At 46.2% G+C, this 144,179-nt stretch overlaps 1 protein-coding gene across 1 annotated transcript; it reads right to left on the reverse strand.

The window, feature by feature from the left end:
- Window positions 1-1,169: 1,169 nt before the first annotated feature.
- Pik3ap1 (phosphoinositide-3-kinase adaptor protein 1) lies at window positions 1,170-117,692 on the reverse strand. Its single transcript, XM_075974081.1, has 17 exons — window positions 117,534-117,692; window positions 107,770-108,189; window positions 64,457-64,593; window positions 59,657-59,801; window positions 58,641-58,783; window positions 58,392-58,524; window positions 55,987-56,183; window positions 53,136-53,325; window positions 36,494-36,589; window positions 30,945-31,139; window positions 26,593-26,658; window positions 24,925-25,130; window positions 22,583-22,655; window positions 16,348-16,503; window positions 11,371-11,441; window positions 10,216-10,334; window positions 1,170-3,723 (listed from the first exon to the last, which is right to left on the reverse strand). Exons 1-17 carry the CDS (start codon window positions 117,544-117,546, stop codon window positions 3,666-3,668), a joined length of 2,418 nt encoding a protein of 805 aa, XP_075830196.1. The 5' UTR covers window positions 117,547-117,692; the 3' UTR covers window positions 1,170-3,665.
- Window positions 117,693-144,179: the final 26,487 nt, after the last annotated feature.

A 144,179-nucleotide genomic window follows, 5' to 3' on the forward strand; every position in this document is an offset into this window, starting at 1 on the left:
TACTGCATGCCCAGGTCTCTGCTTCAGAGGTGATGCAACACAGAGCTGCGAAGCCATGACGTGAGCTCCTCCAGCGGGTAGCTGACTAAAATAAAAGCCAGGCTTCCTGCCTGCCAAATGAAGATTTGCATCCTTAGACCACGCCGACTCCCATGGTGTAGAAAGATAAAGCTGTCTTCTATTCTGTGGACTAAATGAGCTTTGGCAGGCTAGCCCAGGAACCTTTCTTTTTCTGTGAGAAAATGAATTCCAAGTTGTGCCTGAGAATTGTAAACCCATCGTACACCCTCTTACTCATCTTCTCCCCACCCTGGGAAGCCTGGTGTCTGGCCAGCAGGAATGAATGAAGACCATTTCATGTTCTCAATAACTTGCTTGGAAACCAAAAAAACCAATTTACAAATATTTTACAGGCAGAGTCCTTCAATTTTGGATTTAATTTCTCAGAAACAAATCTGTTACTATTACTTCTTCCACCAAGGAGGTGGAACTTGCACACTATTGCCTGAAGGAGGCGCTCAGAATGCCCACTTGCTTCCCTGGTGCACATAGAAGAGTAATCTGAAACCCCCAGCTATTGGGGAGTACTGGGCTGACTAGGGTAGCCTTTGTGTTTGTTTGGGGTGTTTTGGTTGCTTTTTGTTTGTTTGCTTGTTTGTTTCTTTTATTTCCTCTTTTGTGTTTTGCTTTGGTTTGTTTTTTTGAGACAGGGTTTATCTGTGTAACAGTCCTGGCTGTCCTAGAACTTGCTTTGTAGACCAGGCCGGCCTCAGTCTCACTGAGGTCTACCTGCCTCTGCTTCCCAAGTGCTGGCATTAAGGGTGTGTGCCACCACCACCCGGCTCCATGTTTTTTATTATACATAATGTATTCCTAAACATGTGGGTAAATGTGTTGTGCATGTAAAGGATGAATAAACATAAATAAATAAAGGGTGATGTATGATTCTAAGTAATAAGAATTCATTCTCACTATTAGGAACGTTCTTTGATAACAGCATCCAGGTATTTCATCTGGATTCTTCCTCCTTCCTCTTTTACACACAACTACCCAGCCTGATGGTTCAGTGACAGTCTCCTCAGGACTTGAGACTGACCACCGCTGACTCTGATCAGGTCCCTCCCGAGCGTGCCGCAGTCACAGAGCCAGGTTCCTCAGAAAGCACTCTCGGGTTTGTTTCCTATTTATTTTAAGAATTTAAGAATAAAATGCAATTATATATACAAACATTGCACAAACAGTGCTGTGTACACAAGATGCTAATGCCATGGTTTGGCCTTGCCATGTTATTATCAAACCTGGTCACCAGAATATATGCACGAACCTAAGTTTGGTATCCAAAAGGTGGCTTAGGATAAAACGATTTATATCAAAATCCTCAAGACGGAGGCGATAAACAACAGGAGGACAACCACATCAATGTTTTCATTTTTGTTCTTTTATGTGATAGTCTCTGATTTCTCCCAAATAAATGACAGGAGGGTTGAGGGACCACTGAAGGCCCATTTGCAGACTGGCCACCATGTTCCAGGTTCTCTGTGAGATACTTTGTGAAAATATTCTCACAGGGTGGACTTGATCAATGATGTGTTTTATACACAACAACTCAAGAGTCCACCCGAAGTTAAACTCAGGGAGTGTTGGATGGAATGAGGTTGAAGGAGAACCTTTAAGTATGAGAAAATGACCCAATGAGAATACACTGGAACAGATAAATAATAATCATAATAATATCTCTATGTGGGATTGGACAATGATTTCATGAGAAACAACCATATTGTCTGTACTTAAAAAAATACTTCTCGAGCCGGGTGATGGTGGCACACGCCTTTAATCCCAGCACTCGGGAGGCAGAGGCAGGCGGATCTCTGTGAGTTCGAGACCAGCCTGGTCTACAGAGCTAGTTCCAGGACAGGTTCCAAAGCCACAGAGAAACCCTGTCTCAAAAAACAAAAACAAAAAAACAACAAAAAAAACCTTCTCATAATTTTTTTGTATGTATAGGTGAGATTAAGGATCTGTAATTTGAAGGCAAATTTATATAACAGGATCTCAAAATTCATAGTATGGTTACAGTTCTCTATATAGATTTACAAAGCCTGATGATAACTGTATAAAGTAACAGTAGTAAGTCTGGTAGAAAATAGTTTAGCTTCTTTCTCCCACCACTTCAGGCTCCTCAAGAGAGGAAAAAGTCAAGTCCTTCTCTTTCTTTATGGCCAGAACTATAAAGGCCACATATTTATAAGTGGGCTACCTCATACTTCAGGCTTCTGGTTCTGGCTGTTTTCAGTGTTTTCCTGGCAATATGGCTAGTTTGACAACATACTGAGGTATAAATGGCCAAACTGAAAGCAGTAGCGGGTAGTCCCCTGCCTGGGTGATATGTAAGAGGTAAACACTTTTGGAAGGCCAATGGTCAGGTATGGTTATACTTTTATATTGGGGGGAGGGGGTAAAAGAAAAGAGGATTGGCTCCTTAGAGACAGAAAATGCAGTGATGGGGACTGGGGAGACGGGCCAGTAGATAAAGTGCTTGGTGTTCAAGCATGAGGACCTGAGTTCAGAATCCCAACATCCACACAGATGTCAAGGGGGCACAGCAACCTGCCTGTAATTTCAGCACCAGGAGAATAGAGACAGAGGATTCCTGGAGCAAGCTGGACTAACTATATCAGTAATCTCTAGGCTCAGTTAAGAGACTCTGCCTCGGTGAAGAGATGGAGAGTGAATGCTGCAGACTTCCGACATTGCCCCTAGTCTCCACAGACATACACAGATACACATGCACACCGCACACACACACATGCACACCGCACACACACACATGCACACCACACACATACACATGCACACCGCACACATACACATGCACACACACACATGCACACCGCACACACACACATGCGCACTGCACACATACACATGCACACCGCACTCATACACATGCACACCGCACACATACACATGCACACATACACATGCACACCGCACTCATACACATGCACACTGCACACACACACATGCACACCACACACATACACATGCACACTGCACACATACACATGCACACCACACACATACACATGCACACCGCACTCATACACATGCACACCACACACATACACATGCACACCGCACACACACACATGCACACCGCACACATACACATGTAAGCGAGGAAGTCATTGGCAGCGTTTTGTATGTGACCAGCCCCAGCACACACATAGAAATGTAGAACTGCTTCAAAGTTAGGCCACTTCTTCTGCTGGAAACTCTACCACCACTTCTAGAAACTAGCAGGTGTGTATGGACGAATCCATGTTTACTGCAGGACACTCGCTTGTTAAGTACTTTTCCATCAACCCTGTTTGGCTCCTGCTATAGGATACAAGAGGTAAGTATTTTGATAGAGTCTTCATCCTTTTGGCAACCAAGAATGTGACCCAATACACTCGGCGATGTGGAACAAGGTCCTTAGTCTCAGATTCCACCACGCCTTAATGTCTTTGAGGGACACCCAAAGCAGCGGGGCTGCAACATCAGCAGTGATGGTGAATCTCAAGGTCCGCAGTCATGCAGAATAGTCAATGTGAAGACTTCGGCAACAGGCGGCAAACTGCAAGTCTTAAAAGTCTGTAGTAGCCTTGATTCAGGAGAGGGAATCAGCGACCTCTGGGGGGAACTGGTGGAGGAGGATGGAAAGGCTCCCGGGTTAGAGGCCTGTAACGAAAAATAAAGCAACTCTTAAAAATTAACCAAATCAAAGCATTCTCGAGTATCCACAATCTGCGGCTACTTTGAAGAGCTATTAAAAAAAGACATCTCCTTTAGTTAAGGAGTCAGGACACACTACAAATGTCTGAAGGCCATAGATGTCATGGTTTCTAACCCCTGAACGTGAGAATCACCAGCGGAGCTACTGACAAATGCCAGTTCCCAAGCCCCAGCCCTGTTCATCACAATCTCTTGAGCTCACGGTGTATGTTAGTTAACTAAGCCTTTTATTTTCTGTTGCTTTGTCCGCTTTGGGTCTTGCTGACCCTGGAGGGACCGCATTTCTCTCAGCTAACTAATACCCCCATCGCCTCCTTAGGACCACTATCAATGTGCCCTTATCATTCCAGGGTCAGTCTCAGACAAACAGAGATAGTCCCACTGCCTCGGCACCTCTTACAGTTATCCACACTAGTGATTCCGGGTCAATTTGACCCTGTCCTACTCACTGTTTCTCGTGGGAACCACAATGAAAAGCTCATGCCCATGTCTGACCTTTGTCCCCTCTGCCTCCTGACCATGTGTGCCAGTATGAACCCCAGTGGTGTGGTGCCCTCCCCTCCCCCTGCTCCAGAGAACCATGCATCCAGGAAACTATCTTCTGGAGAGCAGCTGTCTCCTGTTCTGTTGACCTTGGTGTACCTAAGTATCAATAGAGCCTAGATGGTAAAATGCCAGTAATTCCAATAGGCTGCCCGGGTAGAGACTCACCATCACAGTGAAGCTATCTGAAGGAGGGACAGAGAATTCCAGTGCCTGCTTCTCGCTTCCTCATCGGATCGCTAAGTGTTGTCCCATTGGTGCGTGTGCCCACCTAAAAGCCCCTCTTCATGTTCTTCTGTTTGGACTTCTGTAAAGTCCTAAGTGACACTCCAGGTAGACCAGGGTGGGTCTATTTACAGATCGGTTCAGTGATTACAGATGGCATTTCTACATGTGTGCTGTAAAACCAATATTTAATCTCCAAGAAGCAAATCAATACACGCAGAAAGAGAGCTTTGTTGGGCGCTGTAATTGAACTGTGTAACCCTGGAGCTGCACGGTCCATGATTGAATGAATCTGTGAGTAAATATTTGCTAAATGCCTCCTGAGCACTGCTTCTGATCAGGTCAAGGAAACGGCAAGAGCTGGGGATGGCGGGGCTGTCTCAGGAACAAGGGAGGGAGTCAGACAGAGCACAGACTAACCACAGACGTCCACAGGAGGCCCTGCTCTGGTCCCAGGAGTAGAGGGCTTTGTGCCTTTGCTACTGGACTGCTGGGATCTATGCAGTGAAAACAGCAGCATTGTGTCTATCTGCCTCCCAGTCTCCTGCCCTACAAACTATGGGTCAGAGGTCATACCTCTTAAGCAAGTTTAGGCCATTCCTTCCTTTCTACAAACATTTGCCACGATTCACACTGTGTGTGGCAAACAGGTAAAATGAGCACGGATCTGGCTATCAAGACACTGGGTATGTGTGTATGAGACAGACAATGGGCAACGTCAGGAGACTGGACTGTCTGATAGGCACAGCTCAAACCTTAAGGAAGATCTAAGCATGGATATTTGCATACACAACTCTCTCTCTCCACCCCCCTATCGTGTGTGTGCGCGCGTGCGTGTGTGTGTGTACGTGTGTGTGTACGTGTGTGTGTGTTTGTGTACACGAAAATTACAACTTGGACGACCCTGTTTTCTCATCTGCCCAGTCAAGGTATGTGGGCACTTAGAGATGACATGGAAATTAGTCAGCAGCTTTATGTCCGGCCTAGAGGAGATGCTTAGAAAGCCAGAAATCTCACTGTAAGGACGAACGGTCTTAGACACTTCCCCATCAATTTAGTTTCCCTCTGATGGGCAGCTCCAGCACAGGATCAGAAGCCCTGGTTCGGGATTTATGAAAACAGGCAGAACAGAACAGAGAAGTGGGAGGATATTGTATCCAAATCAGGAGTGGTCTGTGCAGACTGCTGTCTTAGACACCAAGAAGCCAAAACTGGAGACATCTGCACACTCTTACTCCAGGGTGAGTTTTCACTGGCGATGAACTGACTCAAGAACCCAGCAACCCTGATGATGGCAGTGTTCTTTGAAAGCCAGGCTTAGCTGGAATGTCTTTGTGTGCCCTGTACATACCATCTAATGTAACCTTCAGGTCCCTAGAAGCTGACTGGTTTTTTTGTTTGGTTTAGTCTTGAAACAGCCTCTTATTATATAGACCAGGCCAACTTCAAAATCCTGGCAATCCTCCTGCCTCAGACACCATACCTGGCTTGATGGCTAATTGTGCAAGGGCTTAAGAAGTCCAATCCAAGCAATACCAAAATACCCAATGTGTCTGTTAATATACCAGACATAGAAAAGAACAGAAAAAATATCCACTCAGAAGTAACTTCTGTGTTTGGGGAGCTAACCAATTGATTCAGCACGTGCTGTGCAAGTGCGAGGATCTGAGCTGAATCCCACATAAAAATCTGGGCACACCATGGTGGAGTGCTTGCAATCAAAGTGACTGGGAGGCAGAGACAGAGGAACCACTGTGGCTTACTGGACAGTCAGCCTAGCCTACTCTGCAGGCTCTAGGCCAAAGAGAGACCCTGTCTAAAACATAAAAAGGAACAAGAACAAACAAGATCCCCTGAGGTCATTCTCAGATGAGCACACACCACCTCTACTCTCACAGAGTTCACTATCCACTTGAGGAGAGAAACATAAGCAATGTTTGTGATGTGGGGATATAACAGACTAGAGAACCCACACTAGAGGAGTCACTCAGTGCGGGTCCATCAGCGAAGGATCCCTAGTGGAAGGATGCTTGGACTAAAGGATGCACAGAAAACGGAGGGGAATAGAAAGAGAACTTTCCAAGGAAAGTGTTTCTCCAGTACATTCCTGAGAACATCTAAGTAGCGGAACATGGATGAGAACAGGAGAACAAAGTGACATACAGCTGGACAGGGACAGAGCCAGGGCACACTAAAATACCCAGAATCCAATTCTGAGGTTCTTACAGGAAATGGACCATCAGCTGCTTCCGTTCTAGAAAGTGAACCTGACTGCAGTGAGGAAAAGAGACCCCTGGGGCAGGGAGGTAAGTGTGGGCCTCAAGGATGAACCGAAGACTACCAGAGGGAAGGGGGAGCACGTCTGATCGCTGAAAGGGCGGCAGAATGGACGGTGCCTGGAGAGCCACTGGATGTGAGAGCTGTGAGGGAGGTGGGATAGATAGAGTCCCAGGGTTGGGACTGGGGGAAGGGAAGAATGGTGTCTCTGCTCCAGGCTTGGAAACTCATGAGGAAGTGACTTGGGGTGGCTTGATGAATCCAGTGCTTTATAGGCTGTGTGAGACACCCATGGGGCATGTGAGTTCAGGTCCCCAGTCAACAGCAGGAAGGAGAAGGTAGAGATGGAGGCACCAGGCTGTCTGCTGGCAGCATCTGAGGCTCTGTGAACAGCAAGTGAAACCAGCAGAGGAATTAGCCAAAGCTCAGGCCGTGTGGACTGAGGTAGCACCAGGGAGAGCAGAAAGTTGAGAACATGGGATTATAGGTTCCCAGAGCAGAGCTGGGGCATGTAGCCAGACTCCCTTGTGTCTCTCAGCCTGGCAACCACTCACAATGGTCAGAGACAGCCTCACTCTGTCCACAGACTGTCTCATTTCTACCCTGAAACCTGCACGCATACTTAGAACGCAAGCACATACTTGCAGATCCTACTCAAACCAGAAATGCACACAAGTCTTGAGTTCTGTTAATTACAGGCTCCACACCATCTGCCTGGGAAAGTGTCTCCGTCCTCTGCTCATCCTGTCTTTACCACCACACTTTTGCCAGCTCCCCAAACAATTCCTCTCGCGTCTCTTCTCGCGCAGTTAGACATGTCCCAAATTCTATCTTTGCATTCCTGGAAGTCGTTTTCCTGACTCCTCTTCTTTCCTTGTCTATTAATGATAGTGACAGCAATGTCCACAACAGCAACAAAATCCTGCATAAGCCGACGGATGCAGTTTCAAGCTTGCCCCCTCCTCTCTTGAGCTTCAAGGTCTCAACCTTCAGGGATTAAAAAGTCTTGGATCTCCTCCTGCCTGACACCTTGATTTTCCTGGCCAGGTGTAACATAATGACTAGAAAACCAAACCTGTCAATCCCAGCATCTCTCCATTTCCCCTGCCTCTACACCTGCAAGATGTGATAATTCCCAAACAGGCTTTGGAGAGCATTAAGTAACGCACTTAATGTGTTTGACATAAACACTGCCACAGAGTAAGCTGTCATTAAATAATAACATTTATCGCCATAATCGTACTTGCATCACTCCTGCAAAGCATCCCCGCCCCCACATGCACACACCAAATACAGAGCAGCTTTCAAACAGCGTGATACAAAGGCCTGGGTTATCACATGCACTCCTTCTGGGAGTAGGAATACCCGAATGTGTATCTCTCAGGCTGTGCCGGAGAGCCATGTCTGCGATTGCAGCACAGCTCGAGGCTGCCAGATGTTCGTGTGTCACTATAGGAATGTCACTGGGAGCAGCTGGAAAGGCAGTAAATAGCAGAGGCCAAAATGGAGCGAGAGATGGCGAGGCACAGGACACCAGACAGAGGCCTTTATGTTGCACTTTCTCGCACATCCCACAGACGAACTTTTTTATATTTAAATAGGCAAAAAATGGCCTCTTTCCTCATGCTTTGTATTTCAACCATCAAAGCCTGGGTTTCACATCCAAGCCCTCCTTTCTGGGGAGCCCGGGGAGATGGTTCATTTGTTAAAGGCTTGCAATGCAAACACTGGGACCTGAGTTTGAATCCCAAGTACCCATATAAAAACCTAGGCATGGCCACGAGCCAGCCTTTCTGCATGGCAGCCCTACCTTGTTTTCTGTTATCCCACTGACCATACAGAATGTTCCTCGCAGGGCCCCCGTGTCCACTGAAGTCACTGAAGTCAGTCATAAGTAAGAGCGCAGTAAGCGAATCACACTTGTCTGGGTTCACTGTCAAAGCCCCAGATGTCTGCTCCTCTCCTGTATGATAAATCCTCATATTCTTCATGTCTCACCAACTCAACCCTTACAACCCCACGAGGAAGTTCAATTAGTAACTGTTTTATAGACAAGACTATGGAGACACACAAAAGTTAAATGACTCACCTAAGCTCACGTGTGATAGCAGAACACTGAGCCCCATGTGAGTGGCCCAGAGCCTTGCTCACCCCCAGACAAGACTATTTTTTGCTCTCATTTTCACTTCTAATATTATGTTCTGTTCCTGAGAAGCCCAGAACCCACAATAAAGCCAAGGGAATTCAATACTATGAACTGAATTCTAGACAGACAGATATGAATTACTAAAGAGCCTGGGGAGATTGATCATTTGTTAAAGTGCTAGCAATGCAAACATTAGGACCTGAGTTTGAATCCCAAGCACCCATATAAAAACCTAGGCATGGCCACATGCATCTGTAATCCTAGCGGGGGTGCAAACAGAAGGATCCTGAGTACTTACTAACCCGCCAGTATAGCCAATGCTGAGCTCCAGGTTCAGTGAAAAAGACATTCACACACAAATATATACATATGCACACACATGTGAATAAAAAATTCAAATTTGTTTTAGGAGCTGAAGAGATAGCTAAGCAGCTGAGAATACTTGCTTCTCTTCTAGAGGTCCCACTTGAGTGGCTCACAACCACCTGCAGCTCCAGCTCCAGGGGAACAATGTCATCTTCTGGCTTCCATGAGCACCTGTACACACATGGTGCTTCACATAGACACACATGCATACACAGAAAATGAAAAAAATAAAACCAGAAATAGAAAAGAATTATTTTAAAGGCTGATAGTTATATCCATGCCCTTCACGTATGAACTTAAATGTTATTTAAAGGATGAGCAACTAAACTGGGCAGGGTGGTTGAAGCCTGTAATCTTAACTTCCAGGAGCCTCAGGCAGGAGGATTGAGAGTTGGAGGCTAGCCTGGGTTACATAGTGAGACCTTATCTCAAAAGAAGAAGAAGAAGAATCAAGAGCAGAGGCTGGAGAGATGACTCAGCAGATAAGAGTGGCTGCTCATCCAGAGGATCTGTGCTTGGTTCACAGCACCCCTACAGGGTGGTTCACAACTCTTGTATCTCCAGCTCCAGGGGATCCAGTGTCTTTGGCCTCTGCAGAGTCCATGTGCACATACCCACAAGCAGAAACACATACCTACACACGATTTAAAGCTATATAAATAAGTCCCGCTTTAAATCAAGGATAAAAGAAGCAAACCAAACATTATGATGTATCAATATTGGCAGTAGAATAAAGTATCACTTTTTACTGAAGACAGCACGCTGAAATGTGTTTCCACAGCTCTGTCCTCATTCTTTGGTGGTCTTAGATGCTCCCAAATCCTCTCCTCCTTCACAGTTAAGAGAGTGAGAAGAAACGTTCACATCTACTTCAACATTACCTCTGTGAAGCGGCTCGAGGAGGCACCCTGGGGGGTCTCTCAAGGGTCACAACTGGTGCTCCGTCCACTTGGGTAGGACCTGGGCTACGACTTCGAGTAATTTCAGGGACTTCATTATCCTATAGCATGCAAGATGAGAAACAAAGGTGACTATTACACAAGACGCATGAACATACATAGCTAGGCACCATGAGATAGCCCTCACCATTGTTAGGTTGTTCCCAAACAGGAGCCAGCCTAGTGCCAATGACAGTTTTCCACATCCTTCTGGTGTAGTCTAGGAACACCGTTTTACCCAGGTTATCACGAATTGCCTAAACTCAAAGTTCTAGCTTCTCCAAATATGAGAGCTGTCTTATACTCGGTCTGCTAAAACCACCTGCAAGTTTACAGGAGTGCTGTCCCTAAGACCCATTCTCCTGAGTCTTCAGGGTGAGTGGTGACTCACATGACCCCTTCGGTTCAAACCAGGTCAGAACAGACTCTGACACCAATGGACCAACTTGAAATGTGGCCTCCCCGAGAGCAGCTGAACCTCTCAGCTCAGGAGAAGGCCTGTCTGTCCGGAGACCATGCCACCACCCATGTGAAAATGCAGGAGAGGCCGGGGTACAGAGAGAGGGATGAAATTGGAGACAGATACCCTGGACTCTGGGACATAAGGACTGTCCCATGGCTCCATACAGCACAACACAGGCTCCTGATCTAGGCACAGCACGATGCTGCCCCTGGAACCCTCAATTCAGACAACTCCTTCCTGCAGACACCCCACTTCCGGCTAAAGTAGTTTGGGTAGATTTGTCTATCTCTATCTATGCTCCCCATTACCCTTTTCTTCCTTTATACTGAGGCAAAATTCATAGAGCCACGAGGTCAACCATTACAAAACAAGATGACCTTGGCGCATTTGTAGCTTTAAGGAGCCACCACCTTCTATCTAATTTCAAACCATTTTCCTCAGCTGCAAAGAAAACCCCAAAGTCATCAAACAGTTCTTCCTGTGCCCCTCACCCTCCGGCTCTGCCAGCCACCAACCCTCACGCCATCTCTCTGGATCTGCCCAATCTGCATTGTTTCAGATAACGTGTGACCTTTCGTGTGTGGCTTCCCTCCCCATGGGAGCTTTCTCTTGTGATAAAACGGCCCCCATCTCACCTCATTGTCGCCCTCCATGCCACTGCTCACGCTGAGGAGACTCCGTGTACTCGATCGGTTACTCGCGCTGCCTAAAGGGCAGAAACAGCGTCAACGGGACTGTGGATTCTCCCAGGAGGAAACCAAAGGCGGAACTCTGGCCCTACGTTACTTATAGCAATAGAAACAGTACATAAACCGCGAAGACAAGAGTCTTCAGAGTGTAATCACCTTAAGCCGTTTCATTAGAGTTCAGTTTTTCTGTCAGCATCACGCAAAATGGTCTGCTTTCTGATGGCCACTTTGGGCTTAATAGCTACCATTTACCCAGGATTTACTGCACACGGAGTGCTTTCGAAAGCATGATTGCCATTTAATCCCTCTGAAAATCCTATTTGATATTAGCACTTTGATCTGACAGGCATGGCAGCAGAGGCATTCGGGGTCTCCGTTGCTCAAAATCTGCAAGCTGGTTTTGTTCCCATGGTCTTGCTGCTTAATTAGAAATCACAGGGCAGGGGTGTGTTGTAGGACACAGATGCACCTTCGAATAAGAGATTACATGCCAACACCAAACAAAAGCCATAGCTGTGGATGTACAAGGTCCTGGGTCCAATCCCCAGAACTCCAAAACAGAAATATACAGTACAGACTCAAAAGTATAATGCATGCTCGTAGTAGGAATTCTGTGTGAAAACCTTTTCGGTTAGAACTTTATTACCTGCATCATTAAAACAGCACTAGTCCATAGGACTTTCTAGAAATGTGTGTTATCCAATGTGATAGCTAGTGTGAACTCAGGTAGAACTAAGAAGATGAATTTTAAAATTTGTGTCTTGAGGTAGAATCTCATTACCTAGCCATGGCTGGTCTGAAGCTTGCTATGTATGTAGACCAGGTTGGCCCTGAACTTGTGGCCATCCTCCTGTTTCGGTTTCCCAAATATTGAGCTTACGAGTGTGTGTTATTGGAGGCAGACTTTTTAAAAAATATTTATTTTTATTTTATGAGTGTGTTTGTCTGCTTGCATGTCTGTGTACCATGTGCATGCCTGGTGTCCACAGAGGCCAGAGGAGGGTGCCAGGTCCCCTAAAAATGAAGTTAGAGATGGTTGTGAACCGTCGCATGGGTGCTAGGAACTGAGCCTGGATCCTCTACAAGAGTACTGAGTGCTATTAATTGAAGAACCATCTTTCCTGCCGCAGATTGAAAAACATTTTAGATTAGATTTATTCATTTTATTTTATGTGTGTTTCATCTGCATTATATGTGTATGTGTGCCTGGTGCTCTAAAGGTCAGAAGAGGGTGGAACTGGAGTTATAGATGGTTAGGAACCACCATGCGGGTGCTGGGAATTGAACACTGGTCCTCAGGAAGAGCATCAAGTACTCAACATCACCGAGCCACCTCTCTAGACCTCAAGGCAGATTTTTAAATCTGGCAAGATAGTTCTCTAACCCAGGGCATTTGGTTTGTTCACTGGGAAAACATGGCCCAGCCTCTCTCTATTCGATTTACATTCATAACCCAACTTACCCACCAAAATATCATTTCTTCCTCTCCTTCAGCCAGCAGCTGCCCCAAGGTTCACACCTCCTCAGAACTCATGCTTGGAATAAGCGCTACCAAAACTCTCCAGATTTCCCTACCAAAGCAATCTCTGAGCTCCTGGGTCGCCATGCCTGTGTCTGGGTGTCCACATGTCAGTGATTATGTCTCTCACCGTCCCACAGAGAACCTCACAGTGCCCTGCACATTCTCCTTCAGCAAGAAGTGAAAGATGTCCCAGGCACTGGCTCCATGACTGGAAATTCACACCCATCAACTCCACTACCCTTGGCATTCCTAAACCTGTAACCACAATGTCTGGCCCTAAACCTTAGCTCCCTGGTATTATTTCCCCTCTTGGCTCATGACTGACCCATAGTTCCCTGGGCTACACAGTTGGTAGCATTCTCTGGTCTTGGCCCCATACTCTGCTCTCATGTCATGGGGAGGGAGACAGTGCCACATCTTGGTCACCAGGGAAGAAGGCTCAGACTAGTATCTACCTTGTGCTAGTTGTGGGCTTTCCTCTATTACAAGTCCATAAAGATACAATCTGGTTCTTTCCATCTTTTTGTCTCCGGTGAATGCACAAGTGGGAGGGGAAAAAATGGCCATACGACCCTTGGGCCAGATAATCTACAAGAATGCTGTTGAGTGTTCCACAATCAAGCTTTTGTTCCTTTAAATATAGCACTAATTACTGGGGCTTAATTACTTAGTTATAACTAGGTTTAACCTGTAACTGTCTTTCTGTAGATTCCAAGAGATAACAGCTGTGCCATCATAAAAATAATGATGCTCGCAGGGTGTGACTCCAGGGCAAAGGGCTCTAGTATGGTTTGCCCCACTCTCCCTCCCTGCCAACAAACTAGCTCTACCGGAAGGTGATGCTTCCCTGGGTACTAGCACGGTTAGTTCTGGATATGATTTCTGGACTCTCTGCTCAGTTAGTTGCCAAAAGACTCAAGGCACGTTTTCCAGCCCCTAGTTGTTACCTAGAAACTACAAGCCTTACTTACTGTCTTGGATGAACGAAGTCACAGAGGGATATACTTATCAGGGGGTTGACAAAGAGCAACTGTCTGGTAGAAGTTGGTGTCCTCATCATCTTTAATTTTAAGGCACTATACTAGTCTTTAGTGACAGCCATCACCCCCACGAGCACTCATGCCTCTGTGTGCACTCCAGACTCAGCCATCCAACTTGCTTTAGAATCAACATCAGCACATATGACAAAACCCAAAGCTCTCAAAGGCTCTTGCAGTCCTCTTGTCCTCCCTTCCCAAATTCCCTCGCCAAGTAAAAGGTTCAGGCTGTTCGGTTAAAGGCCATGTGGAGGAAGGTCTCGGAGAACACGAGGCCATCCTGGATGCCCCAGCCGAGTGCAGTCATCTGAGTGACCCTTGCTCACTAAACATGGGGAAGACACAAGTCACACCTTCGAGCTGTACCCACGTTGTGAGATCGGGTGTAAATCAATGGTTGTATTCCAAGCAACTAGGTTTTGTCATGGTTTGTGACATAGCAGAAACTAGAACAAGAACCAGCCCTGATCTGCAACCGCAATGAAGAGCGTAAGGCCTTGGTCTGGCATTAAATAGCATTTCCTAGCCACACGAGCTAGCAATTTCTAGGCAACAATTTACTTGGTCCACCTGGTCCACACTGTAGGCTACCCCAAAGTAAAACACACAGAGAACAACTTTCCAATTACAACACTTCACACCAGGCACACCGCCCCCCCCCAAAACCCCAAAAACCCAACAGACAAAACAAACACTTTATATTTGTCTTTACAATTTTCCAACTATGGTTCCCTTTCCTATGGGAAGCAGAGGCCCCACCAGAGAAGGTTCTGGCACATCCTCCCCTCTCTCATGTGCTCGAGAAAAGTGCCACATGCCTCTAGTTTCTTCTGCAGCCTGTGATCCCTGGGGAGCTCTCTCCTGCCTCTGATAGCAGAATTCTCAGAATGCTCAAGTTGCCTTTGGCAGAGGCAATCTTTGGGTATACATTCCTGCCCCCATTATGTGTGGGGAGATTTTCTTCTTGTTCAGCCTACATTCCCAAGTCATCACATGATAAGCTTTGGAGGTGTTTCCGCAGGTGTGAGGAATATTAAGGAAAGAGGACAAGCTGACTTCTCCTGTCACCTGGCTGTTTAACCTTAAGCAAAAGAATTCCCTGTCTGGGAAAAATCTATACAGTAAGGAGTCTTGCTTGACCTGTGTCCTTGGTGAGCAAAATCGTGCATGTGTGCATGCGTAATAAGTATTTGTGGATGTGTGTGCATGTGTGTGATCTGTATGTGGAGGGGTACAGACAGATAAGTTTGGGAAACAGACCCAGAATACACAGTAAATTCTCAAGGAGGCTGTGCTGTAAAAAAGACCACAAGAGGTTTGGGTAGTCTGTTATCCTGCATTCATCGGTAGATGCTCTGCCTGGCTTCCAAGGAGACCCGAGTCATAAGTATACTTCTGCCTCTCTCATCATCTTTGCAGTTGTTTGGATACAGGGAAGCCAACATGTCAGCAAATGCTGCCCAAGATGCAGAAACAGTGTCCCCAGCCGGAAGCCTGCACACCAGGCCTCGTCTGCCACAATCAGACTCCCATCCATGCTTCTTCACCAAAACAAAGATGTGTCCTAATTGGAACCTAAACCACCCACGCAGAAGTTGGACTTCTCAAATTTGAGTCCATTGTTGTCCACAGCGCTGATGAGATGCCCTTAGCCGCCCCTTAGCACAGCTGGGGAGGAAGCAGGAGCCGCGGTGAGGAGTCCTGGCTTGGCTCCAGACGGAGTTCAAACCCCAGCCCTGCTCAGCTTTATTAGATACAACCTGGGAAAAGGCCCTAAGCCTGAACACTTCCTCCTCGGCAAGAAGAGGCCATGAATCTACATCATAGAGGTTCTGTGGTCATGAAATGATCAATGAAGACAATTTACTTTTGGTAAATGCCCAATCAATATCAAGAATCATTATAAAGCAAGAGAGAAAAGCGGAAAATGAAGGGTTGTGAGAAGCAGCGTGGGCTGCATCTCCCCACCATCACTAGGTTCCGCTATTTATAGAAAGAAAGCACTCTCTAAGAATTATCACACCATTGGGCAAATGCCGCAGGCCAACTAGTCTCCACACTCCACACCTCTCAAAACCAAATCAGGTCTCCGTTGAGATCTCGGGCTCCTAAGAGTGTTTGCCAAGCCGGGCTGTGGTGGCGCACACCTTTAATCCTAGTGATCAGGAGGCAGAGGCGGGTGGATCTCTGTGAGTTCGAGGCCAGCCTGGTCTACAAAGCGAGTTCCAGGACAGCCAGGGCTACACAGAGAAATCCTGTCTTGGAAAACCAAAACCAAGCAACCAAACGAACAAAGCGTGTTTGCCAGAGCCTGCCGTGCCAGTGAGCAGGGTGGGACTGAGGCGCCTCTGGCGTGCCGCTTACTTGCTGTGCTCGATGTGCTGCCGGTTTTCCAGTCTCCGCGTCTCAGCTCCGTCCTCGGGGGAAACACGCTCTTCCTGGGGCCGCTCTCGTACACGCCAAACTCCACTTTTCCAGGCAGGTGCTGTGAATGCCGGATTGGGACTGTGATCTCCAGATCTGGAGTCGGAAGGAAGAAAGAGCTTCAGGCAGGCTGCACTGCTACATGTCTTTCATGGCCACCTGTCTCCTGGGCCTGAGCCTGGGCCTGGGCCTGGGCCTGGAGGAGCGTACGAGAGAGACCCTGGAGTCTTGTCCCACGTCAGCACTGAAAAGCCACAGAATCCAGTGTGGCCCAGAAGAAGGAAAGGATGGCAGAGAGTGAGAAATAGGCAGAAGAGCTCTTCCACCTCTGAGAGTAGAAAGAGGAAACACTTAGGAAAGGCTTGGGCTCCTAGCCCCACCGTTTAGCTGTACACAGCCACCCTCTCTGAACAAGAGCCCTGTCGAAGGAGGGGATCACGAACTCCACTGATGGCAGGAAGTCACCCTGTGCACCAGCTCAAAGAGTTCCCACAGTCGTAGTTGATGGAATCCTCATAAAACCCAAGAACCTAGCACCACTGTTATCGTTCCTAGAAGAAATGAAGGCACAGAAGAGGGAAGCTGCACCCTCAGTACACGGATGGAAGGCCCAAACTGGGATGTGAACCCTGGCTCTGGAGTCCAGTGGCCTCTTGCTCCCTGAATTTGTTATGGATGACAGGTGAGAGGGTATGGGACGGCCAACCGACCCGACCCTGACAACAGTGGCCCAAGGAGTGTGGGACCAAAGTCCTCCACGCAGAGAAAGACTGACTTCTGAGACTGACTCATGGTGAAGGCACAGTCTGTACCCAGCTCAGGGCCGACCCTGGGCTCTGCTACTGGTTTGTCTTTAACCCTGCTGAGATTTCCACCCCAGGGTCCTGGGAGCATAAATAACTCAGGCCAGTGAGCAGCGTGAAACGCCTGGAGTATCAACAGCTTCCACCCCAGGGGGTGTGAGGCAGGGTGGGAGGGAAGCCACGGGAGCCAGGGAGGAAGAGGAACACGCTTTGGGACCTGTGCTCTCCTCCAGGTACAGCTTAAGTTCACTCCTCTGTTCTTCCATGGGACAAGCGTCTAGGAAATTCAGAGGTGACTCCTCGTGCCAAAGGCAGAGACCCGCCACCGAGAAAGCTGAGGAATAAGCTAGAACAGTATGAAGGGCAGTGTGAGGGAAGGGTGGACGGGACACAGTGGACAGCCTGTGAGAACATCGTTAGTGTAGATTGCTGGTCTCCACAGGCCCTGGTCTTTCTCATGCTAGAGAAACTGGATCTAGGGGTAAACCAGGGGTCTAGTAACAGCCAGCTCCTTTGTGGAATGGGGAGGGTTTCCAGTCCCAGCCTCCCTGGTTGCACCACAAAGGAAGCCCTGCCCATGCTCACTGCCCTGGGCGCCGAGCACTGCCAAGGCCTGTGTTCACGGGGTGAACCGTGAGTCTCGGAGCCCGCGTAGATATATCATGCTTTCCTTTCCTCCTCAGCTTTTATTTACAGGAAAAAAAATCACTTTAAGACTTCTTAAGGGTTCCAGTCTGACTATTTAACTTTAAGGTGGTAATTTTCCACCCCCACAGTTCTGTAAGAAGGAAAGTAAGGCACACAGAAAGAAAAAAAAAATCAGAGATCAAAGGTTCAAAAACTCAGGCCAGGCTAGAAGTTTCTAGAACACCTGCACTCTTTGCCTGAAGGTACAAAGTCAGGAAGAGTCTTCACGATTATTGCTAGCTTTCTGAAGCACATTCGCCTGCATTATTACTTCCTTTGTGCGTTGGGACTTTTCCGTTCAGTAGGCGGTTATAATCCTGTGAGGAAACTGAGTCACACTGGGTAAAGCAATGGCCCTACATACAGAAGTGATTCAGCAATAGCACAAGGAGCAGAACCCAGTTTCCGGGGTCTCAGCTGGCTCTGCCTCCCAGGACACACCCAGATCACAAATATTGACTGCTTTTCTGCGGGGCCACAGCATCTGACAAGCTGCGTGTTTAGAGCTGATTTCCTGTGCCATCAACTCCGTGTGCTACAAAGGGCAGAGCTGCTCCCTGGGGCTGAAGATATGAATGCAGGGTCTGTTTTCAAGGATCCTTGGTCCTTGGTGTTCCAACCCCAATTAAGGAAAAATGATAGCTATTTTCTAAAGTAACTGGAGTTTCCAAATCTGAGTTACATTCTTAGAAAAGGTCTTGCAGACGGAAGTGCCACTCATCCGCCTAGAACTAGTTACAGCCTGTACTGGAGTTAAGAATAATGGTGAGCTATCAGGCAGGTTCCGGAAACCACCTGGTCCCAGGCAAGAACAGCAAGTGTTCTTGACCCTTGATCCACCTCTCCAGCCCTGCTATTTATATTCCACTGCAATAAAAATTAAAAGCAAGGATACTCTTGGACAGCTAGGCCATACATCCTCCCCAGAAGGACTCCCTGCCACCCTGAGCCGTTCTTCCGCGTCTGTTTGGATTGGACCTGGAATGTCCCCTAAAGGCCCTCGTACTAAGGGACTGGTCCCACAATGGTGCTACTGTGAGGTGGTGGAAGCTTTCAAAGGCAGAGCCAGGGAGAGGTCTTTAGATTATTGGAGGCTGCCCTTGAAGGGGAAATGAGACCCCAGCCTTATCCCTTTTCTGTTTCTTTTCCCAGCTGGGAGACAATTTTGTTTTGCCGTGCTCTTTTAAAAAAATAGATTTTGCTGAGCAGTGGTGGTACATGCCTTTGGGGGACAGAGGCAAACAGATCTCTGAATTTGAGACTAGCCTGGTCTACAGAGAGAGTTCTAGGACAGCCAGGGCTACACAGAGAAACCCTGTCTCGAAAGCCATTTTTTTTTTAAATTTATTTATGAGGGGCAGAGGGTGGATGCGTGTGCCATGCCAGTGAAGTTAAGATGACAATCTGAGAGACTTAGTTCTCTCCTCCCGTTATGTGGGTCCCGAGGATCAAACTTAGGTCACCAGACTTAGCAATAAGTGCCTTTTAGCCACTGAGTCATCTCAATGGCTCTAGGCCTTTTTTTTATTTATAACTTGATTATCTCAGTTATAATATAGGAACGTTAGCTAACACAGTTTCCAAAAATAACATGGTTTAATCTTTTCATAGTAATGGCACTAATTATAGTCACTGACAGAGAAATAGTGAAAATTATTAGCCCTCCCCAAGAAAAATTCCATGAATTTTGATCCGGAAAGGGGGAATCTGGCCATGCTTCTTCACACATTGATCATTCTGGTTTAGATTATAGGTAGCAGTGGGCGGAAGCCATTATTTAGAAGCCTAATTGGCCTTGGGTGAACTTTGTGGGGCCCTGGAATGTAGCCCAGGCTGGTCTAGAACTGTGATCTTCCTGATTAAACCTTCCAAGTGCTGGGATTACAGGTGTGTGCCACTGTGCTCAGACTGAACTCAGGAAAATATTTAAAAACGTATGACCTTTGGGCTGGACAAGTCCCAGCCCGGAGCACTTACTTGGGAGGGCTTGGTTCCAGAGGACATGGGTCCCTATGTGTGGCCTCTGTGGACTCCCAGGCCTGTGCTGGGCACAGGCTGCACCCATACTTCTTGCCCATTGCAACAACCCTGTTAACTTCCCGCTTTCCAGGCTAAGACTATGGCTCAGGGAGGAAAAATATTTTGCCTGTAATCTCAAAGCACTATGCAGAATTCCAACTCCAAACTTGTCCAATCCCCAGTGACACCAGATGGAGCCAGGGGGAAGAAAGCTATAAGGAGACCCAGAAGTCTCGGTTCTTGAGCTGATCCACTGACCCCTGAGCACATGTGAGCCCCACCACTGTACCCTCCCGGCCTTTGGACACTGGGGCCACCGACCAATCGCAGGCCAGTATGGCTTGTGTTTAAAAGCTTAACAAGTTTCACTTCCTCGGTGCACCCGTCTTTGGACACACATGCTCTACTTTTCAGAAGCACTTCAGTCCTTTGCCACCTAGAGTCCTATTTTCTGAGCCCGGGCGACTGCAGATCCCAAGCCTGACTTTCCACCCTTTCAGCTCTGTTCTTCTCTGCAGCAGGAGGGCGGACGTGAGCCTGGGATGGAGGTGGGGGATACAGTAAAAATCCAAACTTTCAAATAGAAGTGCTCGGATAAGCTCCCTGACCCCTCTTTCTGACATGGTCAAAATTGTGAATATTCTCTAAGCCAACTGCTTTGGGAAAAACACTGTGCTAGGCATCATGGGAAAACTACGCCTGCATAAGTAAAAAGACAACTAGCTCACAAATTAGCCAATCACACACGGTAGATGGTGGGTTTCTTCTCGAGCTGGGTGCTGATTCCTGGTGGCTGTGTGGAATGGCTGGTGTTAGCAGACGTTTGGCTGAACCTCTCATCCCAGCACAGACGTCCTGAGCTCCATCAGGACTGTGCTGCAGATTGACACGCATGTTCCTGCCATCGTGGAGTTTATGGTAAGAGCAGGGATAGATGTTGGTCCAGGACCAGAACAGAAGACTAAGGAAATCCCGGTCCATGCTACAGGGGCAGAGGGAAAACGAAAAAGCAAAAAGCAAGGTGTAGGGTTCATCTGAAAAAATGGCAGAGGAGCCTCTTTGCTGGATGAACGGAGGCAGCAGTCAGAGACGAGGACAGCAGCAAGCATCAGGTGCAAAGGCCTAGGGAAGACCTGTGCTTGTCTGGTAGAGCAACACGAGGGGGTTATGAATGCTCAGGCTGGGGCCCTCGGTGGGGGGTCTGGAGCTTGTGGAGAAAGAGTACAGAGGTTACATAATATGGGGCCTTGGAGGCCACAACAGAGAGTCTGCTTTTCCTCTAAGTGGGACAGAAACCCCTGGAGTGCTTAAAGCAGAGGGGAGGGCATCCTCTGACATTTTATTTTTGGCATTATTACTGCTATTTTAAATTATGTGTCTTTGTGAGGGTAATGTGTACATGAGTACAGTTCCCCATAGCGGCCAGAAGAGGGCAACAGATCCCTTCGAGTTGGAGTTACAGGTGGTTGTGAACCATTCAATATGGATGCTAGAGACCAAACTTAGATCTTCTAAAAAAGCAACACAAACTTAACCGCTGGGCCATCCTTCTAGCCCTTAGTGATTTATTGTTTTAAAAAATAATAATTAATTAGTCTTTTGTGATAGGATGTCACTGTATAGACAAACTGGTCTCAAACTCACAGAGATCTGTCTGTCTCTGTTCCATAAAACACCAGGATCAAAGTTATTTGCCATTGCGCCCAGCCATATGATCCTCTATTTATAGAAGGCACTGGCTCTAGATGGGAGGATGAACTGTAGAGGGGTGAGCGTGGACAAGGGTGGAGACAAGTGGAGAAGCTACGGCACCAGCTCCAAGAGATGGCGGTGGCTTGGCTACAGCCATGGCATAGGGAAAATTGCCAAATTTAGACTGCACCTTGGAGCCAGAATCCTAGGAATGAATAAATAAAGTAGCAGCAGTTAGGACAGAAAAGAGACATACCAGGGACAACAGGCTCTCCAGATGTACTGAGTGAGGACACAATACAAAAGCCTACAGTGGCCCAGAGCCTTCTAGGAGAAGGGGCTGCTGGGAGGAGACCCCCAGTCCAGTTATGACAACGCAGGTGCAGAGGAAGAGGCCCGAGCAAGGAAACTGTAGTCCAGCCTCATGAGAGGCCAACTGATGACAGCTAACACGCAAGTAGGGCTGATTTTGCTTAGTTATGCTCATAAGGGGCTCCTACAGGAACCTTTCTTCCCTGCTCCTCTTGACAAAAGATTGGCTAGAGTAGAGCATAGAGGCCCAACCTGCAGAAGGCAGGTCCTTGCTCAGGGTGCTTGGTGACACATGGCTGGTGTCATGGGGTTTAGAAGGGGACAGAAGAGCCCATCCACAGCACACGCAATAGCACGCATGCCCTATCATTGCATATTGTCCTCAGACACTCGTGGTAGAGGTTGCCCACTCTCAGGGGAGTGCAGTTTCTCACTCTGTTGGCTCCTATGCTTTCCTAATTGCCAAGCTTGGAGCCAAGGTAGAAATGATGACCGTCCTCTTCGGGTGGGAGGGGGCTCTAACCATCCATTCCCTCCTGGGCAAGCGGTCTGTCTACTCGGGCCACAGAAGAAGGGATAGTCAAGGACAGCAGCAACGGCCACCCCCAGTAATGCTGCGCATCCGGAACCCCCAGTGATGCAGGCACTGGGGAGCCACCTACCTGAATGCTTTCCCATTTTCTGCTTCTCTCTCTGTCTTCGGGTGATGCTGTCTCTTAGTCTTTTAAGATTTTCCTGGAAAATAGTTTATTTGTTGTTTAAGTATCCAGCAGAGTAGTGCCTTTTGAACATTAGAATTCCGTTCTTATATTATGTCCTATGCAGGGGCTAGCACGCAGCAGTCACATTTCAAGATGGCCCCCGGAAAAACTCAAGTCTTTGTGCCTGTAATGTGCCTTTTTTTCCTCCATCAGAGTGTGCTTTCAGAGGCCCAGTTCCACTCTCAGCCTTAGCGAGCACCGCCCTCCTTCACCTACACCTCACAGCCAACCCCGCCCAACGTCCTCACAGACTTGAACTCATCCCCGCCTCTGACTGTGCTCTCTCCTCAGTCCTTGAGGGGCCCTAATTTCTATAACTCTGTCCCAGGCCTGGGCCAAGGCTTCCCCAGGTGGCCCCAGGCTCTAGTCCTGTCCAGATCAATCATGTGGCACTTGGGATGCACTGCCTTGCATATAACATATGTATATGCGTACAATATGTACCCTGTCTCTTCGGGGACACTGGACTTTCCAAAGACCAGGTCTTGTAACTTTCTATAATTCAATCATTTGGGCTGCTGTAGTGGTTCAAGAAATGTTGACTGGATACACAAAGGTCAAGATTTGTTTCTATTTTAAGTTGGCCCCCAGCAACAGTGCCTGGGCATTCCAGAGAAATTAGGAATCTGAGCATACAGTAGTACCCTGGGGAAATGTCTAAACATTTTGACTGGAGCAGCAGGTGGATAGGACGGATCCACAGGAAGCCAGACTGGGAGGGCTGGTTGGTCTGCAACTGTGGGCTAAAGACACTGAACCTTGTCCAGGAAGCATGAGGGGGACAGAGGAAGCTGTAAGATGACCATCGCAATGAAGTTCTGATGATCTAGAGGTGGAGGCAAGGAGAGCCATCTACGGACCAGGTAGCTGGCCTGAGGCAGGCAACAGGGCCAACAGAGGAACATGGCTAGGGGAATGGAAAGACACCTTGGGAGAACATGCCAAGCTGATGGTTGCAATTAGAACCAGAGGCAGACTCAAGTGTTGTCTGTACAAAGAAAGAGCTAGAGAGAACCTGGGCAGTGTCCCCACTCACAAGGACAGGGATGAAGGAGACAGAGGAACAGACAGAAGCAAAGGGAAATAAAGTTGAGTGCCCCAGGAGCAGCCAACTCAACCCAAACAGAGGAGGTTACATGGACTTCCATTGGCTGGGGCTTTCTACCCTTGTGAACATGACAGGGAGAAGGCTGGCATTTACTCTGCACCAGGCATGTGAAGGGCTTGCCCTGCTTACACTCTCCCCATTTCCCTTCGCATTTCAGAGGTGGGAAAATGGAGGCACAGCAGGCTCCTGTCATCCAGATGCGAGTGATAGAACAGGAATGTATCCTGGGCACCATCTCCCAAGAGAGCTTGTGTCTGCTTTGACACATGGTCATAGGACTTAGAGAGGAGGTAAAAAACAAACAAACAAACGAAAAACAAAACCTATTGGGCCAGGGTAGCCTTTGCTCAGGGCGGCAGTGGTTCTAAGGTCCCTGAATGAAAGGGCCTGGAGTCCTGGGTTCAGCACTGAAGGATGCAGCCGAGACTATATAGTGAAACCTTGTCTCAAAACAACAGCAATCTTCAAGCCATAGCGATAAACCAAGAGTCTGCTGTGCACCCCAGTCTTCTCATATGAGCTCCCCCCTTGAGGGTTGTCCCTGAGACAGGGTATTTGGCATTTTACAGATCTGTGCCTTTGTATTTACAGGGTATCTAGAGAAATGCAGACTGTGGGTTGGGGAGGGGGAGACAGACAGACAGAGAGACAGAGAGACAGACAGACAAATTGGTTTTAACTCAGGAGGTTTAGACTCTGACGCTTGCGGTGTTCATTTCATCATATTTCTTGGGATCTTTCCAAGTTTTCTTCGTGTCCTAAAGAGTGACGATCAACTATGAGGGAGGAAAAACGGGACCCTGAAGAGCAGAGAGAGCAAGCAGAGGTGAAGGCCACGTGCAGACAGCAGCCATGCAGAGGCAGAATTGGGGTGTGTAGGGACATTTGTTCCTGAACTCAGGCCCTGGAAAGCTTTTAGCCAGGAGTTCCAGACAAGGACTCATAAGCACAGCCCCGACAAGAATACTCGAACAATGTTCACAGATCCAGCCATCCAGTGACGGTGACATACGTGGCAGCTGCAGCTGTCTCTTCCGCTGAACTCTGTGTGTGTGTGTGTGTGTGTGTGTGTGTGTGTGTGTGTGTGTGTGTGTGTGTGTGTGTAAAACAACCCCACAGTGACAGAACTGGCTACCTGCTGGAAGCGGAAGGACTCGGATCGTTTCTTCTGGTTGAGCTGCCACTCTTTAAAGTGCAGTACGGCCTCATCCACATTGACGATGCCTAGCTTCACCTGCTCCTGCAGGGTGATGAGCTGCCGCTGGCCTGGTGTTTTCATCCCAGCAAATGGGTCGTAGATGCTCGACGGGGGCCTGTCCCTCCATGGCCTCACAGGTGGCTCTGAAAAGAACGGCAGAAGTCGGCGTGAAAACTCCCAGCTGGGAAAAGCAGACCTGAGAGGTGACGGGAATGATGGTGGGCACAGGCTCCAAGGAACAGTCTGCCACAGCCAGAAGAAACAATGACATGTGGAACCAAGATGGGGGTGGGGGGACATGGAATGAGGAAGGGGAAGCTGCTAATAATTTCAAAGCTATTGGAGTAAAGCAGACAGAGCCATAACACGAGAGGGAGGGGCAAAGTCTGCCGACCACACTGAACTTTGACTGTGAAGGAGTCTAATCCAGCATTTCTCCGCCCAGAGACTGCTGATATTTTGGGGTAAACAACTCTTCACTGTGAAGGCCTGTTCTGTGCATTAGAGAGCAATGAGCAGCATCTCTGGCCACCGCCTACTGGGTGACTTTCCTTGGATTTGGAGATGCAAAATGTCCCCAAATATTGCTAAATGTCTTCTATGGAAGGGAGGGCAAAATGCTCTCTATTGAGAATTAGAGCTTTAGACATAAATCCATTCCCAGAACAGATCAGTATACAGAAAGGGTCCAGGCAGGGAACTCCTCCCAGCCCTGTCTCTGAACAATGGTTGAGGACTGACGGACACAAATGTTAATGGAACTGCCACCCAGGTCCAGGGGCACTGGTAAAAATTAGGAGCTCAGTCCCAGCAGGCTGTCCTTGGGTTGTTCCGTGCCAACCTCTATTTCATTATGACCGAAGGGCAGTAGTCCACTTCCGAGGGCGGAAGCCAGCCAGCCCCTCTCTAGGCTGCGACTCCACAGTTCCTTGGGGGAATGAACTACTTGCAGAGACGATGGGGGCACTGGGATATGGGAGGACAGCGTGACATCTTATGTCTCAGTTCATGTAGTGTGCTCCAGATCTCCCGCGTGACTACTGTCTTTCGGGAATGCCGCTGAGTGCTTAGACACTGCTGGGGCCGCTCTTCTAAAGATTCTTACGCAGGGTGGTACCGAATGCCTATGCCCAGCAGGAGACGGCTCAAGGGTTACGGGGACTTCTCGGCTCCTTTCAAACTTCCTTAAAAGGTCTTTGAGAAAACTGAATGTCCTGGTTGTCATCCAACAACAAGAAAGTAACTTTAATGAGAGTTGAGTCAAAGCACAGTGGGACTAGTAAAAGACAAGAGGGCTGAGCCACAGGTGAAGGCTTGGTGCTGGGCCCACTGCCAGGCTCTTCGCATCAGCCTCAATTCTCCGGTTCTACACGGGCATTTGTGTATTGGTGCCCTCTGTGGGGTCAGTTTGTACAATAATCTAGGGTACCGCTGTCTCTCCCCCTTCTCCTTGGCCTCCAGTAAGAGATACTCATGCAGTATTCCTGAGCTACCGGTGAGATCTCTCGACGTGACTGCCACTGCCACACACGGCCAGCCTTGTTACAGGAATATTCCTGCAAGTTCAGTTCCTATGTGGGACGTTCAGGAAAAGCTCTGGTTTACCTTCTCTGATGTTCTCCGAAGAAACATAGAAATTCCCAGGTCGCTCCTGACTTTTTTCTGCAAAAACTGTGAAAGAAAGAATATTCTAAGTGAAGGTAAAATGTCTCTTTCTCAGGGGCTCTGTCACACATTTATGAAACTGTGTGCATTTATGAAAAATAACCTTGTGCAAAAAAGTCTTAAACATTTAGTCATGGCCATTGTACACATATTTCTGGAAGAAAAGAGTGAGAGAGAGCAGAGACTGTCAAAAAGACAGGGCAGACACACAGGTTCTCCAGATTAAAGACAAAGCCAGCCAGAGGGCAACAGCACTGTGTCTCAGATTCTTAAAGAAAAGGGTAAGACATGTGGTAGTGTACACACCTTTAATCCCAGCACTTGGGAGCCAGAGGCAGGCAGATCTCTGAGTTCGAAACCTGTGTGGTCTACATAGTGAGTTCCAGGACACAGCCAGAGCTACACAGAGAAACCCTGTCTCAAAAAAAAAAGAAGAAGAAGAAGAAGAAGGAGGAGGAGGAGGAGGAGGAAGGTCTGGAGAAATGCTAAAGTTAGTAGAGTATTTGCTTTCCAAGCCTGAGGTCCCCAGCACCACACACCTGCTAGGAATGGTACCCCACATCTACAATCCCAGCACTGGAGAGGTGGAGACAGCAGATTCCTGGAGCTTGCTGGCCAATAGCTGAATTGGTGAGCCCCAAGCTCAGTGAGAGATGCTCTCTCACAAAAATATGGTGGAACAACTGAGGAGTGCTACCCAGCATCAAACTCGGGCCTCCGGCCAAAGGCAGCGGCACAAACACATGCACCAGCATAAACTACACACAAGGAAGGGAAGAAGAAAGGGGAGGGAGGGAAAATGCTATGGGTGGGGGGCAGGGAGGATGTGTGCCAGGAATCCAAGCAGAAGCATCTGCCAAGACCTGCCGCTAGAGAACAGAAGGAAGCGCCTACCACCGAGCAGGCCCATCTATGATAAGGCAGAACTCTATCTGGTAGAACAAGTAAAATGTGTCCTTCCAGGGGAAGCAAGATGAAGCCACTCACGAGGAACAGGCACAGGACAACAGAGGAGACTGAAAAGTGAAACCCTTCGTAAGTGGTAGGATGACAAGGTCATCTCATAGCTCCCTGGGATCTGAAGGAGGCTTCCCCAGCTGAAATCCCTGCTCTGCCACTCATGTGTCACGTGATCTTGGATGAGAAGCTTGACTTTCTCCATCTTCTGTTTCTTAAATGCAGAATGAAGACCAGAAACAACACCTCCATGGGGTTGCCATGGGAACCGAGGGCTAGCGCATAGAAAGCGCTTAAACATCGTCGGGCACACACGATCATGCACCCTTGGCTTTAAGTGCTTCCTAATGCAGTGTTTCATCTGACCCTCATAACCACTGTAGCAGGGTACCGTCACTTCTCATGACCATTTCTAGGTAAGGAAACCGAAGCCAAAATGGGTAAAGTGACATATCCCGTGTCCTATGATATGCAACCAGAAGTTAGAGGTGAACCTACTCCAAGCCACTGCCCCTATTGTCACCTTGTGGCCTACGGTCCCAGCTCCACTGCCTCTCCGCAATAAGTTGCCACCTTTTTCTCGCACTTAGGAATTACCACAGTACATCTGGGGGCTCGGAAGCTGTCCCTGAGACGAGGATTTGACAGCTAACACTCTGTCTGGGAAGTATGATCGTTACCCTTCACTGTCCACCTGGCTAGATTTAGAGTCACCATGGAAACACACCTCTAGGTGTGTCCATGAGGGCATTTCCAGAATCCCACATCAGCAGAGGTGGGAAGATCCACCATAAACGTGGGCAGCACCATCCCACGGGCTGGTGTCCCATACTGAATAAGAAGAGAAAACAGAGCCGAGCTGGTAGACCATGTCTCTCTGCTCCCTGACCGCAGACTCCATATGACCAGCTACTTCCCATGCCTGCCGCTGCAGCTAGCGCCGTGAGCAAATAGCAGCCTCTTCTTGTTAGATATTTTGTCACTGCAATGAGAAGGCAACTATGATAGGAGGTGACCGACGTGAGAGAGGAAGCGGGTGAAACAGTACATGGTGGGCTAGCAAGCAAGGTACCACAGCCGGGTGGATGAACAATGTGCAGTTCAGAGTCCCACAAGACGGCAAGCACACTGGGTCATTCAAGCCTTGAGCGGTGGCCATCTATAATAATTCCCCAGGGTTTTCAGCCTACCCTGAAAGACAGCAATGGAGGGCCACATGCTGGAGAACGCCCTCAGGAAAAGACACAGCAGTGTGGGGGGAGCCAGGCAGTGGGTAATATCCAGTGGATATGCTAAAGGAGATGTGCCCAAGGACACAGCAAATCTTAGTGACACAGAACGTCCACAGTTGTGGTGCAACTAACTTAGGGTTGCTAGACTGAGTGAAAGTTAAAGCCAAAGAAGGGAACTACTTGGGACATAGATACATTAAGAAATGTATTCGCAGGGATGGAGATGGTTCAGTGGTTGGTTAAGAGCACTGACGGCTCTTCCAGAGGACCCGGGTTCAATTCCCAGCACCCACGAGGCAGCTCACAACTGTCTGTAACCCCAGTTCCAGAGGACCTGACACCCTCACACAGACACACATACATGCAGGCAAAACGCTAATTTACATGAAATAAAAATAAGTAAATTTTAACAATGTATTTGCTGCTTGTTTGCAATTCAGAGTGAACCGGGCATCCTGCATTTTATCTGGCTGTCCCAAGCCAAGTTACCCAGGGCTCTGCAGGGAGTTCCCTGGCCTCTTTAAGACCTCCCCCTGTCTCATCTTCCACAATATGTGCTATTAAAAATGGATGAGAGGTCAAGAGCAAGCACAGAGCTTGCAGTTTTGCTCACACGGAACGTAAAAGCATGTTAATATAATCAAGTCCCGAAGTGCAGCCGCAAAGCCTTCCGTATCTCACTGATGAACAATACTGAAGAAGTCACACTAAATTCTTTCCACCTTTTACTAACATCAATAAGCAGTTAGCCTGAGATAGTAGCTCAGCATCCACTGTGGAGTCAGGGTCCCCGGGCCCAAGCCCTGGCACTGTTGTGTGGTGCCTGACCTCTTGTGCCTGCATTTCCCATCCATAAAATGGGGATCAGGGCCCTTACCTAATAGGTTATTTTAAAGATTAAATGCAAAGAATGTCCCTAATAGATTTCAACAAGTGCCAGCCATTAAAATGATTAATAGCGATTATAGAACAAGTTATGAGATAACAATGTACTAGTTTCTCATGTGCCTCTGTCCTTACAATTGCACACGAATGCTTCCAGGATGGCAGCACTGAACTGCCCCTGGCCTAACGCCAGAGTTTGTCCTGACCTATGACCTATGACCCTGGCTGGAGACCATCCAGAAGACAAGACCAGGGAACCAGGAAGTTCCTACTGAGCACTATCCCTCGCCACACTTGTCGGGAACCTTGCTTTGACAGGTATACCACTTAGCAGGGTAGGGCATGGGGATTAGAAAAATAAGTAAAGAGTACAAAGACACGAGTAAAAAAAAATAAAACAGAAATATAGGATAGTACCGGGAGGGAGTCCAGTGAATACTGAAATTTTGCCCGTGTTTAATTTCCATATACTTTTACACCCCAATACAAAAAGGAGAGGAAGAGGGGGCTGGAGAGTTGGTTCAATGGTTAAGAGGACTGGTTGCTCTTCCAGAGGACCTGAGTTCAATTCCCAGCAACCATATGATGGCTCACAACCATTTGTAATGAGATCTGGTGCCCTCTTCTGGCCTGCAGGGATACACGGAGGCAGAATACTGTATACATAATAAATAAATAAAATCTTAAAAAAAAAGGAGAGGAAGACAAAAGACTGTCTTAACACGATACAGAAGACTTCTAGACTCTGTGAGTTCGAGACCAGCCTGGTCTACAGAGCTAGTTCCAGGACAGGCTCCAAAGCCACAGAGAAACCCTGTCTCAAAAAACCAAAAAAAAAAAAAAAAAAAAAGAAGACTTCTAGAACAGTTACTTGCTTCAATACTTTAGACATCAAGTCATTAATTCATAAGAAAAGCATTCTGTTGTTTCTGCAGTGAACCTACCCTAGATCAACTATCCCGAAGGCAGCCACTCCCTAGGTCAAATCTCCTAATTTAAAAGAGGGAACAGAAGTATGTTTGAATTCTCTGACCTTCAGTCAGGGTAAAATGGATCTACCTGTATGGATCTTCTTAATATCCAAAACATCAAGTAACCACACCCTAGGACATAGTATATAGCCACACTATTGTTAACGACTTTGAACAACCTCAAACTCTCTGACCTTCAGACAAGGGGGAAATAGGCTCACAGTTTTGGGCCCCCACACACACTTGCCTTTAGAAATGTATGGCTTGTTGTCGGGCAGTGGGTGAGGGCTAGGAGCACTGGCCTCTGGCCTGGGCACGGGGACGGGAGGCCTGTTGGCCAGGTCCACAGAAAAGGTCTCATCTTCATCCACAGTGTGATAAATATCCTCCGGGTGGGCAGGGTACTGCTCTCTCACCAAACTGGCTGGTTTCACGCTGTTACCTACAACACAGAGAGAGGTGATTCGATACAGTGGTCCGGGAAATTGCAGGACTGCAGGTCTAAGACCAAGTGAGTGTTCTTGTTACCAAAGTAACATCCTGTGGCAGAGGCTTCCCTTGAGACGTCTCCTGCACCATTTGCTCAGAACCCATGAAAGCAATGAGGAGGGCACCAAGGTCTCCTTCAACTGCCACCCACTCAGTCCAGGACAGCAGCATGGGCTCGGCTGCTTTACTTCCACAACTACGATCCTGTTGTTCACCTTAGTCTAACTAAGGGAGAGAAAGCACCCCCACTCCCAGGCCTGAGCACTCCCAGACCACATCCTGGTGATGGGGCAACAGTGAGAATGCCCTGGCTCCTCACCGCTGACCACTCCCTTGTGCTCCCCACAACGACTATCAAATGTGGTTCCTCCTTGCTGAGCACGGTTCTGGGTGCATTTCCTGAGTGATGACTGCATCTGGTTTACAAAAACGCTGTGGAGTTGCTGCTACCAGTAACCACAGTTTGCATATGATAAAAAAAAACTGAACCTTTGAGTACTTAAATAACTTGTCCAAAGAGCCCAGAAGCCAGCCTGGTACCTGGGGATGCTATCCCTGGAGCGACCCTTCTTTCCACTGTTTCTCTCACAACTGCACACTGTTCCCCACTAAGCAAAACCACTGAGGTCAGATGATTGCCTCCCCCTTCCTGACCACCAGCACCCTACAACCCCACATTCTCTGTAAAGATCTGCCCTTCCTGCCCACTAGCACCCCACAATCCCATGTTCTCTATAAAGTTTTGCTTCTTTGATTGACACCACTCAATCAAAGCAAATCCTTCTCAAATGCCTGCTTGAGATATAAAACTGGAGTTTGGGTCTCCTTCCTGTGGGGGTCACAATGCGGTGATTTATTGGGACTTCTGTGTTTCCATTACATCTTTGCTGAGCTTCAGAGAGGTCGCCTTTGTTTCTTGGTGTCCTGCGTCCAGGGGACTGGCCAGGTTGGTCCCAACTAATTAGAAAACACGAATTCAAAAAAAAAAGAGGAAAAAGAAAAAGAAAAGACAAGTTCCTAGGCTCTGGCCTCAAGAAAAAGGTTTCTATGTGCCTGCTTATCTTAGCCTTTTGCACAAGGGGAGGACAGAACTCTGGGAAGGGCTGCAACCAAGGGAAGTATCCTGGGAGAGCTGCCAACCACCCCGCAGGGCAACAGTGGCTCTCAGAACACGTGTCTTCCACTGACTCTAAACAGTTGGCTTTGCCTCAGTTTTTTATCCTGCTTTGGGAAGGCAGTTTCCTCTGCTCAGAATCTCCTTCATGCTACCTTGTGCCAGGCCAGGCTGGCACAGTCTCAGCCACACTGTGACCTTCCTAGAGAGGCCCCATTGACCTCCCAGTTTAAGCTGAACTGCTATTTATGCTCTCTCTGTGTTTCATTCCTTAGCTCTAGGGCCCTGCTGTGATGGGAACTTATTATATTGGTGGGTTGGGCTCCCTACCTTTCTCCCTCCCTAGTCTGTCTGCTGCAAAGGGGAGGCCCCAACCCTGGCCCCCCATATTGTCCTAGAAGCAAACACCGGCTTTCCACACTGTATGTGTTCAGTCACACCCTTAGAACAGAGCGATGGATGAACTCTGGGTAAATGTGGGCCAAGCAGAGAGCCATGTCTCAGATTTGAGCCTCCCTGTGGTGAGTCTGCCTTCCCTCCCAGTAGTCTGGGCTGGGCAGACTCTGGGGAACCCCAGTGAAAGCTCAGAGCTGCTACATTATCAGAACAAGAGGCAGTCCTGTCTTCTGCAGAAGAAGAAAGCTTCGTGGCTTCAGGCGGCGAGAGAGGGCAGACTTGTGCAGAAGTGGTATAAAAAGAATTCCTCCCTTAGCAACATCTGTCCACAGGCGGGCATTTGTGAGGAAGGCGTTGTTGGAAAGCTGTGCATTGTTAGGGTTTTGTAACCTCCTCCCCGATCTGACAGCGTCTCCAGGTAATCATAACCAATCTCTTGGCTCCTGCTGCCCAAATAGATATGATTTTCAGGGAAAATATGCTGTCCTACCCAAGCTTCCAGGTTCCCTAGAAACAAAATATACTAGAGAAGCCAAAGAGAGCCAGTTGACAGGATACGTGCTTCCACAGCCAAAGGACACCTCAGAAGACCTCGGTCTGTGCTGTTGGGTCCCTGAGAGGATGAATTCTGTCCCGTATCTCAGCCTCTCCCATCATGATCCGATTGTGCCATTTAATGTCATTAACTAATGATTTAAACAGACAGCTGACATGTGCCAGACATCGCCCTGTGGCAGGCTCCACATTTCACTGGGGGCAGAGAGTTAATCCTGCCTAGGCTGGAGGCCACACGAGTGGCATGAAGGACAGGCCTTCAGAGCTGGGCCTGGGCCACTTGTCCTTACCCTCACACCCACACCTCCCTTCTGTGTCTCACATGCGTCAGTCTGTGGCCCCCACCCCTAATTCCTCAGAGCTGCAGAAGGCTAAGAAATGCTTCCAGAATCACACCGGGTAGAAATGAGAGGCTGAGTAGAGGGACTGAGAATGAGTCCAGTTTTATCTGCGGTGTATGTGAATATCTGTGCAATATTTTGCATGAAAACAGTATTCTGGACCCATTCATAACTCCTGGAACCCATGTGAGCGCAGACCATTGAGTCACATGACACTACCAAGATCGTAAGACCTACTCCCTGAGACCCAGGGATTCTGTTCTGGCGCTTCAGGGTATGTGTGCTCCCAAACATGTGCAGAGATGTTACATGCAACAAAGGCATTCCCTGCACCGAGGCTCACGAAAGCACAGAGCTGAACACTGGCTAACATAAGCGGATGTCCCGGTGCCTGCGGAAAAGTTAGTGTTGTGCTGGCATGACATAAACTAAACATGAAAGAAGACACGGGTATCCAATATTAATATATCCAGAGAAACTCAGAGACTCTAGGGTGAGAGAGAGCGACTTTCTCATTGCTTTAACTTTTAGGGCCAGATGTGGTGACTCACACCTGCAGGTGGGAGACAAAGGCAGGAGAACTGCCATCCACTTAAGGATAGCCTGGATTACATTGTGAATGCCAGACCAGACAGGCCTACATAGTCTTGTCTATTTGTGCATGTGTGTATATGTATGTGTGTATGTGTGTGCATGCTTTTTGTGTCATTTGAATTCTTATTATCTTTATGTATCACTTTTACAATAGTAAGCAACTATAGCACAGCAACAGGTGGGCACAGCAGGGAATGAAAGGGGGTCCTGCTGTTAAAGATTTCAAAAACAAAAATTAGAAAGAGCTGTTTTGCAGCCAAGGCTCTCACAGTGACTCGATGGCCAAGCAGTAGCAGAGTCACCTGGAACTGGAAAGAAAGAGGACTCCTGAGTCCCATTGAGACCTCCTGAACCCCTAGACCCGCTGATTCCCACACTGGTGAGCCTGTGCCTTCGAAAGCATGCCAGGTGGATGTGGGGCACACTGAGATGTGGGAACCACTGTCAGGGAGGGGGGACGGCAAGCTCAACTCCACCGGCACGCACTAAACACCTGTGTGTGTCAGGAAGCGAGAGACAATGTCCTCATCCCATTATCCTGGAGTCTTGAGCAAGTTACAGAGAGCGGCCTAACTTGAGGGTAATTTGCCCTAATCTGACCAGGACCAGTCTGCCTATGTGGATTCTCTTGATCCCTTAAGCAGCACAGTGTTCCCCTGCATTCCCACGGCACCCAGCACATTTTTATATACGCTGAACTATGCTTTTCTTCCTAAAGGAGAACCTACGTGGGGTGTGTGTTTACCTCCTCTGCAGGGCAGGACTGAGTCTGTATTTGCACAAACTTAAGGTTTGATGAGGGACTGCTGGGAAATGATTATTTCAATCTAGCATCACATGACATCGGGACGGCAGGAGGCTGCCATCGGCTCCTCACTTACATGCTATTCCTTTCATAAGGTGACGTGCAACCAGGGGTCGAAGGAGGCACCCCAAGCCAGGAGGGCTTGAACTGGAGTCCCCACACTCTGCCTACTGCCTCTAGGAACTTGGAAACTCACTCTGTCTGTTCCTTTGTTACTTCTCCCGCTGAATGAAAGCAGCAGTACCTAATTTACAAGGTTGCAAGAATCATGCAATGGGTGTTGTGCATGAAGCCCTTAAGCTAGGCCTGGGCACTGATGAAGACAGCAGGGCAAGCCCGAGGCCAAATAATGAAGTCGGTCAGGAAAGCATCTCTGATCTCATCCACGGCCCTCTCAGTGCCGGGTGCTAGCTGAGGAACGTGACCAAACAGCTGATCCTCGACCCCCCAGACCTCTCTCTCAGGTAGAGAGAGTGTTAAGAGTGGGAGTCAGCAGATAATAAATGTGCCGGGCCCTGCCGCACAACACCCAGTGCAACCCCCTGACCCCACCCAAGCCTACACTAGGAGTGTACAAGCAGCCATGAATAACAGCAAGTGAATGGGCATGGTGAACACTGATCAAACTGTTGCAGGGCTGGGCAGGTGCCCAGGCTGTGATTTGCCTACAGTGCCCAAACCATTTGACCTCCGAGTCTCACGCCCACAGCACTCTGCTTCTATAGCAACTTGACTGGCAGGCCAGCCGTAATCATAGACGACTGGGCAGAGAGACGCAATCGCTCACAGTGTAACGCCATACGACTCTGAAAGCGCCTATAATAATAACAGCAATGATTAGGATGCTTTGTCAACTGCTTCTTCTGTGCCGGGTCTTAGGTGAACAGTATTTTCACTGAAACTTCCTTGATTCTCACCACAACCTGCCTGCTCAGTGCACCAGGCAGAACTGTCTCATGGCTGATCTGACCGCATCCATCTTGTTCTATAGCTGAGGAAATAAACACCTTGCCCGGGGCCTTCCAGATAACTGGGAGGAAAGGGAACACAGATGGGGCCACAGTCTTAACTACTGCCATGCTGCCTCTGCTTGGCAAAGAGGGTGTATGTACCCATCCTTTACTAGAAAGCAAGGCTTCCGTGGAATCATATCTTATTTTGTTTTGGGTTCCCAGTCCCAATATCCAGAACAGTCCTTTCTGCACATAGTAGGTGATTATTATTTTTTTTTGTCAGATAAAAACAGACATGTAGTTTAAATGAAGTCTTCTTGGAAGTAAGTAGTTTAGTGTAATGAAAGGGTCCAGTCATGGACCTCTGGCCTCTCTCTAACAGGTGGATGGGGAAGATCGGCGTAGGCGTGGAGGGAGGCAGAGAGCCGTTAGCTGTCATATGCCACGTATGTGCCAACCCTTGAGACTGAAGCTTCATATGGAATCAGGCAACACTTTCTGCTTGTTTCCTATCAGCTCTCTGCTTTCCTGCTCACAGCTACAACTTACCTTCTAGGAACTTGCGGATCATTGAGTCCTTGGTGGGCCGAGAGAGGCTTTCTCTAGAGCCTGGGTTACCTGCACTGGCCTGAAGCATTTCAACATCTGGAAGGAAAATGAGACAGAGTCAATGTGCTGTTTGTTCTTCCACACAGGCGAGGAAACTCGGGTGGATTTGGAAGGTTATCCAAGGTTTACCCTTCTCCCATTCCCCACTTCCCCCTCCTTCTCTCGCTCCCTCTCTTCCTCTCACCCACCCACCCATCCATCCGTCCATCTATCCACCCATCCTTCCTTCCTAGTAAGTGTTGAGCATTAGGGAAAGTGATAAGCACAACACCCAAGCCTTTTCTTGGATCACAGGCCTCCAAAGACAGACACACTCATGTGTGTTTGAAAGACTAGGTTTAATTTAAAAAAATACACACTGCAGTATTGCTTATTACAGTAAAAAAAAGGGGGGGGACCGAAACAATGAAGAACAGACAGACCATGGTTTGTTCAAATGACAGAAGATTATGTAGCAGTTAAAAAAAATAAGAATGTCTTATAGCCACTTCTACCAACAAAAATATAGCTCAAAATATAGCAGGTGATGATGTTAGATGCAGATGATTACAGTACATATAATTGAGTTGGGATTCCTTTCTGTATGCTGTGAATATGTTTTATTACCATTGGTTAATAATGAAGCTGTTTTGGCCTATGGCAGGACAGAATATAGGTAGGCGGGAAAACTAAACTGAATACAGGGAGAAAGAAAGCAGAGCCAGGGAGAAACCATGTAGCTGCCAAAGGAAGAAGAAGCCAGAACCTTACTGGTAAGTCACAGTCTTGTGATGATATAGAGATTAATAAAAATGGGTTAATTTAAAATATAAGAGCTGGTTAGGAATGTGCCTGACCCATTGGACAGACAGAGTAGTAATTAATTGTTTCTGTGTGGTTATTTGGGTCTGGGCAGCTGGGAAATGAAAGAGCAGTCTCTGTCTACATACAATATAGTATGACAAAGCATGCATGCAGTACAGTATGACAGCTACACAGACTCTGAAGACCTACAACACAGTGATGCAAACTGCATATAAACTAGGAAATGTACAGCTAACACAGAAGTGCTGGGCATGGGGTTGAATTCCTGACAGTGGCTACCTCTGATGAAGGCATGAAGGTGGTCAGACTCTGGAGACCTAACAGAGGATTGCATCCAGGATCACAACATTTAATGTTTTTAAACCTCATACATACTATTGGAGATTCTGATATACCAAAGAAAAAATAAGAACTCCAATCCCAGCAGAGCTCTGTGAATTCAGGTTAGCCTGGTCTATGTAATAAGTTCCAGGACAGCCAGAGCTACATAGAGAGACCCTGTCTCAAAACAAACAAACAAATAAACAAAGAATCTAAATCTTCAGAATGACATTTTAGATAATTAATATGTTCTCATTAAGGAGGCAACATAAAATTTTATTTTTATGTTTGCACAAATATGTATAAATTTTGTATAAACACACACACAGAGGCACACCCCCTGTTGTAAGGGGATATAAGCAGTTAAGACTCAGTGGTTTCCTGGGACCTGAGGATATAGAGATAAACAAGGAGAAATTATCCCCTGATCCCTTGCTATATTTTAAGGCCTTCTTTCACCTATTCAAAAAAATAAACGAATGTTTCAACACTATTTATGTTAACGTATTATCACTCAAATAATAACTATTTCATAAACCAAATCTTATCAGAAAAGACAGTGTCACATTCAAATCGAAAGTTTACAAGCAATCAACAGGTCCTCTTCAAGAGTACTGAGACTAAGAGAGCCTGAAAACCGTCCCAAACTGGAAGGGATGGAGAAACAGTCTGTGCCTTGCACATCATAGCTGAGTGCTCACCGCTAAGCTGAGTGCTCACCGCTAAGCAGAGTGCTCACCACTAAGCTGGAACACCAACTCTCAAATAAAATTCTTTCTGAGGAGAGGAATGAATGAGCAGAGGAGTAACCAGCAGAAAAGCAAGGACTCATGACGCACCAGGAGGCCACTTTCTGTCCCCTCTGCCATCAAGTAAGTTCCTTCGGAGGACAGGCTCATGTGGGTAGAATGACGGCGGTAGGACTAAACAAACGACCCATGAGAATCCAGTTTCCTTTACTTTAAAGTCATGTTTTCACTGATCCTGAGGAGTCTGACTTCAGAAGTAGGAAAAGCAGGCTTTGCCAAAGGTCAGCCTTCTTGGCCTCCCTGACAGAGTTGAGCCGGCAGTTACATACAAGGTTGGGTATCAGATCACAATACACATCCCTGTCTTATTTCCTCTACTTCTTCCCTTGTTTGTGCTTGTATGGCATCACACCTACCAGCCTGGTGCCAACAAGTCTCTTACGGTGGCTCTCATCCTGTGGGTCCTGACCCCTTTGGGGGGCTGCATATTGGATATCCTGCATATCAGATATTTACATTATAATTCAGAACAGTAGCAGAATCACAGTTTTAAAGTAGAAGCAAAATAATTTTCTGGTTGGGGGTCACCACAACATGAGGAACTGACTGTATTAAAGGGTCGCAGCGTTAGGAAGGTTGAGAACCTCCTGTCTAGTAGAGCATTTGCACCCACATGGTAATCTTGCTAAGCCCAGGTCAGCATCACAGTGGCAAAGAAACATGTCTTAACTCAGCAATCACGGCCTTAGGATGCCATAACTACAGCAGGCAAGGGTAGGAGCCACCGTGGGGGGCTACCCTATACCCCTAGACTCCAGAAGTGCAGCTTCCGGGGTCCCCACAAAAGGTGCCAGAGTTATTGCCTCCAGAGACTCAGAACACAGGTCCCTCACTGGTATTCGCAGTTAGGTACAGCACCTCCCACATCCAGATCTGCGACCAATCAGGAGTCATTCTCGTCCTAGGTAATGTTGCCTAGAAACACAGTTGACATTTGGCTCTTATCGGGTTACCAGGGTAACAAAGCTAGGAAGTCAAACAAAGGTCAAATTCTCATGCAGAAAAGGAAATGAAAAGTGTTTTTATTAACTTTGGCCATCATTATCCCGGATCCACTCATTTCAATCTATTCAGCTTCCCTTTTCTTGTCTGTAAAACGATGGTAACAGCACAGCTCTCAAAGGTTTGTGGTGTCACCCGAGAAGCCTGCCAAGAGCCTGGCACAGTGCCCAGCATGTAAGAATGCTCTCTGACTACTATTTTTGTTATTAAATCCTATATCCAGGCTACAGCCCTAAGCAAAGAACAATTCAAAACAGAAGGCTCAATTTACATGTTAAGAATTCCTCAGGGCTTGGGACATAGCTCTCTAGCAAAGAGCCTGCCTAGCATGTGTAAAACTGTGGGTCTGGTCCTCAGAACCACAAAAATGATTCTCACGGCATTAAGGATTGAACTTAAGAAAAAAAATTAATTGACACCATGCTTTATATATCTTTACGGTGTATACGTAATAATTTGGTTTTTTAAAACTTGTTTTTATTATCTTAGTTGTGAGCCTTAGGCTTTAACAGCAGAGCTGTCTCTCCATTCTATTTCTATTTGTTAAGGCTTATTTTTAAGATTTATTTTTAATTATTATCATATTACTATTATTACTACTATTGCTACCACTACTTCTCTCTCTCTCTCTCTCTCTCTCTCTCTCTCTCTCTCTCTCTCTCTCTCTCTCTGTGCGTGTGTGTGTGTGTGTGTGTGTGTGTGTGTGTGTGTGTGTGTGCCATGTATGGTGGGTACCAGAGAGGCCAGAAGAGGGCATCAGATTTCCTGGAACTGGAGTTACAGGTGACTGTGGCTGCTTGACATGGGTACTGAGAACAGAACTCAGGACCTCTGGGAGAACAACAAGAACTACTAACAGCTGAGCCACCTTGCTTCCTATTTAGTTGTTCTTGTTTTAGGGTTTCACGTAGCGTGGGCTGGCCTTGAACCTATTATATAGCAGAGTATATCTTTGAATTTCTGGTCCTCCTGCTTTCTCTCCCAAGTGCTGGAATCACACGACCCTCAGATCACACAGTGATAATCTGATATATACACGGTACACATTACAGTGAAAGCCAGGTTAATTAGAAATTCCATCTCTTCAAATAATTATCATTTCTTTGTCTTGAGAATCTCTGAACTTCTTTTAGTTCTTTATAAAATATGCAATAGAGTTTTATAAACTGTAGGCACCTTACTGGACAGAACAGCGGAATTTGTGCCCCTGTAACTGCATTTTTGGTGCCCATGATCTCCTTACTGCCGTCTGTTTCATTTAGTATAATGTCCTTCATTCCCAATCATGTAGACACAAGGGACGAGTTTCTATTTTAAGGGTAAACATGACTCTCCACCGCATACATGTACCGTGGTTTCCTTATCCACTCATGCAACGATGGGCATCTCAGTCGACTCTAGACCGCGATCATTGTCAAAAGAGTTGCAATAAAAATGGGGCATCTCCTCGACAGACTGCTTCACTTCCATGGGAGATGTCGACCCAGAAGTGGGGTGGCCGGATCACGTTTAGCTTAGCCTTCCACACCACTTTCCATAATGACTGTCCTAACGAATCTAAGATTCTGCTTCTCGGAATCCTTGCTAACATATTTTGTCGATGCCTTTTTTTTGCCAACCATAGCCACTCTAGCTGGACTGAAATAGTACCCCATTGTGGTTTTAATTTGCATTTCCCTGGTGAGTCACGGTTGAGTATTTTCATACATTTGCCAGAAATTTGCATATGTTTTAAAAGGAAAGTCTATATAGATAAATTTCTTACTAGTTTGGGTTTTTTTCTGCTGAGTTGAGTTCATCATATGTTTTGGACACTAATTTTTTATTTTGATACAGGGTCTCTCCATGTACCCCTGGCTGTCCTGGAACTATATAGACCACTGGGCTGGCCCTGAACTCACAGAGATCCACCTGCCTCTTCCTCCCAAATGCCTAGATTAAACATATCCAACACCATACCTAGACCTATTCTTTACAAAGATTTTATTTTTATTTATGTGCATGTGTGTCTTAGGGGTGCACATGTGTGCAGATACCAGAAGAGGTGATTGAATCCCTCCAGAGCTGGAACCACAGAAGGTTGTGAACTACCTGTGAGTGTTAAGAATCAAACTCACGTCCCCTGAAGGAGCACAAACATCTCCCCCCACCAGACCCTAATCTTTTATCAGAATTTCACTCCCGTTCTTCAGGTTTTCGCTTCACTCTTGATTTTCTTTGCTAATTCATACATTCCTCAATTTGATATAATTTTATCTGTTTATCCTTTCCTTCTTTTTTTCTGAGAGGCATGGAATTGAACCTAGGGCCTCCCTGTCAGTCAAGCACTGTACCACTGAGTACTTCCTACCCCTATTTTTGTCTTTTTTTTTTAAAGAGTAAGTTTGTTTTAATTCATGTCTTATAACTGCAAAATGAGTATGAGAATGTTTATCACAGTATTTAAATTTTCACCCATAATCTCAAACGTCTCAAACCATGTTCTAAATGTCCTTGTTGAGACACACAGTATCCTCATAGTTAAGTATACTTAGAGCATGAGTAAAATCTAAACACAACAAATGCCGAACCTTAGAATAAAATCACCTGTGGAAATCTAACTTGGCTTGCCAGAAGTTTTTTTTGTTTGTTTGGTTTGGTTTGGTTTTGGTTTTTTGTTTTGTTTTTTAGGCCCCAAAACACCCAAATGCCTTGCTTCCTTTGCCAAAGGCCCAGGACCACTTGTGTTCTGCAGAACCCCTTCCATAGTACTAGTGGGCAGAGTAATGGCCACTAGGTGGCGCTCTGGAGACCATGCTAGCCCCATCCAGTGCATCTAGGACCATAGGTATGGGCATCCTTAGGTACAAAGACTGAAGGCAGGGGATACGAGGAAGAGTGACCAGCCAACTAGATGGAGCAAGGGTTTAGGAATGAGATGAAGGAAGCACAGAGTCAGGAGAAGGCAGGAAGGCCCTGACGAAGGCAGGAGCCAGGCAAATAGTCTGTACTGAGGGAGAAAGCTAGGCTGGAGAAGGGCAGCAGCTGAAAGCCAGCAAGCAACAGAGCTCAGCAGACTGGCTGCTAGGCACCAAGACAGGCTGGCACTGTGGAGTGGCCTCTGGTATCCTGAAGACTTATGTTCAAACCCTGCCTCTGACTCTTACTAGGCTCCATGTTCTTGGGCAGGTCACTTGCCATCTGCAGTCTCCAGTGTCCCACCTGCCAAGTGGGGACAAACCACAGGGCCGGCATCATAGGATGGCTGTGTGAGGTGATAAAGACGAGGTTTATGAATGGAGAGAAGCAGTGCAAGACACCAGACTCACAAATATCATAGTTACCCTGAGGCTGCTGAACACACTTCCACTAGCATGACATTGATGCATTGTCCTACCGTTCTGTGGTTCAGAAGCCAGAGTGGATCCTACTGGCCAAAACCAAGGTTTTATGTGAATCGCAATCCTTTATGAAAGCTCTAGAGTAGGATTAATTGCCTTTCCTTCCCCAGGGCCCAGGGGTTATCTACGTGCCTTGGCATAGCCCCCCTCCCTCTATCTTCAAAACCAGTAATGCCAGGCAGAAAACTTGGCTGAACCAAGCCCTTCTCAACAGGCCATTCACCTTGTCTGTCCTCTGGTTCCCTCTTTTACTCTTAAGGACATCTGTAGTGTTGGAGGCTGTGGGAGTATACAGCAGGTGACAACAAGTTCAGTTGTTGACAACAAGTCAACCTAGCAGAGGAAAGACTCTCTGATGGAGAAGAATCACATTCAGGAAAGGCCTGCAGGACCACGGACTCTGGGAACTGTTGCTCCTGTCTGTAATTTCACACGTGCAAAAGCAGCTATGGGGTCTCCCCAATACCTGCATTGTAGTGTATAATCTCATCTCATAGGATGGATATATTTAATCTCATGGTTGCATCTCAATCTTAAGGGCACATATATCTGTGGATGATAAGGAAGATGAGTTCTCATTAATCCGTATAATTCTGATATATAGAAAATAGAACTAGGATCCATGGGGACTATAAGACACTTAAAAGCCTGCTCTGTCCCTTTGACTCAGACTAATACAAGAAAACAATTTCTCTCCAGTCTAAAAAAGCTACACAAAATTAGCTCATTTTTACCTCAGAGCAAGTTCAAACTAGACTGAATGTTTCTGTAAATGGATCATAAGTCAAAAACTTTAGAGATATGCACAAGAAAAAAGTCACAGATGTCTAACCAAGGTTATTAACACAAAGCTTCATAAATTACTATGCCAGTTTCTCCAACTAAACTTGGCTGGTAACACAGGCCAGCAGCCACTCCCTACTAAATTCCTTAGCAATTAATACTCTACACAAACTTCTAATCTTAGTTTATGATATAAAACTCAAGATTCAGCTAACTGACTGTTTATTGTTTAGGTCTCAAAAAACAATCAACTAACCAAGTCAAAAGAAAATTAGTCTTACGTCCAGCTACTGGTAAAGTTTCACAATTAGCCAGGGCTGAAAAGGATGGTCTGGCCTTACAAAGTTACAAGGTTCCCTTCTTTTTTGTGTGTTCTGGGATTACAAACAGGATAAGAGAATATAGTTTTGGGTTGGTACATTTTCAATGCCACTGCTTGGGAAGGTGCCAAGCAAATACATGGCCATAGTAAATGGCTCTGCTCCTTATCGCTACCCAAAGAATGTGCTTTGATCAGCAGGGACTTTTTTATTATTATTATTTTCTGGCTCCAGCCTCCTGTAAAATGTATATTTAAGCTACGTGAAAAAAAGAAGCAAAAGAACTGGAACTAAAGAGAATTAGAGCAAGGGAATTAGAATGCAGAGCAATAAAGAAAATGACCCTCAGATCATTTGTAAGGTTATTAGAGAAATCTTTCAGTCTTCACCCCTGAGAAGTCTTTTCTGAGTTACCTTGGGTAGTGGCTTGGGAACTGGACTTTCAGGCCTCTAAGCGTCGTTATAATAAAGTCACACAGAGAAGCTGGGTTCTTACTTCAAGGGCAGCAGGCTAGCAAGCTTAATTCTGCCTGTAACCCCGATTCCCCCTGCACAAACTCTGCAGAAGCTTTCCCCCTGCTGCCCATATGGTAATCAGACTTGTGCTAGGAGCTTCGCTGTAGGACCCTGCTGCCGCATACAAGAGCCTTATGATAGGTGCATGCTGTTTAATGCAAACTAGGTCATATCCAGCCTTTATGTCTCCCTTCACTCTGGAATAAGGCTGTAACACTGAAGCAATCTCCCAGAAGGCTATTTTCGTTGTGCCACAGGATAGTCAAGACCCCTCTTGCCACTTCTGCCCATTTTGCCCTCATGTCCTGGTGGCCAACAGACCATGGGGAAGGAAAACCACAGCTGGTGCCCAGCGTGGCTTCTGGACCCAGCAGAGTCTGTGAGTACCCCCTAGAGTACCAGCACTCTCCTTTTATTTCCGCTGGCGACTTAGCAAGGGTCCAGAGAGGGTTCAGGGACAACTGAAGTTTCTTGGCCAGGGCAACTCTCTGGCATTGACTGAAGGTCTTTCTATCCTCTTTCCAGACCAAGACAGCCTGATCAATTGTGGGCAATATGAAAAAACCTGGTAATGCAGCAACCAGTTAAAGAGTTCTAGGTCTCTTAAACCTGCAGACAGGCTTGTGTTTGCTAGGGCATTTCAATCCCCCAGTGGGAAAATTACCCTGGGAGCACTGGATGTCGCGGCAGCACGACTTCTCTTTTCCTATAATGGAAAAGTCAACATTGTCCCAGGGGGATCTCCAAAACTGTTTTCTTAGAGCCTTACTAACGTCAAGAGGACTTAAAATACCCCAAAAGGAAGGCTTAGAATTCTGGAAAGAGGTGCTTCAATTCATACCCTGGGCCCTGATGTTTGGACCGGGTAGCCTACCTGGCTCATGAAAAAGAAATGAAGAAAGGTTGTCTTTTGTCCCTCTCCTTCCTCCCTGTGATGGCCACAAGCAGGCAATGTCTACAAAGAAAACCCCAAATCCAAGAATGCCCCTTTAAAAGAAAAGGACAGGGAGACAACGGGGAAGGCCCAAAGGAGAATACCTCATTGGAAAGAAAGGGATAACAGGAAAAGGGGGAAGACTCCGAAGAGGAGAGCTCTGAAGATTGCCCTGTGAATGATTTAACCACCCTGGAAAAGGCAATTGACCTAATAAGGCAGAAATTACCCCCCAAGCCACAATATTCCTCCTCCCTTTATCTTCTTTTCCCTGACGAGCCTTCATTGGCCCCAAATGACAAAGACCCAATGTCCACATTCCCCAAAGGTGGGAAGGGTGGTTTTTGATCATTTAGTGGGTTATGAATGATTGTCACCATTTAGGGGGTTGGTTACAAATTGTTACTGGTCATGGTCAGGGAGAAAGCTAAACAAAGGAGATTAGATTCAGGAATCTCTTCTGAAGGGAAAAGGGGATATAATGCAGAAATGATGGGATGAAAGAGTGGACTGTTGAGTCTACTTCTGAACAACCAGTAGTCTCACATATTTTACATTGGTGTGGGTTTTTATATACTGATAGAAATTTAAGGTTATTTTTGTTATTATGTATATATATTTATATTCTTGTTTATACCCAAATGCCAGCATTAGCACTCTTAGATGAGTTTGTCTGCTTCCCTTTCCATCAGACAGACCCATGTCTTAAGGGTGTAGATACTTATGGAGGATGCCACTGCACACTTACCGGCTAGCAGAGGAGTTTACTCGGGGTCATTTTGATCAACAAAAGAGAAAATCAATAAAAATAAATAAATAAAAATAAATTAATTAAATAAAAGGTCAGGTGGTGGTGGCGCACGCCTTTAATCCCAGCACTCAGGAGGCAGAGGCAGGTGGATCTCTGTGAGTTTGAGGCCAGCTTGGTCTACAAGAGCTAGTTCCAGGACAAGCTTCAAAGCTATAGAGAAACCCTGTCTCGAAAAACCAAAATAAAAAAAGGAAAATCCATTTTTCTAACTGATAATGACAGTGGGGGTATTGCCACACCCACATTTGTGTGATACACATTTTGGACCTGGGCATGACCACTGTCGGACAGGGGTGACGGTGGGCAAGTACTATCAAGGTGGCCTCCCCTTTTCTAGATACCTGTTGTTGACATTCACATTTCTCAAAGCTCTTACCTGCATCTAAGCCTGTCTTAACACACTATAACATTGTTCTACAGGACAAACAAATGGGAGGAAGAAATAAAGTCAGCAGTGTTCTCAAGAGTGTCCTGGAACTGATGCATTCAATGCGTGGCTGATTTCCTCCCATCCGCCACACATCCAGATGCCTCTCACTGCTTCTTTGACACCTCTAGCACCCACCCCTTATTCTCTGTAGTACCTACAGATACCTGGGTGATACCTCAGGAGAGTTGACACCTGCCCAGACCTTCATGACGTTCCCCTCTTTGACCACTCTCCTAAGCCCACCCCAACAGATCACTGGTGCGCTGTCAGTCAAACTGTTACTGGCTTAGGCTGCACACCACTGCCTTCTGTTCTGATTATTCCACAGGTCTGTCTATATGAAGAGGAGGAGATAGCACTGTTGCTAGGAACCAGACAAAGACGGGAGTTATTTCTCCCTTTACTGGTAGGAACGGGACTTGCCATCTCCCTCCAATCTGCCAGGGCTGCAACAACTGCCATTGTCCAGACGCATCAACTGGCCTGAGAAATTAGAGACAAGCTCGATCAGGCCATGACATCCATGACTGGCAGCCTTGAATCCCTCCAGCAACAGATAACCTCTCTTGCTGGGGTCGTGCTCCAAAACAGAAGAGCACTGGATCTAATAACTGCAGAACATGGAGGACTTGCTTGGTACTGGGGAAAGAATGCTGCTTCTATGTAAAGGAATCAAATGTTGTCGAAACAAATGTCAATACCCTCCAACAACTTCACAAAGACCTGCTTTGAGCACTTCACCAGCTCATTAACCCCTTGTCTTCCTGGCTCCAACCCTTTAGCTCCACTGATTATGCTACATTGTATTTTGACGCTGGCCCCCTGCCTTATTCAGTTCTGGCAACAGATCACCACCATTGCTGAAAATGCTTTCCCCCTGTTGCCCATATGGTAACCAGACATCATACTAGGAGCTTCGCAGCAGGACCCTGCAGCCATAAATGGAGTCTTATGATAGGATCAGCATGCTGTTTATGCAAATTAGGTGATGCCCAGCCATGGTCCCCAGCCTTTCTATCTCTCCTCACTCTGAAGCTGAGCTGTAACACTGAAGCAATCACTCAGAAGGCTATTTCTGCCACACACAGGCTGCACAAGGCCTCACTTGCCCCTTCTGCTCCCTTTGCCCTTATGGTCGGGTGGCTCATGGACAGAGGGGAAGGAAGGGACCCACAGTGACCAGCCAACACTAGTGTACATTGTTTATAAGACTTGATTTGCTGTGCCTACATTAGCAATAAGGCCGGGCAGGTGACAGGTACTATATTTGTAATCGTTAAAGGTACCTAGATGTTTGGCAATCACAAGTGGTAAGACCCCAAGTGTAAATCTGAAAACTTTGTATCCAGAAGCCAGGTGGGCTACTGAAGTGACCAAAACACAGAGAATTCTTTGGTCAAAGGGACTCTGCAGACAATGGGGATTTTGTGAAGCACAAGAACAAAACAGGCCTGCATTCCTGGCTGTTCAAGGCTTGTAATTCAGACTCTGAGCACTTAACCTTCACCACCTGCCAGTTAAAAATAAACTGAAATGTTTGGAAAGGAAAAGTGCAAAGTTCTTTCATCTCAGCAGAAGAAAAACAAAAGAAAGCAGCACTGGATCACAGTCTCCTTCTGGAAGCGCGGCTGTAGGCTCACAACATATGCTATGGAGCCAAGCTTCAAGGATATATTTCTAGAATGTAAGCTTGCACTAAAGATGGCAAAACATCCCAGCAGTCACTTAATCAGGGAACGAACCAACAGCAGGCACAAATTCCCAAAGAAATGCGTGTGATGTTCCCTTTAGAACAGAACTTTAGTCTAGGTCACTTAGCTCCAGGGGACACTCATTCCATCCAGGTTAGACGCTAATGCAAATGCAACATAAAGCCCAGAAAACACCAGCTACCGAAAGACTATTCTAGAAAGGCTCTCCAACCCTAAAGGCCAACAAGACCCCACCTCTACACGCAGCAAGTACCTTTGGGGACCAAACACAGAGTCTCGGAGCAAGAAGCATATGATAAGACCTGAAGATAACCTGAAATCAAGCTGGTCCCATCTGGACCTAGCTAGGATGGAGGGGTTTGACTAGTCCCATCTGTGGCTTTATGCAGGGTGAACAACATAGGTGGAGTTTTCCATCTAGACTGCCTATTAGCTCTGTCCCACCAGCTGCTCTCCAAACAACCACACAGAGACTTGATATTAATTATAAATGCTTGGCTGATAGTTCAGTCTTGTTTTTAGCTAGCTCTTATGACTTAAATGAACACATTTCTATTAATTTATGTGCTGCCCCAAGGCTCATTCACCTCATGTACAGACTTCCCATCCTGCCTCCTCTGTGTCTCATGATGTCTCCTGACTCTGCCCTTCTTCCCAGCATCCTCTGGGTCTGGCTGTCCTGCCTATACTTCCTACCTAGCTTATGGCTATTTAGCTTTTTATTAAACCAATAAGAAGGCACCTCAGCAAAGACACATCTTCCACTGTGTACAAAAAGATTATTCTACAATAGATCAAAGCAGCCCTGTCATATGGGAGCAGAGCCATAGAATGTGCTTGTGGTGGGGTCTGTGGCATGTAGACTCTGGAAAGCAGGGATCATGACAATTCAACTGGCACCAGGTCACTTATACACCGGACAGATTTGGTAAGAATGTGTTGAATGGGTGAGTAGGTGAAAAATGCATGAATAAAAAGAAATAAGTATGTGATGTGATTGATGTGATGGAGCCTGGCCTTTGTGAAGGAGTCTAGGCATCGCCGCAGCAGAGAAAAAGGTATGCAGTTTAGGCAGAAGAGCTAGTATAATGTATGTCGACATGAAATAAAAGGCAGCCTGAAGCAGCCAGGGAGTTATGACCCCCTGGAGGTCTCACACTCAGCAGCAACCTGATCGATATCTCACTACATCTGTCAAGACAAAAGACAAAAACCAAGGACACAGCATTGGGATGTGGACAAACTAAACTACATTTGAACTGCCCCAAAGTCCAGGCTCACATCTTATTTTCCAGGCTCTCTACTGGCTGAGCGCCGGGTGCTGGGAATGACACAAAGCAGTAAGTCACTCTTCCTATCAAAGCCAGGGCCTCATAACCAGAGAGACATAATCAATGAGGGCTCGTGGTGATCGGTGTGTAGCGCCCCAGGGGAAACATAGTCTGTAAACTGTGTGGGTCTGAAGGAGAGCAAAGCCAACTGCCGATGGGAGAGAATTTTATCTTATTAACCTTAAAACGTTTGACCCGGTGCTTTCCCCCCAAGCACTAGGAGATCAAGAAGAGCAGAGAGTCCTGACCTGACCCCTAGGTAGTACACATCTGACCTTGTACCCAGAACTAATGTCCCTGTAGTAGTTCCAGGGTCTGCTCCCCAGAATCGTCTCAAACAGGTCAGCAAGGGAAAGACAAGAGCTTCTGCAGCTGCAGGAGACTCCTGAGAGGAGACAGTGCTGGTGGAGTGTGAGGCATGTCTCAGAAGCCCACCAATAACTTGGCAGTTTTGTTTAGAGCAAGACCTGCAGGTCTGGGTGCAGGGTCCTTCTCAGAGCCCAGCTATGTCCCCAGATCAGAAGGAACCTGACTCTTAGAAGGGATGGTAAACTCAAAAAACTCATGTAAAAGAAATCACAGACTGGAGATGATTTGCCACAAGATCCCAGTTACTAGGGAGTTGCTCCAGCAAGATAGTTGGGGCCAAACCAGGGGTGCACTGCCATATGCAAACCTCGACTGGGGCAGATCCCAGAAAGGTCAGAAGTTAAAAGTTATTCTAAGGCAACAGGGGGTTCTCTAGGATTTCATCACCTCCTGTGAGTCTGTGGTTCCTAGCAGTGTAATGTACTTTACTCCATTCTCTTGTGGGAAAGCTGAGTCTCTGCAATATGTAATAAACAAAGCTATAAGCAGCGGGTTACCCTGGAAACAGACTGGATGAGGGCTTCCAGGCACCAGCTCACCAGGTCTCCAGACCAGAGACTGGGTGAAGCTGAAAACAAGAAAGACTGACTCCCATCAAAGCACCATGAGAACCGTAATTCAGCCTCAAAGGCAAGGATGGAGGCACAAGAACCAAGCAAGAGAATTAGGGGGTAGTGAAAACACATAACACGAGGGTGCCTTGATTTTATCCTGTGATGCATCTTGCTTATCCTTAACAAAGGGATAGAAAAGGGTGCAAGTTAAGTTGATGGTTTAAGACTCCAGTTAAAAAGAAGAAAAACTGAAGGCCTGTAAACAGAGATGTGAAGTTACCACCTGGTGGCAGCATATCTAAACTGAAGACTGTGTGTGTGTGTGTGTGTGTGTGTGTGTGTGTGTGTGTGTGTGTGTGTGTGTGTGTGTGTCTGGGAAAGAAGGGAGTGGAACAGAGCCGTAATCTCCAGGTCAGACCCCTGGCACTTCCTCCCACCTCCCCTTGATTAAACACTGGGTACTGCCCCGTGGTTATTTGGGGTTCCCTTTGGTGGAGAGGTATTCATTCATCCTTTCCCAAAGCTAAGCAATTAAAGGGGCAGATTTGTCCCAACCACACTCATGGGCTCTCCACGGTAACTGGCCTAAAGCCTTGTACTCTGTGGTACCGTCCTGGGAGCCAGTGAAATGCCTAAGTAGTGAGTGAATTCCCCAAATATTGCTTTTCAGCATTTAAGACTTACCATTACAAATGACAGTGAAGGTAAGCCCTGGTAAACCCTGCATTTAGACATACAGAAGCAGTTCCTGAGGAGAGTCCACCCCAAGGACAGTAAGTGCAACCCGGGCAGACAGACTTTGCTCTAGGAACCAGAAGACTTGGATTCCTGAACCGGTTTTCCCTTGATGGACTTAAGAATGTTACCAACTCTCAGAGCCTTTGGTTCCCTCCCTATACAGTAGAGACGGTTCTATCCATCCCGGCGGAGGATGAGTGGGTAGGACAACAGAGATAAACCGCTGGTCTACATGTAGGGAGGGCGAATCCATGGCCGTCACCATGCTAGTGCTGCCCCAGCATCTGAGATGGACCTGCTTGCCCTCTATCCTGCTTCTTTGGGGACCGAACTGCTCTCTCACCCGGGCAGTCACTGTCGGTAAAATGATTCTTCCCAGGCCCGAGTTGCTGCATCTTGTGAACCAGCAGGGAAGAGATCATTCTCGGGTTAAACCGGACAACCACAGAGAAAAACAAACCTAATCATGGCCACAGTCCAAAACCTCAGAGATTATATGATCTGGCAAATTAAAACTCTGATCAATTCATTCCCCACCCAAATAGCAGTCACATCTTACACCCTGCCTCCCTCCTGGTAGCCTCCCTGGGTCTGTGACATCCAGAACTTCCTGACCCCAAGGGACTTTACAAGCTGCCATCGCCTTGGCTCATCTGTGAAGAGTCTGCAGGCATACTTCTCCCCAAAGGTGCTCGGAGGGGACTTCACACCACCTCTGCTCCCAGTCAGCCTGGGCCTCCTACCCTAAGGACACCTCATGGTGCCTTTTCCATAAGCTCATGCATGGGAAAGCCAGGCTTTCTCCCTTGCAGGTCCGGAAAGGGTAGCTTAGCCCTCCCAGAAATCCCGCCAACCAGGAAGCCAATGTGTTGGTGGATATTTAACTTGTCTTCCTTGAATCTATTAAGGATACCCGGAGGGCAAGAGCGCTAAGTCCTGAGCAGATTTCAGAGTGCTTAGTGCTCCATAGTACATGACAGTAAGGCCTCAAGAAGTCTCGGTGGCTGTGCAGCTGTGCCCACCTCCTCCCCACCAGCCTCGGCGCTGAAATCCAATCTCATTTAGATCAGTGACTCTGAAGGGTGGCACACCGTCCCCTAAAGGCTGTTCTGAAGACCCTTGGCGGTGGCTCTGAGTGTGGCTACCTGCACAGGGAGGGCTATTTCATATGTCTTTACATGCAGGCATGCCTAAGCAAGTCTTTTCTATGTCTTTACATGCAGGCATGCCTAAGCGTGTCTTTTCTATGTCTTTATAGGGAGACATGCCTAAGCGTGTCTTTTCTATGTCTTTATAGGGAGACATGCCTAAGCGTGTCTTTTCTATGTCTTTATAGGGAGACATGCCTAAGCGTGTCTTTTCCACCCACTCCTCTTTTACAACTCAATTAGGACAGTGTAACAAAGCCGGAGAGCTTCATGTGTGAGCAGGTCATGTTATACATGAATTGCATGTCAGATAGGAAAGTGGGAGGGGCACTGTAAAATGCTTGTTATAAAAAGGGCCCATCCAGACCAATGGGGCTGAGAGCTTCTTGATCAGAAGACCATGTTGTCAAAACTAGTGACTTCCAGGCAAGCGGTAGAGGAAGCTGGGAGAAGGGCTCTGCTGGTTATGAAACATGACTGCGGCCCTGATGCTGTTGCAACACGGGATCTTCACGGTGGTAGTTGCAGAGGTAATCAGGGGCTTTCCCCCTTCGGACTAGAAAGAAGAAAGCCGTTTCTGAGCAACAGGATGAGAAGCAGAACTAGGCTGAGCTACTTACAGAGGTCTTCTGTGGCTGCTGGGGCAAAGGCAGCCATGGACTCATACAGCTCCTCGTCACAGCCAGGGTTGAGGGAACATTTCATGAGCAGGTCTGTGGACAGGTGGGCCATGGACTCGTACACGTCGTCAGCCTCCTCGCCATGCATCAGCTCCTCTTTAATGTGACTCTTCAGCATGTCCACTGTCTCCTGCAAGGGAAGATGGGCTCGGTGCACACGACATTCCCGGATAGTCAGGAAGACTCAGGCCCCCAGTGGGCTTGAGGTGGGCGAAGGGAGTAATCATGGGTAAGGGTTACAACTGCTTGTGGGTGTCGGCATTCCCCACCTGACAGGGAGCTCTGTGGAGCCAGGCAGCAGGCCCTCTTCTCCTATTTGCCTAACCCTTCTTGTTCTGATCTCTGTATCTTCCTCAGACGCTAATCACAGAGTTAAGAACTTACATCCTGGTTCGGGAGGACATACACACATAAACACTGCTCCCTCATGAGTATCTAGTAAGAATCAGACTCAACAGTGGGCACAGATCTGTACCCGCTGTCGCTTGGAAGGCACGCTACTCTCCCTTGTTCACAGATGAAAAAAAAAAACAAAGCTCAGAAAACCTGGTCTTCCCTGCAAGTTATAAGTTATTACACCTTGTAACACCTGTAAAGTATTACAATCTCCATTTTGATCCTTTTACCATATCCCTGTGAGGGCTCAGCGGGAAACAAATGACACCCAGAGCCACACAGACGCACAGTGGTTTGGTAGGGCTAAGCTGAGATGTTCCCAGACTTGTGCAGCCAGGGGTCCCAGGGGGATGTCCCCATCTCTGTCCTTCGGGAAGGTTTATCCAAGTGTCTGACAACTTCTAGGGTTTCCTCCCCCAGTTTCAACATTCGAGATGTCCCCAAAGACAGCTGCCCTCACATAAAGGGCGCTGACATCAGAAAGGCTTCCCCGTCCCTCTGCCTCCAGAGGGTTTGAGGCTGACTTCCCTGCAACCTCTGAACAACTGTTCCTGGCCAGACATGGTAGTGAGTCACAACCCTTACCTCAGCCTCAAACCACAGAAACCCTCCTCATCAGCACCAACTGACAGAGGTCACTTTTGGCTGATAGTGTGTTATTCTCCTGGTGAGAACCCAATGAACTAAGACACAGGTTCTTAGTGGTGGGGACTCTAGGGATAGCATATGGCAAATAAATAAACAAACAAGCAAACAAACAAACAAAACCTGACACTCCATGAGCATCATGAAGGGGCAGCCTTTGGTGTCGAGGCGAAAGATGCATTGGTGGAAGGTGACTCCGCTAGGAGCCAAGATGACACAAGAAATGCGAGTCAGAGCAGGATAAGAAGCCCCGACTACAGCACTGCACTAGGTTCAAATCTTACCTCTACCTTTTCCAGTGTGAGCCTCTAGGCACATTCACCTTGGCTTTCTCCATCCTCGTTTATAAGATGAAGGTCTTAGTCCCTTCAACTTGAAGGGAGCGGGGCGAAAGTTACATGAGACAGGGCATTTGCTGATGAAATGAGCCCAGTAACTTGGTTACTACCCTGAACACAGAGTGGCCTTGCCAAAAATGATGAACACAAAAAATGGCATACTGTGTTCAGCACATTTGAGAGTCTGAAGTAAAGTCTTAAAGAAGGTTATGAGTGTCTTTGTGCCCATTTATGCCAATGAAGACCCAAACAAAGACTTAAACTATTCTGATTGCTTGAAACACCTACAAATCCCCCAAAACATTGGAAGCCCCTATATGTTCCTTGGCATCACTGCCTTGTAGATTTTCTATCAAATAGAAATAGAGTTAAGTGTCTGAAGTGATGTCAGACTCACTTGTGTCTGGAGGTAGCAAGCAAGACCACATTAGTCTGGCTGCTTATTTTGGTGTTCACAGCCAGATGAGATAGTCTTGGGTGCCCCTGGTAAGTTGGAAAAGAAGGAGGAACACCCGAAGGTAGTGGAGTGAAGAACTGTTTCCTCCAAGACAATGGAGGCAATCATGGACAAAATAACACCAGGCATGGCAGGATTGAACTCAGAGCTGGACTCGGAAGTCAGCAACCAAGGGTGAGTTGCCAAGAAGTCTGGTGTATCCAACTGCCTTAAGTTCAGATCCAAGCAGAGGCTCAGAGAGAAACTGGATGCTATCAGGAGATGAGGTCTCAAAGTTGGCTACTTGGAACCTTATTATGGGCTTCACCAAGGAAGGAATCAATTCTAACACAGTTTACCTGGGCCCAAAGGTGGGCAAGGCAGCTAGGGACATCCACCACAGAGCCTGAAGACAGGTGGAGAGAGGGCTCAGCATCAGCCTTGAATAGACATGAAAGTTCCCGTCGATATTTTGGAAATGGCCTCATTGTTTTGCATATGCTAGTTCCTTTTAGTCTAAAACAACTCTATGAACAGACCTCTTAGGATCTTTTCTTCCGCATATTAAGAAATGGGAGAAGGGGGCTGGAAAGATGACTCAATGGTTATGAGCACTTGCTGCTCCTGCAGAGGACCTGCATGGCAGCCATAACAAGAAACAACTCCAGTTGCAGGGCATCTGATGTGCTCTTCTGGGGACACCAGGCATGCATACAGTATGTATAGATACACACAGTAGAAACACTCGTAAACAAAAATAAGACTAAATTAGAGAGGAAAGAGAGAGAATTTGTGATATGCCCCAAGTCTCACATGACTACCAAGTAGGTACAGGAATTTGAACTCAGGCCCATAAAAACTGCCCACGGCCAGAAAGACACACAAGGACGTGTTAGAGACAAAGACCCATCAGTGTCTTTGATGAAAAGACACCAGTACATGACCTATCGCAGGGCCTTTCTCCCCTTGACCTTACCACATACTCGTCGATGAACTGGCGCAGGTCCCTGAAGCCGTGTTTCTCGGCAATGGTGTTGGGATAGTGGCCATGCCTGTTGGCCACACTATATGCCTGGAGAGCCCCTGGACAGGTGAGCAACAGGGCGGTGAGGTTCTTCAATCCATACTTTGCAGCAAAATGCAACAGGGTGGGCAGCTCTTCATCCCTCTGATCTAAAGAAAGGCATCAGGGAGACTTTAACTGAAGGGTAAGAGGGAAGGCATAGGACACCTTTGTTCCCAGAGGCTGCTCTCCCAGAAGGCCCCAGGCTTGATTCCTGGAACCCACATGGTGGCTCATAACTATCTCTAACTCCAGTCCCAGATGATCCAGCACCCTGTTCTGGCCTCTGAGAGCACTGCACACACATGGTGCACAGACATACATGCAGGCAAAACAACCCATACACACAAAATAAAAATAAAGGGAAAAATGTTCAAATAAAAAATGTCTATCCGCTTATCTCTTATTACCAATTTTGCAAATATGCCAAGGAAACAAGTAGGCTCATGCTGGGGACTTAGGAGATAAAATTTATTTTTTCCTTTTCATAAAAGTTGATTTCTAGGCTCTGTCACTTTATGTGTTTATTTATTTTCTCTTCTTTTCATATATGTGTGTGAGGTATAGTGCATGTGTGTATGTGTATTTGCAAGTATGTAAGCTTCTCTAGGGGGAATGCGCAAGTGGAGGCCTAGGATGATGTCGAGAATCTTCCACTGTCACTCTTGCACCTTATTCTTTGAGGCAGGGTCTCTCACTGAAACCCAACACAGCTAGCCTGCTTGCTCCAGATCATCTGTTTTGGCCTTCTCAGACTGGGATTACAAATGGGATTGTCATGCCCACTTGGCATTTAAGGGATTCTGAAGATCTAAACTCCTATTCTGAAGATCTAAACTCCTGTACTCTTGCTCGTGTGGACAGTGATTTAACCACTGAGCCACCTCTCCTGTCCTTTTAAAAATTATAAATTCAGTTTCCTGTTCACTGAAGGTCTGAAAACGCCCCCAGGTCCCCATGTTGTCAGGCTATGATACTCTCTCCTGGGCCTCATAAGAAGAGAGTAGACTCATTTATAGCAATGAGACAAGAACATTCCATAGGAAGAGAATGAGGAGAGGCAGCAGGAAAGAGAATAGCCCCTGGAAAAGGCCTGGCAAGTAATTCTCTTCCTACTGTTACCACACTGGAGGCAAGTGGAACTCAGTCCAAAGGTACCAGAGACTTGTGTACCACTGTAAAGTGCCACTGTGATGGGAAGGAACAGACACCCTGTGTAGCACTCCAGGTAATGTCCCCAGGCATGCGGTGTGACTGTCCTGGCTCCTATTGCTACCACAGTGTACGTACATAGGGCCTGCTCCTCACTCAAGTTACAAATGTCTGCCTAAAGACCACAAAGAGCCAGCCCCTGAGGACCGACCCCTCACTGAGATGCCAGCCTAGTGAAAAGGCCATTACAGCAGGTAAGCTGTAGGTCAGAAGGCCCAACATGCTAGAGGAGCACGCAGCAGGGAGTGGTAGAGACTCCTCGGGGATTGGAAAAGGCCTTCCTTCCAGAGAAAATGCTTCCCGAGAAGGTGAAGAGAAAGCCACCAGGAGATCGGCAACCAAGGCAGAGACAGAGAAATGGTGTTTCCGTGAGTGGGATGGCAAGACACATATGTGAGAAGTGTATTTATCCCACGTGGGAACAGAGAACCACTAAGGGGGATGCAGAGAGAGGGATGCAGAAAAAGGAATGCAGAGAGAGAGAGAGTTGCATGGAGAAGAATGCAGAAGAGGAATGCAGAGAGAGGGTTGCAGAGAGGGATGCAGAGAGAGTGTGGCATAGAGAGGCAAGGACGGAAGCAAGCAGCCACCCTTTGTGCTTGTTATCAGGCAAAGGAGTTTGAATGCCGCCCAGAAGGTAAATGAGAAGCATGCGCATTTTGAGAAGGGAATGTATGCTGTGTCATGACATTCCTGACACTTCCGTCTTCCCAGGTTAGAACAAAGCTGACAAGCTCCTATCCCTATCCATGCTGCAGCTCTCACTCGCTGGTGACAGTGCTGGTGTGAGTGACCCCATTGGGCTGGCTGCCAGTCGTATAAAAGTATGACACACACAATTAAGTACAGCACACCATACTTGATGACGGTACGTGATTATGTCACGGGCTTCTTACTCTCCATATTTTCTATCGTTATTTTAGGCTATATTGCTAATTATTGAAAACATGCCGTGTGAGGGCATGCTGGGCCAGGCTAGACTTCATCCCCTGTCTTTTTGTTCACCTTGGTGCTAGCAGGCAATAAGCTAACTGCCCTTCCCATGTCACACTGCCCAGGCGTGTAGCAGGCCACACCATCAACAACTGAAATGGCTGTTCACCTACTTGTCATCATATCTTCTTCTTCCAGTTGGTTGATTCCGAAGAGATGCAGTCCACTAGCAGGGATGTTGTTCTTCAGGGACTCTGTGAGCAGTTTATCAAGAGTCTCTGTGTTGTAGGGTACAATTTTAAAGGCCTGCCATAAAACAGCGAAGATGGTCAGATTTCAGATTCCATCTAGGCGCTGCCCGTCAAGGTTATAGACAGAATCCCTGTGTCCAGAAAGCTCAGGTTTCCTCCCAGCAGCCTTACCTGACACATGAACTCCACAGGGTTTGCAGCACTGGACAGTAAGTTCCCAATTTCCTCCATGTCAGTATAATAGCTGATGGTGGTTTCACATACCACCAAGTCCCCAGAATAGACCTTCAGACAAACATTGCCGGAGGAGAGGTCTAAACAGAACAAAAGATACTGATAAAATGCCAGGAAGAACAGGGTCATGGGCAGCCGTGGGACGTGTGAGTGGGAAGGCAGCTCACAGGGGCTGCAAGGAAGTGTCTGAGCTGAGCTGCAAGGGAAGTGAAGGGGGGATGAGCAGGCCAGCATGTGGGATCTTAAACAGAAGCATCCTTATCAGGTTGTCAATTGCATTTTTAAAGGGTTTTCATCTGTTTTGCATAATTATCAGTAGTGTATGTGTGCACGCATGTGTGCATGCATGCATGGCTGCAGATGCCTATGTAGACCAGGGCATAGGATCCTCCTGGAGACTGAGCTATTGGCAGTTGTGAAGGGTTCAATGGGATACTTGGAACTGAACCACCAAGCCAGTTCTCCAGCCTGTTTTACTGAATTCCTCAGGCTTTGATAAACAAGAGCAACAAAAAAAGTTAGGGTCTAAGGTGCTTTTTATGAATGCCCATTGTCACCAAGGGCATCCTGGAAGCTAGAGGATAACTCTTTATTCCTGCCACCATGGACCAGTGGAATCAGCTGACTTGCTCTGTGGCTGTCTGCACTACGTGCTCTTCCTGGAGTAGGAGTCTATACCACCGGAAGAGGTTCTGAGGGGGAAGAAAAGAATTAAAAATACACCAACCACAAAGATTCGATTCACCAAAGAGGAAATGTGACGAGTCGTGGATGTGGAAAATTATTAAATCTCACTGGCAATCCAGGACGTGCAATTAAAACAACGCACACGCTGCTTTTTGAAAAGCCAGCAATGCCTGGGGCTGGAGATGGTTCAGCAGGTGAGCTTGAGAAGAGCAGTGTTTCAGAAGGCAGCAGAGCGCACACTCTTGTGTCAGCGCGGGGCCACTCACCTGGAGCCTTCACCGAAACCGTGTACTCATTCTCCAGCGTGCCCTCCACCCGGACGGAGGGCGAGTCCTCAGGGGAAAACTCTGCCTCTGTCGACACCTTCTCATCCAGCTTGCATCTCACGATGACGTACACGGTGGTTTCTGCCTGCAGCGGGAGACAGGTTCTGGTGACTCTCCCTGCTCTATCCCTTAGGGAGCCGAGTCAAGAGGGTCCCAGCTCCTGGAGACCCAGATCACTCTCTAGTGTAGATGATTCTGGCCAGTAGGTTTGGGCAGACCAGTGCTGGACAAGAACCACAGGCTACCAACCTAGTGAAGCAACTTAGAGAAAACAGACTAGACATTTATAAACTTCTACAGCAATTGGAGAGAAACTCTGTCTATTCATTACACACAACTCTTCTAAACTTAGGATTTATAGATGCTCATTTCATTTATAACATTTAAAAATGCTTTTAAAACGTACACATCTATAAAAGCAACTTAAATGGACTTACCATATAATGGGTAAAACAATGCCTCAACTAGATATCATTTGCTACCAAGTAAAAGCCCTGTACCAGAAATAGGTGACGTCTTTTTGAGTTTTTGGCTGATGTGATCCCACAGATCACCCCCTAAAAACCATTGCTGGCTATTGCCGATGCTATTGGTTACCCTCCACAACCTGACGCTAAGACCCTATTGCTGAAGACACCGTGCACGTATGTCATCAAACACTGAGATATCTGGCTGCTGCACAACTAGAAGCTTCACCTCCACTGACTAGCATTCACAGTGATGGAAGGTGCTCTATTCACTACTAGAGGAGAAATGTAATCGGCAACCAGTATCACCCAGTTACAGACACTGCAGTCGACAACAGTGGCCTGCAAGACATACCGGTGAGACAGTGGCATAAATGTGAAAGGAGTAACCAAAAACTTTGTTTAAAAAATGGGTTTTAAGGCCCACTCCATGAGATAGAATCCATGGCTGATGCTGTGAATGAGGTCAAGAACTGAAAACTACAGAGGTCATTGGTACTAAGAAAAAACTCACTATTATTCTGCTAAATGAGCATAGCAATTAAATGGCTCTTAATAACATATTGCTATGCCTATATTTTTGCAATACCAGTATATTGCTCAACCTTATCTATAGAAGCTTCTTGCAGTGATGATAACTAACACAGAGACCCACATCTGAACATGAAGAGGGTGAGCAAGGCATTGAAGCACTCATCCCTAAATGGGATGTCTTTATCACGCCCCTCCCTTCAAGGTTCGGGGATCTATGTAAAAGAGGAGGCAGAATGATTGTAAGAACCAGCAGCGGACAGCGCCAAGGAAACAGTGTTTTCCAGAGACAGGGATAATGCTCATATGAACTCAGAGACCATGGCAGCACGCACAAGATCTGCAGACATTCAAGTCAGATCTCCCAATGTGGAGAAACACAAGTGAACACAAAGTCCTACCATCAGCAAAAAGCTATTTACAATGATACTTGCCGTGGAATATTCCTTTACACTGTGTGAGTATATGCTGCTATGATTAGTTTAATAAACAAGCTGACTGACCAATAGCTGAACAGGATCAAGTTAGGTGGGAAAGCCAAAAGGAAAATGATGGGAGAAAGAGAGGCAGAGTCAGGGGTCACCAGGCAGACGCAGAGGGAGCAGGAGATGAATGTGCCTTGCTAATAAAGGTCCTGCCACATGGAAGAGTGTAAATGAGAGCTAGTTAGTAATAAACCTGAGCTATCTATCTATCAGCTTAGCACTTATAAGTAATATAAGCCTCTGTGTGGTAATTTGGAAGTGGCTTCTGTGAGAACTTCTGTCTACAGATAGATACCTGCTGGGAAAGGGAAAATCAGTTTTCTCCAACCAAATATAAGGAGGTATACCAACCACACTCCAGGACAGGCCTCATGCTCAGTAGTTGGCCAATACAAAATTGACTCCATGGTTTTATGTGCTTGTTTGTTTGGATAGTTTCAATGGGATTTTTTTTTCTTTTCTTTTCGAGAGAAAGTATATGAAGTTTGATGGAAGAATCTGGGAAGTGTTGAGGGAGGGGAAAGAATATGAACAAAATATATTTATGGAAAGTTTCAAAAAATTTAAGCAGAAAAAAATGTTTTTACAAAATCTCTATAGCATCAAATAATTGGATTTTTATCTTTTGAGACAGTGTCTCATCATGTAGCCCTGGTTGTCCTGAACTTGCAATGTAGGCCAGACTGGCCTTGAATTTAGGGGTACATCTTCCTCTGCTTCCCAAATACTGAAATTAACAGCATATGCCACCATGCCTGGGAAGCTTTTGTTTATTTTTTAAGTCCTTCCCCCAGATATGAGAAACTCTTCTCTAGACAAGCTTTGCTATTGCATGTGACCAAGTTAGCAACACCATTGCCACCCTTGGAGCAAGTTAGTCAGGCAAATTATGAGGTCCTTCCTGCCACTGAATCAGGGTCTGCACTTAAAACAATTTAGAAGCGGGATCTCATGTAACTTAGGCTAGCCTCATAAGCAGGATTTCTTGTAGCTTACACTAGCCTCATAAGCAGGATTTCATGTAGCTTAGGTTAGCCTCATACTTGCTATGCAGATGGTGACCTTGAACACCGGACTCCCCATATCCACCTCCCAATTACTAGTCTGATTGATTGGCATGTTCCACGATGCCCAGTTTTTCATGTGGTGCTGGGAATCAAACCCAGGGCTTCACGCCTGCTAGGCAAGTACTCTACCACCTGTGCCACATCCCTGGTCCCAGAGTCTACATTTCGACCAGACGCCCAGCACCGAGCCTCACAAAGTAGCCCTCTTCCAAACTCCCAAATCCAAATATGTTCTGACCTGACACCACAAGGGGAAAGTTCCACACTTGGTTAACATGTCCAAAACCCAAATGCAAGGGCAATAACATGTTGTATAAAACTCTTGTCAGGCTATGTATAACATGTATATGAAACGAAAATACACTTTGTTCTAAAACATATCCTGTTATACATATGCAAATAATCCAGCATCTCTATAACCCCCCAAATTCAAAATCTGAGACACTTCATGTCCTTAGCCTTTTGAGTAGGGGTTACTCAACTTGTCCCTGGACTTGGCAATGGCCACTTTAGACAAAACCAGTAGGGCTGGGCCCCGCCCGAAACCAGAACTGTGAGAAGAGATTTCTGGTCAGAGTTAGTCTTTAATCTTTCATTCCAGGACTATGATATAGTTGTCATGACAACCCTTTTACAAGGGCTGCAGAAGGGTGTTCCAGGCTTGGGCTTTGTAACAAGGGAAGGTGTGTGGTCCAGATTGCTAAGGCTGCTATAACCAAGCACACACTCTGGCTGTCAGCATTCCGGCTACACACCTGGCCCTGCACCTTGTCTCAGTCAGATGAGGAGCCTAAAAGAATACATGTCAGTCCCGTTGGCAGTCCGGTCCCACCCCCAGCCCAGGCACCCCTGGCTCATAGACCTAGAGGAGGCAATGAGGCTGATCCTGGGTGAGAGGGCAGCTGAGGGAAGCAGGAAGAAGAGCGAGCGGGATGAAGCACGCAGAGGCCCCACACAGCCTTACCACTGCACCTGCCATCTGACCACACAATCGTGGGAAACATGGGAGAGTGAGCCTGAAATGTCCACAGAGCCTAGCACAAAGGGGAAGAGTGCAGCCCTCTGAGTTTAAAGAACAGGGAGTGGCCAGACATGGTCCTGACACTGGGAGAACGAGACAAGAGGATCGATCACAAGTTAAGGTCAACCTGGGCTAGGTAGAAAAACTGTCGCAAAGTCTCCCAAATAAAAATAAAAAATGAAGATTAGAGAATGGTGGGGACCAGGCTAGAGGATGAATGTCCCATGCATTAAAAAAAAAATAGGGCACAGAGCCCCACCACCAGATATCGCAAGCCTAAAACCACAGTTTCTGACTCACAAGAAGCTAAGGAACACCAATTTTTATGCCTAATTTTTAAAAACACTCTGAAGTTCAAACCAAACATGTCTAAGGGTCAAACCCAGTCTGCAAAATGTTGGCAACTCCTGTGCAGGAACCCCTTGTACGGCATCTGTGGCCTCAGCTACAGAGACCTCACACTTCTTATTGCCAAAGTTCTTGTGCCCTGTAGTCCTGGGAAGCCACAGAGGCAAGTGCAGCAAACAGCACGCGTCCATGAAGAAAGCTTTGCTGCTTTAACCTATTCAAAATGCCCCACATTTTAAATCAGGGAAGGAAAGAATGCTGAAAATGACCAAATCTTATAATAGAATTTAAAGGATTATCATGAAGTCTCACATACAGCTCACTTGTGAATATATGACCACCCTAACATGCTAGCCACATAGGACTTCGATATTTGGCCAATCTTTTTAGCAAGCAATACTGGCCAGCCAGTGTCAGCCATTAAACCTTAAAGCCCTCCCAGAGGCCAGGATAGTGACCAGCTAATGAAGAAACAGGTTGCCAGAATATCCCACTTCTTCCCAGTGCCAGGCCAGCAGGAAGAGATCAGGCCTCTAACTCTGGAGCCTCTAGCAATGTCCGTGCCTGCTGGTGTCCTGTCTGCCCTATGTTACACATTCATGAGCCATAATTCTTGCGTTGATGATACATATACTCCCAGGTGTAATCTCTGACTTAACGGAGTTATCCACGTCCAAGGCCCTGGTGATGTGGGCCTCAAGGGACAGTTTCGGTTATAATAAGATGCATCACGATATCCCCAGAACCTTTACTGCAACAAAGGCACCGACTTGCAAAGTCAGCGCTCTGATGGGAATCTACAAGGATCCCAGGATACCTACCCCACAGCGAATGCGGTCCGGCTGCACCACCATCAGGTTCCCAGGCGACGTCTCCAGAGGCAGGTTTGTCTGCTTTGAGAGAGGAAGAGCTCTCTCGTCCTCCGGCTCCGTGTCAGTTACTGAGTCACAGCCAGAATCTATGGAATACAGGACATGACTGAATGGGAGCAGGAAAAGGAGAACTGGTAGACATGCTTCACCCCCAAAGCCCCACACATTACCATGCAGGAAGCAGAGCGGCTGTGAGTGTCACACAAATCCAAACTGAAGGGAGTGACTCACTGAGTCACAAAAGAGGACCCAATGGGGAAGAATCAACCACTCTGTAGGACAGAGACCAGAATGATAGCAAGGGGACAGCGTCAGGGGTTAAGGCCACAAAGTTTGAGGCACGCAAGTCTAGGTTCAACCAACAGGCTTCTAGAAGCCTCACCTCAGGATTCCCTGCAGGGCTCAAAGGTGGTGAGGAAAATGGAGTCAGGAAGGAATTGCCTCCTTTATAAGAGAACAAGAAACTTCAGAAAGTGACAGGAACTCGGGTCCCACCTACCCAACATACAACATAGCCCTTCTGTGAGCAGCAGTGAGAAGGGATCGTTTTCAACCATTGGGTTCCAGATCAGTGCCACGGCCAAACACGTGCTGGCCGGGTCAGGGATGGAGACACGGATGCTGTTTACTGCCAACTCGCCCCTACCTAGAACCACCTGAGAAGTTAGCTCTGACCGGAATTATCCAGGCCAGCTTGGTCTGCGGACATGTCTGCGGGGGGCGGGGCTGTTTGACTGCCAACTGATGTAGGAAGAACCAGCCATTGTGGTGAACCGTCCACTAAGCAGAGTCCAGATTTTTATACAGAAGAGGAGAAAGCTAGGTAAGGGGGAGCAGGGAGCATGAATCCAAATGTTTCTCTCTGCTCTTGCCTGTGGATGCGACGTGACATGACTAACTGCTTGAGTTCCTACCTTGGCTTCCCCTTCAATGGCGGTCTGTAACCTGGAATAGTAAACCAAACAATCTCTTCTTTCCTAATCTGCCTTAGGTCTGGGTGATTACTCGCAGTACCAGAAATGAAGCCAGCACACAGACATCTGAAGAGGCAGGCAGAGGTGTGCAGATGTGACGAGCATGGCAAAGATGGTGAGTCAGTGGTGAGAACATATAAGACCTCTTCAGCAGGGCTCCTAAGCAGCATTCAGTGACTGACAGGCCTCCTTTGAGGTTATACCCAAGACTGCGTGTGTGCCTACATACAGATGACAAACCCACACATGAAAAAATGAGTCACCGCCATGTTATCAGGAAATGAAAATCAAAGAAACAATGACATACCATGACACATCTATTAGGATGGTCAAAACCTAAATATAGATGACACCAAATGTCTTCAAGGATATGCAATATCAGGTTCCCTCTACTAGTGGGAAAGCAAACACAGTATAGCCGCTTCAGAAGGCACTTTGGCAATTTCTTAACAGATTAAATACACTTACAATCATTCTCTTTGGTATTTCCCCCAAAGCTTGAGAACCTGCACACAGATGTTTATAACAGTTTTCTCCGTTGCTGCCAGAAGCTGGGAGCGACCAAGAAATCCTCTAGTAGCTGAACAGATACATGAACAATAGCACAAGCAAGCCATCATGGAATATAGCCCTGGACAGAAATGAGCCCATAGGAGAACTGAAAATGGCTAGTTTTTGTCAACTTGACACAAACTAGGGTCATCTAGGAGGAGGGAACCCCAACTGAGAAAATGTTCCCATCAGACAGGGCCCCTTAGCAAGTTTGTGGGGGTATCTTCTTCATTGATGACTGAAGTGGGAAGGCGCAAACCACTGTGAGTGGAGTTACCCCAGTGCAACATAGTCCTAGGTGGTGTAAGAAAGCAAACTGAGCAATCCAAGGCCAGCAAGCCAGGGAGCTTATCTTCCTTATCTCTGCTGCTTTGGTGCTTGCCTCCAGGTTTCTGCTGCTTCTTCTTTTTTTTTTATCATTTATTTATCTTTATTTTATGTGCGTTGGTGTGAAGGTGTCACATCCCCTGGAACTGGATTTTCAGACAGTTGTGAGCTGCCATGTGGGTGCTGGGAATTGAATCCGGGTCCTCTGGAAGAACAGTCAGTGCTCTTAACCGCTGAGCCATTTCTCCAGCCCCCTGCTTTTTTTTAATGAACCATAAGCCAAAATAAATTCTTTTTTTTTGGTCCTGGTGTTTATCACAGTAATAGAAAGCAAAGGAGAATACTGAGCGAAAGAAGACGATAGACTGTGTGGCTTCTACCATATGACATTCAGAAAAGGACAAAACTATAGGAGGAAAAGGAAATCCATGGTAGCCAGGTCTTGGGAAGAGGGAGGAATAACCAGTTGGACTGCATAGATTTGTTTCTTTAGGGTAGTGAATGTATTTAGCACGAAACGTCATCAAACATTTGTCCAAATCCACTAACTAGACAACACCAAGGGTCCACTGCAATGGTATTGGGCTCGTGACACTGGATGTGTAAGCTCCTCTGCTGAAGCCTATGTGCCATCATGGTGTTGGTTAATAGTGTTGGACGCTGCATGTAAGTAGAAAACCTTCAAAGTTTCCACTTGATTTTTGCTGGAAACCTAGAACTATTCTCAAAAGCATTCTTCTAAAAATAATTAAAACAGCAAAAGAAAAAAAAGTCAATCACCACAAAATAAAGGAAATGGTTGGTAAGGAGATGAGTCAGCAGGTAGTCCTGGAAACTGGAAAATAAGGGGGGAGAGATAGGGTACTATGAAACTCTTCCTAATTCACAAAACTCCCAGATGAAATTAAGGTGAATTACAGATTGAAATGCAAAATAAAAATAAAATGAATTTTAAAAATCAAAGTATGCCGGGCGGTGGTGGCGCACGCCTTTAATCCCAGCACTCGGGAGGCAGAGGCAGGCGGATCTCTGGGAGTTCAAGGCCGGCCTGGTCTACAAGAGCTAGTTCCGGGTCAGGCACCAAAGCTACAGAGAAACCCTGTCTCGAAAAACCAAAAAAAAAAATCAAAATATGGAAATATAGGATTGGAAAAAGATTTGTATAACAACTGAAAAAATTGCCATCTCAGTGAGCAAGAGATTTGACAAGATGAATTTAACATTTTAGTAAAAAAAGATGGAAAAAATAAAATGTGGCATATCCATGGAATGAAATAATTCAGCAATGAAAAAGGATGAGTCATAGATACGCATCATGGCAGGGATGAACCTGGAAGACGTGTGTGCTAAGTGAAAGAAGTCAGGCGCAAAAGGCCACACACATCTCGTGAGTCCAAATACCTGTGTCCAGGATGGACAAACCTGTAGAGGCAGATGAAGAGTTTGAGGTGACTGCATGGAAGTAGCCAAAGGATATAGGAGTTTTCTGAGGTGATGAAAATATTCTAAGACCATATCGAGACAATACATAATCAGTGAATGAAGCAAAGACTGTTGAGCTGAACTCTTTTATTTGTATTGATTTTTATTGAGCTCTACATTTTCTCTGCTCCCCTCCCTGCATTTCCTCACCCCTTCAACCCTCTCCCAAGGTCCCCATGCTCCCAATTTACTCAGGAAATCTTGTCTTTTTCTACTTCCCATGTAGATTAGATCTATGTATGTCTCTCTTAGAGGCCTCATTGTTGTCGAGGTTCTCTGGGATTGTGGTTTGTAGGCTGGCTTTCTTTGCTTTATGTTTAAAAACCACCTATGAGTGAGTACATGTGATAATTGTCTTTCGGGGTCTGAGGTACCTCACTCAAAGTGATGTTTTCTAGCTCCATCCATGTGTCTGCAAATTTCAAGATGTCGATATTTTTTTCTGCTGTGTAGTACTCCATTGTGTAAATGTACCACATTTTCCTTATCCATTCTTCGGTCAAGGGGCTTTTCGGCTATGACAAACAATGCTGCTATGAACATAGTTGAGCACATGTCCTTGTGGCATGATTAAGCATCCTTTGGATATATAAGAAAAAGTGGTATTACTGGATCTTGAGAAAGGTTGTTTCCTAATTTTCTGAGAAATCGCCACACTGACATCCAAAGGGGTTGCACCAGCTTGCACTCCCACCAGCAATGCAGGAGTGTTCCCTTTAACCCATAACCTTTCCAGTATAAGTTGTCATCAGTGTTTTAGGGGAAAAATGAGTAAACAAGGTAAGGACACACACAACACCACAAAGAGCAACACGACACCAGTAAAAGCTAGAGACCTTACAATAGCAAAACTCGAACAACAAAATATAGATGATGAAGAAGAAAATGACCTAAAAAATAACCTCAGAAGAATGTTTGAGACTCTTAAAGAGGAAATGAGAAATTCCCTCAAAGAAATGGAGGAAAAGACAAACAAAAAAATTGGAGCTGACCTCTTTGAAGAGGGGATCATGTACCATGTGAATTATTTCTTATAACAACTGTTATCCAAAATCCTAACTGAGAAATCATAAACTGTTTAAATTTCAAAGTAATTGTGACAAGAGGGTGATCTCCTATATGAAGAGGACATAGAAATCTCCTTGCAAACATCTCACACTCAATAAATGACAAAATAGAAATATAAAACTCCTCCCCGCTCAGAAAGCACAGTGTCACTCATTCTGATCAGCCAGTGGGAGACACTGAAGAACAACCTGTGTTGCTGTTTCTCTTTTCCAAACTAAGACATACTGGGTGACAGAGTCCCTCACTCGGTGACAGGCCCAGATTGAGCAGAAGAGAAAAGCACTGAAATGCACACTGGGCCACGTAATTCTGCTTCCAGGGCCACGTAATTCTGCTTCCAGGGCCTCTCTTGGGGAGGAAGATAAATGTCCCGAGCATAAAAATATTGAAACAAGATGTCTTTGTTTCAAGGACAAAACAAAAACAGTATGAACACGAAAAACATTATTTTGGCTGGGCATAGTGCTGTACACCTTTAATATCAGAATGCAGGAAGCAGGGACAAGAGCATCTCTGTGAGCTCCAGAAAAGTCTGGCCTATGTATTGAGCTCCAGGTCGGCCAGAGCTGTACAGGAACAGCCTGTTCTCAAGACAAACAAACAAAACCCACATTATTTTCAGAGTTTTGAGAAGCATATCAAGGACACATACCAAATCATATATTTCACACTGCAGGATTTCAATTTTACTCAATTCTCTTCAAAGGTCAGAAGAAAATCTATGTGATTTTTTTTCCTTCCTTCCTCCTCCCCTCCCTCCTTCCTTCCTTGCGTGTGTTTTTATATTTTCCATAGTGAGAAAGCCCCGCTTTGATTATGAGTTCAGGTGGTGAATCTCCTGGCTCATTATCCTGCCTTTGAGGCCATGGGGACCCAATGAGACTGACCCCAAGGGTCAACCCTCAGCTCAGCTGGGCTATGTAAACATTTCCTCTCAACAGGTCCCTCGATGCCGCCTTAGAGAACTGGCAGCGCCAGCAGAGGGGTTTCGGGAAGTCAGGCAAATGCCATTCCGTCTACCATGCTGCTGCTGGTGGTGACTGACAAGCCATCGAGGTTCCTGTCCCAGAACATCACACAAGAAAAGCTGCGTCTTGATGGGGCCACTTCAGCAGATTCAAAGCTTCCAGCCACGCAAAGCCGACCCCAACGCAAACACCAACCGAAACCACCCCATCAGTGCAATGATTCCAAGCTTTCCTTCTTTTTTATTTTATTATTTTAGTTATATACGTTGGTGTTCTGCCTGTGTGTGTCTGTCTGTCTGTGTGAGGGTGTCAGATCCCCTGGAACTGGAATACAGACAGTTGCGAACCACCACGTGGGTGCTGGGAAATGAACCCAGGTCCTCTGGAAGAGCAGCCAGTGCTCTTCACCACTGAGCCATCTCTCTACGTTCAAGCTTCCTTTCTTTAACAAGGAGATCTCTCTTCCATCCCTACCTGTTTCTGAATGCAGCAATGCAGCCACTTCTGCCTAAGCCAAATATTAAAGGCCCAAGTGAAGACACTGGAAACCCAGCACCCACAACCAGGGTAGAGCTCTCTTAAGATACCAATAGCTTGTTGCTGAAAATGTATCAGCATTGGCTCAGCTTTCAGGAAGTCACATTTGGAAACTGTAGAAGATTCTGCAGAGCCTGTTTCCCCAAATCTCATCTGTAGGGGACACATGTGACAAGGTAGCACACAGCATGTTTCACCCTCTGCCTTACTGCCAGGACGTTCATGGGCAAACTGACTTGATTATTAAGTACTTCCTTACTCTTTATTGGGAAGTTTTGCTGTTTTGTTTTGTTTTCCTGGGATCTTTGTGGAGGCAGAATCTGTCTGTAGACCAAGATAGCTTCAAATTCACAATCCTCCTGTCTCAGCCTCCTGAGTGATGGCTTAGAGGCATGCAGCATGCGCATGGCTTGCCTCTTTTACTCCATTTTCTCATCTCTTTCTTCTTCGTGTTGTGTTGAATTTTGGAGGCTACCTCGAATACTCTTTGATGCCATTCAGTGTGGGAATCCCTATTCTCTGACAAATTCTCAGCTCTATTCCTTGTGTGAATTTGCGCTTGAGCTGCTCATTCTGATGAAAATGCCTTTGACAGGAGCACACTGGGGTGCACGTTCGCCATATAATTTGGTCCTACCGCGGGATTTTGGGAGTGTTTGGATGTGCACCTGCTCCGTGGCTAGATACTGCTATGCTGGGTTAAGGCAGATGCAAGAGGACTCTGCACACAGCTTGCAGTAGAGAAAGGAGACAGGAGATCCAGGACTTCTGGTGATACCAGTCCCCCAACAGCCTCAGCAAGAAGCTGGCTTCTGCGCCACATTCACAAGGGTCCTGCCCAGCAAACCACATCATTTTTGGCCAAACGTATCTAATCGACTCAGCTTTTATGTTTTATAACGTGTCCCTTTGCTTTGCTTTCAGAAGTGAGACGGAGTGAGAAGCAAAGTATATAGACAGCATCGACGCAAGCAATCCTTCCACATGGAAAATTCACGGCACTGCTTTCCTTCCTTTAAGAGGGAATCTATTTATTATAGACTTTGGGTAGGGCTCTTATTTTTCAACATAATTAGAATACCATGCAGTCAGACCCACAACTAAACCACACTCAGCAGCTCACCTTAGGCAAAAGGGCTGCTGACATAGTCACACAGTTACTAATCCTGGTAACAATGAAAGTGACCTTTCGCTGGGTGTCAGGTGACTGACTACTCACTAATCTCCAGGTATCCTTCCCACAATCCTGTGAGAGGGGAATCAGCGCCACAGTCTCATTTTAAAGATAAGCATCCCATGCCTGGAAAAGATTTGAAATAGCACAGCTGAGGCAGAGCAGCACGCAGGGGCCAGGGGCTCTGTACTTCCTTCCCTGTGGGCAGTAGAAGACAGTGTTACACGCTCTTCCTGGGCTGGGTTGTAACTGCGCAGCTCGTGAGACATGACTTGCACCTCCACTATCTCGGAGGCCTGGTGCTACTGTGGGCACTGCTCTTTGCAGCGCTGTGACCTCCTGCAGGGTGGAGGGCTCATTCCGCAGGCAAGGGTTACCTCAAGAGGCAGTTAATAGCAGCGGGACCAACTATGACCTCCATGTGCACGTGGCCTCTGGCCCACAGCTGTGCCCTCTCTTTCTGTTCTGTTTTCCTACCACAGCTCTGATGGCCTGTTTCGCTGAACTCCTGCGGCTTTTCAGTCTCCACAGCAGAAGGCAAAGAAGAACAGTGCCTGCTAATTTCAGAGGGTCTTTCTGAGACTAGACAAGTTACCCGCTGGGGAAGTATAAATAAATAAATTGTTCTCAAATCCAACCACAAGTGCCACTGTTGTGCATTTATGCTATGCCAAGGGCATACTATAATATGTTATATTATAAAATATAATATAGATTATATTATAAAAAATATAATGTAGATTATTTCATTTAGCCATAGCTGGGAGATTAGTGTGATTCTGTCCATTTTTACAGATAAACATAGTAACTTGTCCAAGTCACACAGTGAATGCTATGTAGAAGTGTAACCCTCAACTCCATACTCTACCATCCATCCACCTTCCAGGGCTCAACGCACTGCAAGCCTGCACTCTGGTAGGGCAGTGTGATTCTAAAGCTAATGCTGTAGACACTGGCTTACATATGTTAAAAGCAGGGCTGGTGAGGTGGCTCGTTAACACACTGATGACCCTGGTGCCTGGGACCCATCAGATGAAAGGGAGAGAACTGAGTGCCACAGATCGTCTCTGCCCTCTTCAGGGGCTGCATTCACTGTGTGCAGCCATACATTTAGGCAACAATAAACAAATAGAAAGCCACCTCAACGTGGCAAGAGGACCCTTTAATATGCCTCTGACACGCTTAGCTCCCTCTGCACCATGAAGGGGCCAGTCCATAAGCTCACAGCCTTCCCACGCTTCCAAATGAAGAATTTAATACTGATGTTTGGGTTTATTGTTGCATTATTTTTAGTTAACATCTCTCTACATTAACAAAACACTAGCTCTTCTTTCATCTACAGTAGCAAAGTTTACTTGAAGATAAAATTACTCGGATTATAAACATGAATTGTCTTAAGAAAATATTTTTAATGCTTTTATTTATTTATTTTTAAATATTTATTTATTTATTATGTATACAGTATTCTGTCTGCATGTATGCCTGCAGGCCAGAAGAGGGCACCAGACCTCATTACAGACGGTTGTGAGCCACCATGTGGTTGCTGGGAATTGAACTCAGGACCTTTGGAAGAGCAGGCAATGCTCTTAACCACTGAGCCATCTCTCCAGCCCCTGTCTTAAGAAAATATTAAGTACAATGAGCACATTTAGAGGTATGTATAGTTGGGGCAATTTACACAATCTTGTGACTGTAATTAACGTCCCTGGATTTTATGCTCCAAATTGATTTAAATGACAAGTACTATGGTACACATATTTCACCAAAACAATACACCCAATACACTGAATTGCATACAGTAAAGAGTTCACTGGATATTCTGTGTCTTACGCCTTAATAAAATTCTTTCTTAAACAACAGGACTATGGCACAAAAATAAGCCAAAATTCCCATAATTGATTCGCAGATTACTGAGGGGTCAAAGGAAGATGTAGTATATTGGGATTCTTTCATTTTGTTAATATCTATTTATTTAGAGTTTTCCTATGCTGTGTAACCCAGGCTGGCCGCAAGTTCAATTCCTCCTGCTTCAACTTCCCGAATGCCAGGATTACAGCGAAACTGGAACTACTGAAAAGTTGAAACGAGGTAAACTCAAGGTGTAAGGGCCAAGGGAAGGCCTAGAGCATGCGCACACTGAATTGTTCTAAGTTCTGGATGATGGGGAAAAAGAAAGTTACCAGAGAAGGAAGCCAAATAATGACCTTCAGCAGAATTTGGGTTTTCTGTCAACCTAGTCAAAACAGGAACAAACAGAAATGGGTAAGAGGCCAGGCTGAGCACGTGTTTCTGTGAGCTGGAAAGGGGTCGGGGCCAGGCTGAGCATGTGTGTCTGTGAGCTGGAAAGGGGTCGGGGCCAGGCTGAGCATGTGTGTCTGTGTGGTGGGAAGGGGTCGGGGCCAGCCTGAACACATGTGTCTGTGTGGTGGGAAGCGGTCGGGGCCAGGCTGAATATGTGTGTCTGTGAGCTGGAAAGTGGTCGGGGCCAGGCTGAGCATGTGTGTCTGTGTGGTGGAAAGGGATAGGGGCCAGCCTGAACGTGTGTGTCTGTGAGCTGGATAGAGATCAGGGGCCAGGTTAAACATATGTGTCTGTGAGCTGGAAAAGGCAAGAGAGGCTTATCAGTCTGTGTCTAAGACTTCAAATGTGGCAGACAAAATGCATGAGGGAGCCAAAGATTTCTTGCAAGAATGGAGAAACCAAGCAATTCTGGGGAGTATGGGCTGTTTAGGAACAAGACCGCCTTTCCTCTTCATTTACATGCAAGGTGCAGAACATCAGCTCATGGGCATAGTCCTGGATCCGAAACATAGAATTGCCCTACCTCAGAGGAGCTTACAGAGGGTTTTCCACTCAGGCTAAAACCCGTCAGCTGTTCGTTACTCATGCTCATCTGTCCTACCTACGTGACAATGACTAAATCATGAAACAGTTATTTCTCAAAGTCCTGAAGAAAATGTTTCAAAATCTGAGTTTGCTACCCAGTTTCTCAAGTGCGCAGCAGGTGTCCGCTGACCACGCGTGGCATGTTCTAGCGCCGGTCTGGGTCCCATGGAGAACACCAGGGCTGAGAACGCCTTTGTTGTCTTAGCCCTGAAGGAGCTAAGTTGAGTGGGAAGATGAGGCTCGCGTGAGAAATGCTGAGCATGCTATGATGCTGTATTATCAAGCACTGATCTGCACAGTGAGACTGCAAATATAAGCAAATTAGGTGAGCTAATGTCCCAGACTGCTCAGAGATGTGTGGCCACATGACAAATACAACCAAAGTTTAAAGAAGCTTCAATAAAATGAAGAAAGCATCAGTTAACAGAGACATGCTTGGCTAGCTTACGTCGGAGAGTTCCAGGAGGCTGAGCTGATCCTTCTGAGAAAAGATAGAGCATTTCCCAATGAAGTCAATAAAATAGTTCATAACTCCTATTTCACCAATGGATTCTCACTGCTTACCAATGATTACTCAAAGCCTGTGCCACATCCACCAAGACATGTAAGGGCAAGAAATGTGTGTCCTCACTAGCACTGGATCTCCATCTACAAGGACAGGAAAGACTGTCCTGGCAGACGTGAGATGTGACGGAGGCAGCAAGAGATGTGCCGCTGCCCCGGGAAGCAGTGTAGGGCACCTTCCACGTGGAAGGCTGTGTGGGAAAGGAAAACCTGAGTTCCCAGAAAGCCACGGACAAGCGTTTGTCTCCGTACTGAAGACTTATTGCCAGAGGTATTCAAGATGCAACTTTATTTTGCTAAAAAAAAAAAAAAGTTAAAAACTAAGCCAGGTGGTGGTACAAGCCTTTAATCCCAGCACTCAAGAGACAGAGTCAGGTGGATCTCTGTGAGTTTGAGGCCAGCCTGAACTATAAGAGCTAGTTCCAAAAAAAAAAAAGTTAAGAATTTCCTTTTGCTTTATTTTTATTTTTTTAGTTTGTTTGTTTAGTTTTATTGTTTGGGTTTTTTAAAATAGGGTCTCATTATGTAGCTTCAGCTGGCCTGGAACTCAAAGAGATCCTCTTGCCTCTGCCTCTTGAATGCTGTCTTCACTTAGTTTCTAAATAACTCCAGGCGCTTGCAGTCTGGTCAGAACTGAGAAGGGGGGTGGCTGACCACCCCATCACACCCTGCAAACTCTCTCTTCAAATGCATGAAACAGCACAAAGCGGTGGCCAACAGTGTTCCAAGCCAACATCCTGCCCTATCTGCTTCCAGGAACAAATAAAGATGTTATAATTAGCTGATGTCTGAAAAACTACACCACAGGCATGGTCTGTTACATGCTTAGAAATGATTCTTGACTGGGCTATAAACATGTGTCCTGTGCACACCACCTGCATCTCCTTTATATTTGTTAGTAGCTTGGAAATGCAGCATCATGGCCACGGGGTCCCTGGGAAGCACCAAAGAAGACCTCGAGCCTGGCTCTGAGTCCCAGTCCTAGATGTATAGACTCAAATGGAGCTGTTCACTACTGCTAGCTGGGGCAGGAGACTGGCGCCAATGGTGGGACTTCAAGGTAGAGTTTCGGTCTGCTCCCCACAGTTTCCTGGCAAGCACTGAGATGCCTCTCCGTTCTCGTCACCACCCACAGAGATTTCTTAGCCTCCGCTCACCCACTTTGGTTAATGAATGTTGAATTTCCCATCCAACTAACCCCTTTCACTTATAGAACTCCAAAAAGAGTAACAGTGTGCGCACAGCTGGCTAAGTGACCAGCTACTTCCAGTCCAGCGGTCACCACACTGTTGGTGAGGGCCGGTGGGCTTCCAGGTTCTTACCACTAAATATGGTTCTGGGATTAAAGAGGCGAGGGTTGTGTATCGGTGTTAGTTAACTACGGTGATATCATTCATCGTGTTCTTCCTCTTCCTCATCCCCCTCCCATCCTCATGATGCCAAAAAGTAGAGGGTAGAATCCTAAGGACACATTCTCAACTCCTACTTTAAATACATTTATGGAGCTGCTCTAGCTCCCTGGAAACAAGGAGAAAGAAGAGGAGGAGGAGAAGAAGAAGAAGAGAGGAAGGGAGGGAAGGGGACATCCGGTCTTCCTCCAGTCTCTAGGTCCGCAGTGTTACTGACAGAACCTGGCTGACTCACCTCTTGTATCCAGCCTGCTTTGCCATCTGGGTGCTGTGCACCAGCTGCAGATTCCCGAGACTGTCTGGCTGCACAACACATCTGGATATGCAGAACTAGACAAAAAGTTCTGGGTAGAATCCAAGTCTCTTTCAGGTCACACTGGCAAGTAACCAGTTTTGTTTTGTTTGTTTTGTTTTTCCTATACTTACCAGGTAGTCCATTTGGTCCTCTTCGAGATAGTTAGGGTTCAGAATCAGGGGATCAGACAGGTGGAGAGGGAACCTCACGTCCCTGTGGCCTTTACACAGATGTGCCCCTAAATAATCAGTCTACATAAACTGTGCAAAGTGATAGCTTCACATTTTTGGTTTTGTTTCTTCAAGCAAAGAATGACAGCTCTTCTCTTCTCTACCCCGCCCTACCTGCCTTCAGCTTGAACAAAAATAGCACCACTGCGGAGGCTACCATGACAACCAGAGCGTATGCTCACCCTGTCCACTGAGGCTAGATCTACCTACAACTCTCCCGGCCCTCAGCCCGACGGAGTTGGGGCCAGGGTCCTCCAATCTCCCAAGTTCAGCTCTCAGAAAGCATTCCTGAGTAGTAGGGTCGAGTTGCTCCCTCCTCATCCAAGAGTTGAGGGTTATCCGGAATTCTCTCCCTACCCAGTGCCTATGAAGTTTTATATTTATTCTTTTCAATGTCCTTAGGCACCTGAGACAGAGGTGACCATTTCTACTTAGCGGATGAAGCAAGGGAGGCAGGGGCATGAGGTTCTGCCTGGCCCTGGGTCACGAGCTGCTGGTGTAACGGTGGGGTGGCACTCAGAAGTCAGGGCTCCCAGCTACAGACCCCGCTGACACAAAGGCAGGAGGCAAGGCGCAGGCAGCTACTCAGAAAATGTAACCCCAACAGTTCAACAGATTGAGGGAGCTGATGCTGAGCCACAGGCCGCTGTGCCCTACTGTGAGTCTGGGTGGCGGGAAGGGGAGAAATCGGCTTCCCCTTCCTAAACAAACAGGTTCATAAGCGCCCGTTTCTGTCCCAGACTTGGCATCTCTCAGGTTGCTTCCATCAGTCACAGACAAACCCAAAGAGCCAAGGAAAGCTTCCACTGCCCTTAACTAAGGTCCTCGCCAAGGTCCGAAAGAGGAAGCACCCCAGTGACCAGCCCTGGGAGGAAGCCCCTCCACAGAGGCAAGGGCTGGAGGCCCTAGGGCCCCTGTTTCATTGTTCAGGAAACCCCAGTGTTGCTCACAAAGCTGGAGGCGCCACAGGCGCCCCCAGCCCCAACCCCCACCCTAGAGGCTTCCTCTTTCTTCATCTGTTTCCGACACTTATAAATGTGCTTCCTCTCTCTATGTAAATTTGGCTCAAAAGGCACAACGAAGGCTTGTAATGAGGCCATTAATAACTGGTCTTTTAACAGGCTCTTCTTGGCTTCCTGGTACAAGAATCAATTCTAATCTAAACAAACAGTGATGTCGGGATTTACTGGTGTAAGGACAGACAAATGGGCTTTGTTTGGAGCAGGCTGTGTGGTTTATTAGTTTCACCCCAGCCAAGTGAAGGCCAAAGGCAAGCCTTGATAATAAAATAAAGCTTAGATACTTGAGATTAAAATCCTGTTCCTTTTGCACCTCCACAACCCAATAGAGAAACTTCCGGAAAGTGGCAGGCAACATTTACTCCCCGCCTCCGCTGACCCCTAGCATTCGGGCAGCTGAAGTCTGAGGGCTGGTTGGCGGCTTTCACTTTCCGTTTCTAAGGAGAGCCTTTCCTTCATTCCTTCTTGTCTGAAAAGCTGGTTTCGCTTAGTAACATGGTCAAGGTGAAGTGTGATGTTTCTTGGTAACGGGATTAAAGAAACACAAATTGCAACGGCCTTCAAATTCTGCTTTTTTTTCCATAAAGGTTTTTTTTTTATTTTGGGGGGGGTTGACAATTTTATTTATTTATTAAAGATTTCTGTCTCTTCCCCGCCACCACCTCCCATTTCGCCCTCCCCAGTAAAGTCCCCCTCCCCCGTCAGCCCAAAGAGCAGCTGCTTTAAGGGCTGGTGAGACACTTGGCTGATAAAGGGGCTTAGCTCTACCTGAGCGCCTGAGTTCAATCCCTAGGACCCACACAGTAGTAGAGAAATGACTTCTGGGAGTTGGACTGACATATGCACATGGTGCCACATGACCCTCCACCCCCACCCTGACACCCCCCCCCTTTCTTGTATGTGTGTGTGTGCACACACACAACAACAACAACTAAAAATTTTCAAACTTTCAAGTTAAAAACTGCAACTCCTTTAACCCAAGATCTATTAGCTGTCCCCTACATAAAACCTGGGCTATTGAGACCAAGGTTCTAAGGACTTACTGTTTACCCCCAGCACACACGGTTACCAAGGGACTTGGGAAAAGTCGTCCACCTATGCCACAGAAGCCTGGACTCAAATCCTACCTGTCATTTACGAGCTGAATTTTCCTAACCTCCAGCTTTTTCTCTTTCAGAGACTTTTTATGGCCGCCTGGCCCACCTCAAGGCTTCTACGGATGAAGTGATAAACATCCAGGAGCTCTGAGAAACCTGGAAAGTGCCTGACCAAGTTAAAGAATTAGTGCTGTTTATCTGGTGTCCAAATTGCTCTTCTTTGAGAGTAGATTCCCTGGCATTCATTCGTCTTCATGTCCCCGGAGCCGAGAATATAGTGAGAAATCAATAAATGCTTCTTGCATGAATGGATGAATCGATGGATGAGATAAGACGAGCCATCTAAATTACTAGCAGGGAAACCACCACCTCTACCTAGGGGAGGGTGACTGCAGGGCCAGGAGGCTCTGAGGCTTTAAAGCCAGAACATGGAGAGAAATAGGAAACTATTCCGTCCCCTAATTTACGCCAGCAGGTTGAGCCAAGAAGCCCTGAAAACTTGGCATGGTACTGTAGGGTAGGTCAGATCTTGAGAAGCAAAGGCTGCCTGGAACAGAAAAGGGGGAAGGAGGCAAGGAGAACCTTAAGGCCGAGTCCAAATGAAGGAGCTGGGAAAGCAAGGCTGGTGTGGTGCGCTCGGCCACTGCACTGAAGAAAGCTCTGCAAGCCTATCACGACAGCTCAGACCAGCACTGGCCGCTGGAGATGCTGTACCTTCTGGGAAGGGGCCTGCTACAGCATGTACCCTGCCATGGTCAGTCACTGGATAAAAGGGGCCAGCCTTTGGTCAAATGCCATGATGGGTGTGGAGTGAGGGTCTGGGTCCTCGGAGAGTTCCACTGTGGGCAGCTGGAGGCCTGCAAGGCACCCGTCTCAAACCCATCACTCGTGTGGCAGTACTTTAGAGCATGGGATTTCGTTAGCAGCTGGTCACCTTGAGAAAGTTATTTAATTCGAAAATGGAGGTTGTAATTGCTAATTCTCAGGATCGTTATTGTTGATCCCTGTTCACCGTAAGCGGGATGCTCAATCTAAAGACGGTTGCCATCTATTTGATCATTATTTTCATCATCACTATGAGCGAACAGCTTCCACCAACAACTGAGACCTGAGGACCCTACTGTTTGGCCCCACTGTTAGAGTCTTGCGAGGCCATCACAGAGGAATGGATCACAGCCCAGAAAAATCTTTGGCTTGGCAGTATTACAGCTCAAATAACCAAACCAGTTCGTCTAATAAATGAAAGGCCAAGGGGACTTTCCCAATTTGGTTATTTCCTGGAGGGGCCACCAGGATGACTTAGACTACCAGAATCTACCTGCAGCCACAGTGTCCTTTCCCTTCTTCTTGTCCCAGTGAGTCTGGAGAGCTTCACTCTGTCTTTACCGGTGGTGAGATCGCTGCCTGTCCTTGTAAGGACTTGCTAGCAGGAATCATCTTACTAGAAGGGATCGTTCCTGGGCCATGTGAGACAAGGCTCCTATCAGGGGCTTCTGCTAGGGAACCCCTGCTTGCCTGGGTGCCTGTGACCCTAACTGTTTTAAGTTACTGGTTTGGGGTATCTGTTTGTTCGGGTGAAGGGGTAAAAGTGAAGTCTTGCTATGTAACCCCGGGTACTTTGAACTTGCTACATGGACCGAACTGGCCTCGAACTTACAACAGTCCTCCTGCCTCTCCTTCCCAAATGCTGGAACTAAAGGAGAGAACAAACACACCTGGCTTGTTTGGGAGGGGAGGGGGATTGTTTTAAACTTTATTTCTTGGCCTGGCTAGTGCCGGCCATTGATCCCTATATCTTATTAGAATCACACAGTGCCCCTCAATGGACCATGAGTGATTACAGGTTTTAAGCCCCCCCCCCCCCCCGCCCGAGCATCTCAGGCCTTCCCAGCCTTGCCAATGCTCACACTAGAACAGCCAGAGGAAGGGGAAATGTCTGAGCAATTTTATAAAAGGGGCCATGGGCGTATTCTGAGTTGGTGGCGGCAATGACCAAGACCTAACAAAGAAAAGATCCCTAAAGTGAACACTGTGTACTTGTCTCTTCCACTACTGCAGGAAACCTTTTCATTGATCCAGCCTCTAGTCTCCAAAGGGTCACCAAAACACACACCATGATTTCCTGGGGTTTGGCCTTTGCAGGAATGACTTTCAGTTTTCCTGACAGATAAGTCCCAAACTAAACTGAAAAGAACATTGATTTTGTTTAATAATTAACAACAATCTTGGTCAGACTGTCTCTTCCAAAATAAGTATTTCCATTGCAGGGACTTTTTCAACACTCGGTCGGTCTGCCTTGTTTCTTTCTGCCTGGGGTTAGGCTGCTCACTGCACAGCACAAAGAATTGGTTGACTGAAGCCTCCCAACAGCCAAACTGGGCCTTCCCACCAGAAGAAAGCAAGGTCACTCTCTGAAGTTGAATGGAAGCCCTAAGGGCTGCCTACTTGGCCCATGGCCTCTAGTATAAGCACTGAGCTTGTCTCTATGCACAGGGGCCTCCTCTATACTGGTCCTTCATAGGAGGAATTATGCAATCAGACAGCTGACATGCCCAGTGTTCAGGAGACAGTGACAATCGCAACACTTATGAGGTTAGCAATTAGCCTGGTCATATCACACAGTCTCCTGTTTGTATTATTCTCTTTCACCAATGGAAAAGGCAATTGTGTTTTGTTTCTTTGCAAATCCAATTTTTTAAATATATCCTGGCCAGGTGGTGGTGGTGCATACCTTTAATACCAGCACTGAGGAGGCAGAAGCAGGTGGATTTCTGTGAGTTTGAGGCCAGCCTGGTCTACATAGAAAGTTCCAGGACAGTCAGAGCTATATTACAGAGATAGTCTGTTTCAAAAAAAAAAGAAAGAAAGAAAAGAAAAGAAAAGAAAAGAAAAGAAAAGAAAAGAAAAGAAGGATGTGAGAGGGGCTGGAGAGGTGGCTCAGCTATTAAGAGCACTGACTGTTCTTCCAGAGGCTCCAGGTTCAATTCCCAGCACTCACATGGCAGCTCACAACTGTCTGTGACTCCAGGATCCAACACCTTCATAAAGATGTACATATAGGCAAAACACCAACAAAATTAGGAAAGAAAAAAAAAGACCAGGTGGACAATGAAATTTGCTTTCTCAGGCCGTGTCCAGCCCCACACTCTGAGTCCATTGGCCTTGCCAACCATGTTCTCAGTAAGCATGAACGTGAGGTATTTGCCCTTCTGCAAACACTTCTTCCCAATAACCTGGTAAGGTCATGCGTGGTCCATGATACAACATGGCAGAACACATGTTCTGCTTTCTGGTCACAATCACGAGAACAGAGTTTCAACTGTCACTCTGTAAATAAAATCCAGGGCCTGCCGGAAGCTGCTCAACACTGAATGAGGATAAGGGAGCATCTCCCCTAGTAACGGTCTCCTCAGAGAGAGGGAGGGTACCTGCAGAGGTCCTGCCACATGGTGAACCACAGTGAAGATGTGCAGTACCCAAGCACAGCCCTCATCATGCTAGCATCTCACATCCTAAAATAAAAGGGTTTTTTCATGTGAGTTATGGGAGGGTCTATGAGTCAAGATGGACTTAAGCAGAAACTTGTTTCTGTGGGATTCTTTTTTTTTTTTTTTTTTTTTTTTTTGGTTTTTCGAGACAGGGTTTCTCTGTGGTTTTGGAGCCTATCCTGGAACTAGTTCTTGTAGACCAGGCTGGTCTAGAACTCACAGAGATCTGCCTGCCTCTGCCTCCCGAGTGCTGGGATTAAAGGCGTGCGCCACCACCGCCCGGCTTCTGTGGGATTCTTGACACCCTCATCATCTGTCTGCCTGTCCCTGCGGCCTCTGGGCTCTCTTTCTGTGATACTGGTCCTTCGTGCAGCAGCTTCTGTCAACCCAGCGGTCATAATGTTTATTGCCCATGTGGTTAGAGCTCAGCATCTTCCAGCAGTGAGGGCACAAGACACAGAGCCCAGAATAAGGAAGAGGAGATTGGGCCCACACAACACTGGCCGGACTCCCCCACCTCCACACTCTGCCAATAAAAGCTTTATCTCAGTTATTATTTAAAAATAATGCAAATGCTTGGGAAATGTTCCATTTCGTTCTCTTTCACATGTTAGTAAGAATTATTTTTGAGTCTTAGATCACCAAAGAGCCTTTCCAATCATTTAGAATCAAATTACATTCAATAAAGGATTTTTAAAGAATCAGAGTCAGCTTCTCTTTGAATATTATAACAAGACATCTACTCAGCTGGCGCGCTTCAGACGACCTGTGATCACACCCTTATCTACAGTTCACCCCTGTGGAATCTGTTAAGATGGCTCTGCTGCCAGTAAGAGAAATCCCAATGCAAATGTCTTACATGAAGACATCCACTCCTTGGAACAGAGTCTGGCATTCAGGAAGCCTGAGCCCCATCCTCAGGCTGACAGAGGGTGGCCGCTGGAGACACAAGAAGGTCCAGAGCAAAACATCCCTGCAATCATGGACTAAGTCTCTCCCTGGCTTTGCTTCAGCTCATATGTCACGCACAGTAACAGTTGCGGGACAATCCCACAAAGCCATCAACCCCATACTCAAAGCACATAAAACCCAGAGGGAACGCCGGCCTGCAACAACTCCAGTAGGCTAGAACCTCCCCTCAGACAGAGAACACTGCCACCGCCCTGCCCAGAAAGCAGTCCTTACTCCCTGCTTGTCCCTCTCTGGACATGCTCTAGTCAGTCAGTTTCCTCCTAAAATGGCACCTGGACCACCATTCTTGATAGATTATAGTAAGACTACAATATTTACAGGATTTGGAAACACATTTTTATTATATCGTGTTCTTATTTGTAAATAAGTAGTTAGCCTCACAGTCTGTTTTCGTAGGTGAGTGCCACGTGGGATTTCTCTCAGGCCTCAGTAGTTTAACCGGTTTCATGAACTTGAAAGCAGAGCTTAGGATCAATTGAGCTAGACCAGGATCATTTAAATAATGCTCTGTCCTTCATGTAGTTACTACCCAGTCACCTATACGTCTGAGCCATCTTTAAATTCATACTAGTGTTTCCAGGCTGCCGTAATAGATGCCACAGGTTTGAGCGGGATAAATGACAGTCACAGAGTCTCTCGTGACTCTAAAGCTGCAAGTCCACAACCAAGGTATCCATGGAAACAGATCCCACTGGGTCTCTGTCCTTGGTTTGCAGGTGACGGTTGCCTTCTGTGCCCTCCAATGGTCTTTCTTCTGTGTGCTTGTGTTTGTCCTAACTCCCTCTTCCTGAAAGGACACCAGTCACAAGGTCTAAGGACTTATCCTTGCAACTCTATTTTACCCCATTTGTTCTTCACACTCTGGAGTTGTGGGGGTTTTGCCTCCAGTGTGTGCATAGAGGGGATGCGGGGTCACAGATCAGACCATAGCAGTGTGGTGTCTGACCTCCAGATTTATCTTAAAGAAAACCTGGATATGGAGTCTAAGGCCAGAGCCTCCCATTTCCCTCGAGACTCCTTTAGAGGTGGCCATCAGCCCGGGCTATGCTGAGATCAGTGTCTATTGACACTTAGGAGAGCATTGATGAGAAACAACATTCTGGAAGCTAAGTGAACTTCAAAGAGGCTATTTAGGGTATTTGCATATTCCCATGGTCCAAGTGTATGATTCTAGACTCCAGGTGGTCAAGTCTGGTGGCTCCTGTGCAGATGAGTCATAGTGGAGAACATTAGATAAAAACATAAATATAACCTAGGCACAACAGCAGCAACTGCTCATGAGACACTAAACGTCACCTCAAGTCCCCAATCATGGATGAACCATAGGAGTCTTCACTGCCTTGCTCTGTGGCTAACCTGATGGGCAGTGATGACTTGTTGGCATTTTGCCCAGGAACTTGAGGTTTCTGTTGATTTGATATGGTCAATGGAAGCAATGGCTACAGTCTACTTTCTCACTCTGTCTGAAACACACACCTACGCACACGTCTATATGCAGGTGTGCTACAGAGCAACCGTGTGTAAACACGAAAGAACTCGGGAGACAGCACTGACGGCATTTAAATGAACATCTGTTCAGATTTGAGGGGCGTTTGTGTGCCTTGGCTTTAATCTCTGACTGCACTCCCACCGGGTAGTGAGAGGTGGAAGCCTATTCTCTGGGTGCATTTAGAACTCTGACAACTGGGCTGCGGTAGCCTGGCAACACGAGCCTCTGACTGGAGTTTTCCTAATCCTGGTAAGAGAAAGGCTCTGAGGCTGAAGGCTCTGTTAGGACCACCCTGCCCATCCCCTCCATCCTCCACGCTCCTGTCTCATGCACCAAATCCATTTCAAGAGCCAAGGAAACCTGGCACACAGATTCATCTTAGCAAGAGCCACCTTGTTCTTCCCAGATCTCTCTGATTAATTTCCTCAGCGAAGTAGTCATCCAGGAAGGACGGAAGCACATCTTTTTTGTTGGTCTATTTTGTTACTGCCACACCTAATTAGTTATTCTACGCTGAGTTACACAGGTGGGCAGGGGTCTCAATGGCCCTTTTGTTCTTTTTAAAAAGTTTTCTCTATTAATACATGTTCTCTAGCTATTTCACAAGCTGACACCAAGCCTTGCCTCTGGTCTCTAATCAAAACCCGAGCACCGGTTTTACATACATAAACTGACATTTACATTCAATCATCACCATAGCAACCATCACACAGAATTAGATACAACTTTCCCCCTCTAATACAATCTATTTCTGAAAAGAAAAAAAACTGCATTCATTTTAATGACAAATCCAAGCTATTCAAAAGATATCAAAAACCTATTTAGAAAAAAAAACACTTAAATAGATGGTAATGAGGTTTAAAAGCTATATTTGGTTTCTAAGCCCTCTGCACCAGTCCTTAGTTCCTTGGGCTGGAGAAGATACACTGTGAAAGTTTAGAAGATCTGGCCTCACTGTAGAAATTGCTGAGATCAAAGGAGGCCAGACTCACAAGTGTGACAACTGTCCTCCCTAAGGTGCCCCCAAGGCAGGACTCCGAAGTAGGACGGAAAATTCTGTTCATTTCAAGGAGCTGCGTTTACCATGTTGAAACAAAAGCAAACAAAAGGTTCGGTTGAACCATCAGTGTGTAATAGGGAAATGCCTTGAAATCTCTAGGATTCGTCTGCTCACAGAAGCGGGGCTATGCAACGGCTCATACAGCACAAGCCTTGGTGAGAACACGCAAGACCACCCAAGAAATCCTACTCTCTCATCGGTGAGTAGAAGAAAGACACAGATATTTACGGATACTAGGAATATATATGCACTAAGTAGAAGCAGATCAGCAAAGGTACCTCTCGGAAATATCCCCTTGACCAATAAAAACATACGTCTACCAACACTAGCACCACTAGTAAAGGAATGGCCACCCACCCATCTCATCGCCTAGCTCCCTACTGCTGTCCGAAAATTAAGACAATGAAACGCAGTCATTTTTCCGAAGCCAAGCAACTTGATCTTACTTACAAACTAGCAGGCAGTGTTCTCTGACAGCCCAGATATTCGTTCGTTTTGGTATTTAAAGAGCACTGGGGGCCTCTAGACCTGCGTCTAATGCAAAGAAGAGATTTCAGTAAAGACTTCTTCTAACTCATCATATGGCAAGTGTTTTGCACTAAAATGTCACAGAAAGTTTAACACATTTTCTCTGAATAAATATTCAAGGTTTCCTGTCTACATAGGAGATAATGCCAGTCACAATGCCCTGCCATTCATTTTTATGACCTCAGCCTAGACACCAGAACAAACCTAGAAGGTGGTAATTGACGCTTCAGTTCATCAGATATAATAGACCTTTGCAGAAGACACTGGAGGTTTCTGAAAACGCCCTTCACTGAAACTTCACCACTTTGGAGAAAACAACTGAATTCCACCCTCAAAAACCTGACAGTCAGAGACTGTGAAACCCAAGAGGGCAGTTATCAAAGAGGCTCACTCTCTTCGTACAAAAGCTGACTAGTTAGACAATGTGAGCAAGAAAGGCATTGTTTCCAGATGTCTGCCAAAATATCTGATATGCCTAGACGTGAGAAAGCATATTCATTACATCCAGTGTGTGTAAGCAGTGTATGTTCTTTCCTCTTAGGGGTCCACAGTAGTGGATCCCCTGCACCTGTCTGGGGTCAGAGCCAAGGCTAAGTCTCAGCTCAGTAAGAAAAGATACCTTGACCTGGCGCAAGCAGACTGTCCCATACAGTGTGTCCACCATACAAGATAGTCTAGACCATGGCTGGGGCCAAGGGTAACCTGTGTGCCAATGAGCTACTGAGAAGGATGCATATTAGTGATTGGAGAGAAAATGCCAGTGCTCTCAAAGACCCATGAACCTGTGTCAACAATCTTAAGGGCTCTGAGAACAGCTGGAAAAATTCAAGACAAAGCAATTGCCTTCTAAGTAACTGTGAGAGGTGAGACCCATCCAAAATATTCCATATTGGGAAAAACACACCAAGACACATATAAAGGGGGGGGGGGAATGGTCATGGTCATGTGACTGGACATACCACTTAGCCAATGAAGAAGCCAATCCAAGGATGAGGCAAAAATCCTTTTCTAAGAGCTACAGCGTCTGAACAATGTACACACTGCAGCCTACACTGGAGATTTCGCCTCCACTCTTTGCTTTTCTTTTAGCAAGGTTGTAGGAGGATCACAGCCTTCTGCCGTAGCCTCCTGACGGTGATGCGGATGTGTGGTTTTTGTGGTCAAAAGGAGCAAAGAATGTCATATTGAGCATCTTAGAGCTGAAGGCTTACTGCTTTTGAAAAAACATAAATAAATATATCCACAAAAGCCACAAAAGCCAGCTTGCAAGTTACTTACATCTTGCTTTTTCTCAGAGTTTCTTAGATGACCAGGGTCAAATCTCAAACAAGGCCCATGTGCTCTCTGGTTGGTCATCCCGGTGGTCATCCAGTTAGAGCAACACAAACCGATCACAGGATGTGAACTGAGTAAAGAGAAGGCACTCCTCGGCCCTCCCCTAATTCTGAGGGCGGGCTTGCGGTCAGGCCCACCCAGGTAGAAAGGGCGGTGACCACCACATCTGTTCCTAGGGTCTGATGCCAAGTTGCCCTGGTGCCACCTCTGTAGCTGAGCTGGCAGCAAAAGATGGTCTTCTGCACTGAAAATGACAGCATCTCCTTTTGTCCCCAACACAGACAGAACTGTCACATCTAGTCCACACAACACAGGGTAGCATGTGAGATGCGTGCCCATTGGTGAACTAGTGCAGGAGCACAAATGTGCCCAAATGCTAACTTAACTCTAAGGAGGCTTTTTAAAAAGTATTTATTTACTTATATTTATGTATGTATGTGTATGTGTATGTATGTGCAGGGACATTGGATCCCCTAGAACTAGAGTTATAGGTGATTGTGTGTGAGCAGCCATGTGGGTGCTGTGATCCAAACCCATGTCCTCTGCAAGATTATCCATCTCTCCAACCCAGCTCTGAGGATTCCTGACGGCAACTACTGTGCTTGCTGTGCAATCTGCCGTCCCTCTGCAGCACCGCACTGCACACATCTCTACTGGGCTCTCTGAGTGGGTGTTATATAATAAATGTATATTAACGAGAGGGCAGCAGGATCACGGGAGCACATCTGAAGCTGCTTCTGATTCTTTATTTAGACTGTGAGTGTTCCCAGGGTATTTCTTTTCTCAGTAAGTCGGGGTGTCGGCTGTTGGTGTAAATGTGTGACAGATAATGACTGTAACCCTGAGGAGAGAGTAATTTAATCATTCTGCTCGGAAGCAGCTTTGACTGAAAGTAACTATGAATCTGTATGCTAACCAAACTGCACTTCCTAGGAGCGCCAAGTGCTCACACTGAGCTAGGCACAACAGAGAAGCCCATGGGATAACATACCGGCCCTGCTCCTCCAGAGCATACAGTCTGGCTGGAGAACCAAACTGGAATTCCATGTGAGTGGATGTTCTGTGAGGATGCCCACTCTTGAGGTCTACAGGAAGTCAGAAAAAGAAAACCCACGGGTAGGAGAATGTGGAGTAGGGCTAGGGAGGCGGCTTGGCAGTGGAATGTTTGCCTAGCATGTGCAAGAGTCTGGCTTTGATCACCCAAACCACAAATATTAGCAGTAGCAGTAACTTAAAAAAAAACAGAAGGTTTTAGGATATATAGTAAAGAGCAGAATGAAAACAAAAAAAGATACAAATTTCCCCACCCTCTTTCCTTTCCCGATTTATGTTTTACATGTGTAAGCGTGTGTGTGTGTGTGTGTGTGTGTGTGTGTGTGTGTGTGTGTGTGTGTATAGAAGAGATCATAGGATCCCCTGGTTTTGGAATTACAGGTAGTTGTGAGCCATGCCACACGTGTTCTTGGTACTGAATTCAGGTCCCCTAAAGAGCAGGAAGTACTCAAGTGCTGAGCGATCTCCCCAGCATCTTGGCAACATGGTACCATTTGTCATCATCTGTAAAAGTACCCACAGTTTTCAAACTATCCATCTCACCACCCGTAGCACAGCTTGGCTGCCTGACCAGGGCCAAATCTAGTCCTCACATTCGTTGCTTTGCGATGTATGGTCATTTAGGCAAGCTAAGGGCTGTTATTCCTTTGTGAAAGGCAGGCCCGTTCTTGCCCTCTTAGCCATTCTTTCCTATTTTTTTAAAATTTGTATTACATTTATTTATTTAAAGTAAGTGTGTGTGTGTGTGTGTGTGTGTGTGTGTGTGTGTGTACAACGCACAAGAGTAAATTCTCTCCTTCTACCACGTGGTAGGAACTCAAGTTATCAGGCTTGGCAGTCGGTGCCTTTACCAGCTGAACCATCTCATCAGCTGTTCCATCTCCCTTTCTAAACCACACCTTGAATCTACCCATCATCCCTTGCTTCATCCCATCAATGCTTTATGCAGAAACACGAGCCTGGAGAGAGGCATCTTGGTAGGCAATGGTAGGGAGGCTAGTGAGAGCTGTTTGGAATAGACATTATGAGAAAACAGGAGTAGATCAGGGATAAGAATTTGCTGGAAGAAACCTTGCAGGATCACATACATTGTTTTCTCTTTGTTTACTGCCAGGAAGATATTGCTAGTTGAGGGACGCCACAACGCTGCTGCCTGTCCCATGAACACTTCATGGCGTTGCCACTGTGCACTGTAGGACCAACCCTGCCTGTCAAGAGCTTTTGCTCCCTCTAACTGGCCTCTTTCTCACCCACACTGGAGATGAGGCTTCCGTAAAAACCCCTTCATGGTTCATCAGCACTGATCAGAGAGGGGTTGCTGATAACAATCAAAGGGCTAGAAGATGTCAGAGGAACTCGGCAGCTGATAGTATTGTCATAAAGCATGCATGCACCCATAGAAAATACTGTACTATCGCACCATAAAATCTGATATGGATTCCATTTATTTTTAAATAAATAGACAAAATTTCTTCTTATTATCATACCCAATATGTTGTTCAGAAATATGAATGTATTGTGGAAGGATTAGATCAAGTTAATAGCAGATGTACCACCCTAACCATCTCTCATTTAAGTAAGATGTGTAACCATTTAGTTCTCTACCTGCAGTTAATCTTGAATGAAAGGCCATGGGCCAGTCCTCTAGGTAACAGTTCCTCCAAATACCATCTTGGTCTAAACCCAATGCTTTATTAAAATCAAAACAACAACAACAACTCCACAAGTGTTCTTCCTTTACCCTCCCAGAATGCTGTCTTCAGCTCCCCCTGATTCTAACCCCTAGCCTGCCCTGGGAGGCTGGCCCGACAACACGATGCCTGCTCCTCCATTAGCTCCTGCAGATGCTTTGGGAGTTCTGTCTTCTTGAGCTCCTCTCTATGAAGACAGCAAAGTGTAGCCCGTAGGGCTATCTCCCCACTCCTCCTCTCCTGGGAATGGCCACTCTAGATAGATTACAGTCGGAGTCTGTATATATTATTAGTGAGGCCGGTTTTAGCATCTGGTCACTGTTCTGAAGAGTGACTGGAGACTTCTTCACACAGTACACCACCTTACTGAGGAACGTTGAGCTTGTGGTCACCATGGGCCTCCAGATCTTCTTCATGTAGTCCCTGGAAGCCAGCCTTTCCCTTTGTCAGACCACAGTGGTGCAGTGGGTTTGTTCAGGAGTTTTCCGTGCAGTGTCAGAGGAAGCCTGGGGGCTCAACTGTTGGCCTGGGGACACTGTTTCAACCTGTTGAGACTGTTTCTCTCCAGAACTCCATCAACAGTGGCAGAATTTCCCAACCGATCTCTCAAGTGGAATGAACTGCCCATGTGTTAGGATGTTCAGTCCCTTAGTTCTTTGCTTAACGAAATGGAGGTTGGTATTCTGAGCCATACAAGTGGCTTCAAACTCTGGCAACCCTGCTATTTCTTAAGTATCTCTATTCCAATGCCCTGTAGTCAGCATGGCATTAAGAAGCCACCTTTTTACAACATAAAATAATTTACTAGCAAAATCAACTCATTTTCAGAATTGGTCCCTACTTAAATACCTCTCATGTATTAGCCCATTTTTAAAAATTTATCATTCATTTCCTTATTTGGGGAGTGGTGTATGGCACACATACTGAGGCATGCACAAAGAGGTCAAAGGACAACCTAAATGAGTCGGTTCTCTCCTTCTATAACGGGGGTTCCAGGGAAAGAACACAGGTGAAAGGTTTGATGGCAAGTGTCTTCACACACTGAGCAACCCCAGCAACTCTGCTTGGTCAGTTCTGATGCAGATTCATGCGCTGAGCAACCCCAGCAGCTCTGGTCACCTCTGATGCATCTTCACACGCTGAGCAACCCCATAAGCTCCGCTTGGTCAGTTCTGATGCATCCTCACACACTGAGCAACCCCAATAAGCTCTGCTTGGTCAGTTCTGATGCATCCTCACACACTGAGTAACCCCAGCAGCTCTGCTTGGTCAGTTCTGACGCACCCTCACGCACTGAGCAACCCCAATAAGCTCTGCTTGGTCACTTCCGATGCATACACTTATTCATGTAACAATTTTAATGCTTGCTCTCTATCAGACTTAAGAATTGTTTCCACAATAAAATATAAGTGCAAAGCCACTTGATTGCACAAGAAATTCCAGATGTTGCAAAAGAAGCAGATGGAAGTATAAAGCTGATGGAAGTGGTGTTTGGAAACTGCTGGATCTAACCAGGAGTGGGGGTGTATACCTATCATCCCAATTCTACGCAGATGGAGGCAAGAGGACCAAGAGTTCAAAGTTATTCTTTCCTACATAATGAGTTCAAGACCAGTATGGACTACATGGGAACCTTCTTACACGCACACGCACGCACACACACACACACACACACACACACACAGAAGTGACACTAAAGCACTGTCATTAAAGACTGTACCTTCTGAACAAACCAAAACTAAAAAGGAACACATTCTAATGGTGACCAGAACTGAACACAGTGGTACATGCCTTGGATCCCCGCTGTTAGCAGGCTGAGGTGGGAGGGTTAAGAGTTCAGGACCTGCTTGGACTATTAAGCAAAGCTACCTCAAAATAAACAAATGACAAGAATGAACACAACGATAGAGATGAGGCGTTGGAAAAGACTGAGGAAGTTGGCATGCTGTGAATTATATTTCATCAGTTATTCTAAAAAGTGAATTCGATCTAGGAAAACCATATTGCTCTAGCATAAAACAGTACCAGAAAAAATTCAGAAAGATATATCCAAACCCCCTGCATGAGGCACAGCAAACAGCTGGTGTGATTCTACACAATTAAGACCGGGTTTAATTTTGACTTTTTGGTTTCATTTTAAAAATGAAAGTTGTGATTAAATTCTTTTTATTTGTGTGCATGTGTGTGTGTGCACACGCAAGTGTGTGTGTATGTGTGTGTGTATACTCATGTTTGTCATATATGTGTAGATGTCAGAGACATCTTTCAGTGTCTGCCCTCTTCCCACCAGCAGGCATCTTTACCTCCAAGCTGTCTCACCAATCCAACCCGAATCAAACATTTTCAAATTTACTACTTTTTGTTTGTTTATTGGATTTTCGAGAGAGGGTCTTAATATATAGCTCAGTCTGGCCTGTAACTCACCATATAGCCCAAGCTGACCTCGGATTCTCAATCCTCCTGCTTCAGCCTTCTAGGTCCTGGGGCTTCTACAGGCCTGTGCCATACCCAGGAAACACACTGCAATTTTTTTAACTTTTTCCCCTGGTTCTAAAGGTTAAATCAGGGGCCTTACACATATTAGAAAATATTCCTTCTATGGAGTCAAGCCTATTTTGTGAAATTTAAGTACATGTCTTTTAGCTACCCACTCTCCAGCTGGCTTCTGGTTGAGTGTCCCCAACTGGAATTGCTGCCACCACTGTAGATTTAGCCACACCCCCGTCCTGTCTCCTGCAGAAACAAAGAAAAGGTTTTGCCCTTCTGACTGTTCCAAGGCAGGCCTTCAAAAATCTCAAGGTAGTTCTCATGTTTGAGAAACAGCATCTGCCATGACAAAGTCATCCGCTAGTAACGTCTCGTCTGACAGACTTGAAATTCCCCATTCATTCCATTCAGTAGTTCAACAATGTATGGGGGGCTTGCAATGTGGCAAGGACTGTTTGACCTCTTGGAGTTAGTGAACTAAGCCCTGGCTCTCCTGAGATTTACTTAATGAATAGTACAGAAATTAAAAACAAACTTTATAATGAATGGATGTAAGAATGAATGAATAGATGGATGTGTGGATGAGTGGATGGATGGATGGGTGGATGGATGGATGAATGGGTTGTGGATGGATGGATGGATGGGTGGGTGGATGGATGGATGGATGGATGATGAATGGGTTGTGGATGGGTGGGTGGATGGAGGGATGGGTGGATGGATGGATGGACGGATGGATGGATAGATGATGAATGGGTTGTGGATGGATGGATGGATGGATGGGTGGATGGATAGATGATGAATGGGTTGTGGATGGTTAGATAGATGCTGGATGGATGGATGATGGATGGATGGATTGGTGAATATGTGGATGGATAAATGGATGGATAAATGGATGGATGGATGGATGGATGGATGGATGGATGGATGGATGGATGAGTGGATTGACGGATGGCAGCTGGGTGGTGTGGGTAGATGGATGGATGAGTGGGTCGATGGGTGAATGGGTAGATAGAGAGTGAATGGATGGGTGTATGAGTAGACAGATGAGTGGGTAGATGGATATCTAGGTAGGTAGATGTCTAGGTGACAAAATGGGTAGGTAGTTGGGTGAATGGCTGAATGGATGGACAGCTAGGTGGCAGGAAGGGTAGATGGCTGTCTGAATGACTGAATGACTAGGTGGCTGGATGAATAACTATACTTAGTCTTGCTCCTTTGCCTCCCACTAAAATGGCAAACAGTTTTTCAGTTAAGTAAAACAGTTAAGGGCAGAATAGTCTCTTCTCTGATGTGAAAATATCTGTTGTGAGCCTGCATGGGCTTATTTTTTGAACTTTCTCCTCTGGGCTTTTGCTTAGCTTGCCTTCAGCTAAAACCACCAGGTCTGGAAACAGACCCTTATTTTTAATGGTCCCATCATTTCTCTTGGATTTTTACATTGACTCTAATTGATTTTCTTTTTGTATGCATTAATTTTCTACTTAATCTTTGGTCCATTTTTCCAAACAGCACACATGTAGATAAACTAGAGATTTTTCAAGCTGTGGGACTATGTCAGTATGCACATAGCAGCATCCCTGCAGTCTAGAAACAAGCAAAATACTAGCTTAAAATGGAGTGCCTGAGGAATGCTACTCTGCTGTTATACTGTTCTAATCACTATTCTGAGAAAATGATTACCCTGAGAGCTGTGATTAACTCTGGGTTGCCACTAATGACCCCGAGCAGAACATCTGCTGTAAATATAAGCCAAGCCCATTCTCTTTTTTCAGGATGGATGCTCAAGGCACACATCCTTCCCTTAAAAGATGATGCAAGTAACTATTCTAAAAGGATTTCCAGGAATGTTGGAACACATGAGTTAAAGGGAGCCTTCTGGCTTCTCTTGATGGTTGGTTAGTGTGTCAGTGGCTGTTAAATGCCCTTCTCCTGGTATGACACATGAACTTCATTAGGGTAAGATTTGAATCTCACTCTTTGAGCAAGTTTCCTTTGGATCTTATGTGATGCCTCACCCATGAAAGTCATTCCATAAAGTTCAATGATATCTTTTGGATAGAAATACAAACTGTCTCCTTTCTGCCCCGCATCCTAAGAGTAAAGGAATCTAAGCCATCTGCATCTACTTTGCTCAAAGAAGTGGGACAGGCAACTCCAAAGTTTTCTTCTCTGTTGTTCATATTCTGTCTTTCCACCTTGCTTGCTCTACTTCTCAGTTTTCCCACCAGAAACTCTAAAGTTTGATGGCTTCCGGAGTATGGGCAATGTCTAGTTACCCAAACAACCTTGACCACAGGGAGGACTGGAGCAATGTAACATTTAGGATTTATATAATCCACGAGGACTCAGAATTCCAAATGACTTCAAAACAAAAATAAACCTTTAGACTGCTGGATTGTGGTACAATAGTTTCGCTACTGCATGTTTCCTGAAAGACATCTCACAAAAGTATAAACCACATCTGGAGACCTCTGGAAACAAACCAAGACTTTGACAAATGCGTCAGAACATGAAAGGGGGGTGGGTCAGAACAAGTAACAAGTTGGCTAGTCTGGGGATATCAGGTGGAAATATCCTAGAACATAAATGTTTTACCACATTTTATATGATCAAAAAAATCATATCAACAGCTGATCAGTGGTGGCACAGGCCTTTAATCCCAGAATTTTGGAGGCAGAGGCAGGCAGATCTCTGAGTTCGAGGCCAGCCTTGTCTAGAGAGTGAGTCCAGGACAGCCAGAACTACACAGAGAAACCTTATCTCAAAAAAAAAAAATCAACATCCTATACATGCATCGTTATTGTTAATGCATGTCCTATTTGACTACAGACAGTTTCCACCATTAGCTCTCCTTGTAAGTGGAAAGTTATTTTAGTCTAATTTAAAGTAGAGCACTTTCATTTCATCATAGGCCTCCTCCTCTGTTTCCTGTGTTATCAGATGCTCACGAAAGAGCTCACAGGCTGCTTGTGAAACTAGCACCTTGTTGGACAAAATGTGCAGCCTCTCCCCATTATTTTATAGAAGATTCGGATACAACTATAACTGTGGAAAGGTAATGGGAAGGCCACACACATTCAGATGACAAATTCCAAAAACAAAATTAAACCAGTTCTAGAAGTTTCTTCCAAATTACAGATACCTTCACTTTCATGATCCCTTTTCTTGAAGAAAAAAAAAGGCACAATTTCATCTCGACTACTTATGGATCTGCATACATCCCAGTGGACCTCAGGCTGTTTCCCTCGGTTCTTTTATGGGATAAGCAGTTCTACATGCTTAAGTATACGCACAAGATAAAATGAATGTACTCTACAGACCTTTGAATAAACTGTTATAAACATCTGGATTGTGTGTCCCGAGACAAACCACTCCACAGCAATGGTCAACAGTGCAAAAGCCACCAGCAATGTGGGCCCCGCAGTAGGGTGCACATGTGGAAATCTTCCTCATCAACTGGGATGCTCAAAATGAGAACAAGTGTACCACAAACAGCCCCATACTGGTTTTTACCAACCCAGCCAGCCATCGGTCCTTCCACCACTCGTCAGGCACATACATGTATAAAACATCATCTGTGAAGACTATTAATTTTTATTAAGCATGAAAAAGTAAAACCAGAAAGTCCCCGTCTGTCTTTCTTCCTCAACACAAAAGAAGCTATTTTCCTCAATTACTGACTATATTCATTTTTCTGTGCCTTGTATGCAAGCTGCCTTTTGTTCAAGTTTACATTTTGGAAATTGTTAAAACAGTTTTCGGCCCAAAAGTCCATATGACAAGCTTAAATGTGGCTGTAGTGATTTTCTCTAAATAGGCAAGTCAAGAGTCATTCACAGTATTAAACCATCCTACTTGGGGGCCTCTCAGCCATACTCTTGGTCATGTGACTGACTGGTGGAAACTAAATCGAAAAGCTGTGAAAACCGGTAATGGGGGGAAATTAACAGAACTGCTCTGTCATGCTCACCTGCCCTCATTTCCCCTGTCCCCATCGTCATCCTAAGAACCCACATGTGTGTATCTTCCTGCAGAACATAGGAAAAAAAGAAAAATGTTAGGGGCACAAGACCTACCATCCCATAGGATGAAGGTGTGATGCTACCGTCTAAGATTGAGCCGCTAATGTCCATAAACTGAAAGCAACCACTGAGAAGGCACTTCAGGCTTTGCTTAAGCCCTGCTGTAAAGACTTCTGAGCCGAAATGAATGCACTGTAAATATACTTGATGACGTTTAGGAAAGTCTCACTTTGAGACACAGCAATGGAAGAGAAAGTATGTAAAATGCTATGGAACCAAAATCATGGGATTTCATGGCTATAAGCGTCTGAGGTGCCAACTCATATCTCTATACCACCCCCACCCTAGAATTTTAAAGAGGACAGAAAGAGGTCCAGAGTAGCCAAGCGACTTGCCAGCTGCAGCTAGTGAGTCCCCACAGACTGCAGCAACAAAGGTCATCAGTACAAACCTAACAAGAGTCAAATCCTATTCACTCTCTTAGAAACAGCAGTTCACTCTTCACAGGCGTGGGCCACACCAGGTGAGCGACTGTGTAGACTTGGCAGCAATGGCGCAAACCAACGCTACGTCACTTCCTCTTACCAGAAGACCTGTCTGGGGGGGGAGGCCAAAGGGGTTTTCACAAGGAACTCAATCTTCAGTTCAGCCTACTTGGAACAGAGGACAAAAACCCAACACCTTCCTCTACATATACAAAATCCCCGTCATTGTTTTTTTGAAGGTCCCTAACTGAAAGGAAATCATAAACATGGAAAAAATAAAACATTGGGGAAACATCTACAGCAATAGTTCAAAATGCCTTCCATATACCCAAGAGTACCCTTCTGGGACAGTTTCTTGTGTGTCTTTCTAGAAAGAAACTAAGAGCATATCCTCATAGATACGCCTATCAGCAAGGATAAGTACTCCTTTTAAATGTCTAACTAAGATTATAGAGGCACACTTTTCTGTTTCTCCCCTTTAATCAGTTTTATTGGTTTCCATGTCAGCATGAAGAGAGCTGTCTGGGTCTTGGTGGAGTCTGCGGCAGTCTGCCTCACTGACAGACAATAACCTACTCGGCCAGGACCCGACCCAAGCATGATTTCCTGAAGGGCATTCAAGTGCCCTAGTGTGATTCAGTCTTCACAAAGGCTTCCAGGAGCTCCGTCTCACCACTTCAGGTGGTGACTGGTCATTAGCAAAGGCAGAAGCCCTATTGTTCAGCAGACACAATTTGTGTTAACACTGAACTTCTAGATCTTGGGAACACAGCAAAGCAGGTGATAAAACACAGAAAATTTGAGCACAGAGATGGGTAAGAGTGTATAGAGCTCTTCCAAAGGACCGAAAATTTGAGCACAGAGATGGGTAAGAGTGTATAGAGCTCTTCCAAAGGACCTCAGCTCAGTCCCAGCACCCAATTCTGTCCGCTCACAACAGCTTCCAGGGATCCAGTGCCCTCTTCTGGCCTCCTCACACACTACACTCACATGCACATACACAGACACAGAAATAGTACACATCATTTAAAATTATTTTGAAAATACAGGAAGTTTCAAAAATGGGGGGGGGGTTTACTGAGAAAGAACACACACAAAAAAAAGAGACTAGAGAGAGAAGAAGAGGATGAAGAGGAGAACCACACAACAGGACAGCAGCTGGCAGGTACTCATCAAAAACTCCTCAGTGACTGACTGCTCTGATAAATAATTGAAGGAGCTATGGTAGACGTGTTTTAAAGCACATGCCATGTGACTCATCTCTCCTGCTCCCTAAGTAGCTCTTATACTTAATGTCTATTAAAATAAAAATAGACTGAGCTAAATAAATCCGAAGATTAATTTTGCCTATCTTTTTACAGCAATTTTTTTTCTAACAGCAACTACTAGAAATTTTCCCATTTCCCATGCAACATGCACTGTGTGTATCTTAGACCGTGCTGGGATGTAGACACGGGACAGCAGATCTCATTTGACCCCAGCGTGGGGCTCTGGGAACAGCCTAACAAGCACCATCAGAGGAAAGATTGACCCTGCCAGCTGGATAAAGAAGTAGCTAGATACCGGACAGTAGTGGTACACACCTCTAATCACAGCACTCAAGAGGCAGAGGCAGGCAGATCTCTGTGAGTTCGAGACCAGCTTAGTCTACAGAGTGAGTTCCAGGACAGGACAGGCTCCAAAGCTGCAGAGAAACCCTGTCTCGAAAACCCAAAAGAAAAAAGAAAGGGAGGGAGGGAGGGAGGGAGGGAGGGAGGGAGGGAGGGAGGGAGGGAGGGAGGGAGGGAGGGAAGAAAGAAAGAAAGAAAGAAAGAAAGAAAGAAAGAAAGAAAGAAAGAAAGAAAGAAAGAAAGAAAGAAGCTAGACACCAGACTGCAGATCAGACATCCCTGGCCCTGATCTTCTACAGATGAAAAAGCTGTGACCTTGAGCAAGGCATGGCGTTTCTGGGACCTTGCTTCTGTCATCTTGAAGATGAAGATGATATCAGCATTGCCTCATAGAGAAACCACAAGGATCAAACAAAGTGATGTCTAGAGCAGGGCATCTCAGGAATAAGAGACTGTGGACCCCTTCTGAGTTCTACTAACAATGGTCCCAGGGGAGACAAGAATCAAAAAACATACTGAAACAACATAGGAAGAGATGGGTGGGTAAAATGCCTACATCTAAGCGGAGTGTGGTGGCGCCGACCTTTAATCTAAGCACTTGGGATGCAAAAGCAGGCAGATCTCTGTGGATTGGAGACCGGCCTGGTCTAGATATTGAGTTGTAGACCGACCAGGTCTATATAGTTGAGACCCTCTCCACAACGCAAGCAAGCAAACAAATAAACAAACAAAATCCCTGTCTGATGACACCATTCCCACCGACGTTAATTTACACAGACAGGTGGAAGCTTGAGATTCCTGCCCCAGAGGCCTTCAGGAACCCCACACTACCTTCCCACAGCAGCCCACCAATCGCTCTCAACCGAAGGGCACACAGAAGCTCTCTCTGAAAGAGCACAGACATCTGAGTGAAGGGAGAGGTGAAGGGTGAAGTCTGTTGTGCAACTAGCTTATAGAGCAACGTGTGGGGGTGGGGAGGTCACCCTTACCACCCCCTGCCCCTGGAGCACACAACTTTGTGGGGGAAATCTGTAGTTCCAAGGGGCGTGGAAATTCCTCGGGCACTGGCCTTTCCTTGGGCATGAGTCTTTATTAACTGTTCCAGGTATGCTTGGCAGTAAGTCGCGTAGTTTGGAGAGCAAACAGTGGCCCTGGTTTCACAGGACCGTCAGGGGCCTTGTCAGGGGAAATCATAATGACATTCGGACAGACTGTAGCTTTGTGGTGGCCCCAGAAAGATTTCACTCTCCCAGCCAGGGCACCTCCTTCCCCAAAGCACAGATCATTTCAAAGGGGAAAGTATGAAGAAAGCACCTGTGGGGGGTGGGGAGTGAGGCTATGACAAGGAGCTGGCTGCAGAGTCATCTAAACCACGGCCCAGAAAGATCGAGATCGAAAGTCCGCAGCCACACAGGACCGTGGGACAAAACGTGTCCAGTCCAACAGACCTCAAGCCAGCTCCAACCCCTCCGCCTCAAGGAAGCCCAAAAGTCATCCATAACTCACCATCTACGATGCCACCACACAGAGCGAGCGCAGCAACTTCCCCTTCTCTGAGAGGGTCTGACTTCTCTGAGGGCCTGTGCCAATACGTTACAGCCAAACTCTGAGCCCCTGGGACTGCTGCCCCGTGACTTCCCGGAACAGCCCTCGGTTTGCTGCCTCTTCTGACCAGAAGAATTGAATGGTGGAACACCAGGCCCCAGACAGAGCCCAGAGCTGCCGAGTAAACTGCCCCTGAAGCATTTTAAAATTCATATTCCCAGGGCTGACCCCAGAGACTTGGTTTCAGTGACTCAGGGGTGGAGTCCTGCATACAAGCACTGTCAGGGCTCTGCCCGGTCTGGGAATCTGTGGTTTCGAGAGCTGACAGAGGCCTCAGTTTCCTCTGCTCTTTCCCCTTATTTCATTTCTAGTCTGAACAAGAAAGAGGAAGGTGGGGAAGGGAGACAGGAAAATGCAAGGCAAAGAGGGGGATATTCTAAAGCCCAAAAAACCTTTGGGGCTGAAGTGAGCTGCTTGTTCTTCACATGAGCATTGAATCTCCTGAGCCTCAGTTTCCCCAGCTGTACAGTGGCAGTAAGACCATCTGCCCATCTACACTTGTGCAGGGATAAAAGCACATAGGATGTTCGATGCATTTTACTGAGTAACTGTCGAAAACCAAGGAACTCGCCCAGGGTAGAGATGCTCGGTGGGCAAGAGCACTGGCTGCACAAGCATGAGGACCCAAGCAAGTATCCCAGCACCCATTCTATTATATATATATATATATATATATATATATATATATATATATATATATAAATGTTTTTAAAGCCATACGCAGCTGTGTGTGCCCAGAATCTTAGTGCTATGGAAAGGAGACAGAGACGGGAGCCAGGACTGGCAGCTTGTTGGCTGTCAGTTTAGCTCCAGGTTCAGTAAGATATCCTATTGCAAATGAGTAAAGCAGAAGGCAATTAATCAGGATACCCAACATCCTCCTCTGGCCTCTGTGAGCAAATGCACAGACACAAGCACCTGCACGCGCACACACAAACACCACACACCCATGCACATTCAAGCTTTTAACTTATTACTAGCTGTTTCATATATCAGACTAAACTGGGACACAAAGGAAACCTTTGATAGATAAGGTTCAACAACCAAACCCACCGTAAGGCTGAGGGTCAAGTCCATGGGACGCAGGGACACTCGGTGCAGGTGCTCCACTCTGTCTATGGGAGCAGTAGAGGAATACGAGAGGGAAGAAATCAACAGAGATTCACAAAATTAGCCACGAAGCATGTGAATATTCTCGTCATTTATTTGTGAAAAGGGAAAATAATTTTTAAAAACATTTTTATGCATTGTGATAAGCATATGTAACTTTTGGGGAAAATATCCCTTCTTGTTTGACAAACTGCAAAAAGGAATATTCCTCAGCCACAAAACAGTAGAAAATCCTGTCATTTGCACTGTGAACGAGCCGAGAGGACATTATGGTAAGGGTCGCCAGCCAGATTCAGAAAGACGAATACTGCATGAGCTCCCTTACACACAGAATCTGAAGAAGTCAGACTCACAGAAGTAGGTTAGCCCATGGTGGTCAGGGCTGGGAGGGGACGGAGGCTGGGGGATGGCACTCCATCCAAAGGTTCACACTGCAGGCTGGAAATGAGTAAGCTCTGGGAGTCTTTTGTGCAAAACAGAAGTTAGAGTTAATAATACCATAGTGTTTACTCGGAGCTTGCAAAGAGTTCTCAACACATGCACACGCTCACACACACACACACACGCACACACACGACAACACCACGGGCAAAGGAGATATGTTAACTAATTTGACCATGCTAATTATTTTTACACTATATATGTATTATAAATCCTTATTTTTGTACTTAGAGTACATTTAATTTTATTTGTCAATTATACTTCAATAAAACTGGAAAGTAAAGACCAATGGAATGCTAATGTCCACAAAGAAAACCAGATATAGACATAACCTTCTCACAGTTTCCCATGAGAACCGAAGGGGAAACACATTATATATAATTTTGGATACCAAGAGACCTCCTGAAACATAGAAGGTGTGGTGAGGCAGGGGAAGCAGGTAGAGGATAATGCAAATGAGGAAAGCAGACAAGGGCTGGGTTCTCAGTTGGTACGGTACTCTGTGCACAAGCCTAAGGACCTGAGTTCAAACCCCAACATCCACCTAAAAGTTAGACATGTTGGGGCTTGTCTGTAGTCTTAGGGCTGGAGAAATGACAGTGGGGAGGGGGGGAGCAGTCAGTCTAGCCAATCTGTAAGTTCCAGGTTCAGTGAGAGAACCTGTCTTGAAAAACAAGGTGGACAGCAATAGAGGAAGACACCAAAGGTCAATCTCTGGCCTCTGCACACCTGAACACACAGAGACAATAAACAATCCATTTCAAAAGCAGATACGATCACTGCTGCAATGCTAAACAAAAGCTTTCGTGCCTCTCTCGACTCTCAGCATGTGAGCAAGCATGCATATGGGCATCGGAGCAAACACACACACAGAGGAGCCTCTGAAGCAAACTCAGTATCACCCACCAGCGAGTTCTTTCCCACATAGTCTCACAGAATCTATTTTTGTATTCCAGTGAGACTTGCAGCAAAGAATAGAGCTTCGGTAAAAAGAGGAAATAATTGCTGTGCTATACCTCGGGTTTTCTCACTTCCTTATTTGAAAACAATCACCCAGCAAGTCCAGCAAAGAATCCAGAACAACAGGACAGCCTCCTATACTGCCGAGCATTGTTTCCGGGAACTGAACTGGGTCCGCTGAAAAGTTGCAGTAAGTGCTTCATGCTATACTACAGCCCAGGAGACTGGGAGAACCTTCCACATCATCTGGTCCAACCCCATCACTTTACAGATGAAGAACTTGGAAGATAAACTCCAACACACTGCAGACTCTCATTAAAACATATGTTCAATTTTAAGGAGATTGCCAAACTTAGAGATATTGTAAAACCTCCAAATTATGTTTTCATGAGATAGAAATAATTATCAATTATTAAGTGAAGAAAAAACAGATTAAAGTAGTGTAGGACCCCATCTGAAAGTCAGAAGCATTTTTATGTAGAGAACTGAACAATTAAAACCTGCCAGAGTGAACACACAGACTTTGTAAGTAGAAGAGAACACTGGGGCTCCATGTTGAAAACTAACAGTTTAACCATCAAACACTGGTCTAACTTTATACCTAGACCAGCCAGTATAGAGGAGCTGCCCTGGTTTCCAGAGAACTGAGGCTTTGAGAAAACAGTGGCCTGAATGTGGTGGACCCTGGGCCACACTGGCAACAGCATAGGGGCTTGCTAGAAATGTAGATTCTCCAACTAACCAGGGCTCACAGGGTCTCACAGACACCAGCGTGACAATCAGGCACCCTCTATGGGTCTGAGTTATGGTTGTGTAGCTGGATGTTCCTGTGGGACTCCTAACAGTAAGAGTGGGGGTGTCTCTGGCTCTTTTGCCTGCTCTTGGAACCCTTTTCCTCCTACTGAGTGGCCTCATCCAGCCTTGATACGAGGATCTGTGCTTACTCTTACTGTAACTTGTTAGGCCAGGTTGATATCCTTGGAACGAATGCCTGCTCTTTTCTGAAGGGAAAGGAGGAGGAGTGGATGTGAGGGAGTGAGGAGTTGGGAGGGAGGGACTGGGAAGAGTGGAGGGGGGAGTCGTAGTTGGAGTGGCATGTGTGAGAGAAGAATAAATAAATCAATTTTTAAAAAGAGAAATGCAGGTTCCTGAGTTCCACCCAGCCTTCAGTCAACACACGCTACTAATAATGTCCACAAGTTCTTCTTTGCACACGAAAATTTGAGAAGCATTTATTCAAATTCGAGTCTAACTGACTGTGTGTGACCACCAGCATTGAGTTTCCATCCCCCACTATTTCATAATTCTATATGTCCCATTGATTCTGAACGGCAGATTTCCCACGAAGCAGCTTATTTTCATTGCTTATTGAAATAACCTCGTTTCGACAATAGGTTGTTTGTCCTTGGAACAAAAGGACTACTGTGAAGGAATTCACCTTTCTGAAGCACTGGGAGGTGAAGCCTCACAGCGCACTGCGTCGTCGTAGTCCAGAGTAAAATAGAGCAAGTCGTAAAATTCCAGAGGAGATGGATGTAGGCAGATGTCTCACCACTGGATGTTCCCAAATCTTATTAAAAGTATCCCCTTGTACTTTTTAAGGTTGATTTTTTATCCTACTTTTAGTTATATGTGCACGTGTGTGTTTGTGTGCATGTATGTGCATGTGGGTATAGATACCATAGGAACCCATAGCTCCCAGAGGAGCTGAGAGCCACTTGACGTGGGTACTAGGAACCAAACTCAGGTTCTCTGCTAGAGCAGTACAAGTTCTTTGCCTCCAGCACCCTATCTGGGACCTAACATATGTTAAGCGAGCACTTTCTCAATGAGCTTCTTCTCAAACTTTTATTTATTTTTTATTTATTTATTTATTTATTTTTGAGACAGGGTTTCTCTGTAGCTTTCTAGCCTGTCCTGGAACTAGCTCTTGTAAATTGGGCTGGCCTCAAACTCACAGAGATCCGCCTGCCTCTGCCTCCTGAGTACTGGGATTAAAGGCATGCACCACCACTGCCTTAATTTTTTTTTTAGGTTGTAAAACTTTCCTTCAGTTGTGTAAGTATACATTATATATTTTTAAATCTATCATTAAGATTACCTTGAAGCATACCAAAATATTAGCTGTTATCTTTATGCTGTAGGATTATAGCCGATATTTTTGTTTGATTTTTTTTAATTTTTCATATTTTTATTGTTTTTATTGAGCTCTTTATTTTTCTCCACTCCCCTCCCATTCTCTCACCTCCCCTTCTACCCTCTCCCATGGTCTCCATGCTCCCGATTTACTCCCTTTAAATTTTTAAAATATCGGCACAATCCTGTTTAAGAGACTAATGATGAGTACATATTGTGAAATGGCAATCCTTCCAGGGAGCTCTGAATAATTGATTGGCAGATCACGGTGGCCAGCAACGACACTGCGTGAGCCACTGCAATGAAGTCACCCTTGGGGAGGAGCAACTAGTGTGTCTGGGTTCTTTGTAAGTTTGCACGGCACACAGCTCCCAAAAAGCAATGAAACATGATCATGCACATGTGAATGGTGTGCTTTTCCTGTCATTTCAAAGTCAAAATGAGCGAACTCTAGAAAATTGTTAACAGAGTCCCAAGCACTTCAAGTGAGTCATCTCTTGCATTAACACCAGTTATTTGCTTTAATCCCAGCACTCAGGAGGCAGAGGCAGGAGGATCTCTGTGAGTTCACAGCCTGGTCTATTAGAGCTAATTCCAGAACAGGCTCCAAAGCTACAGAGAAATCGTGTCTCAAAAAAAAAATAAAAAACACCTGTTATTTGTATTACAAAGTGAACACGACTCTACTATGCTGAGACCTGGTCATACTCACAGGTTATATCACCCAGGAAGCAGGAAACCTCAGCTGAAGAATTGCCATCATCAGACTGACCTGTGAGCATGTCTTTGGAGCATTTGTTTGATGAGTGATTGTCTGGGAAGGGCTTTCCTGTGGGTTGGTGGTTCTAGTCTGTGTAAGAATGCAAGCTGAGCAAGCCTTAGGGAGTAAGCCAGTAAGCAGCATTCATCCATTGGATTCTGACTGGAGCTCCTGCCTGAAGTCCCTGCTTTAGCTTCCCTTGGTGACAAACTAAAACCTGGAAGCTGGAATAAATCCCTTCCTCCCCCAGATGGTCTTTGGTCCGCATGCGTTATCACAGCAACAGAACGCAAACCAGGACACAGAGTTGCTGTTCTTGCTTCAGTCCTGGGGATTGAACCTCCATCCTTGCACACACTAGGGCAGAGGAAGTATTCCAGAATGGAGCTACATTCTCAGCCCTCTCTGCACCTTCGTCCACCCCACCCTAAAACAGAGTCTGGCCTTGAACTTACTGTGTCTAGCCCAGGCCAACCTTGAACTTTGGATCTTCCTGCTACTGTCTCTCAAAGAGCTGGGATTTCAAACCTGTAGGAACCACCAGGCCCATCTTAGAGTTGGTAAATTCTGGCTTTGGATCAGGAAATGGAAGAGGGGATGGATGAGCTACCTTACTGCACACGTTACACCTGGAACTACTGAGGCAAAGGGAATTGGGCCCGTAATTGTCCAGCTTTCTTGGCTGGTGCCAAGTATGTAAGCTCTCAAATGGCAAGAAAACAGAAGGCAGACGCACAGCCTGCTCACGGCTCGCACGAAGGCCAAAAGGAAAAGCCAAAAGGGGAAGAAAAGCTGTGACCTGCAACCATCCCAGGGCTCATCTTCTGCTTCTGTTAATCAGAGTGTGTGTCATATCCTGGCCCCAGGGAAGTCATTAGCCTGCAGAAAGGACCGGAAAGTTACCAGTTTGAAAGGAGAAGCAGTGAGAACGACAGAAGGTGGGCCGATGAGAAAAAAAGAGGGTTATTGCTCCATAAATGGGTTCTTTTTAATTGACATTTCAACAGTGCTATCAAGATCACTGCAAAGAAGAGAGTGGAAGCGGAAGGCACGCAGGGAGGGCTGCAGTGATAAGGGCTGGTGGGCGAGCCAGTCACACCATAATCATCAAAGTCTCTCCTTCCTATCCTGCTTCGTAGTAGGAAACCTGGATTCTGTGTCGTCTGAAGCATAGAAAATTCTAGAAAGAAGGTTCAACCTATCCCATCTTAGAAATCAGGCTGCTCTAAACCAAGAACTACCTAAATCTCTGGAGGATTGACTCCAGGGCCTTGCACGTGGTAGGAAGTACTCTCTCCCTGAGCTAGAGCCTCAGGGGACACCGGCTCTGAGGAGAGTTTTCCTCATTTTCTAACACAAATAACCAACAAGTATCAGATAAAGATACTTCGCCTGGATCTAGAATGCCGCTCTACGTGATTCCTCTTGAGCGCGCCTCTCTTCCTTACCTTCAGAAATGACTTTTCTCACAGCCGCCAGGTAGGTCTCCGGCTCATCATCACAGGTGAGCTCCTGCCAGTGCGCCCACTCCGGAAAGAAGGTCTCAAAGTCCTCATCCTCCGACTGCACTCCGCACAGCAGCCGCACCACCCGCTGCGGAGGGTGGAAGGCGCGCTGCAGCACCGGCAGCAGTCCTGGCTGGCAGAAACATTCCACCAGCCCCGCAGACAGTAGCACCAGCATGCACCGTGCATCCCGGAACACCCACAGGTCCTGGGCAGAGAAGGAGGTATCCGGACCCAGCCGGTATGTCCGCATCTTCTGGCTGCGGACCTGATGGCAGGATATGAAAAGGTCCTGTAAGTACTGGCACCATTCCTCCGCATCTTGGCTGTAGAAGATGAGAATGTCGCATCCTCGGCCCCACCCTGCAAGGAGACAGGGAAGCTAGTTAATGCCTGCTCCTTCTTGGAGGCAATCTGAAACTAGGGAGACACACTGTCCAACAGGGCCTGGTACCTACAACTTCCCAGGAATACCTAATCCATTTGTCTAGCCCTCTTCCCTTCTTGCAGTCCACCAATGTGCCAGATAGGCCACACTCATCACCCAAACATGTGCCTGTGGTAGGATTTCAATATTTAGCCAATGACTTTTGGGACAGCAAGCCCTAGGGCGTGGTCTTGTCTGCCAAAGACAGAGAGTAAAAGCTGAGGGAGAGGTTCACAGCTCTCTTGAGTGATCAGAGCACGCCACCAACAGACCCTTGCCGTTGGTGCTCAATGTAGCACATTGAGTTACTTAGCCAGGGCTCACAGATGTAGCCAGTAGCTGATCTGACCCTAAAACATAGTTCTGTTTCAAATACAGTGGTCAGAAACATAGCAGTGAGATCAGATTGTGAGGGTCAGAATTCTGGTTCTGCCAACTAGCCACACAACTCCAGGAAAAATTACTAAAATCTTCCGGGCCGTAGTTTCCTTGTCTGGAAGTAGAAAGAGCATGGCAGTTTTTATGTGGATCTCAGGTCAAGTTCTCAGCAAAGAGCTTGGAGTAGAAAAAGAACCCTCGGGAGTTGGAGACTGGTGTCATGATCCTCTCATTGACCGTGCATCATTGTGAGTTGATGCTTTGACCTTCTCTCCCCCACCGTTGGTCTGTGACAGGAGCTTTCTTCTCCTAAGGAAGCACAGGTGGGCAGAAACAAACAGGCCAAGAGGGCAGGGATGGAGTCACCTGGTCCTTATCCTTCACTTACAGGTGAAAGAAACACATTGTCTGAGAAGATGAAGGGGCTTACTCAGATTCACAATCAGTGAGTTAACAGTAGAGCCAGGACCAACCCAGTCCAGTCCTTTGTCCCAACCTCTACTTCCTCCTATCAGGAAATAGGCCAAGACTCTTATAAAGGAGTCATCTTCCAATGTCACATCTTCCAATGACGGATCGAAGTTCAAAGAAGGTAGACTCCCAACCTTACTGTGACGACTGTACCACACCGTGGCTTTGACATCCTAGTCTGGAAATAATGTGGTATGGATGAACACGAAGTTACATGCATCCTATGATGAAGCAGACTGGGGGAAGGGCAGGGGACCCTTCCTGAAACAGTGACCTAAGTCATAGGTTTTCACAATGAAATGTCAGCCCTGGGAGTGTTGAGGTGGCTCAGGACGTAAAGGTGCTTGGTCACCTGAGTGCAGTTTCCAGAAGATAAAATGACAGAATCAATGCGCAAAGTTGTCCTCTGACCTCCACACACATGCTATGGTACACATGTACACACAGCACATATGCACGCATGATAAAAATAAAGAAATGGCATCTCAGATCCATATATCACTGAGCGGTTCCAGGTAAGCTCAGAAACAGGATCAGAGTAAGTCACTGGGACTCTAAGCTCAAAAAAGACCATTGGAAAAAAATCCTTTTTTCTGACCATCTACCTGGGTAGCTAACTCCACCTCCCAAGGGCCAGGGTTTAGAGGTATGTGCCACCATGCCAAGCCAATGGCAATGTCTTCAGAAAGGTTAACAAGTGCACAAAAGAGTAAAGGGGAAGAGGATGTCTTGAACATAAGAAGCATCACTAAGAAAGTACAGCTATGACATAAGAACAGACAGGAGGACCAATGGAACCGAACAGAAGACCCGGATATCAATCCACACATCTTCGAACACCTGATTTTTGACAAAGAAGCAAAAAAAACATCAAATGGAAAAAAGCATATTTAACAAGTGTAACAAGTGGTGCTGGCATAATTGGATATCAACATGTAGAAGAATGAAAATAGACCCATATCTATCACCATGCACAAAACTCAAGTCCAAATGGATCCAAGACCTCAACATAAAGCCAGCCACACTGAACCTTATAGAAGAGAAAGTGGGAAATACACTTGAATGCATTGGCACAGGAGACCACTTCCTAAATATAACCCCATTAGCACAGACACTGAGAGCAACAATTAATAAATGGGACCTCCTGAAAGTGAAAAGCTTCTGTAAAGCAAAGGACACGGTCAACATGACAAAACGACAGCCTAGAGAATGGGAAAAGATCTTCACTAACCCCACATCAGACAGAGGTCTAATCTTCAAAATATACAAAGAACTCAAGAAATCGGACACCAAAAGAACACATAATCCAATACAAAAAGGGAGTACAGACCTAAACAGAGAACTCTCAACAGAGGAATCTAAAATGGTTGAGAGACACTTAAGGAAATGTTCAACATCCTTAGTCATCAGAGAAATGCAAATCAAAACAACTCTGAGACTCCATCTTACACCTGGAAGAATGGCCAAGATCAAAAACACTGGTGACAACTTATGCTGGAGAGGTTGTAGGGTAAAGGAAACACTTCTGCATTGCTGGTGGGAATGCAAGCTGGTACAACCCCTTTGGATATCAGTGTGGTCATTTCTCAGAAAATTAGAAAACAACCTTCCTCAAGACCCAGTAATACCACTTTTGGGTATTTATCCAAAGGATGCTCAATCATGCCACAAGGACATGTGCTCAACTATATTCATAGTAGCTTTGTTTGTCATAGCCAGAACCTGGAAACAACCTAAATGCCCCTCGACTGAAGAATGGATAAAGAAAATGTGGTACATTTACACAATGGAGTACTACACAGCAGAAAAAATAACAACATCTTAAATTTTGCAAGAAAATGGATGGAGCTAGAAAGCATTATTTTGAGTGAGGTAACCCAGACACAGAAAGACAATTATTACATGTACTCACTCACAGGTATTTTTTTAAACATAAAGCAAAGAAAGCCAGCCTATAAACCACAACCCCAGAGAACATAGAAAACAATGAGGACACTAAGAGAGACTTACATAGATCTAATCTACATGGGAAGTATAAAAAGACAAGATCTCCTGAGTAAATTGGGAGCCTGGGGACCTTGGGGGAAGGCAGAAGGGGAGAGGGGAGAGGCAGGGAGGAGAGCAGAGAAAAATGTAGAGCTCAATAAAAAGGAAAAAAAAGAAAGAAAGTAAGGCTAGTGGTTAGGAGCACTTGTTCTTCCAGAGGATGAAGGCTGAAGTCCCAGCATCCACGTCAGGCAGCTCACAACTGCCTATAGATTCAGCTTCAGTGGATCCAACGCCTTCTCCTGGCCCCTGCTGACACTTGCAGACACAGACATGCACATATAAATGCATGAAAATATAATTTTAAAAAATTAAGATTAATATTATAAAAATGAAGGAGAAGGAGGAATGGGCTGGAGACATACATAGCTCAGCGGTTAAGATCACTGGCTACTCTTCCAGAGGAGCAGGGTTCAATTCCCAGCACCCACATGACAACTTACAACCGTCTGTAACTTCAATTCTAGAGAATCTGACACCCTCACACAGACATGTATACAGGCAAAACACCTATCAATTCTCGTAAAATAAAAACAAATAAATTACTTCTAAAAAGAGGAAGAAGAAAGTGAGGCTAGCCATCCTAGTACCTGACAGGTTGAGGCAGGGGGATGGATGTTCATAATGAGGCCGACTAGATGGCTGATCAGGCAAAGGCTCTTGTACAAATAGATCTCTATGAGTTTGAGGCCAGCCTGGTCTATAGAGCAAGTTCCAGGACAGGCTCCAAAGCTACAGAGAGACCTTGTCTCGAAAAACAAAACAAAAATCCAGGCAGTGGTGGTGTAAGCCTTTAATCCCAGCACTCAGGAAGCAGGAGCAGGTAGGAACTCTCTGGGAGTTCAAGGCCAGCCTAGTCTACGGAGTGAGTTCCAGGACAGCGAGGGCTAAGCAGAAAAAACCATGTCTCAAAAAAACCAACCCACGCCCCCCTAAAAAAAAACGCTGAAGAAAAATACAAATTTCTTATGCATTCAAATCCCAGATAATTTCTGTAGGTAACCCAACCCTCAGGGAAACACAACACGGCTCTTCCTAAATGTGGGTTGTGTCCAATGATTTCTTTCCAAAGAGTCCAGTATGGAAAGACAGAGACAGTCACTTCAGAGTGCACAAATTCAGCAAATACCTCTCCACCTAATGACCAAGATTACTATCAACAACCAGGAGATGTGTTAAAAGCCTGTGCTCTTCGAATAAAACCCACAAAATCCCTGACTAGCGCTTCTCAAGACTTTCAAAGTGAGAGGTGAGGTCAGGAGGAAAAAGTAAGGGGTCCAGGACAAGCTGTGTGTGTGGGGGGGTGAGCATAAACTAAACACACTGTACACACATATGAATTCTCAAATGATCAGTAAAAATACTGCACTTCTAAAGGACTGCCAAGGGTTTTGAGATTAAGCTCAGCAATTACGAGCATTTGTTGCTCTTGCAGAGGTCTGGGATCCGGTGCCCAGCATCTACATGATGGCTCACACCTTCTGTAATTCCAGTTCCAGGAAAGCTGATGCCCTCTTCTGAGCTCCTTGGGTATCAGGCATTTATGTGGTGCACATACATACACGCGGGCAAAACACTGGTACTCATAAAATCTTCCTTTAAAAAAGGATTGACAGGGGTTATCAAGATCTAGAAAAATATGATAAAATCCCAGCCGAGAGGCACCTAAGGAGATATCACTGGGAAATGAAATGTGGTATCTTGAATGGAAAGCAGGGACATTGTGTACAGATTAAGGAGACTTGAAAAAAAGCATAGGCTAAAAACTAACTGACCACCCAGAATGTGGGAAGCCGAAGCAGCAGAAGCAAGAATTATAGAGTCCAACCTGGGACATACAGTGAGTTCCAAGCTAGCCTGAGCTATTGCTGATATCTTATCTTAAAAGACACCCTCCAATAGCAGGGCGGTGATGGCGTACGCCTTTAATCCCAGCACTCGGGAGGCAGAGGCAGGCGGATCTCTGGGAGTTCGATGCCAGCCTGGTCTACAAGAGCTAGTTCCAGGACCGGCACCAAAGCTACAGAGAAACCCTGTCTCGAAAAAAAAAGGCACCCTCCAAAAATAATAATTCCCAATACTGGTTTAGGTATTTCAGTAAGTGTATCACATTAATGTAAGTTGCCAATAAGAAAGGGGATTAGAATACATGGGAACTCTACAAAGTTTTTGTCATTTTCCTGGAAATCTAAATCTGTTCCAAAATAACTTTATTAAAAACACAATTGAATATGGAAAGCAGCCCAAAGTGGCTTGTTCCTGGGACTCAAGGTTTAAACCCAATCTCCATTGGGCAAGAGTATTTAGGAAGGCCCACACCCTTAATCCCAGCACTCAAGAGGCAGAGGCAGGTGGATCTCTGTGAGTTTAAGGCTAGCCTGGTCTACAGAGCTAGTTCTAGGACAGCCAAGATTACACAGAGAAACCTTGTCTTGAAAATACAAAGCAAAATAATACAAAACAAAAAGCCCTAGATTGTCCAGGGACTAGCAAGATGGCTCAGTGGTTAAGAAAACTGGTGACTCTTCCAGAGGACCTGGGTTCAATTCCCCTCTCCCACATGGCAGCTCACAACTGTCTGTAACTCCAGTTCCAGGGAATCCAACATTCTCACCTAGATATACATGCAGCCATAATACCAATGCATAAGAACAATAATTTAATAATAAATTAAAAGAATATTTGAGAAGTGGCTAGTGCCTCGGTCAAATTAATATCACAACCTCTGTGACTGTGTATATGTGTGTGTGCGTGCGCACGTGCACATGTGTGTGTTTGTGTTTACTGCAGTTTGACTTCAACCAATATCATAAATGGAGGCAAATCTGCCCTCACTGTAAATAACTGCAATTCAATTTACCATCCTCCTGACTCCTTCAGGGCTGCTGAAATCAAAAGCTGGGGAAGTTGTAAAAAAGTCCAAAGTGGAAGTTCAAGTTCCTCCCTGAGGGAGCAGCCCAGGGCTATCAGCTTTGTCAGCAATTCTCCCTGTGTGGGGGAATGCCCCTTTCTTCCACAACAATTCCCTTCCTTCAGCCCCAAGTCATTGCTCCCCATTCTCAACCACTTCTTTTTCCTATTCAGTAAGAGAAACAATGCGTGAGCCAACCAGGAGCCCACAAACCGTGGCAGAACAGAGGAAAGGGCTTTGTTCTCCTGGACAGCAAAGAACAGGTTTGGCTTCAGGCGCCAGGAATGGACTGAGTCCGGGAAGGGGCTGGCTGACCACGGATGGGAGAGAGTCACAGTAGTGGGATGGGTGGGACACGGGGGCGGGGAGGGGGGACCAACACACAATGACTGACACTGCCCCTGGGACCCTGTCTGTTTGACCTGGAGCCATGTTCGAGCCAGAGCGCCACTATTCGTTCATTCATTCACTTATTGTTGTCTGTGTACGTGCACGCTGTGCTGTGTGTGTGTTCATGAAACCACAGAATACATGTGGAGGTCCAGGGACAACTTGCAGGATCCAGTTCTCCGTCTCCCAAGGGGGCTCCCATGTGAGTCCTAGGTGATCAAATTCAAGTCATCAGGTTTGGTGACAAGCACTACAAGTCTGTGACCCTATACATCCAGGAATGGCAGGAGGAGCTAAAGAGGAACCTGGGAGGAGGGGGCAGGACAAGATCTGAGCTCTTTCCTCAGGTTCTTGGATGCCACAACCTGAAAGGGAGGACTCCGGTCTTCACCAGCTGCAGACTTGGTACCTTTGGGGAGGCCCCAGGCTCTTCTCTCTCTCTCTCTCTCTCTCTCTCTCTCTCTCTCTCTCTCTCTCTCTCTCTCTCTCTCTCTCTTTCTCTCTCTCTCTCTCTCGTAAATAAGGGAAATGATTCCAGCACACTGTGCTCACACTTCACCTCACTACTCAAGGTTCTTCTGAGGCCAAGAGGCCAAGATTCTTCGCGATTTCAAGCAAACGAAGCAAACACATCTTTCAGGAAAGACTGACTTTCACCCTCCGATGGCAGGGTATTTAAGCAGGCTAGAGGATTAAGCTACAGCTGAGTGGACCTTGAACAAATTACGCAGCAAGAAGTCAGTCACTAAAACCACAGACTACACGATCCCATTCATTTTCCAGTTCAGAGCAGAGCATTCCAGAGGTGAGAGTGTACTGGAAAGGAGGCAACACCTCTCTTTGAGGGGATGACATCCCTCTCAAGGTCACGTGCTTGTGAAGACACTAGAAACCCTTCACTGCACTCTTCAGGCACGTCCAATCAGTAGCCAAGAGTCGAACATTTCCCAGCATAGCTATGAATGTGACTCAACTCATTTTGAGATGATGTCATGCCACGATGTCAAAAGGTTAGACACAGAGTATTTGGGGTAAACATATTATAATATTATTTTAAAAATAAGAAAACCATACAGAAGGTTGGCCTAGATGACTCTCGAGACTATGGCATGTTAGCAGTGAAACAAGACTTCCTTCCACTGTGACCTGCCCTCTCAAGGACTTGTAGCTATAGACCGCAGGGAGCCCAGGGGGACCCAGTCTCACTCCCACCACCTGGCACGGTGTCTCACCACAGAGGCAATGACAATAAGAGGTTTGAATAACTTTATTCACCAATCCAAAGAGTGCACTAGGTCTGGTTGCTGGGCTGGAGTCCTCATCTAAACCCTAGTCCACCTGTCGAGGCTAGCCCCTTCAGCTACACCCCTTGGAGTCAGCCTTCTAGACACAAGACAGGGAAAGCAGGTTGCTTGGCCTCCTTTGCTCAAGTCTCACCAGTTTGCTGTTTGCCTGTTGTAGCCAGGAAAGGGAGCAGAAGCGTAGCCAGTTATTTTCTTCTCTTCCAAACCCCTCCATCCACCCAGCCATGATAGTTGTTCCCTGTATCTTGAACACATGGCACAGACCTCCTGCTTGGAGTGCTCACCTCCCCAGGGCCCTCTATCTCCCCCTCCTTTGGGTCTTGCCTAATTTCCCTTGTTCTGCGACTTCACCTAACCATTCCATTTAAAAGTCTAACTCAAACCCCCTCACTCCCGTCTGTTTTCCCATTGCCCATACCATGCCAAGTACTGTCTTACTAAATGAGTCGTTGCCTTCCCTGTCTTCACGGTTACATGGCTTTTATCTTCTGGTTTCCTGAACACCTAGTACCATGCCTGGAAACTACAATCATGACATCAATGTCTGCCCAGTGAATGAACCCCTGTATAGAACCCTTACCTCCATCACTGATTCTTCTAACCCATAGAGCCTGACTAGGGAGTGACAGGCAGAGATGAACCACTCCCACAGGCTTTAGTAATGAGCCTGTCCATCACGGCCCTTTGCACCCTGGTTCCAAAGTACCATGACCTCAGGCTAGGCCTTTGCAGATCTGGAGAGAGCTGGTTCTTCTGTCCAGCAGATGCTCCCTTTCTTTCCAAGAGGTGACTTCCCCAACCCACCACACTTCTTTCTTCCTGTTTTCAGGCACTGCCTCGCTAAAAACAACAGCCTTGGGCTGGGTAAACACAAGTAAACCAAACCAAAAGCAGGCAACTCTCTCTTCTCACCTAGCAATTCCCTATTTACTCACTGTTTTCTTTCACATCAACCACCAAAACCCTGTGGTGAAGAGAGACCAGGCCTGCCCTTCATCACCAAAAACATAATATGTCTAATGTCCACTGAGGTGTATAGGCAGGGGCCATTAATCGTCTTTCAACATTATCATTGTGTGGTTTGTCCTCAGTGAGCTGAGGACTTGCCAAGTATATACACTCTTGATCCAGAAAAGAACCCAAGACCAGCCAGAAGAAACGCTGGCACCCTCTGACGGGTACATTTGCCCACCAATTTCCAATTCGCCCTGGACCTTAAAGTCCCACGGAGAACCAGTAAGAGGAGCTTTAAAATGGCAGCAGTCTCGGGTTTCAGCACATTTCCAGAGGAAAAAATACAAACCCGGTGGATGAAGGGGACCTCTTAAGCTGCCCCAGGACCACCTAGGACGCCTGAGCGCCCCCTATTGATCGGATAAGACTCTAAGAGAAGAATTTGGCCTTTTAGAGAAGCAGGGCCCTTAATCTCCTTTCAACTGGTCCCAATACTCAAAAACTTACAAACGAGAAAGAAACCCTAGGGCTACTTGGACCAGAACTAGAGAGAGAAAAGGAAACTTAGAAACTGGGATGGGGCGAAGTTCGGGCAGAAACTGGAGAGAATCGCGCACAGGCAAAACGTGAGAAAGTTGGGAGGGGAAGTTTGCTACCGAAGACCTGAGCAAACATCAGTAAGAACACAAGATCCCAGCACTAAGGTCTAAAAAAGTGAGAGAAAAGCTAGTCAGGCCGTGTGGGTGGCGCCAGAGAGGCTCAGGGACCAGGGGCGGGGGCGCGAGCCGGGACCCGGGAGCCAGGGAGCACCGTGCCTGCTACCCACCTGAGGCTGCCATGCCGTCGCGGGAGCAGCTCGCATCCCCGGCCAGCCTGGAGCACGGTATCCGGTGCCTGCAGCCGCAGTGGGCAATGTCGCTGGCACTGGGAGGGAGTGGAGCTCGGCTGCGCTCAGGACAGTGGCGACTCTGCCGCTTCCTCCCGCGGGGCATCAGGGACTCGCGCGGGGGCGTGCCCATAGGGTCCGCCCCGCCCGCTGGGCTCAGCTGGGCACCTGCACGCGCGGCGGTTGGGGAAGGGAAGTGAGAAGCCCACAGGACCAGCCACCAGCTCCCGGCGCTGACCCCTGCTCGTGCCACGTGTGGCCGGTGCCTCAGGAAAGCAGGCAGCAACCTCAGCGGCCGCCAAAGAACAGCCTCAGATCTGGGAACTGGGGGAGCGAAAGCAGAGGGGACAGGGCTGGCTGGTCTAGGGAACCTGAGGTGGGGATGCATAGCACAGCTGTCCCAACCACCTTGTCCCTTGGGGCTTGTCCTTGAGACGCTGCCCCCAAGAAGAAGGGGGGTCTGCAGGAAGAGGAAGGAGGAGCACCTGGCCTTGGGGTCTTGGCGTTGCCCTTGGGTGCCCTCCTGTGACCCTTCTGCATTTTCTTGGATCTGGTCCTCTGAGGGCACACGGGTGTTAACTATAATTTTTGATATATGGACGTTATCACCGCCAAGGGCCTTCCACACTATTGCTTTGCTTCCATTACCAGAGCTTTCTCTGGCTTTCTTCTATCTCCCTCCACTTTAAAAAAAAAATGCATTTTTATTTGTTTGTTTTATTTTTATTTGTTTTGTGTGCTTGCGTGAGAGTATGCTTGCACGGGTTGCAGATCACATTGAGAGGTCAGAAGATAACTTGTGGGCGTCTCTTCTCTCCTTCCATTATGGAATCAAACCGGCTTGACGCTAGGCAGCAGGCACCCTTACCCAGAGCCATCTCACCAGCACCCCCTTCCACTTCTAAGGACCCCAAGTGAGTTTATTGAACTGACCCGACCATCCAGGAAAACCTGTCTAATGGTTCCCTGATGGTGGTCGCCTCAATACATCTACAACTTCAGTTCTTTGTCCTATAAGGTAGCAAATTCACAGATCTAGAGATTTGGGTCCTGGCATCTTTGGGCACAGTTACTCTGCCTAACACAGGCACACACAGGAATTCCTAAAGCAGAGATGAGCATGCTGCCTGCCGTTCTCTCTGTTTAGGATATCCTTGGCCTCCGCCCCGTTCTGACGCACAGTGATAGCCATCCCACACTATTAAAGTTCTTTCCGATTATAGATTCTTTATTTTCAGAATGGCTTTAACTGATGTGTCCTATGTTCCATCTAAGTCCCTCAGAGTTAGCCCAGTCTTTTTTGCTATGGAGTCTCTATCCTCTGGGGCCAACTCGGGCCAGAAAAATATGCTCGGAAACTATTTGTGGAATGTGTGCATGAACGCCTATGACCAGGAAATCCTTACACCTGAGATCCAGGGACAGAGGCGACTTTTCAGACACTGAAAACTCGGGAATCATTAAACTGAGAGGAAGGAACTATCAATTGCCAAAGTCGGGCTACGTGTTATCCCAGCTATCAGGAAGCAGTGATAATTGGAGGGGGGCTAAGTTTACAGATACTGAGCTTGAAGTACCTGTGCAATGGCCTGGGGAGTTCTGTCTTGGCACAAGGGGGTGGTACTTAGAGCCTTGCCAAGGATGTCACCCTTTAGCACCAGTGGTTGAGGAGAGGAGATAAAAAGCCAGAACCAGAGCATGGGCAGAACCATGAAGAAGGCCCATGCCCAGGTATCACAGACAGAACATGGGCAGAACCATGGAGAAGGCCCATGCCCAGGGACCACAGACAGCATCTCTGAAGAGAAAGTTGAATAAGAACTGGAAACCAATGTTAGAAGGCCCAAGAAGGAGGGCCTTGCAGACAAGGTTGTCAGCAGTATTTGAGGATCACTGTGAGGCTCTGGGAGAATGTCACAAGGCATAAGAATAAGCCACTGCTGGCACCATTATCAATAGGCAGGAGACCAGGCTGGAGCAGTGGAATATGAACAGAGAAGAGAGGTAGGTGGTAGGACCAAAGCTTGGAGCAGGGACAGAAATCTGGACCCTGAATTTTTTTGTTTGTTTGTTTTTTGTTTTTCGAGACAGGGTTTCTCTGTGGCTTCGGAGCCTGTCCTGGAACTAGCTCTGTAGACCAGGCTGGTCTCGAACTCACAGAGATCCGCCTGCCTCTGCCTCCTGAGTGCTGGGATTAAAGGTGTGCGCCACCATCGCCCGGCCTGGACCCTGAATTCTTATCCCAGTCCTCCACTCACAACTATGGATTCTCAGAAAGCTGTGACCCTGAGAACTCTCAGCTCCCCCAGTGTGGGCAGTGAGGGAATCCCAAGTCATAAAATACTGGGTTCAGACACTAGCCTTCCAGATCCTTCCTTGGCCTGAAGCCTCCCTGAAGCCTCATGAGTCACCAGACCTGGCTGATCCATGTTCCCTGTTACAGTTACTTTATAATTAGCCTGTCTTTGAGGCCAAGTCCCAGCGTCCTCACTTCAAAAGCAAGCTCCCTTTTCTGTCTACAGGTTCTAGGAAGTCAGGGCCCTCTCCTGCCTCCTAACCGGGATGATATGGACAACTTCTAACCTAAATATTCCTGCACCATCTTTAGCTGCTAGAGGTCATCTGTCCGCTGCAGGCAAGAGCCTGCTGCCTTATTTCTCACATTGTAGAGCAGCTCTGACTCTTGGAAGTTGGCTGGGGGGAGAACCCAGAGACTGATACACCTTGGCTGAAAGGGCATTACTAATTTTAAATGCAGCCCATATGTTTCTCTGTTCAATGGAAAGGACCAGGTTAGGGGAAATAGCGTCTCCAGTTTTGCATCTCCAATACTGCAGAATGATGATTGGGAGAGGCGTGTCTCTGCATCTAGAAGGCCCACAAGTGGATGGAGTGGGGAGGGGAAATCAGATCTGACTGCTGTATTACAGCCATGTTTGATACTGGCAAACAGGAGGAGCCAAAAAGTGGAACAGGAAACAGAGAGGGAAAGAAAGTTCTATTTCTTACTCTAAGAAATTATTTTGAAAGTGCAGGCCTGAGGACTGGTGCTTTCTGGGACATAAGGCAGAAGTGAAGGAGCATGCTCTGTGGGCAATCTTAATCCATCCTCCTTCTCCTAGCTTTCCCGTAAGAGTAGCACTGGTAGCATACCTCTGCAGATCAAGAGGTGAATAACCGCTGCCCAAGGGCGCACACCAGCAATTGTAAAATAGTTTGAACCCAGCTCTGGCTCCAGAACCAATGCACTTGATCAAGTAAAATGCATGGCAGATTCTGCTATGGCCTGAAGGTCTCCTTAAGTCGCCAGAAGCCTCTGCTGGCATCATTTCCATGACAACTGGGAATGGCAGAAGTCCTGTCACATGTGGGCTCCCTCTGCTCTACCTAGACTGGCCAACTCTCCCAAGAAAGGAGTTAGGGGTGGGAGCTCACCTAGTAAGCCTTCCTCCCCATCCATGCTCTGAGCTTGGCAGCCCATTGGAGGCAAGGCAAGCTTCTTGTTCTTTATCCCCTCCTTCAATGCCTACCAGGGGACTCAGCACACAGCTGTTTTTATATCACCAAGTACAAGCCATTCGGTTTAGCTTCTAATGTGCAGGCTAAGTGATCTGCCTCGGGTCGCACCACTTCATATGGGGAGCTTGGTCTCCACCTTGTCCCACATTCCCAGGACACTGGAGCCTGTATATACATACCATCAGGGTGGGGAGTGTGAAGACAAGATTAAAGGGACTGGTAGGTTGAACCGTGATGATGGGGTTGCAGAGGAGGTGCCTGGCTTTGCCTAGTAAACTTGCTGGATTGATAGAGACCATTAGAATCAGTTTCAACCTGACCCAACAGGGCAACCTGTGAGAAGCAGGCAAGTGGGGACTATTGTGACACTTGAAGAACAAACAGCTTCACAAAAGACAAAAGCCTTACCTTCTCACAATAATGTGGCCCTTCTTGTCTATCCACCATTGGGACCCCTCTCCCTGAATGTCCTCTACCACAGCAATGCTAATCGCAGGCCTGGGACCCACGTTCAAAGACACAGAATTCTAGGCATCTGCTCTTTGGCTTCAGCGAGGTAATTTTCTGAACTACTGCAGTTTTGAATCCTATATGTTGCTCAAGAGCTGTTCGCCTTGCCCCATGTTGTGATTCAGAAGCCCGCCAGCTCTCCTGTGGTAGTGCCAAAATCTCCAACCAAAACTGGCATTAGGAATGTGGAAAGGGAATGTCACAGAGACTGCGGGTCGTCACCCAGTATCCATTCTTTCATTGTCTTCTTATTCTGTTCCGTTGCTGTGATAAAGAAAACACTGACCAAAAGCAACTTGGGGAGGAAAGGGTTGACTTACTTTACACCACCATATCACAATTAATCACAAAGGGAAGTCAGGGCAGAAACTCAAGGCGGAACCAAGGAGGAAAGCTGCTGAGTGTCTCATTCTCTGACTGATGCTCGACTTGACTTGCTTTCTTATACTTTGCAGACCCGCCTGCCAGGAGATGGTGCTGCCCACTGTGCACTGGGCGCCCTACATCAATTGATAATCAAGGAAATCTCCATCTCCATCCTCACAGGCCAATCTGACCAAGACAGTTCTTCAGCTGAAGTTCCCTCTTCACAGGTAATTCTTGGTTGCATCAAATTGTGGCAGTAACAACTAACCAGCACGCTTTGGTTCTTAGTGACAGAATCTGCTCCTTGGCTCCAGTGGAGAGTAGCAATGTACCCAATTAAAAGATTATGTTCTCTGGCATCTCCTGCAAACTAGCAGAAGCCGAAAAGATAAATAAACACCATTCAGTGGGATCTAGGATAGTTCTCTACAAGAACTTTAACTTTGCTAGATTGGGTTTTTTTCTTTTCTGCCATTCTTTTATCTCTTGCCTGGGATAGTTAAAAGTCAAGTAGCCTTCTTGAATTATGAGGTGACCATGTGGATACACTTAGGATGGTTCAACTAAAAGATGGGCAAAGGTTTTTTACATGCTGATTCATTTTGATTGTCAACTTGATACAATTTAGAATCACCCTTAGAGCAAAACCTCAATGAAGGATCATCTAGATCAAATAGCCTACGGGATGTTTGTGGAAGATCATCTTGATTCCATAAGGTGACTCAGGGAGGTCCTGCCCACTCTAGGCAGCACCTTTCTCTAAGTAAAGGATCCTAGACTGCATCCGTGTAGAGAGAGTGCTGAACACAAGCATGCACGCATGCATTTATCTATGCTCTTCACTACGGATGTGATGAGCATCTAGTTAATTCAGATTGCTGCCATCTTGATTCCCCACAATGATGGACTGGAATCTAGAGTTGTGAACTAAAGTAAACTCTTCTCTTCCTTAATGTGTTTTTGGTCTGGGTATTTCATCACAGCGACAGAAATGAAGCCAGGACACCTACCCACGGAGCTTCCCAACAAGCTCCAGGCTTCTGACCTCTGACTTTTTTCCATAATAGAGGTCAGTGAATCTCTGTTATTTGAGTTGTGATGGTCTTGAGCGCTGGGCGGCATGTGGTCATCATGTTGACTGCCATGTGAGTGGAAGTCAGCCCTCGGTGAGCGCCAGCTATAACCCATGTCCCTTCTTATGCTGGCTTGCTTGATGCTCGCAGCTTTATCTTCACAGAGCAAGACACTGTGAGCTGGTGATGGGAGGCTTCCCCAGGGCCATGCGGCAGGCTGCAGAACTGAAAATCCATCCTCAGGTTATTCTGAGCCATGGGACAGTGACATAGTAGACCCCCTCCAGAGAGTTCATTGAAAAGCACTTTCTGAAGCCATAAGGCTGTTCTCAGATGGGGCCTGACAGAGACTCAGTGCTTTCAGTCATGTGCAGATGGTCACTGTACTCGGGTATGAAGCGTTTCTTCCATGCATTCTACTTCTGCCTTTAGGGGCACTGAAGCAGAAACTCTAGTCATATGTGACAAAAACTAAGGAAGCCTCAGTCTCAGAATATTCGAGTCAGACTATTCATTATTGGACATGTGTGGAACCCATGACCAATGCAGGCAAATAGCCGTTATCACACCATACTTCACACTGGAGACAGAACCGAGGCCAGCACCCTCCCCAAATTCCTGTCTGGTGCTTTTTTTGCTATATTCAACCACCTATTTTCCATTAAACATTCTTGTTTAATTTTTTTATTGGGGGGATTATAGATGGGATTTCTCTTTGTAGCCCTGACTGTCCTGGAACTTGCTGTGTAGACCAGGCTGGTCTTGAATTCACAGAGATACAACTGTTTCCCAAGAGCTGAGATTAAAAGCATGTGCCACCACACCTGGCTAGAACATTCTTATTTTATATTTTGTCTCCCTGAATACATCATCACTAGCAGCCGGAGGACATATTACTCTAAATCTGTCATAAGTCTCACTTGGCCATGAAAAATCGTCCTTTATGGGTAGCTAGCTGACTTTTATTTTGTTAAGGATTTTTCATCTGGACTTGTGGGGGCCCAGATGTTTTGGGGTTCTGTCTTGTTGTTATAAGGTACTTGATAGAAGTAACTTAAGAACGGAAGGGTTTATTTTGCTCACGGTTTGAGAATATACTCCATAGTGGCAGGAGGTCTTGGCCACAGGAGCCTCGGCTACTCACAGTGTGTCTGAAGTCAGGAAGTGGAAAGAAGGGACTGTTCAATTAATTCACTTTCTCCTCCACAGGATTCCAACTGTGGAGTGGTACCACCCACAATAGCAGGTCTTCCCATCACAATAAACCTGGGGCCTCCCTCTCAGGCATGCCTGGAGGCTTGTCTCCTACAGGATTCTAGATCCCAGCAAGTTGAGGGTCAGTCATCATCACGGGGAGATTCTATTTTTTTCTCATAGTCTTCTGTCAGTTTTTAATATCATTGATAATCTGAATTCACAACATGAGATGGGAGGCATTCATTTCCCTCCATTTTCTGATAAAAAACAATCTTAAATATCTTTCTCATATTTCTGATAGAGCCAAGTGGTGGTGGTGCACGCCTTTAGCTCCTTGGGGGAACAGAGGCAGGAAGATCTCTGTGAATTCTAAATGAGCCTGGTCTACAGAGTGAGTTCCAGGACAGCCGATGCAACACAGAGAAACTCTGTCTCAAAAAACAATCAAAATCATCTGATTAAAATAAACTGTGAACCTATCAAAGCAGACATTTCTCTATCGACTTTTGCCAGCAGTTTCCACTTCCTCAATAGATATAAGCATGTTCAGAGTTTACATTTCATCTTGGCCAGAATTGACAGTTGGATTTTTCTATATAAATGTGTCCATCTCATCTAAGGCTTTTCAGGTTTACCCACATGGGGGACTCACAATACCCCTTGTCTTCGTATCTACAGGGTTCATTTCAAATTTCAGATACTGGTAATTCTCTAATTCATTCTCTCTCTCTCTCTCCCTCCCTCCCTCCCTCTCTTCCACCCTAGAGTTGCTTACCTGCTTTATTTATCTTCAAAACCATCTTCAGGTTTGTCAATTTTTCTTCTCTGTTCTGTCTTGTTTACTTCTCCCTTCTTTATCATTTCCTTCTTAGCCTTAATTTTTCTAATGCCCTTCAAGCACTCCTTTGAGCCACGGGTTATTTAAAGTAAGTTAATGTCCTAATATTCAAGATTTTTAAGAGAAAGATTATCGCTACTAGTTTCTGACTTCATTCCTTCGTGGTCAGAAAGCAGCCGGTGCCTCCAACTGTTTCAAATGTAGCAATACCTATGGCCAAGCTTATTAACTCATTTGTGAATGAACATTTGAAAAGAATGCACCAACTGTGCTTGTTAGACACAGTGACAGTCATACACAATCACAGTAACACTGGATAGCCCCCCACCCCCACCCCGCAACACTGCCAGAGCTTGAAGAGACCCAAATCTATTTCAAACATAAAAACAGTCTACTGTTTTGCCTGGACTCAACCCCAAATCATTCTTCACAATGGGAGGCAGCAGCAAAACTTTCCGCCTAGACCCATCATTGGTTTTTTCTTTTCTTTTCTTTTCTCTGTCTTTTTTTTTTGAGGGGGGGATGCTTCGAGACAGGGTTTCTCTGTATAACAGTCCTGACAGTTCCCCATCATAACTACATGGTAATACCTTACTGGTGAAGACACCACATACTCTGTAGGCTATAAAGAAATCAAACTGGAATTGACCAAGAAAATGCCCTCCTGCTGGCTAGCTTTCAAGGTGCTGGAAGGTGTTATGCAGGTCCTGGAGGGAAAAAGCCGTTATTAGTGGTCAACCATGAATGCTGTGGTACTGACCTACCAGGGAAGATATGCCCACTGTTGCATAAGTGGCAAAGAGAGAGGTTAAGCTGACCACTCCTGGATTAGATTTGAGGTCTTCTTCACAGGAGGAAATTCATGCGTGCTTCTGTAAACCTGGTCAAAAGTCCATGGCACAGGAAGCCATAGGTTCTTGGAGAGAACCTTTTCTTGTTGTCTTGCTAAATGACCATGCTGTCCAGCTGCCTTCTAAATATCTATGTTTGTGCCCAGATCAGTGCTGCTCTCAGTCTTGATTAGAGAGGCTTGTCTTTACAGTAGTCACCAGTTATAGCGAGACCCACAGATGGTCCGAGTGCTGAGAGCAAGTGGCTATTGAGTGCTCAGCTCAACAGTCAACACCTCACACCTAGACTCACGAGCCCTGCAGATAAGGAGGCAGAGAGGATGGAGGAGCTGGAGGACAGGGAGGGGTGCTGTGACACACTGGCTTCTGGACATTGTACTCATGAACTTACTGTAACTATGGTTACCTACACCAGATCAAGTCAACAAGCTCAGGGAACACTCCAAAAGGCAGCATTAACTGGACTCATCCGTTACAAAAAGAGAGAGGGAGGACATAAACAGGAGAAGGGGGCATGTTTGAGGTGCCCAGAGGGTTGAGAAAGAGGCGTTAGGGGTAGATATAATCAAGATAAATCATTTACATGTATAACATCCTCAAAGAATCTATTAAAATAATTCATTACAAATGCCAGATGCATTATTGTTCTGGCATTTTTTTTCTTTGAATGTCGTGATGTTGAGAATATTACCCACGAGTCGCATTTCTTTCTGGAAGTTTCTATTGACATTCTCAGCCACATTTTCACCGAATTGGCTGTCTTTTAAATTATTGATTTGCCGGCGTTGGGGATCACTAGCTGCTTTCATTGTGTGTTTTTTTCATTTGCCTTTTGACTTTGCTCAGAGTTTCGCTCAGTATCTGAAACCAGTGTCGACAAGTTTCAGCGGCAATATGTGGTTATGGTTTTCAAATGGTGGCTCTTGAGGGTCTCTGAGCTTCATCTTCTACTTCAGGGGTTTCTTTGCAACTTTATAAATAAATCCTCAATTTGTATCTAGTACTTTTATTTTCACGTTTAGCCTTCTAATCCATCTGGAGTTTATTTTTACGTGGGAAGTGGGGTAGAGTGTCACTGTGCTTTCTTCCAGATGGAGATCTGGTGCAGCTAGAATCTCTTCCCCTCCAAATGAAACACCATTTTTAATTATATTAAGTTCCCGTTTGAATTTTTTTGTGAACTCTTTATTAACCCCTACTTGGCTTGTTTCTTCGTGCGCTGCACATACGTTTTATCACAATAGCTTAGTAGTGAATTTGTTGCCTGTGGTCGGCATTACATTCAACTAGTAGTAACATGGATGCAAACAGCAGAAATTTAAATGGACAATAACTTCCTTTCTTGTACGTAAAAGGAGCCTGGCGTAATAATCCCAGGATTGGCATCGAGGAACGCGGGCTTAGCCATCCTCATCTGTGGTTTTCCTCATGCTCTGTGGTGGCTGCGGGGGCTCCAGTCCTTCATTGCTTATCCCACAAAGGAATCGCAGTGGTACAGAGGGAACACTCTGGCTGGCTGAAGTTTAAAAAAAAAAACTTTTCTGAAAGTTTCTCCAACACAATGTTATACTCTTATCTGACAGGGTAGCAACAAGTGAAGCCCTTTAGTATTTGACATTGGTATTGATAGTCTCGCCATACCTAGTTGGTAAGCCCTCTACCCTGTTCTTTTTGTTGTTGTTGATTGGCTAGTCTCAGAAATGGATTCATTAAAAACCCAGGCTTTCTACACACTAAAGACATTCTACCAGTGAGCTAATGTTCCAGCCACCCCTCCTCTCCCCCAACAACCTTTTTTTTTTTAAATAAATACAGTTTTTGAAAGCACTTTTAGGTTTCTGGAAATTTTGAGCAGAGAGTCCAGAGAGATTCCACCTACTCCCTGGTCCTCCTCCCTTCTTTGCTCCACACTCTGCACACATCTCCCTGTTAGCATCTTGCATCGTGTACGCATGTGTTGCTGGTGATAGACCAACACTGATACATTGCTATTAAGTGAAGTCCATAGCTTCCATTAAGGTTCACACTGTAGCTGGGTGGTGGCACACACCTTTAATCCGAGCACTCGGGAGGCAGAGGCAGGTGGATCTCTGTGAGTTTGAGGCCAGCCTGGTCTGGAAGAGCTAGGTCCAGGACAGGAACCAAAAAAAAGCTATGGAGAAACCCTGTCTCGAAAATCAAAAAAAAAAAAAAAAACACTGCATCAGATACAAAGGGGCTTTAACAAAGGCACACAACACACCCATATGCACACACACGCAGTGCGGGAGGGAAACAGTCCTTTGATTGGTGCTGCTCCGGCTTTTATTCAGTCTGCTGGTCACTTGTAGGCCCAGATCTGTTCCCACATGGGCTGTCCTGTGCTTGTTAACTGTGTAAGAAATCTGAGCATCTCTCCTGGATAACCACACAGGGATCCATCTGTGAAGTGGGAGAGAGCTTTAGCCTCATGTAACCTTCCCAGTAGAGTTTACTTCCTTTCTGACTGTCCTAATACATTGTATTAGTTGATGTTGTGGGGATCCACCTGTATTTGCTTTCATCCTTCCAGTATTCCAAATGTATGCTCCCCCAGGCCTGGGTCTTGTTGGCCAGTCAGTTGGTTTACGTGGATTCTGGGGATTGAACTCAGGCCCTGGAGCTGTAAGGTAAGAATGTTATGGACCAAGCTATCTCCTCGGCCCCACAGTAAATTTCATGGTACACAAAGCTCTCTTCACCTGTGTGTTCCACTTCTCAGTGGCCACTAAGTACACACATAGCCTACCTGGTGTAGATTGTCTGTCAGTCCTTCCCACTCCCTCCTGCCCAAACCTTGCTAAGTCTGTCCTAGAACTCCCCAAACAACCAGCCATTGTAATAGTCCTCCTCAAACTTCTAAGCATGCAAGAAGCTGAGCAGGAAAGGGCCCTTGCTTCACCACTTCTAGAACTCCTCGGGTGTCCCATCTGCCTGGGCTGGCATGTCCCCTCCCCTCTAGGCCTCTGGCCTCCCCTGAGCTGCAGCTGTGTCTAACCTCAGCTTTGCCCAGCTCTTGCAGCACCACTTCCTCTGCTTCTCCGTCCCTGTTCTCTCACCTCCTTCTTCTCTGCCTCTCTCCGCACCTTTTCCTTTCAGTGGTTGACTTTTCCCTGCAGTGTGCTGTTTGTTTTCCAGTCTGCTGTCATTCTTCTTGCTTGACTTTTTAATATAAAATCAATACGTCCTTATCACTAGAGTCCGTAGGGCAAGCCTTGCCTGTTAGGGATCTAGGGAGTTCTTCAGCTGGATGATGATGACTCGGTTGCCTGGGACTGGTCAAGACTCAGGAAAAGGACTCGGAAACCTCACCTTTGGCCTTTCTTGTCCCCGATTCCCCAGGAAAGTGCTTCCTTGAGAGGCACCAGGGAAACTCCTGAAGCCGATGCTGACGCTGATCTTGCTGAGAGCCATGCAGCCATACGATCTCCCACCCATGTCAGACTATCTGAGTAGATTCAAATGTCAGAAATGTGGGTCAAAAAGGGGATTGAATACTCATTTCAGAAAAATTAAAATGTAGCAAAGTAGAAGAACATAAAAAAGCTGCAGTCTCCCGAGTCAGCAATAGCCCTCTAGCAATAGAGCACCTGGCCCTTGTGGGGACACACACTCTTGTCTTCAAGTTTGTTTTTGTTTTTAAGGTTCCCAAGCATGTAATTCTTTTTTAAAGGCTTTATTTTTATTATTTCTAATTACGTATGGTTGTGTCTGTGTGTGGATATGTACGTGTGAGTGCAGGTACCCAAGGAGCCCAGGGATGTCCGATCCCCAGGAGCTGGAGGTATAGATGATCTCAAACAGCATGAGTCCCAGAAGTCAGAATAGTGAAATGAACACTGAAGAGAAGCATCCTTATCAAAGCCCTGCTCCTCCAAGACCCAGGGAACACGCTGATAGAAAAGCCCAGAGGGCATAAGGACTGGAGGGTGGGGAGGAGCCCTGGGAAACGCTGTCTTTGGTACAAGACGTGCAGTTGCACCTATGAGATCACAGAAGCTGTGACTACCTGCACCAGACCCAGAAAAGATCAAGCCTGTTGGTGGGAGCGGGGGGGGGAGGGGAGGACAAAGGAGGCCCCACCCATAGCTGAGGAGCTATTGCAGATAATGGTTGCTGAGGGGTAGGGAGTCATAGTCCATGATGATAGACACTAGTAAATTGTCCTTTCTTAAGGAAATAACCTCCCTCCCACCATGCTAGTGCAAGCAAGCAACCCTTATTAAAGGCAGTAGGCCACCAAGAAAGATGTAAAAGCAGGAGGATGGGTTTTTAGAAAAGGTGGTTTGGTGGGAGGAGAAAGGGAGAAAAGAGGATAATGGGGGCGGGGCGGTGGTGGCACATGCCTTTAATCCCAGCACTCGGATTTCTGTGAATTTAAGGCCAGCCTGGTCTACAGAGTAAGCTTCAGAACAGGCTCCAAAAAGCTACAGAGGAATCCTGTTTCGAAAAACAGAATAAAACGAAGAGAAAAGAAAATAACAGGGATGGGAACATGATCAAGTACACCATCTTCCATATGTGTGTGCACACATGGACTTGTGAGAGGCAGGCTGATAAGAGTGCTCTGTCGGTAGCGCTTGCCTGGAAGCCTGATGACCCGAGTTCTGTCCCTGCAAAGGCAGAAGGAGAGAACCAACTCTACACCATTGTCTTCTGATCTCCATGAGCATGTCCACACACACACACACACACACACACACACACACATCCACACATGCATGTAACAATAATGAAAAATGTCTTTAAAAGGAATTGTGAAATAAAAATAGAGGGACTTTCTTCAAAGGTGTTGACCGTAACAAAGGTACTGCACCAAATCTAATGGTCTGTGTGACTGTCTAAGACCTTCACCAGAGAAGACTGCTCCTACATGGGTGGAAACCAACAAAAAGTCTTTATTAGCCACCTGGTGACCACATTGGGTGTTTCAGATCCCAGGGTAGCCCCAAACCTTTCTCAGGTGAACTTTTAAGTACAAAAGACATGACTCAGGTGGACACACTTCAGTTAGCAAGAACAGTTAGCCAGAAACGGACCTACAAAAGCCAAAAAACAAGGCCAGTACATGTAGAGACTTTCCCAGAACTATGGGCTTTGATGGAGTAGGCCTTTGTTTTCGTTTCAGCGGGTGGTGCTGTCTACATGTTGAGTTTTACAGTCTGAATGGTACTTCCATCATGGAGTCAGCTGTGATAAGTCCTGGGACCTACTAAGGTCTGAGATCCTGTTACATGACTAAGAACTTTATATTTTTCTTTAAATTATGCTTGAGTGTGTGTGTGTGTGTGTGTGTGTGTGTGTGTGTGTGTGTGTGTGCGCGTGTGTGTGTGCAACACACACATGCACGCACACCTGTGAGTTACAATGCCAGCACGGAGTTTAAATTCACTCGAAGTATACGCCTCAATATTTTTCACAAGTTTGTATGTTGTGTAATTCTCACCATCCTCAAGACACAGGATATATACATTGATCTACATGTGCCTTCTTAAAGGTTTATTTTTATCATTTTTATTTATATCTGTTTATATACATCCGTATGAGTATGTGCCATGTGAGTGTAGGAACCCAATTGGTTTTCTAGTTTCATTTAAAGGGAACCACGTAGTATGTGCTGTTGTATCTGTTTTCCACTCAAAATGTTTGTGAGGTTCATCCATGGTGTGTGTGTGTTTATCATTAGCTTGTTTCTTTTATTGTACATTATAATTCTAAGAGTAAACTACAATTTTTTTGGATGGTGATGGTGTACACCTTTAACCTGAACACTCAGGAGGCAGAGGCAGGCAGATCTCTGTGCATTCAAGGCCAGCCTGGTCTACAAAGTGAGTTTCAGGACAGCCAGAACTGTTGTTACACAGAGAAACACTGCCTCAAAAAAAAAATAGAGTATACCACATTTGGTTCATTTGCCCTTGAATAAAGTTATTATGACCATTCATGTATGAATTATTGCATAAAAGTGAGTTTTCAGTTATCTAGGAGAGGGATGTTGGCTTATGTGGTATTTAGCTAGCAAATAAGGAATTTTAGAACTGGTTTTTGTTTGTTTGTTTTGTTTTGTTTTTCGAGACAGGGTTTCTCTGTGGTTTTGGAGCCTGTCCTGGAACTAGCTCTTGTAGACCAGGCTGGTCTCGAACTCACAGAGATCTGCCTGCCTCTGCCTCCCAAGTGCTGAGATTAAAGGCGTGCGCCACCACCGCCTGGGTACTTTTTTTTTTTTCCAAATGGTTGTACCATATACCTCTCCAAATGATGAATAAGGTATAATTCCTATTTTCAAGATGGTTAACATCCAGGGGACATTCCCCGTCCTGGATCCTAGATTTTAGAGACTAGTGGATGCCTAAAGCTAAAGAAGCAGGAAGGTAGGGAGGGTCAAGGAAGTTAATATCAGAGTCACCCAGCAGCCCCCAAGGTGTGTCTCTAGGTAGGCAGTGGCTTCATTCTCCTTAGACCTCGCACTGGGCCTGTCTCCAGCAAGTGCTGAGTAAGCAAAAACACTCAAAGATCCTGGGGAGAGGAAGTGGATGAGGAGCGTGCTCTTAGGGAATGCTCAGCTGCTTTCTGTTTTCAGTGTTTGCCAGAGTTATCTTGAGGCTTAACCCCTCCTCCCTCAGCCCTTCACCATAGTTGCAGCTGAAGAGGAAGTTCTGTCAAAAGGGGAAGGAGCGGCGACAGTGAAAACACGCGTGAAACCAGGTTTGAAGTAGCGCTGGACAGCAGACAGCGTAGCCAGCCGGTTGACTCTGCACAGTAGGCACATACTGCAGGCACAGCCCAGAGCGGCAGCGGTCTCTGTTGAGCTATCATCTCAATCTATTCTCTGGTGGACCCAGCATGTGCTGCCTGGCCCCTTCAGAATGACTTGTTCCAGCAACAGGACTCTCCCCAGAGAGCCTTCAGATCTTACCCCTCAGGACACACAGGAACGAACATCTCACGATGGGTAGGAAGACACCACTCCCGTTCAAAGAGCAACACGTCTCTTGAGTGTGCTGTCATGTTAGATCAAAGAGGAAGTGGACGGGAAAGAAGGAGCAAAGGGTAAGACTTCACTGAAGGATCGCATTGAGAAAGGCAGTCAGAGTAAAGGGTGTGTGATTAACCTGCACATCTGCCGTCGGAGAAACCGGGTGACATGAGAGACCGTGCCAGAGACAATCATTCATCCAACTGAACGGCATTCAGAAATCAGTCCACCGAACAGAGGGTGTAACTGTGTCCCATTCCTCCATCCAGTGAGAAGAAGAGCAGTTCCTGCCTTACAAGGATGTGTGACGAGACTTGATTGATGCCCTTTCCTCTTTTGTTAAAAAAATATTGATGTGTATACTTTAAATACATTAATTTCATGTATGTAAATTTTCCCTAAAAGTTTATTTCAAATAGAATGTGCTTACTTTAAAAAAAAAATGGGACTGGAGAGATGGCTCAGAGGTTAAGAGTATTGCCTGCTTTTCCAAAGGTCCTGAGTTCAAATCCCAGCAACCACATGGTGGCTCACAACCATCTGTAATGCTATACACACAGACAGAATATTGTATACATAATAAATAAATAGCTGGGTGGTGGTGGCGCACGCCTTTAATCCCAGCACTTGGGAGGCAGAGGCAGGCAGATCTCTGTGAGTTCGAGACCAGCCTGGTCTACAAGAGCTAGTTCCAGGACAGGCTCCAAAACCACAGAGAAACCCTGTCTCGAAAATGCAAAAAAAAAAAAACCCCATAATAAATAAATATTTTAAAAAGAACAAACAAATAAAGCAGACTATCAAATAAAAATGTGAAAAGTACTTGAAGTCAGGGTTGTTGTTTTGCTATTTTTTAAAAATTTTCCAGTTATCTCAACTTACTGCCATTTATATTAAAACTATGCAACAAGCTGGAGAAATGGCTCAGTGGTTAAAGGCACTGCCTGCTCCTCCAGAGAACCTGGATTTTATTCCTAGCACCCACCTGGCAGCTCACAACACTCTCTAACTCAAAGTAGGTCAGGTGTTCCGGGGACTGAGGGAGAGAGGGCAATGAAGTCTGGGGTAGGTTGTGGGTGAGGAAGGCGTTTCTCTGGGGGGTAATGAAGTGTTCTCCAGCTAATTGTAGTAATGATTGCACAGATCTGTGAACAAGAAAAAGGTAGGCAAACTGTAACACTTTAACTGGGTCGATTCATATCTTATTGCTAAAAGTTTTGCAAAGCACACTTTGCTTTTATACTAATAAAATTGATGATTTTATATGTTAATGAATATATCATGATATGGGTTTTCAGTCTGCTGATTCCTCTCAAATGTCAAATTATTATGATTAAGACTCTGCCCCTAGCCAGTCCTCTGACAGCTGTCCTTATTAATAGGTAAATTCTCTATCAGAAGTTGGAGGGAATACATGTGGTTCTGGCAAAAAGAACAAGGGGGAAATAAAAGCACATATCGATGAACAAAATGGAGAACCCAGAATTCATTGTATGGCGTTATAAGCTTTTTGCATTTCTGCAGTGAGGATGCTTTCATTGAATGGTGTTGGAATAATCAGTAATTTGGGACAGAAACAAAATTAGAGCAGTATCTTAACAACATACCACAAAAGGAACTTCCAGATGGATTGAAGTGTTAAGTATCCAAATCACATTAAATAAAATCAAGAAGAAGTAATAGTGGCATGTTTATTAGATCCGTGGAGGATATGTTACTTTCTCAACTCTAAAAGAAATTGAAAAGTATTACTAGAGTCGGGCATTCCTATACTTGAAAATCTCATTTCTATACCGTAAAAACAAAAATTAAGATAGAAGACTGTAGACTTAGTATTTATCACATGTATAATTAACAGAAAAGATTCATCTAGTTGCCTATTTTTTTTTAAAAGGTGGGGAGAGTCAAGTGAGTGATGAGCAGAGAAAATGAGCAGATTTTTGCATCAGGAGAATCAATCCTAAACAGAAACATATACAAAGGCTCATAATTGCTGCAATCAAAGAAATGCAAGTCAAACAGCAGTGGCGTTCTACAGGGGCTCTCCTGTGCTGACCTGCAGGGGCTCTCCTGTGTTGACCAACAGGGGCTCTCCTGTGCTGACCTGCAGGGGCCCTTCTGTCCTGTGCTGACCAACAGGGGTTCTCCTGTGCTGACCTGCAGGGGCCCTTCTGTCCTGTGCTGACCTGCAGGGGCTCTCCTGTGTTGACCAACAGGGGCTCTCCTGTGCTGACCTGCAGGAGCCCTTCTGTCCTGTGCTGACCTGCAGGGGCTCTCCTGTGCTGACCTGCAGGGGCTCTCCTCTGCTGACCTGCAGGGGCTCTCCTGTGTTGACGGGCAGGTTTGCCCTATGTCTTGAACTTGCTTCAGCAAACCAATCTGAATTCTTTCCTTCTCCCAGAACTGGATTAGTGATCAAACATAGCAAGCCCATGGTCTATGCCTAGTTCAAATGACCTGCCACTCATCCTGCCCCTCTCTCTGCAAAAAAAATGTTATCAACTGTGTAAAATAAACACTTCCTCTGAGTCTCCTTCCTCCTATTCCACATCCTCCCTCCTCCCCTTCTTCCTCTCACCCTCACCTTCTCCACAAACATGTATGCACGGATTTTTTTTAACCCGTAAGTTACCAGATGGCTCATGATTCCCCGAAACACCTTTTAACAAACCTGCTAAATGATTGAAATGAGAGCCAGCTGGTCAGCAGTCCCCGGCACTTGCCCCGCCCCTTCTCAACCTCACTCCACAGCCTTGCTCCCTCCTCTCTACACCCCTACAGCTTTCCTTCATCGTCAGCCTGGCTCCTGATATTAAAGACACTTTAAGCCTCTTGTCATTCCTGCCACACACCTGCCTCCCTTCACAAAGAAAGCTATTAGTTGTTTGTCTTATCATGTGATGCTTTAGGATTTTTATTTAAAAGTAAAAACTAAGAGTATTTGATAATAATGCACATGTGCAATTTTACATCATTAATGGAAGTGGGGAATTATCAAGGCCCATAAAATTGTGCATTCGTTATGATTGCTTAAGTGTGTACGTGTATGTGTGTGTGTGTGTATGTGTGTGTGTGTATGTGTGTGTGTGTGTATGTGTGTGTGTGTAAATGACACTCAAATAGTTACATCCTTGTTCTCTCTGTGTGTCTTCCTTCCCCACCCCTTATTTTAAAGACTAGCTAGAGGCAGATCGTTGACTTCAGGTTTCTGACTCAGTGGGTCAGGGCCCAAGAACTTGCACAAAACTTTCAGGCTAATCTTAGTAGAAGAGCATTTTTGGAGAGCCATTGCCCGCACATTGCTGGGGATGTTAGGGAATGGCTAGCCCTCTGTTTGGCTTGAGTTAGTTTCTCTTTTCAACCTACAAAGCCTGCCTAGAGCACGGGGAAAAGGATCTTAGGTAGCTGGGTGTGGTGTGTGCTGTCGCCCCAATACTGCTGAGTCAGGCAGGGTTACAAGCTCGAGGTCAGCCTGAGCTACATGACACACACCAGGTTACAATTCAAAGGAGCAAAATCATTTTTTGAAAAACAAAAAAGTATAGCTGGGCATGGTGGCACAAGCTTTCAGTCCCAACACTTGGGAGACGGGCAGGGAGATCTCTATGGATCTCTATGGAAACTTAACATCTCCAACTTTCTTCCACTTGTGGAACCCAGGGGCACAGGTCGGACAGGACCTTCCAGCATCTGTTGCTAAGTCCCATGCCATTTTACCATTTCTTTGATAAAAAACAACAGAACATTCTGCATAGGGATTCAGATTCTGCTCTTGAAATCAAACAATGTATGGCCGACTCAAGATGAAAATGTACTTCTGTACCAGAGAACAGCTCCAAAGTGGGTGGTCCCATGCTGGTGAGCTAGGTCCACTTTCAGGTGTCATCCGGAATGCAAGCAGGCACACAGGTACCTCCCCCACCCCCAGCAGGATTCACACAGTGTCTAGATCTCAATCAAAAGTAAGGGGGAAATTGGTTGTGGAGAAGGCATTCCTTTCTCTACCAACAGAATCTGAAAGGCGCACGGGTCATACATCGAAACATTTCCCTTTGATCAGAATTGTAAAGCCATACACAAGTATCTTGGAAACAGAGTCAAGTAGGTTAGTCATGTGCCTGGCTCTATTTTAAGGATCTATTACAGAGGAAAAGAAAGAGACTGGCTCTTGAGAGAGGCTTTGGGCCACCCCGACCATGCAGACTGCCTACAAAGCTCCGCAATCTGTTGATTGCACAATGTCCCTTTGGGTCAATGGGCACAGAGCTACTTTGGTTTAATAGCTGTCTAATATTTTATTGTCCAGTTCTAACACAATATCGCTCTCTGGCTGACCTGTAGGTTAAGTCCACTTTCGGCCTTTCTTCGACAAACAAGCTTATTTGTAGAGTCTTGCTTCCTAGAATCTTTGTTTTTGTAGGAAAAGCTGACTTTAAAATGACTCAGGATGTGTACATTTTTTATATTTCTCAAAATTGCCAAATTGCTCCTCCCAAAGCCTCTATAGAGGAGCAAGTTATACATTCATCATCAAGAAACAAGAGTCCTCATTTCTTCATAATGTCGGGAGTTATTTATTCTTGGCCCCGGGCGAGTGGGTGGAAGAGTCCACCTCCCTGCTATTTCCAGCCGAACTCCAATGGGTGCGTGTTGGGGATTCTGCCGTATCCTCGTTGGTGACTAGCTTTTCTTTTCTTTTTGTGTGTTATGCTAGCTCATATCTGCAAGCCGCTGGGAGCCCAACAGAAAAGAGAACTCACCCCCGGATTGCTCACGAGAAAGAACAGCCATGAGAAGATTACTTACAGTGCTATGGGCAAGGCTGGGTCATCGAGAGTCAGAGACAGCAGGACGCTGCTACCGCCTGTGAGGAACGTTGGAGAAGATGGGGAAGTCATGCCACCCTCCAAGGCCAGTAGGACGGGTAGTGTGGAGAAAGTCTCCCCTATGGGATGATGTGGCAGAAGCCCTCAGCCCCAGTCCGGGGCACATCTTCTCACAGATGTACCCCCCCAGTTGTTCTCGTCTCAGCCCTGAGTGTCCTGCTGGTTCTCCCTGTTGATCCAACCCAGAAGAGAAGCCAGCTCAAAAGAATGCCAGAAGAGGACGCCAGGGTCACAGTTCAAGGCAGCCTCCGAGGCCCAGACGCAGCAAAGAGAGCAGAGAACAGGCCCTCCCCGTTTGTCCTTTAGGTGTGTGTGTGACACTGGGATGTAAAAGAAAATATATATTTGTTCTCTTCCCCAGGAAGAGACATAGCTCCTCTGGTGGTTTGAATAAAAGTGGTCCCATAGGCTCAGATATTTGAAGTCCTGGCCCTCCGTGGGTGGACTGCTTTGGAAGGATTAAGAAGTGCAGCCTTGTTAGAGAAAGTGTTCCTCCAACTGGGGACTAAGTGTTCAAATATGGGAGCCTATATGAGCCATTCTCATTCATTCAAATTGCTGCACCTGGGTGGCTTTAGTGGCTGCTGATGGTCCAGCACCCTAACCTACTGAGATCTGTTCACTTAAAATGAGAAAGTCTCAACACACCCAAGGACCCACAATCCCCTCCCCCTTCTCAGTAATACACACCCAAGAGGTTGAGGCAACCTTCTCAAGAGAGACTTTTTCAACAGTATTGTGTGTGTGTGTTTATGTGTGCGTCTTTTAAAGCTACATTGTTCAAGGGATGTTGATCTATATATAAGCTTAAAAGATTAAGAAAAACATGGGTATACTTATTTTTATATGAGATTACAAGGTAGTTAATGAGTTTATCATTTTTACAGATAAGGAAGGAATGCTGAGAAACTAAGAGGAAATCAATAAAGGTCACACTGTAACCTTGATCCTAGGCAGACAGGCCTTGCAGCAGAGATTTCCCAAGAGCTTCTAGCCCACACGCAAAGTTGGAGTGTTTAACAGGTGTGTAGGAGCGTGAGGTTGACCTCCAACAAAAACATAAACTTCCTCCATGCAACTGACAAAGGAATGAACCTGGGACCGAGGAACTGGGTATGGACCAGATTGTGTGAGTTTTAGTCTCTTAAAAAAAAAAATGGGAATCTTTTTGTTTTGTTTTGTTTTGTTTTTCGAGACAGGGTTTCTCTGTGGTTTTGGAGCCTGTCCTGGAACTAGCTCTTGTAGACCAGGCTGGTCTCGAACTCACAGAGATCCGCCTGCCTCTGCCTCCCGAGTGCTGGGATTAAAGGCGTGTGCCACCACGGCCCGGCAAAAATGGGAATCTTAAAACAGAATGACGACCCCATTTTGTTTTGGGTAGACTTAAGAAAAACAAACAACAACAAAAACTGTCTCCGTAACAGAGAGAGGAAACAATGGAAGCAGCCTGGAATCAAGTCATAAGTCACGCATACACACACACACACACACGAGTACGTGAAAGGAAAGGCTAAATTGTCTCAACTAAACCTACATTTCTTCAGGCCATGGAGTCATGTTTTTTTTTTTTTTAATTGTAGGGCAACCCCAACCAAAGTGAGGACGAAAAACTGGACTTTTCTTTTCTCTGCTCAAGCACAAAGAAGGAGATAACAGAGAAGAAATTGTGAAGAGCTGATGAGGTGCTGCGTGAACGTGTAGTATTGATGTGAGCCGCACTATGTCAAGGACCACAAAGCTTCAAACCCATGGGAATGGCGATGCCCCCACCCCCGTGCCCGGGGCAGGAGAGAGGAATGGCAACACTTCCCCTTAGTCCCGGTACTAAGCTGAGAATGGTTGACATTTGGCTAAAACCAGAGTGTGTCGAAAGTGTCCGTGTAGTCTCCGCCTCCATTATGACTGAAATCTGAGACCGCTCCCCTGTGGAGACGCCCTACCGAGATTAGCTAACCGCCTAGCACTGAGTTCCAGGCTGCTGTAGGGGCGTCTCCATCAGAGCACATTACCCCATCCCAGCTTTTCTGTATCTGTGTTCCTTGTTTCTGCGTTCCCCTGCCGCCCCAGTCAGGCCACTCACTAAGCTGTATAGGTAGTGACAAGAAATAGAAGCCCCAGGCCTGCCAGTCGCATTCTTACTTGGCTTTGCCCAGCTGTTTTTCTTTTCCTTATTAAAATTTATTTAGTTGTTGTTGTTGTGTATATGCTTTCGCCTGAGTGTATGTATGTCTGTGAACCACAGGCATGCAACACTCACAGAGGCCAGAAGAGGGCAGTGGCTCCTCTGGAAGTGGAGCTAAGGACAGTAGTGGTAGAGTGTGGGTACTAGGAACTGAACTTGGGGTCTCTGGAAGAGCAAGGGCTCTCAAGTGCTGAGCCATCTCTCCAGCCCCCGATCCCTTTTCTAAAGACTTTCACACTCTTGCTTCCTTGCTTGCTCTTAATTAATCTCTCAACTATTTATTGTATATCTGAAACCTTCTTTTTCAGGATTACAAGAACCAAACCGCTGCTGGGGTTGAGGCCAGAGAAAACTGGACTCCCCACTCCTCCGGCACTGCCGCCGCCACCCCCATAACTATATGGTCCTGGTAGGCTCTGATATGTTTATAGAAAGTGCTCTTTGGAGGTCTGGGGAAATATTCCTTGGCCTGTGTCTTGTGGGCAGGGCTGGACACTCACACGAGGTTCAGAGTCATCCTGTTCCCGCAGTTGTTCCCAACGTGAAGCCAAATGATGCTTATAAAATGTCCTTTCCCTGGTCAAGGTTAGCCTGCAACTAGGGACTTAGAACAAGGCATAGCCTGATCCCAGCACCCCAAAAAATATGACTATTTCTCTCTTTTATTAGCCTGTTCTCTCCCAAGTTTCTTTTACTATCTATAATACCCCAACCCACAAAAGATGAGAGCATTAGGTGAAGAGCTACCTCCCACTCAGCTGGGTATACTGTCATAAGTCTTTAATTCCACAGCACTCAGGAGGCAGAGGCAGACAAATCTCTGAGTTAGAGGTTGCCCTGGTCTACATAGAAGAGCCACAAGAAAAACCCTATCTTGGAAAACGGAGAGGGAGGGAAGAAAAGAAAAGAAAAGAGAAGAGAAGAAAAGAAAAGGATTACCCCCCACTTCTAGTCTTGACCAAAACCAAAAGTCTCCTCTCTATTGCATTCAGTCTCATTTTTGAGTCCACAACTCCAAAGAAGAGAAAAGGTGCAGTTTGGACAAAATCTGGTAACAACTCATACGCAAACAAATTTTCCTAAGCCTTTTTTGATTTGTTCCAAGAAATTTAAGTACAAGAACTATCATGTGTTTTGTTTCGTTTTGTTTTGGTTTTTTTCTAGATCAAATTAAATCTGACAGAGTCCTCATTTGCTACAAGGACCGGTGGCAACTTAAGCTCTTCCGTGGGAGGGCTTTCTAATGCTGGAAAAGCCAAAGCCATTTCCCGATTGTGCCACGGCTCCGGGTAGAGGAAGAAAACTGGTCTATTCGAGTGAGGGCTGCCTTTCAGCTACCAGGAAACCACGTGGCTCTTGAATCAGTCACCTGTAGCCACACAGCACAAATCACCTCAGGCAGAAAGTTGGCTTTTCCTCTGCTGTGCAGGATTGGCTAACTGGACAAAGGATGCCCCTTGTGAGGGCAAGTGGTGAAAGGGCTCCTACTGAACTTGAAAACTGGTGCATGCGCACTAGCTTTGTGGGAGCCTAGGCAGGTTGGATGCTCAACTTACTAGACCTGGATGGAGGTGGGGGTTCCCAGGACTTCCCACAGGACAGGGAACCCTGATTGCTTTTCGGGCTGGGGGGAGACTTAATTGGGGGAGGGGGAGGGAAATGGGAGGCGGTGGCGGGGAAGAGACAGAAATCTTTAATAAATAAATAAATTTTAAAAAAAATCAAAAAAATCAAAAAAAAAAAGAAGTTTGTTCAGAAAGTTAAAAAAAAACAAAAACAAAACAAAAAAAAAAAGAAACAGATGTCAAAAAAAAAAAAAAACTGGTGCATGGTCTTCACCTGCATGACAATTGTTCTCTTTGTCTCACTACAATGGCCACTTTGTTTTACAAACTTAGTGTGTAAAGACAAACCACTATCCTAAAGCACAAGTCCTCCCGAGAGGTATGAGGAAATGGAGCATAGGGATTTCTTTAGAATTTTTCAAGTAAGCCGGGCGGTGGTGGCGCACGCCTTTAATCCCAGCACTTGGGAGGCAGAGGCAGGCGGATCTCTGTGAGTTCGAGACCAGCCTGGTCTACAGAGCTAGTTCCAGGACAGGCTCCAAAAAAAAAAAAAAAAAGAATTTTTCAAGTAATTAAGGAAAAGAAACTGTCCTAGAAGCTGACGTTCTGATTATCTGAATGACCTCCACTATCCCAAAAGTCCAAGGAACGCCCCAGACAACCCGTGATCCAATGGTGGAGTTCACGCCAGGTGCAGGTGTCTAAAGACCCAAAACCACAAGCGCTACAACTCAAACACATTCTGACCTTTCACAACCTGGGACATGATTCTGCAGATATTTCCGAATAACGCCCATCCATTTTAGATGGCAAAGGCTGTTTAATTTTACCTTGACTAGAGTGACAATAGATAGGTAAGATTTGACGGCATTTATTAGAGAAATCATTCTCAAACCTTAGCCTGCATCAGAACTAACTGAAACACAGACATCCTGAGCCCTTAGAGCAAATGGTTCTCAACCTTCCCAATGCTGCAAGCCTTTAATACCGTTCCTCATACTGTGGCGACCCCAACCATAAAATGACTTTCATTGCTACTTCATAACTGTAATTTTGCTTCTGTTATGGATTGTAATGCAAATATTGATGGTCTCAGGTGAGCCCTGTGAAAGGGTCGTTTGAGAACCACTACCTTAGAGTTTCTAATTTGGTAAGCCCGAGATAAAGCCCCTTCATTGCTTTGTTTATAGGTCGGTGCTGAGTTTCCAGGAGAGCTCATATGGAGAACACTGTACTACACACAGGGATGGGGGAATGCTGGCTATCGAGCTAACTCTAACATGGACACACTTGCTGTCTTATCTAGGGACAAAGGGGGCTCACAGTTATGCTCATTTGTTCCCCTTGGCGTAACTGTTTTACATTCGTGCTATGATGTATAGTGATAACCCATTCCCAACTGGGCATGGTGCCTAGTGCCTGCCACTCCAGTACTTTGGAGACAGAAGTGGGAGAATCACTAGTTGATGAGCATCCTGGGAGATGTGTGTGTGTGTGTGTACAGTTATACCCTGTTCCAACATATGACAAATTGCTTTTTATTGCTGAGTAATATCCTATTTGATGGGTGTGCCGCATTTTCTCTATCTGTTAACCTGGTTTCATGACTTGAATCTAAAATGTCCCTCACTGGCTTATGTTTTAGTTGCTTATTCTCTGATGCTGGTGCTGTGTGTGTGTGTGTGTGTGTGTGTGTGTGTGTGTGTGTGTGTATGTGCGCACGTGCAGGTGCACGTGTGTTCAAGCGTGAGTACACAGGCACTTGAGACAGAGTTTCACTATATAATTTTAGCTCATTATTAGACCAGGATGTCCTCAAAATCCTATGAACTCATGGAGATCTGCCCACCTCTGCTTCCCAAGTAGTAGGGGCAGGGAGGGAATTGAGTTTATGTAGCCTTTCAGAGTTGGGGTCTAGGGGATGGAGGACATTTGTTGTTCTTGCAGAGGACCCAGGTTCGATTTCCCAACACCAACACAGCTGCTCGCAGCTGTCCGTAACTGCAGTTCCAGAGGTGCAACAGCCTCTTCTGACCTCTAAAGTCCCAGGCGTGCACATGGTGCAGGAGACAGTTACACAAGGAAACAGCCATACATACATATAAAGTAAACATGTGGGAGGAGGAGAAGGAAGAGAAGACAGAAGACAGTGTTAGCTCATCAAGATGTAACTGCATTTCCTTAATAACTAGTGATTTCTGTGTCTGCCACCTCCTCTATGTTTATGCACCTTCTTAAGTACAGTTTCTTAGCTGGGCGGTGGTGGTGCACGCCTTTAATCCCAGTACTTGGGAGGCAGAGGCAGGCGGGTCTTTGTGAGTTCGAGACCAGCCTGGTCTACAAGAGCTAGTTCCAGGACAGGCTCCAAAACCACAGAGAAACTCTGTCTCAGAAAAACCAAAAAAAAAAAAAAAGGTACAGTTTCTTTTGGTTTTGTTTTATCAGGGCTTAAGAGTTCCTTACATACTCCAGAAACATATTCTTTATCAGATATTGATTTTGTGCAAATCTTTGGCCTATGTTGTCATTTTCTGAACTCTCTCCATTTGAGAGCTAAGCTAAGATATTCAGGTCCATCAATTTGGTTTTTTTTTTTATGACTTGG

The sequence above is a fragment of the Microtus pennsylvanicus genome, chromosome 5, assembly GCF_037038515.1.
Source record: "Microtus pennsylvanicus isolate mMicPen1 chromosome 5, mMicPen1.hap1, whole genome shotgun sequence".
NCBI classification, from domain to species: domain Eukaryota; kingdom Metazoa; phylum Chordata; class Mammalia; order Rodentia; family Cricetidae; genus Microtus; species Microtus pennsylvanicus.

What these genes read in the sequence shown, in the direction of transcription:
- Pik3ap1 (XM_075974081.1), bottom strand. An exon ending in TTCGGAGAACATCAGAGAAG is followed by an intron (nt 25,131 to 26,592) that starts GTAAACCAGAGC and finishes CGTTCTTTTCAG; the next exon opens with AGCCACCTGTGAGGCCATGG. An exon ending in CAGCACATCGAGCACAGCAA is followed by an intron (nt 11,442 to 16,347) that starts GTAAGCGGCACG and finishes TCTGCCCTTTAG; the next exon opens with GCAGCGCGAGTAACCGATCG.